The sequence below is a fragment of the Phalacrocorax carbo genome, chromosome 2 (genome assembly GCF_963921805.1).
Source record: "Phalacrocorax carbo chromosome 2, bPhaCar2.1, whole genome shotgun sequence".
Taxonomy (NCBI): domain Eukaryota; kingdom Metazoa; phylum Chordata; class Aves; order Suliformes; family Phalacrocoracidae; genus Phalacrocorax; species Phalacrocorax carbo.
In genome coordinates this window covers 115070842-115212916 of record NC_087514.1, presented here as the reverse complement: position 1 = coordinate 115212916, position 142075 = coordinate 115070842, and the positions used below count along the sequence as shown (strand labels likewise).

Here is a 142075-nt window from a genome sequence, read left to right as displayed (position 1 = left end):
AGGCCCAAACACATAAAAACCCCAATCCTCTTTAGCTTTCATTGAAAGCTTCATTGAGAGCAAAGAGAAATTTTAATTAAAAAACCCCTACCGCCCAGTCAGAATTTGCATTGGTGTTACTAGCACAGAAGAGCGGCCACATTTCTCCCACTCAACCCAGCTTGTAGTACTTCTATACACGACTTAGGAGTATTACTATGTCAGACTTTTGTGTTGGGACCATCCAAACCCAAGAAATCCAAAGGAAGTATCTTTGATGATCTGGACACTGATGTGAGACATGCTGCCCGAGATCTGTGCTGCCTCCCTGGCTGACAGGCAGCATTCCGACAGCAGAGGCTTGGTCTCTATGGCCACTCTGGGAAGGCATCAGCTCCTGCTCATCACCCCTGTGCTTCTGGCCTTCCTGCTTGCAGAGCACCACTTGAAAATGTGCCCTTACTCCCACCCTAGAAAGAGCTGGGCATTTACTATTGCCTTTTTGGTTTTTTGCTGAGGAGATTAGGATGTTTTTATATTGCGAAAACATCTCATGGTGTAAAAACATCTCATGGTTTCCGGCAAAAGATGGGCTGCCTCACGACTTTGAACACTAGGACCTGGCAAGGCAGTGAAGGCAAAGAAGCAGCTGGCAGCTAACTGAGAAATCAGGCTGCCTTTTTCCCCTTCTCCCCTCCCACTCTTTCCCTGCACCAGATGTCAACCGGGACATGCTGAAATGCCTGCCATCCTCCCAACTCCCTGCCTGCCGGCTTACAGCACAGCACACCATGCAGCAAGCCTTTCGCCAGCTTCCCAGCACTCCCGGCCAGCCAGTCCTCTCCGGCAGAGCCAGCCACCCAGTGCATTCTGAAAAGGCATCTGTACTCATACCGCTCCATCTTCCTCCTCCCCCCTCTTTAATGTGACTGTTTGCTATATATTGCAAAGGTGCTTTTCTGACATGGATAGCAGATATACAAAAAGTGCATTAAAAACATGCTAAATGAAAATCAAGGCAGGGAGGAATAGTCCCAGAGGAGCTATAGCAGCAGGGGAATATTGATAATTCCTGATTAAATAAAGCCCAGTAAAACTCTGCCTTCCTTTCAAATAGGCAGGGTTTTCCCTTTTCTCCTCCCTGCTCTAAACATTGCATTGTTGCATTGGTTTGCTACAATAGAAATGCCATGTTGAAGGACACCTTCAGACCATCCCCGTCCCACATGAAAGCAGGCATGTTCAACAACAGCACAGGCCAACCCCACTACCATGAAAGCCTGATGTTTAATGGGAAGATTTTGGCCATACAGCAAGCTCTCCGTGTTCTTTCAGACACAGATATCCTCAGCAGCGGTTCTGTGCGGAGCCCGTTCAGCCCCACCAGCCATGCCACATCCAGGGCTGAGCTCTTGCCGCACTGCATGAAGACAAGCAGCTAAGCCCACCAGCCTCAAGCACCCCCATGACAATGGGGCCACATGTTCCTCACCACTCTAAGACTGGAAAGGCTCGAATGACTTTCTGTGATGAACAGATATGCCCACAGTGACAGTGATTTTAAAACAGTGGGATTTTTCAAAACTGTTAGGCATTGGCCTAATACCATGTCCAGGAAGGTCAGCTGCAGCTTTACACCTGACTGTGGTGGGTGCAAAGACTTTGTGCTTTCCAAACTCTAATAAAGAGTTTAGAAACATGCTACCCTCCCTCCCAGGCAGTGAGAAGTTAAACTGCTGAAGCCCTCCAGGACCAAATCCTCGACTGAAACTTTGGCCTGTGAACCAGCCCAAACCCAGTACTGGAAATACCAGCAAGGGAAAAGCTGAGTTTGGCAGACACTGTATATGGTCTGTGGCCGAGGAACTTTAGTTGCTTTGTCCTTTTGTCTTAAGGGAACAAACCAGACTTTGTGCACTGTTCTGAAGAGACAAGGGAAGAACACGACCCGAGCATGCTGGTGTTTTGCCCACAGGGACTGCAAAAGCCCTAAAAGTCAGAGCAGGGGGAAAGAGTCCATATCTGAGCTCACCCGAGATGGGGGTTATGCTAACGAGTCTCTCAGCATTTTGTCTAGGCTTCCTGCTCGCTCTGAATTAAATTTGAAGTCTGAGCCTGGATTGCAACACAGGCTGGGTAAAAAAAAATAGCTTCCCCATTGGATGTCAGACAATGGCAGAATTGCACAGAAGAGTCCAGTGCTTTCTCTCCAGGTAACATCACTGCTGCCTAAAAACGAAGCTTCCCCACACTCCAGAAACAATTTTCAGAGTGATGTGCTGCCACCTGAGCAATCTTCACCTCCAGCTTCTTCAGTCTTTCTCGTCACATGGATTTATCTACACATCAGCATTTCTGCCACCCTGTACCAGGACCCCAGTGGCTCTGCTCTATGCTGCAGCCTCTGCTGCAATGACTTCCCACCAGCACTTCATCAGGACTGAATTACTGAAGGGCACCTCCTGAATATATAGGGGCTGAATTTAGCCTAGGAGACTAAGGCAGTGCTTTAATCATTCTTGTTAGAGACTTTTTTAGTCATGATTATTAAAGATTACAATCTGTGAAGAGAAAAAAAGATCATAGTTTTGAGCCGGAATAACATTCAGGAGGAACATCTCTCCATCAGCTACAGAGGTGTCCCACATGCCTGACGGCAGCCTGCAATGAAAACATTTGCCCAGGTAATGTTTGCACAAGATGAGCAACAGGTAGATTCACTCACATATATAAGGTGTCATGATCCGACAGCCACAAAACCCATCAGGGCCATCACGCTGAAGAAGCATCGTATACTGTACATTACCAAGAAATAAAAATCCCCCATGAGGAAGAAACAAGAAAGGGAGGGAGAAGGCCCATCTGGGTTTTGCCATTCTGCTCTGAAAGATGTAGCACAGCCTTGCTCCTAGGGTTGCTTTTCCCCACCAGCAGCACCTCAAGGGCTTCGCAAGGTGGCATCTCCTGCCCAACACGAGCCCAGTTCCCGCCTTGCAGGGACATGGTGCATGAACAGAAAAGCCCTTCATTGCCCAGCTCTTCCTTTTGCCAAGAGGAAGTCGTCACATAGGAGAGTCACTCTGAGCAAGGACGTAAGATTAAATGGGTTACATCCAATTCCCGCCACCTACACCCCTCCACGCAGCAGCTGATGGAGAATGAGGAGAAAATGGGAGAAGCAGAGGGGCTGTGGGGGCTCTGAAGGGAGGTTTGCACTGGTTACCATGCCTGCTGCCAGCTACCTTTGCTAACTACCACAGCTTGACCTTCGCCTTGCAGAGAGCAGTAATTGAATGTGATGCCATTTTGGGGGGTGCCCAGCAAAAACTCTGCAAAAAGATCAAAGTTTCAGGGGGTGCTTAATATTGCCAGAAAGCCTCCAGATGGATGCCCAAATGGAAAACTGCAGCATTTTCCCTTTTCTTACTTCCATCCTCCCTCCTGGCTACCCAGCAAGATCAGGCGGGGAGCAGATGCAGAGAAAAATGAAAAACACATATAAAAATAGCTGCAGCGACCATTTTGCAATGCAGAAAGCACAGCTATGTGAAGAATACATTTCAATGCCAGCAAAGAAATTCAGACAATTCTGTTAATTAAGAAGCATCAATACCCTGCCCCACTCTCCCACTTCCATGACAGGCAACAGCTGCTCTTGCTTTAGAGCAGCAGCCAGCAGAGGGGCCCCTCAGGCAGAGCTGAGGATGGAGACATGGGAGAGATAAGTTTAGCGACCCCTGAGCACCAGCATTCCTGTCTGCTTCTGCTTCCCCAGCTGTGAAACGCGCCTCTCTTTCGCAGGATCTCCAAGCTCTGCTCCTGCAGAGCTACACGCAGCTAGTAACTGTGGAGGATAATCATAGTAGCAGCGATAATATAGGTGCATCTTCCTTGCAAGGGTCTGGTGTGCTCCAAACTTATTGCTCAGGCAGAGTAGCACATGGTTTTTGAAATAAAGACTCCTGAAACACAGGCATCTGGCTTCTCTCGCAGCTTTATTCAGCTTGGAAGAGCCTTTGCTCCCCCATATCACATTTGCAGATCCAGTATCTCACCGCTTCTGATCCAGTCCTCCAGGAAGCATGAGCTGTCTGAGCTCTGCCAAGTGTGCTCAGAAAAAAAACCCTCCTGCAGTCAGAGCCAGCAGCCATTCTTTTCGGTTCTGGCTGTCCCTGCACTTTTGGTCATGCCAGTCATGCACCACCTTCTGCAGGGCTGAACTTTCCCCCCATAAATGCTAAATAATGCTCTGGGCCAGTCACCAAATGGCAATTTATCTCCAGAACAGCTCATTCATCATCTGCAGCTGACCACTGACTCTGCTTCAGACCAAGGGCAACAATGTCCTGGGTTACTGCAAGAGTATCAGTCCTCTGTTTGCTATAGGGAACCTCAAGCATAGATATGTATGAGGTAGGAAGCACAAGCACATTCCTTGAGAGGCACTGGGTCCCAGTGATGGCCTGAGCAACAACCTCCCTGCCTCAGCCACTGATGAGGAACAGGCCCCAACATCCAGAGGCTTTGGTCCTGGAGAGAGGAGACAGCACAGTCTTGCTCTTGCTGCTTTCTGTGGGCACCAGGCCCCCAGATGTATCACTACATTCCCCACCCCCACCCCCCAAATTGTGTGAGTTTTCCCTCTCTGAAGCAGCACTTTGGGGATCCACTCCCTTTCCTGCTCTGCTGAAATAGCAGACCACGCAGCATGGCGCTGCCTGGGCACCAGCAGCTCTGCTTGTGAAGGGGTGTTGCAATACTTGTTTGGGAAATGTCTGATTCCTTTTCCCAAACCACATAGTATCTTGGTTTTGGCATATGATTGATTACACACAAGAAAATTTGAAGGACTGGATGGCAGCTCATTCCACCACCACTGCTGCAGAGAAGGTTGCAAGGGGGACAGGTGGGAGCAAAAGTAGCAATTTGCCCTCAGCCAAGCAAGCCTGGTGGTGCTTGCTAGTAAAGCCCACATGAGCAAGCCAGCCTCAGTCTCCCCAAGAGCCCTGACAACACATCGCCCCATACACTGCCCCTGCCAGGGCTGTCTGTGGCGTGGTGTGTGCGTGTCCCTGCGTGCGGCTGGAGGTGGACCGATGCAACCCAGCTCCCTCCCTTGCTCTTTTCCTAGAAGGGTTTCTAGAAGCCCCCAAATTGGGTTTTGACTGGAACGATCCAGGGCATGATGTGAAAGAGTCAACAAACGAGAGTGAAAGGAATAAACAAGATTTGTCAAGGCAAAGCCAAGGCAGGAAGACCAGGGCAAAGGGCTCTGTGGGACTCAGGATGGGGAAAAGAGGAGGGAATAAAGAGCGAGCCTCGGATCGGACAATAAAACGGTAAATGACACATAAAGGACAAGTGAGAAGAACACCTAGCCTGTTGCTGCTAATCCAGCCACAGTTTTAAAGCAGGATCATGAGCCACCAGCCCCATCAGGGCTGGAACAGAAACACCACCTTACCACATGCAAGAGCAGAACATCCTTTTTTTGAGTAAGCCAAGGGCTCCTATTTGTGGCATGTGGGAGGCTGGAGGTCTGGAGTCAGATGCTGCAGGTACATGTCTGGAACAGAGGCTGCAGGAAGGCTGCCTGGCTGGACTGCTTACCTGCATGGAGGGATGTTGTGGGGCAGTGGGGCTCTCCTGTCAGGTCAGGGCTCACAAATACACCACTGGGCAATGTGCCAGGCTGGGGTTTCAGTCTTGCTAGAAAAAAAAAAAAACACGGGACTTTTTTCTGGGGATTTTAATGAGGTGAGCATTAACGTTGTTTCCTTCTTGCCCCAGCAAGACACTGTGCAGCCTGAGCTCCCACCCAGCCAGTGGCCTGGGCTACTTCCACAGTCCCAAGTCACACTGCAGGCTCTGACCCTGTAGCCAGTGGCACAAGGAGCTCTGTGTGCTCCCCAATGTTGTGGTGGTGCCATGAGAGCCAGCAACACCTCCCAGATTCTTCTTTCCCTATCAGAGGCATCTCGAGGCACTTCCAGAGAACAAGAGGGGCCATGCAGCTTCTGCCATGGGAAACCTAAAAACACATGGGGCACAGCACCAAGCCCCAAAGAGACACCTGCAGAGATGCTGCCACCGTGCTGCTTCAGGAACTCAAAAGGAGCCAAACTGCAAGCAAAAAGTGTCGGCCAGCTGGTAGGGTTTTACAGGCTTTGGCTTTGTTTCTCCCCCACCCCGCATCACAGGTTTTGGGTCCCCAAGCCGGACAGCAGAGAAGTGCTACCTAACATGGTGAAAAGCAGAAATCTGGGCTTGCCCCAGCAAAAAGCAAGAGGCCTGACTCCATGTTTCACACAGCCCAGGCTGCTGCAGTGCTCGCTGTTGCAGCAGGCAGGAGATAAACATGTGCACACATATTTATACATGTGAAAGCATAAGCATTTGAGAAAGCAGCCACCGCAGGGAAATGAAACCTGAGAGATGCACTGAAGGTATTTTTGGGAAGCCTAACATCCCCTTGGCATGCAAATCAGCTGAGCAGCCCAGCAATGCTCAGGACAGCCAGTCTTTCACTTTTCAACTGCAATAACACCCAAATCAGTCTCTGCAGTGGGGCTGTGATGCACAGGGGCTGCCAACCTGGTGAACACATCTTTCACCAGCCACCAAGGTATTGCACCATCAAAGCTGCAGCGCTCAGCGCCCAGCACAGCCTTCTAGCTTCTAGCTTCAGGTGGTTCCTTCTTTTATTTTAAGCCTGGAAGTCGTCATCATCAGGGCTCAGCTACTTATAAACAACAAACAGGAGTATTGCCTGCATGTTTTGAGAGACGCTGTTGAGCTGAGGCAGCTGTTTTGGGGGCAAAGCAGCAGGCCACGTCACCATTCCTAAAGCTGCCTGACCTCTAGGAAGTAGTAATAGTGCTCAGTGAGATTAGCAATAATTTACACATCTATAAATAGTGAACAACTCTGTGCTAGCTAATGCTATTTCCATCTCACAGATGTTTCACCTGGTTCCTCACACTAGGTCTCAGAAGAAGCCCCATCCTGGGTATCCCTACACATTTGGCAGAGTTTTTATTTCTGGCCTGGAGGATGGGATGAAAGAGATTTCCTCCAGATTTTACAGACTGTTGGGTGAGACAAGGAGGGTGAAAAGACCCAGAGGAAATCAGCCTTGGCCTGGGAACAGGGAGAGGGGTGCTCCAGTCCCAGCCTGTCCCAACTGCAAGCACCTGACAGTGCTGTCTGTTGCAACCTCCAAAGCAGCTTTGTTTAGAATAAAAACAACTTTTACAGGGCCTCTGGGGACAGGTCACCATGCAACCTTGCCCCTCCGTGGGACCACAGGATCAGGCTCTCCTTTTGCCCCACTACCACAGGGGGAGTACGGATGCACACCTGCACCTGAGCGACAGGCAGGCCAGGGAGACCAGCCTTGATTTTAAAGGTTGCCCCAGAAATCAGGAGAGATACAGGGTTCATTGACTCATTAAGCAAACAGGGTGAAGCTAAGCTCATCTCACATCACCCACGGGTGGCCAATACCCAGGCGGATACAAGATCAGAGAGGCCAACTGCTGTTCTCCAACCCCACAGCTATTCTGGTTTGGACAAATGACCCCTCAGAGGGACATGGCTGTAAATTGCTTAAATAATTGCAAAGTTCAGACAACTGTAAAGAACTTGTCTTGCCAAAAATATTACAAAACACCAACATTTTCTGAAAAACAAGTCTGCACAGCTCACTTGTGAGAAAGGTGGGAAGAAGCCAGAAGCTGGCAAGCAGGGCAGATGAGGAAAGACTCTGATTCTTGCCCAGACAAGATTTTTTTTTTTTGGGGGGGGGGGGGGGGGGCTTATTTTTCTATTATTACTCCTAAGAAAAGATGCAATGTCACCCGGAGCCCTGCACTTGTTTGTAGGGAGAGGGACAGCAGAGGCTGCCTGGGCACAGCTGGAGAGACAATGCTCTGGGGCAGCTTGTTTCATCACCCACTCGGTCAGGAGGTGACTCACCTCCACATGGGGGCTTTTGAAGTCCTTTGCCCTCAAATCAGTAGCAACTTCCCACATGATAATCCCAAACAGCTTCAAGGAAAGGGAGTAACCTGGCCAGCATCTCCCACCAAAACAGCTCCCATGTGTCCCTGTCCCCCACCGAGCAAGGGAGGCACATAAGCACCGCCTACTGCAGCAGTGAGCTTTGCCATTGCAACGTTTGAATAAGAGACAAACCACTGCTCCCTTTTCCCTCCTTGAAGGCTGGGCAAAAGGGGGGATTTTCACTCTGTGCAGTACCAGAAGCATCTGGTAGTTGGTGCTATTCCAAAAGCAGCTTAAAGCCATCACCCAAAACCAGCACCTAGGAGCTGTACGCAAGCCTAGCGAACGAAGGTTTCAATAGCAGAGGGGACATGGCCATCCACACCAACACAACTCCTTGTCTCCAAAGGCTCAGACTGTTAAGAGGATATTTTGAACTGGACACTGCAGGGATACCCTGTGATTTACACAAGTGTTGTGCGGTTCATGGCATGAAGACACAGCCATGTCTTTCCCATACAATCTGTCCAGAAATAAGAGACAAAGAGCACAGATGAAAGCACTAGTGCAGACTGTCTTTCATCAAAATCCCATCTGGGACCCTTCACCCACACTTTGTCACTCAAACCACTATGACAGAAGTTGTTCTTTTCCTGGTTTACTCAGGGGGAGGAAAGAAAGAAGCCTCCAGAGGACAGAAAGCCACCAGGAGTTTGCACAGCCACATGAACCTGTTGAGCCCAGTCATTGGAGCAGATGGACCGGTGGCTTCCCAAGTTCAGCCGCACAGAAATATGCATCCAGGTGCACAGCTTCTCCCACACCCCTCACTCAGGAGCACTGCCAAACCCTCTTCAAACACTCCTCCAGCCACGCTACATTCCTACAGGTGGTTTGATGCAAGAAATCATCTCTCATCCATCCTCAAAGGCTGTTTTCTGAACAATTGTTTTCAGCCCCTCTCACAGGCAGAAAATTGTTAATCTTCACATCTGTCTGAAATGCTTTCCTGGCAAACCACGAAGCATCCCATCACACCCTCCATCCCACCCTCCGATGGCTGCCCAAACAAACCCTCTTGCTCCCCATGGGCCAGGCAGGGAGCTGCATGCCAGCTACCCCACAGTGGTAGGATTTAAATCTTTAGACCTCACTTCTTCACTTTACCACCAAACCCCATAATCTGCTTGTGTTTTGGTTTCCATTGCAGGGATGGCAACCCTCAGACATATTTAGGAGATAAAACATGCTACATAAGGAGTTTTAACACACCAGCTTAGGTCCTAAGACTTTCACAAAAAAGCATTTAAAGCAGGAACATAAACATCTAAATTATTAGGTTTAGCCTATAAGAAATACACATAAGAAGTAACATTTTTTGGTTTAAAACCTTCATTTTCTTCCCTACCCCCACTTGTTGCAGCATTACTTACTTGCTATCTCTGCTCTCAGATACTGAAATACCTCTTCTGAGGCCCCCAGTACAACAGCATGCTGACCAGACTAGAAACTTTCCCCAGCACTAAAAAAAAAAAACCTCTAGCTCTTCCCCCCCCCCCCCCCCCCCCCCCTTAGCTGGGAGAAGGCCTTTAGGTCCCTATATAACCTGACCCCACAACTAGCAGCTGCTGAGGATTAAGTCTCAGCTGATCAGGGTTAACAGTAATTCATGATTACAACCTCAGAAAAATGCTGGTATTTTTGCCCTGTTAGGGAATGCCCTAAGCCAGAAAGCAGCAGGGGAGTACTGTAGTCACTACAGGGTGGTGAGATAAGGATGGGGTTTCTTCTTGTAACTCTGCCTGCCTCCTCTGCAGCACCTGGAGCAAAGACCAGCAGGAGGCAAGGTGAACCTACACTACCTGATCAGTAAAATTAGGTAGATGCAACGGCAAATCATAACTGGCACTATGCAGAGGTATCTGCGTGCTGGGCTAGGAGCATGGCTGCTGTGCTACCCTCCTTGCCCTACCTGCGTGCAGTGGCTGCCCTGAGCTCCCTGCCTGCACCAGTCAGGCCCGTGGGCAGCTACAGGGCAGCCATGGTTATGTATCCGGAGCAGCCTCTGACGTCCCTTCTGAGGGGTTTGTGCCCTCTGGCTCTGAGGGGGAGCTTGAATGCCCTGTCATGCCAGGGATGGGTATATGGGGGTTTTCTGATGGGGTAAGGCTCCCCCAGAAAGAGAACAGAGAGGGGAAGCAGGGGGAGGGGGGGCTAGCAGAGAGGGAAGGCAAGGCTTGCTATTGCCTGCCAGAGAAGGGAAAGCAGGAACACCATCCTGCCATGGGACAGAGTGGGACACTCCCTGGTGTGCTTCCTTCTGGCTGTCACATCTTGAAGGCTTTGCAGAGCCCCTGCCCCACTCAGACTGGGAAAGGTGATGGCTTGGGAATGCCACCCCTTTACCGCTGCTGAGCAAGTGGGCTAATTAAACAGCCTGTGCTGTTAAATGGTAATGAAGATGCACAATCTGGAGCAGTGTGATAGCCTCCCAGCAGGGCCCGACACATCAGAAAACTGTGATTGCTTTTCCACTTACGCCCAGAGAGAGCATCCTCACAGAGCATTCCCTGCTGCTGCCTGCCACCTGTAACTGAGGGCCAGCGCACAAGCAGCTCCTGCTGCCAGTGCTTGCCTTGGTTCGCTGTCCCTTGTGAGTAGGCAGGGCTGGAGATCTGGGGACATTTAGAGTTTTGAGAGGCTGATTTGAGGAAAGCCTTGATCAGCCTCACTGGGGATTAAGACCTTCGGGCTAAGCATGGGCACCCAGAAGACCAAAGCATCCCACATGAGTAGCCACGCCAGAGCCCCTAATCCCACACCTCCCTGTGGCAAAGCAAGGGTTTGTTCATTGCTTTTCATCTGCCTGCAGGTCACACTGACCAAAGCCATAACATCACCAAGAAGGAAGTCAACAGGAACACAGAGGAAGAAGATGAAATTTGCACAAACACCACTGGCTGCTGCTAAAATTAGATGGGAAGGGTGCTGTTTCTTAATTTAGTATTCCTTCCTGCAATTTCCTATCCACTGGGCTTATGCCTGCACCGTGAGAGCGGCAGCCTGGGATGGATGGCTTCCCGCACCAGCTGTTCCCAGAGGGCAGTGGGCTGACATTGCATGGCATGTAGATAGATATTTTTAAAATTATTTGGCTTCCCCCATCCTTCCATGCTAGTTAAGATAACACAGGCGAGCACTGCCGAGCGACCTCATGTCTAAGCACAGAGCAGGGTCAGGGTGCTGGCTCTGCCCTGCCCCATTATGGGTATCTCAGCCACCTCAGCTGGATGAAGAGACCTTTTTCCCTTGCATGAGGAACAGCCAGCTCTGCTCATGAGGAGGTGGTGGATGCAGGAGAGCAGCAGCACCTTGCAGTAGCACTGGCTATACCACTGGCTAGCCGAAGGGCAGCTGCATGCCTGCTGGGTGAGGGTCAGTGGTGGAGTGCAGCCAGGGCACTCAACCCAAAGGCAGGCAAACCAAACTACCTCTTACTTCATCCGATGGTTATCTGGAAACTGGACTTCAAAGGCATTTTTCACAGGCTGATGCCTTCCTGAGGTACTAACTCAAAATCCAGAGCTGCCAGGGACACAGCGTTCATCCTATTGTTCTCTTGGCTGCAGCCCTGCTGCCTTCCCTGGCTGAGGAAGGGGCCAAGCTCCTCTTCCAAGAGTTAACAAGAAGCTGACTACTAATAAATCAGCCTCCCAGTGCTTCTTGTTGCTTCATGCTCCTTTGCTGGGCCTGGGGAAGCGGCCACAGAAGGTGCACCAGCATCACGGGGGGGGCAGGGGGTTCAACAGTGACTGCTGCTTTTGGGCAGCACTGGTGAGATACAGAACCTCTCGTTGATGGCCAAGCCACTGAAGTCTCTGCAAGATCCAACTGCTTCGGCAGTGATTTGGCTGAGCACATACCAAATCCATTTGCATTTATACTGGGGAGGAACACAGCCGCTGCAGGGCTCTGAGCAGCTCAATGAAGTGTTTGCAGGAAGGCAGGGTTAAGCGAAGCCAAGGCCACATTGGGGTTTCTGCTCTGTTTAAAGGATTCATCCCACTCAAGACAGGTGCCTGGCCTCCCCACCATGTCCAGCCCCTGGCCAAAGACAGCTGCCTGAAGGTGCTACCCACAGCCAGGCTCCCACAACCCCCCCCAGCACAGGTGTGCATGGTGGGAGCCTGGGAGCTGCAGCTGGGGACAGGGGCTGTGGGATCTCCCGCTTGCCTACAACAGCTTCTGCAGCTCATCAGAGTGAGATCACACAATCTTTCTGCCTGCTTTTACCCTCCGTTTATTTCAGAGGCTGGCTTGCCTTCTGCCATCTTCATTTTAGTATTATTAGAAAGTGGCTACAACTGAAATAAACGTGGATGAAGCTTGTGGTTTACGAAAGACTATTTATGCAACAGGAAGGAAACACAGAGCTCTCTTGGTTTCCTATTGTAAAAGATTTTCCCAAATTTTTGCTCTGGGTTTGCCTGTAACGGGTGTAGCATCCCTCATTTTTGCTCATTTTAGGGAACATCCCAGAGATGAGCAGCCTCTGCATTTGTCAAGCACCTTTCCTCCCGGGCAGGGCAATCTCCCCCTCACCCACAGGCATCTCCTGAGGCTGGGGTCCCAAACTGATGTGCTGCTTCAGGAAAGTGCAAAGCACCAGCAGCTCTGGGAGGGCAGAGACTCCCCACCCACCCCCACCCCCTTCTCCTGTCCCATGGGGAAAAAACATAGCTTTTTTCCCCACTATATGATTTCCTTGGAAGTTTCCTTTTGTTATATGTGTGGGATGAGTCTGTTCAGACCATTTCTGACCAAGGAAATGCCCTTTCTCCTATAAAGTATTGGTGTCCTAGACCAGTGGGGGCTGGTCCAGCCCTGCCTTTGCTCTGCTCTGCCCCTGGCCAGACTCATGATTTCAGGGCACCCTTTTTTTGGCCATGAAGATCTCCTGATGGGATGCATTAAGCCAGGAAGAAAGACGGAAAAAGGCATGAGCCTCCTAGTGCAGGTCCTGGCACACAGCCCCAGGGTAACGCTGCTTTCCCCCAGCCCTAACCCCACGTCTCCATTGCAGTGCAAAGCCAGGAAGAAGACTAATTGCCAACATCGTTGCCAAGAAACCTGACCTGTCCAAAACCGTTGTGCTGTTTTTAGCATCTTCCATCCAGGAATCTCACAAGCGTGTGACTGAGGAGGTATTTTTACCTTCCTCCCTCAGCATTCCAGGCAGGATAGCTGGTGCTTCCACAGCGTAAGCTGGTCACCAGGGGCTGCCGTGAGCAGGGAACATCAGCCAGGCCCACCACCAAGATTGTCGATTTCCAGCTCCTGACGCCCGGAGAGCCTGTTGATGACCCAGCAGTGGTGTTTCTCCACTGAGTTTAGTTTTCAGCGTCAGAGCTGTAACTGGTGCTTGAAATGCCACCCCAGTCCTTCTGTAAAGAGCAACAGAGAAGATTAGGAGGGACAGCAAATGTGGACTAAGGACAAAAATAATGTAAAATCATGGGACTTTTTTTCAGATAAACAATGTGTGAAGGATGGCCACAGCTCTTCTGCTGTGCAGAGCCCTTTCCCATGCATGCCCAAGCCCTAAACCCAGAGTCAGGCTTTTGAGGACCCAGCCAGATGGAGACCTGGCCAAAGAACAGCAAGTGAGAGATAGAGAGACATACCTCCAGCAGTGCTCAGCACTCCAAACCCAGCCTCCCCATCCCAGTGCTGCTGACCTCCCTCAGGTGACAGAGAAAACAATGCCTTGAGGGAGTTGCTGGGGGACTGATGATCCCTCCCAGACAGCCCCTGGGACCCTCACATGCATTTCCCTCGTCTGAGTCCATCTTCATGCAGAAAAATCTCTGCAGGCATCCCTGGCACACCAGCATCAAAATGCAGGGCTGCACAGGGTTTGGCATGTCTGGAAGAGGCAAGTGGGCACATCTGGGTGCTGCTACATCTTCCAGTGACAATCCATGACCAGATTTGGCCAAGCCTTTGATGAAAATCACACCGAGCGTTTTTATCCATCGGCTTTTCTGGACCTGGAAAACATGTTCTGAAGTAACCTTCTCTTGTGACACCAAAAAGGAGGGAATTGAAACAGAGGTGTCCAGGTTGGGCCTGGGGATCTTTCCTGTGGACTTGGGAGCCACTGCTCTGCCCAGGACACTCGTTACAGTAGGTGGGACACGTGGCAGCAATACCCTGCCTTAGTACAGAAGGAAAAAATACCTTCAGCTGACTCCCCGCACAGGCAGAAGAGACATAATTGAGACTGGGACTGGGCCAAGGCAATAGGTCAGTCCTATCCTTCTGAGAAAATTAAATAAATTACAGTCAGGTAGGAGCCAAGAACAAGCAGAGCCTTTAGCTTTTCACTGAACAGGTGATTTTGCAGGTGACAGAGACTTAATTTCCCTGCATCGGTTCAATCAGTGTCACAGGAGACATCTGAAGGTCTGGAACAGTCTGAAAGTCACTGGCACTTCTGCTCCTTCAGTGTCGGTGACATTTCCCCTGAGCCTCCCACACCACACCACCCCTGGAGGTGCTCGGAGCTTGAGCTGATCCTGGATGCAATCTGGGTAGAGAAGGCAGGCAGTGCTTTTACACAGCTTATCCATCAACTGCTTGCCATCTGTAAGTAGCCCAAGTCTGAAGATCTGCCTGCACACCTACTCCTTGGTGGATGCCACATAACTCATCAACTTTCTTGGGAGGCATCAAATTAAATCCAAGGTGCATGAAATCTCCTGGGGTTTCAATGAGCCCAGACTCTTCTTTGACGAAGTGGTAGTCATCTGAGGAAAAGGATGCAAGCTCCAGACTCTCCTTCGGACAAAGCCAAATGCCAGCAAGGCCCGTGGTAGGAAGGATGGTGCTTGGTGTGTGGGTAACAACATATTTTACTGGAGAGCAAAGACCTTTTCAGCCTTCAGGATGTATTCATAAGGATATATCTATTTTAAGACATCAGTGAGAGATACTTGAAGCACTCAGCTTGAACCATCAGGGAGTTAATATCCCTGACTGAAATTCCTCCTCTGGGAAAGCAACACTCAATGAAAACCCAGCATGCCATCCCTCCACAGTGTGCTGCAAATCGGCTTAGCATGCTGAACACCAAGCTGTGCGCCCGTCCTCCTGTGCTCAGCTGGGGCCAGAGCACAGCTGACACCACAGGCGGGATGCTGCCGGCTGCAAATCTGGGCATCACCGCCCCGTGCAGACACAACCAGCACAGCGGTGCCTGGGGACAAGGTGCTCTGCAGGGGCCCGAAGCTGCGGTGGATGCTCCTGCCTCTGGCAGCTGCTGCTCCAGGATGCTGGGAGATGTGGCTGGGGTGGCAGGCACCAGCCCCCAGATCCTGAATTAGGCCAGTGGAGTTGTAACATCTGGCAATGTAGCTGCCTTTCTGCAGGGATTAGGCACAAGCGCCTCTCAGACGCTGTGACGTAAATACCCCGAGATGCGGCTTGTGGGTGCTGGCGGGTCTGAACATCTGTGCTCTCCCTCTGCCCAAGGGGCTCGGGGGCTGCTCCAGGGGCCCGGCGAGGAAGGCGCCTGCGGTCATGCGTCCCGCGCTCCTCTCCTGGCTGTGGCTCCAGCCTCCCCAGGGGACATTGCCCTCCCCAGGGGTGGCTGCCGTGTCGGGCACCTGCAAGGCATTGCTGGGGCGTGGGAGGAATTGCAGCAGCGAACGGGAGCAAACCTCCCCCAGGAAATGGGGAGAAACTGCCAGTAATGAGGCAATTATCTGAAAAGGCTGAGAGCTACCCCAGGAGCTCAGGAAACCTGTCTCAGTCATGGGACAAGGCCATGGCCAGAGGGGACACCAGCTGCTGAGGCACATTCCCATTCATTGTGCAAAACCAGGGCCAGTTTTTTATATCCCATATATCAGCACAGAGTATCTCTACATCAGCTCATGTAAATAAAGACATAAGAACAACTTGCTGTTTTGGAGACATTGGTCTTGATTAGTGCTTTAAGCAGCGTTAAAAATCCTTGTTTCTGAGTTGCAAGATACCTTTACATGGCAACTACATTTTCTGTGTGGTTTTCATTTCTTTTAAGTGCACACAAGTGCAGCTGCAACACTGTCTGGTGGTTCCTTCTTGGCATTTTGTGATGCATTCACCAGTCTGGGGCACTCCACGTGGCTGTGGATTTCAGACCAGTTTAGCTCAGGATTTTGTCTTTTCCACTGCCACTGGAGCTGCCTGAGGCGCACAGAATAATTCAGGTGGGAAGGGACCGTGGTGGGGACTCTGGTCCGACCTCCTGCTCAAAGCTCAGAGCAGGGTGCTCAGGGCTGTATTCAGACAGGCTGCAAAACCTCCAGGTACGCAGCCTGCAGAGCCTCCTGGGCACCTGCACAGCCACCCTGGGACCGCCCCTGCGCTTGCTGCAGTTCACTGACATCCATCAGGCACTGGGAGGCATGCAGTATCCACACATGGTCCAACGAGTGTTCAGTAGAGGGAGAGAATTCTTTCCCTTGACTGAATGGCTGTGCTCCCGTCCATAGGAGTGGGATGCTGCTGGTCTCCATTGCTGCCAGGGCACGCTGGGGGCTCAAGCTCAGCTCCTGTCCCACCACCCCAGGCCTTTCCCGCAGAGCTGCTCCCCAGCCAGTCCCTCCCCAGTATCACTGTCAGGGGTTAATCCTTCCCAGGTGCAGCACTTGGCACTTGGCACTTGTCCTCGCTGAATTGCATAAGGATCCTTTCAGCAGTTTTTTGAAGCCAGGTGTGCCATTTGCCTTCCTCCTGTCACTGGGACCTCCCCTGAGCTCCAGGACCTTTCAAAGGTGATGGACAGCAGTTTTTCTAAAAGATAGCAGCCAGCCCTCTCCGCGCCCATGGGTGCACGTGCAGCCTGGCTGCTCAGGCGGACGTGCATGGACGTTCTCTGACGCAAGCCCAGACTCGATCCAACTCCTCCAGACTCCCATCAAATGGGACCACTATGTCCAGCCAGGACTATGGATTACAAATTCTGGTGCAGGAAGAGCACATGGAAGAGGAACTGAAATCATCGCGTAGGAAGGAGCAGGTGTTAAGCTGACACCTTTTCTGGTCATGGAAAATTGAATTTCTAAGTAAATGGGACTGTTTGTTTGCATGCTTCCTCCATGCAACCGCATTTCCATAGCTTCACATGGATGGGGATTGTCCTTGTAGGTGGAAAGACCGGAAGACACGCAAACCTGGTCTTTAGGAAAAACAATGTTAATGGAAAGAGCAGGTTTTAAAAGGAAGAGCTGAAGGCTAATGAAAAACTGATCAAAGAGTAATATGAATCACATGCCAGAACGACACCATGACAAGAGCAGAAGATGAAATAGAAAGTGGAAGCATGCCTATTGCCAACACCCGTAATGAACCCCACTACTTATAATCACTTCGTGATTTAATAAACTGGCCTCCTCACCCGTACCAAATGAAATCCCCCAGGCTTTCAGGCATCTACTGTTGACCATCTGTCTTTACAGACAGAAATATTTTAGTATCTTTTAAATCAGTGTCACGTGTGTCTCTCTTCCACAATTTCCAGGAATTTCTGGGCTAGCATTTACTGTCTGCACAGCTAAAGAGATGATCTTTTGTTGTACCAAAATCTTGTGATCTGACTTAATTTTCTGGCTGCTTCTTTCTCCATAATACGCTCCCTTTTTTTGTTAGCTCCTCTATGTTTAAAATTATGGGACCTTACCACTGGCCCTCAATATTACCCATCAATGACCCAAACAGGATGACTTTATAGAATATATTTTTTACAGAATATTCTTCTCTATTTTTTTAGAGCTCAACCTCACTATGTAGATTTTGCACCATTCTACGCAGCAGCTCATCTTCTTCACTATAAGCAGCTACTCACAGATTTGAAATCTGGAAGTGCCAGACAGAATTGCACTACAGTCAGAAGAGGATTTGGTTGGGGGGGGTTGGCATTTTTTTTTTTTTTTACTTGCTTTTTTGTTTAAAATCACTGCATTTTTGGACATCACCAGCTACCTTATGCTTCATACCCATGACCATTTTGCTTTTGCTAGCCAGAGGCATGGAAGAGCTGGACAGTAGAGACTGAGTATGCCTCAAAAGAACAACAGATGTAAGGTGAAGACAACACAGAAGAATTTAATTTGATTTATTAGAAACCATACCATTAAACCATTCTGTCTGGACCCTGGGCCCTTTGCCTGTATCCTCCTAGGCCAGAAGGCTTCTTCAGGCAGCTCCAGTTTAAAAATTAGCTTTAGCCTTACCCCATTTGGGATTAGTCCCAAACATTGTTCTCCATCCCACCAGTCTGAGGTCGGGCGATGGAGAAGATGAAGCATACAGAAGCAAAGAGCGAAGTGGCTCAGCGAATTTACAGCAGCTCTTCCAGATGCTGAGATTAAAAGACGCCTGAGTTATTAGCTGTGGACTAGCTATGAGTCTGTGGTCCCAAGGGTGGCAGTAAAGCCGGAGAGCCACAGCTGGTGGAGCTGACGTATCTGAGGTCTAACTGCTGCGACATCAATGGGGTGCCAGGGTATTTCAAGGTGAAGTGTTTTACATAAGACCCACTAAGGCCCACACAAGACTTCAGGAGGATGCTGAGATTTAGCGGTGGGAGCCAGAAAGAACAGCAGCAGCAACATCCTTTAAATCAGAAACTCGATGCGCCATTAAAGGCAACACGAGCAAGGCACGCAGAGCCATCCTTTTAAAATGCAGTGAGGATGAATACCCGGCTTGCAATCTGACGCAACCCAAATGCACAGGACTAAGCTCTGCTACACCCCATCTCAGCATCAGGACACTTCTCTACAGTCCAGAGACAATCTCCGATGGGGCAGCTGAGCAGTCTCTGTGCCCAACGGCTGGAGAAAGCACACAGAGATCTGAAGCGCCTGAGGCACAGCCATGAACAGGAGTGCATGAGGGCTGAACCCTGCTCGCCCAGGATGGCAATTACCAAGTGGTTTTGCCTCATTGTCCCCTTGCTCACCAGAGCAACAAAAACCTCAGTACCAGGAGTTTTTGCAGGCACAGTGGGAAGTGGAGATAAGGCAAATGGCAGGCGGGGATGGTGGGGGGTGGAGGAAAAGGGCAGGACGGCGTCGGGGCAGGGCATGAGGCCGTGGTGTGTCTGGGGTGGGGGCAGCCCCATAGGGTCTTTTCCCAAAGTCACTGTAGGAGCAGGAGAAGGAGAGACCAGGGCTGGGGGAGCAGAGCACGGCTGTGGGGAAGGCAGGCAGGAGACTGGGGAAACACAGGCAGGAAGAAGAGAAGGAAGGTCCTGGACATGAGCTGTCACTAAGCTGCCCTGCAGGGAAATGCTGGGAATGGGAAAGTGGAGATGTTTTTCTAAATTGCCCCTTTGAGAAGCCCTTAAAACGCACACCCATGTACATCCTTGTATTCAGGGAAAGCTTTTTTCTGCATCTTTCCCAAACCTACTAAAGCCACCATGTAAGGAAAGCATTTGTCAGTACACGTGGAGGCATTCCTGCACCGCCCTCACACACCACCGACCCACTTCAGGGAGTGCTCATTGAAAGATACTGGGGAAAAAAACCCACCCTTTCTAAACAGGAACCGTAGCTCTAAATTCGAGGTACTTTCCTACTGTGCGTCTTTATTGGAGGCACCAGCAAGGTGCTCCTGAGAAAGGCAGAGATTGCAAACAGAGCCTGAAGTTTCTCCTGCTCCCAGAGAAAGAAAGATAAAGTCTTTGTGAACCCATTAGTTGAATTTCATAAGGCAGAGGATGTTGCCACCTGCTGCTTAAATATGGGTAGACATTGGTTTTCCTGACATTTGGGTAACTTCTGGGTTTTAAACTGTTTTGCAGCCCAATAAGCAGGGTGGAGGGGGGAGCACTGGGAAGGAACACTGCACGTTCCAGGGACTAATGGCTGGTTTTTTGTGCTTGTAACTCAGCTGTCAGCGACTCCTCTTCCACCGTACTGCTGGCAAAAACAATGGACCACAAAACACTCCCTTCTCTTCAGTTTCTTCACTGTAAACAGATTTGCAAATCAGGTGGGCTGCAACAGTGTTTCTTCATTGTCAACAGGTCTGCAAATCAGGTGGGCTGCCACGGCAAGGAAACGTCACCTGCAAAGTCTTCAGAGGAGCCCAGGTAGGTACTCAGTTGCCACTTCTTCCCTGGTGCCTCTTAAGTACAAGCTACAAATTTTGGGGGATAACGAGCACCATGGGTGGCCAAACCTTGGGCACCCAAAAGCTATATTCAAGAGAGAAGTGGCTTTTCAAATTCTTTTTAAAGAACTGTAACAACCACATAACCTTATACACACTAGGAACTGGCGTTGCACTGCTGCCCCTATTTGCAATTCAAAGAATTGGGTTGTAGTACTGAGGATTAGAGCGTACACTCTTTGTAAAGGACTAAATAAAAAGGCCCCTGTTCCTGTGAGACAGCGGCTTGCCGGTCAGAGAGAAACAAAGTAAAAGCAGCCAGGGTTGCTCTGCAGGCAGAGCTGATGAAGCAGCAACATTGGACTGCTGTTCCCCCTGGTGAAATGCCTCTGGGGAAAAAAATCTCTTAATTACAACCATCTGGAAGAGAGTCTCAGCTGCAGATGCAGTCGTGATGCTGGGGAGGGGCAGCAGGGCAGAGCTGGGGACGGGGCTGAGCGGCCAGGCCAGTGCTGCGGCTGGGCAGGGACAGCTCATGGCGACTATGCTGCATCCATCCGTGGGGCCAGGGGAGAAACCCCACTGGAGTTTGGCACGCAGTCCTGGGGGGAACAGAGATGCAAAACCTTGGGAATCACGCTGACTCAGTCTGAACCTGCTTTCACTGGATAGGATGAATTTATGCTGCTACTTACTTCTTGGTTAGTTTTCTGGGAGTTTAGTCAGCTCCATGCGGGGTCTAAAACCACCCAAGCAGCAGCAGAGAGGGAAGGCGAGGAGCTCAGGCCATACCAGATGGCAGGACACTCAGCCACGGAAGCTGGCCAAACCTGTTTCATCTATTTTGCCAAGACTAATGCCCCTGCCTTCATCCCCTGCAGCAAAGATATTTTACCTTCTGTAGGGACACCAGAATTTCTGTTTTCTGGGTGGAAAACAAGAAAACTACAATTTAGGTGACTTTCCCAAGTTCTTAGAGACCTTTATTGGCCAAGTGAAAGCCTGAAGGCTGTCAGCATGATTCTGAGACTTGGCACGTACAAAGTAAAGCTGCCTTCTTCGCAAGGAACCAGTAGTGTGCTGGTATATTCATACTGCTCCAGTTAATCTTTGCTAAAGCCCACAGACCAGGGCTGCTTTTGCTGGGAAGAAGGCGGCAGAATCAAATTGTTTCTGAATTTTAATAACATTTCCTCAGGCATAAGTGAAGTTCAAATCAGCAAAGATTTCATAAATTCACCATCACACTTGCCTTGTAAGAACCATATGCATGAGTCAAGTCTGGGGAGAAGTGATTCAGCAGCTCCCAAAGGAGAGGAGCCAGTTATTTTCAAAGTATCTAAATGAGAAGCTCTTGAGATCAGAAAAAGGGTTCCTCTTGCCCCTCAGTGATCTTGATAAACTATAAAAATCTACCTTGGTCATTGCAACATGGCTGCTTTTTGCATTTTATTTCATTGGCTTCCATGAATATCATTGCTAGCAGACTAGGGGTGGTGGGAATCAGAGAAGCCAGAGGAATAATATTCTCAGCAAAGCAAACCTGCAAGTTTTATCTTGACTTATGTGGTCTAGCTGTTCCAGGGCAAGCTGAAAGATGATCACTTTCATTAAAAAATTGCTCTGGCTGCACAAAGCAAGCGTCTTGGCTGCCCCAGAGACCTCTCTGGATGACAGCGCAGAGGTGATACATTACAGAAAGAGAACCAGAGCTGTGTTCCCAATCATGAGGGGGACAGACAAAGATTTCTACTTATTTTCCTATGTCGGTCAGCAGTTTCTTCTCATGCTACTGCTTGTGAATCTATTCCCCCGGTCATCCACTTTTAAAAACTCGTGAGAAGAAAAACAGGATACAGGGACTATTTGCACCTGCAGCCTCCGCAGCAGCACTGCCTGGCATCCCAGTCCACTTGCAGGTCCCACAGTGCAGCTGCTGGGCCCCCAACCCATAGTTGTAGATGCCCTCCTGCATCTCCTGCTCACATAGGAATGCCCCAGGCAGCTGTAGATACCTGATGAACGGATCAAATCTCCGATCTCACAGCTATATATCCTGGCAACCACAGGCAGGGAAAGACCTTCTGCTTACTGAGCTTCCTCACTGCTGCCTGTAGGCAAAGATGACCGGTAACCTGTATCAGCAGACCAGGATGGTAGGAATAGTGCTTTGTTCCAGAACCGGTGGTTGGTTAGATCCGGGTGCGGTGGGAATCCCATTTGCAACATCTGAAAGAGACCTCTGCCATTTTTACCAGGATATAGTAGTGCACATTTCTAAAGATGAACATTTGTGACGAGTTGGAAGCGAAGCCTCCAAGAGCAACAGCTGAGCAGCTCCTGGGAGAAGCAACCATGTGGCAACAGGAAGGCAGGGGTGGGCAAAACCACACCCCAGTGCAACGCTTCAGAAGTGCTCTGTTCCTGAAGCAGTTGGTAGGAGCAGCTCATTTCAGGAACAGCAACACAGCAGGTCCTGGTGTCAGGGGCAGGCTATCATGATGGCTGGCCACCAAACCCACCAGCCACCTGGCAGAGCGAGGTACTCAACAGAAGGTAGACCAAAGCAGGCATGAGTTGTGGAGAAGGGAGTAATTGCTTTTGCTGAGCCTTAAATAGCATAAGGTCAGGAAACAGAGATGGTGGTGGTGGAGAATTGTAAACTGCATTAAGACAGGCTTGTAAACATTAAGGTTAAGCTGACAGGAAACCCAAGAACTGTGTGCAAAAGCAACCTCAGCAGCTAGCCCCCAGGGAAAAGCACATCCTTACCCTGGGCACCTAACACAGCCTGTCCTGGCTACCCAAAGACAACCTAAGCTTGACACTATTGCACTAACTCAGAAGATGAACCCTTCATATACCAGTTTGCTCCACAGGTTCACCTACACTTTCTCCTTATTTCCAAAGCATGAACTGGTAAGCCTGCCCAATTCTTGACCTCCATATTGATTTGTTTGTATTGAAGCAATTAAAAGCATTAATGTTTTAAGCCACTTAGAGTTAAATCAGATTGAGGGGTTTCTTGAATCAATGAAGACAAAACCAACACTCTACTCTTCTCAGACAGTTAAGAATCTATTCTTCATGCTTATTCTGGAACTGTTTGAGCAGATCCACAGGGCCACAGAAATGATCCAAGGGCTGGAGCACCTCTCCTACGAGGACAGGCTGAGAGAGTTGGGGTTGTTGAGCCTGGAGAAGGCTGCGGGCAGACCTGATTGCAACCTTCCAGTACTTAAAGGGGGACGACAGGAAGGATGGGGCAATCTCTTTAGCAAGGCCTGTTGTGACAGGACAAGGGGTGAGGGTTTTAAACTAAAGGAGGGTTGATTTAGACTGAATATAAGTAAGAAATTTTTTACAGGTTTCCCAGAGAGGTTGTGGAGGCCCCAACCCTAGAGACATTCAAGGCCAGGTTGGACGGGGCTCTGGGCAACCTGATCTAGTTGAAGATGTCCCTGCTCACTGCAGGGGGGTTGGACTAGATGACCTCTGAAGGTCCCTTCCAACTCAAATCATTCTATGAATCTGGGAATTATGAAGTGGAAATGCAGATTGCCTCGCTCCCTGTGGCGCCAAACTGAGGAATGGTTTTGGTATTGCTTGAGCAGCCTAACCACAAGGAGTACTCGTGATACAAAGTCACCTGAACTCAAACAGTCCAACATGTGGCCTTTTGAGGAGTCAGAAAGGGCACCAGCTGGGCACCGACTACCGAATGGGAAAACTGCAGAGAAAACTGAAAGAACCACAACGATGCTCCATCAGAACTCAACACTTTGTATTTCATGCCAGAAGCAGGAATATTAGCATCCAGATACTTAAGACGCTGAACCTGAATCATGGCCAGCCAGATAAGCAACCCAATACGGGAATGTGTTTCACATCAGAAAAAAGCCCCAAGTTCGCAGTCTTTATCCACTTCTTCATATATAAAAATATACATGCATTTTCATAGCTGTGTCTATATAAATCTGCCCACACCCCCATATAAAGGCATGGACTAGCGCAGTTGCATGTTCAACAGGGCTGTTTGCAGTGCCATGCATGACAGGACCAGGATTATTTTCCCTTCCTCACTACCTCTTTAACAGAACACAGTCTAAGCTGAACTGAGACCTTCATTCTACAACAGAGTAGCAAAATTTCCAGCCTCACGACTGCCTGAAGACTGACTATATTATCCTAACTACCACCGTTACAGAAACATGCAGCAGATGTACAGAACTACACTTTAACACCTCTTATTTTGTGCCTCAAACAGGTCACGTTTCACAGCATACCATGAGGGAAACAAGAGACAAGTCTAGTACTGTCCAGTGACACCTGGGTGCAACAGGTTTCTGACCAACTAGCGCACACACCACAAAACCTCTGCTGCATGTACTTTGAGTGGCGACACAAATACAGGTAAATTTAAGTGCCATTTATTCGCAAGTAAAATGAGTTTTGGCTTTACAGAAATAACACATTTAAACTATACTTTAGTCAGTGGAAGAAAAAAAGTCCTGGGCTGTATCATAGTTATATATAGCTTTAGCTATAGCTTTAGCTTATAGACCTTTCATTGGCTACACAGCTACTATACTGCAAACTGCACAGGTTCATGCCTCTTACTCTTTTTTTTTTTTCTCAAATAAAAAAAACCACAACTGGAGACTGCAGAAAGTCTGAAAACTAATTCTTATTTTTGGCAAACTCATATTCTTCTGGTGCAGCCCAAACTTACCATAAAACCCAAAGCATTTAAGAAACAAGAAGTGACAAAGCCTTCCCAAAAGGGCAATGCTCCATTTCAGAAGAGACTTCAAACAGTTGATTTCTAAATTTTAATTCAAATACAAATGCTATGTTATAGAATATCTATGTCACCTCATAAAAAATATCTAACAAAAGCTTCTACTAGTTTCTGATTATCCCGAGTGTGTGTGTGGGAAGATAGAGAATAGGAGTGGGGAGAACGACAATAAGCACAATTAAAACAGGTTTCCTGATAAATGTAATCCCTATTTCAGAGCAAATGGGAATGCTAAAGCACTAGCATATCCACAGACAACGCATCCTGAGTTTTGATGCAATTCAGAACCTGCAGCTTCTGACCTACATAACTTCAGCCTGTTCTTTACATTATTCAATTTATTGAACTGAAACCTGAGGGAGCGGGGGCAGACACAGCCAATGCACGTTCTCCATGATGTATTAAAAGATTAAAAGAGATTTTGCAATTCTGTTTACCTCAAAGGAAAAGCTATGTCCATTTACTGATAATCTGTGTTGTCTCTCAAAAGAAACAGGCAGAATATTTGAAATGAGTTATAAGTAGGCCTTTATATAGGCTACCGAAAACATCATCTTTTAATCAGGAACCTCTGAGTAAGTGATATTTCTGGTAAGCATAACACATGTAAAACAAAAGTGAACAGAAATAGAGTGATAGCAGGGGTAATAACAAGGAACATCTACAAAAACTGAGCTGGTTTTCGTTGTTTCACAGGCAAAGAGACATCAGAAGTCCACATTTTTTTAACAACTTACAGGATTATGTTAAATATCAAGTTCCTGGCTACTACATTTATTAAAACTGACTCTATCAACTAAAAGCCAAACCAAACCAAAAAATCCCACCCTTGCCAACGAGCCTAACAGAAGTACCCGAAGGGGCTGCAAACGCGTTGTTACAGGACGACCTCACCAGATGCACAGAAAAGCTTGCAGAAGGTGCAAGAGAGCGCGGAAGGCGCCCGGAGGCACAGCAAGCGGGACGCAGCGCAGCGGTGCGAACGCTTGGTGCCCTCTTCTGGGCAAGACTGACCCTTGTTTCGCCAATTCCGAGCACAGCCACGGGAACCGGGTTTTTCTAACAATCCACACCGCAAAGGCATTTTCTGTACCTTATACTAACCCCTGGGCAAATCAAAGACGGAGGTCAATCCAGCCTGGATGGAGAGCAGAAGGCTCAAAGGTTTCCCAAAGAAGTTCTTGGCTGTTTCAACTCCTTTAAAGTTTCTGACACAGCAGGGTGTTACATCACAACATTGTTTATTATGTGACTTTTTACAATACAAACAAAAATACAGAAATGCAGTATATGAATACAGCTAAATATGAAATGGTGATGTTTTTCTTGAGGCCATATTCCCATTTCTAGTAAAACAAAGAAAGACTGCACACAGGTAGAAACAGGTTGGTAGTTAACTCCACAATTTTGCCTAGAAATGACCTATAAATGCATTTTCCAGCTACTTACCATAAAATGTAAAAAGGGAGTCAAAGGAAAGTTTTACTCACTGGTTCCTACCATATGAAAGAAGCTATATTCTATTTAGGAGGGCCAATATATGGAAAAATATCTAAATTAAATGTTATTACAAAAAATGAAGCAGTAATGAGATCCTTCTGGCTAAAGAAGTTACTAAATGAGAATAGCATATATTTAAAGAACCCAAAACATAAAGGGGTTGTTATAAAAAGCTTAGGTGCACTGTAAGCCTACAACTTTTGTTTTTCCATGTGTACTTTTAAACAATGGAAGTGTCAAAAATAGGGTCAACCGTGTTAGACTAAATTACATTATTGTATGTTACGCTGCACTGAATGGAATTCTTGTATTATAATAATAGAGAAGCATCGTTTGCATCTTATTATGGCAATTTATCCTCACTAAAAACAGTCTAGAGTCCTTGCATTTTTTTAATATCCTGTAAACCGTCAAACCACCAGAACATGATTGTACAACAGTAAAATGTTTTCTTCTGCGTTAAAATGACATCTGTTTAAAAAAAAGAAAAAAGGTACTCAGAGCTGTTATTTTTCCAAGTACACAACACCCTAGACAATTCAAGGCATCTCATTCTCCATCAAAATTAACAAAAATTTGTCATGCTGTTAAATCCATTACTATGGATACAACTGGTGCAAAATTGGTCAAACGGATCCAACAAACACTGATGTCCAGGCTGGCATATTGGCAACTAATACATAACTGGTGGTCAAAATGATGCATTTAAAATATCTTCCCTTTCTTCTTATTCTTTTCCAAGGTTCTAAAACGATACAAAAAGAAAACGTTTGTTAAATAATGCATATTTGCTCTAATCTTTTTTTTAAAAAAAAAAGCTTTAATGTACATCTTTTAAAATATGCATTTTATAAAGCTTTACTGGTTGCAATACAATGTATGAAAGTTATGTACCAGTGCTTATGCTACATGGAGTCAAGCAATGTATTTATCACTAGATTTCCCCCTCCAAGGACTCAGAAAATCATACACTTGCATTCTCAAAGCTTTAACTCTTCACTCCTCAGACGACTGATGCCACTGAACTTTCACATACAAAGAGAATTTTTCTAGATAGATCTAGTTAGGTATGGATATAGTGTTTTCTGCAGATTAAAATCTGCTTTAGAAGCTAATAATCTTCCCCAAATTTCTGATATGCTCATTTATAACTAAGAGCAGTTCAAGATTTTTCTTGGTTTTTAAGTGACACTTCTGTAGTGCTCAACTACCACTGACTGTTACCGCCACAGAAATTGCCTTTTAGCAGAAAACTACAGAACAGGACTCCAATTTACCTGGAAGAATTCTGTTGTTCCAAAATACGTTGTTGAGCTTCCCAGTTCGCTTTCTCGTCCTCAAACTGGCGACGCTTTTCCTCTAATTCTTTGTGTTGTGCCTCCAAATTCTTTTTCATTTGCTCATGGCGTCGCTGCAGCTATAGAAAAAGTTATGAACAGTTGTGAAAACAGTTACGAAAAGTGCAGAAAACGCAGCAACTTTCGGAGCTGTAGTAACAAACATCAACTATACTAATGCAAGAAAACAGAGGATTATATTTTCTCTTCAGAGAAAGTAACTCAGAACAAACCCGCTAAAGTTATAGGTATTAGTGATAACAGAAACAAAAAGGGTGTTAATCCCATAGTCTCATTTTACAGTTAACAGAAAACACGCCCAAGTTACAAACAGGAGTTGTAAGCTGCTGCATGTGGCAAACAAAAGGAAGTTCCAGAACGTTGTGATATTTGATGCAAATGTTAAGAAGCACGTTGCAGGGCATTTGAGTATCAGTAATGCTTAATTTAGCAGAATCTTTGACTCTTTGTGGGAAAAACACCCCAAACACTGATTTCATCCTGCAGTATTAATTATATTAAGGATCTATTTGGGAGAACATTAAGTGGATTAATTTATTCACGAGTTACTATTAGTGTTATTGAAGTGAAATGTCTACACTGCCAGGGCAGTATAAGACATCTCTCTGCAAGTTGATGGGACAAACTGACAATCAAACGTGTTGTATGTGAGAATTGAGACACTGTCAGGAAAAGTGATTCCTTTTGTGTGGTGTAACACGTTTCTGAATTGAGTTAAATAAAACTCACTTTTTTCCTTGCTCTCTTGCACAAACCCTTCAAAACATATTTCCTTTTACAGTTTTTTTTTTAAAAAAGCTTTTTACTTAGCACTGTCTACTGCCTACTTTTCTACATTTAGAGAAATACAGGAGAACTCGATGCAGTCATGAAGGGTGAAGAAAAAAGAATGAATTGCATGAAAATCTAAAAGCAGGTATCACAGGACGCACTCAGTCAAAAAGTCATGAGGTACATGAAAAACAAAAAGGAAGATTTTTGTTTGTTTTTCATGTAACAAGGAGAGCGTGGAGGCCAGAAGTATAAATGGGTTCAAAAGATTTGAGACAAACCAAGGAAGGAAAAATCTGGTGACTAATTAAGCACTGTGATCCAGATAAAACATCTAGCTTTTAAATCCTCAAATTGCTGACTGGTGTAGCTTAGCATTTATATCCTTATCTATTTGCTTCTCCAAAATGAAGAAAAAAAAATATATCTAGACTGATATTTTTTTTTCCCCTCTGATCCAGTATGCCGTGGCTCCTTACAAAGCCTAGGCTGCCAAGCATTTCAACTGCCCTTTGAAGTTTCCTCACTTTGCCTCAAATTTAGAAACAAACTTTCTTTTGGAACTTTGACAGTTTTGAACTTCTCTATTAGGCTTCTTGTGGGAAGCTGCCTCCTCAAAACTTAAAATTAATTTTCTGCTTAAATGTAATTTTATAATAGTCTCTTAAAAAGATCACTTCGTGAGGTGCTTGAAGCCCATAAACGGGGTCACTGTGAGGACTTCACCTGGAGATGACAGAAATTAAATATCCATAAAATTTATGTATGTTCAAATGATTCCAAAACACTGACAATAATATATCCCTGTCACTTAGTCTAGTAATTCTCATTCAGATGACTTCTTATAGACATCATATCAAATTCCTGAAATACTTTTAAAATATGCAAATTATCATTACTACATTTGCCTACGTAAATCATGGAAGTCTCAAGAACTTTTTAAAGCACGTGGAAGAAAATAGGCATAAAATATTCCAAAGAAGAGGAAGAAAAAGAGGGTAAGAACGTTGAGGAGTATTTTAACATGCAGTGGTTGTGAAAATAAGAAGAGAATGCATGCGAACATTAAAGTTACATTTTAAGTTTGGGCTTTACCGTTTCAGCAAAGACAACAAGCTGAGAAAGAGTAACTGAGCTGCCTTTAAACATAAAATCTAACTACAGAATCGGCTCCTAGACAGAGGTTATGCTGCAACGTCTTGGGAAAAAGAGCCATCTCTACACTTGTTCAGCCTCAAGCATATTGAGGTTTAAGACATTTCGATTACCTCAGCTTCAGAGTCCTTCAGTTTCTGAACTTTTTCTTTGACTTTCATCTCAAACACCTGTTCCATTTCCATTTCCATTTTTTTCATTTTGGCTACATGCTCCCTCCTTTCCTCCTCCATCTGTGCCAACGGGCTCCTGCCAGAAATCCAGAAGAAGTAGTTAGCTAATAAGAACTATTTTTCCTGCCTGTTACATTAGGACATCTGTAAAAAAAAAAACCCCAAGATAAAAATGCTGAAGCATTAAGATAAGTAGCATGGCTGTATGCACTGCTAGCTTAAACTCAATTTGCCTTCTTATATTAACTGTTTTGAGGAAAGCTTAACGAAAAAACATTTCATACAATATCTTTTCCTCTCCCACAAATGATTTACATTACATTTAGGTTAACAGAAACTCTTGACTTTCTATCTTTAGGAGAACCTGGTCATGGGAAGAGAGGAAGTCAAAGTTACAACAAAAAAAAATTAGCATCTTCCATGTGATCTTCAGGCATCTTTTTCCTTCCCGTTCAAATATATACAAAAATTAATGGACACAAAAATTTTAAGAGCGTTGCAGACAAAAATCCCATTTCCTCTCTAAATCTTCACTGTTCCATGTGAGCCCAAAAGTAAGTTAACATTACAACTGTGTTGAACACTGTGGTCATACTTGGCAAAAAAGGTTTGGGCAACTGAACATCAATATTTCATGAAAGCGTTAGTTGGAAGATTTTCCTTTAGAAAGCTCCTAATAAACTTAATGTACATTATTTTTATATTTTCTACACACTTTTTGGTAACTACTTTCCTGGATTCTACAGAATTCTTAAAGCTGTATAAGCCTGCAATCCGTGTTATGGTGATACAGGTATTAAATAGCAAGTTTCACACTAAATATCCAATAAAGCAGGATGATTTTGATCTAGTGATGATTGCTACATACAGTCTCAAGAGACTTTTCTCCTGCTCAACCAAGAGCAATCAAAACAAACCACTGGCCTCTTGTTTCAGTTTTGAGTATGCACAGCTTAAAATGACAAAGCTTTAACTATTGTCTTGGTAAAAAAATGAAGACCTGAATATATTTGGAACTGTTAAAATTAACCAGCAGAGGACATCTACTGTAATGTATGCAAAAGTTATTCAGACCAGCAGATTGTAAAATAGAGGCTGTAAGACTAAGACCTATTAAAAAAACCCAACCAATTTTATTTTCATTTCTTAAAAAAACATAAAACCTGTTCTGATTCAAATCATGCAGAAAAAGCATTCTAAAAGGAGAAAGAATTGACTTTTAGTGATGACTGAAATGTAATTAGCCATGTCTATTTTGATTCAGAATTTGCCACTCATTCTTAAAGGAGTTTATATATCAAAAATAGTTAAGATCTGTTTTGACTGTAAATGGCTCATTTTAGCTTTCCTGCTTGCCCACCAGCTAACTATACAGTGAAAGTAATCAATGTCATATGAACTCAAGGCCATATGCACTTTTTCCTCAAATACCAGTATTTTAAAGGTGACAATTGGTGGGGGGAGAGGAGGAAGAAAATGGCATTTCTATTAAAAAATAAAATGTAATGGAATCTGAACTAATAGTGGCAAAGCCTGGATTAGTGAGTAAAATGCTGTATAATATATGGCACTGAAACTGATGCTTAGTCTAATGTTTACTTTAGCCCGTCAGAAGGCCAACTGCTGGCAAATTTTGTCAAGGAATAAAAAAAAATGGTTAACACACAAGTGAAATACAACCATACACAAAAATAAGAAGGAAATGAAAGAAGAGGTGAGTAGCAGTACTTGTGGAAGCTAACCAGCTGTCAAAACAAGACTATTTTCTTGTTACCTTTTAGAAGTATAAAGTTCTCAACTGTATCTGCTCTTCAAAAATTAACCTAGGAAGTAGATCTGAATACTGAGGAATCACAGCTGCAGTTTCTACAGACTTGAAATGGGAGTGGAACCATCCTTCTATTGACAACCTAATAATCTAATGGGGACGTCACGTGGCTGTATTTGAGAAAGTGGTAAAAATCAGACTGCACAGAAAATTTCATAAAGTAACAAGCGAGCATTTACAGCTGAGAGCTTTACAACATAGGTCACAACTGGTTTTGTTAGGTCTTAAGTATGTGACATGGGTAAAAGCACATCATCCTGTATTTCAGGATAAAACTATACAAGGGACTTAAAAAAAAAGAGCTGAAGTAAAAAACAACCACCAACCACTATACAAAGGTGTAAAACAATTAACTGATTTCACAGGATTTATGTTAAAACAGCCCTCTAAATTAATCTCCCCAAATGAAAATTATTCTAGATACGTGCAAAGTGGAACCTCTGCGAGCCAGTAATAAAGTAAAACCATGGTCAGAAAAGATTAAAGTAACTAATTCCCCAGTCTAATGAAGAGTTGTAAATTTACAGATAAGGATGAAAATCCCACTAATTCTTTATAAGCATCTATACAGAGATGGTTGAGCTACAGATAGAAATGGGGGGGGAATGTCAATTTATGCAACTCTACTCATTGTTGAAATTTGACCGAATTAGTCTTGAGGCATAGCCAAAAAGTTTCTAAAAAGGATGGGTTTTTACAGAGATACTTGTCACTGAAAGTATTTGTAAATTCCTAAAGTTTACATCAGCACAGCTTTAGAACACAAAAAAAAAAACCTGCTAGGGAAAAAAAAAAAACAATGCCAAGAGTGGGATAACAGGAAACTATTTTAAATTTGAAACATAAAACAGTGAAACCCTTTTTGTGTTTATAAAATTTTTGTCTTTAAGTTTTTTGGAAAAATTTAAATGACCACTTACATGCCTTCAACTGTGTCAAATCTAAAAAACAAAAAATACAGAGGCTTAACTTAGCATGCTTAAATAAAACCACAAAACCAAAAAGCAATAATTAAAAAGGTAAATTCATTATTAATAGACTCCTAAAGCTAATTATGTGCTCCCCAAAAGCAAATTTTTCACAGTAAGAGGAAAGACTGTTAGTTAAAGCTTGTTTTATTTCTTTCAAATTCAGTTAATAAATCACTACACCATGTAAATATTAATGCATGTTTGATGTGCAGATACTTTCAGGAATAGTGTCCCTAGAATAATGCATGCTTTTGAAGCTATTTTAAATATTTTTGCGACGTGAACAACCACTTGCTCTAAACAAAGTTTTGGAAACCAATGTCATAGAGGCTTATCCGTTCATTTAAAAACTGTCACCTAGTGAAGGACACCGTATTAAAAACCCACGAATGTTCTTGTGCTACAAAAAGAGCACTTGACTTCAATGGCCAGCAGAGGTCTCACCGGCGGCTGAGCTCAGCTCTGTAGAAGGCTTGGCTGCAATGTCACCTCCCCAGAGCATGATGCTTAACCCGAGCATGCCTTGTGTTAGCACTTCACTAGTACTATAGGAGAGGAAAAAAGAAGTCTGAAAACAAGATCCTGATATTAAGTCTCACCATACAGTAAGATAGGCTTAATAACATTGGAACTGTTCCACAGAATCTGCTAAGAACCTAGGCAAAAGGAGTTAGAAGTAGCCTAAGCTAAGCAGTTAGAAGGACCTATGCATTGTGTATTTTGTTACCCTGTGTGACAGGTTACTGAACAGATCGGTAGATGGCTACGGCTCATCTTTACAGTGTACAATATGACTTTCAATAAAATAAGGCTTTGCTTTTAAACTCACTGAAGATATCAGGTCCACACAGCAAACTGTAAAGATTTCTCAAATTAAAAATTGTAAATTTCGGAACAAATGCCAATTTTCTCACATGTCATGCAGTACACGTGTGAAATTACAATTACCACATAGTTTGAAGGGAAAAGTTATCCATGTATGTGAAGGTTACCCCAGACTTTTTGTTTTTTAAATGGTTGGGATGTTGTTGAAAATTTGAAGGAATCTGACACTAAACCTGAAATACGAAAAGGCTACATGATCATGGAAAACACATGCTTTGGATTGCTCTTAGGTCAAGAAGTTATTTGTAGAACAGTCAATTAGAGTTTCACCAAATCCAAGGAGACAAATCAGAGAAAAAATTCTCAGCTGGAAGGAAGAAATTGCTTCGATTCATCCACACAGTATTAATAAAACTTGTAGCACATACTTCTATTTGTTTTCACATTTGCATTTTTGTTCAAAGAAATATGTTAACAGTTGCATGAAAAACAAAGATCTGCTAAGATAATAGAAATACAGCTGTTTTAAAGGTACAAAAGGTCAATCCAGACTCCAACAGCTGCCAGTAGGAGATAATTCTGGAAAAATTCAAGAACCACTGCCTGTGCTTCTCCTCTTATGTGTACCCTCCCAGCTTACAAAGGAACAGCAGCTTAGGAGTTTCCAGAGCCAGTGGCTGTATCTGTGTTTAACAGTATGCTTGTAATACCACCAGATAGCATCCGAGCACGTCTCCATTCTCTTATGGAGACAGAGGATCTGTCTCCCGTGAACAAATCAGATTTCCAGAGGACAAGTCAAATATTGCTCCATTTTGAGACACAGACACTTCTTTCAAAAGGCAAGCAGGCAAACATAAAATTCCTAAGAGGATGCACAGATGAACTGCTAATATCTGGTTTTCCCTTTTTCAATTAATTCCAGGAAGACACATGGTTATTTGGAAAACTCCTTCTATGCTGCTTCAACTGTGATAGATTCAAAACTACGAAAACACATTGAAGCCAAAAAAATATGTTAAAGCTTAAAAAAAAAATGCTGCAACATACAGATAACAAGACAAGAACAGCATCAGCTGCTTCATAACCAGTATATGCATTCAAGAATTTTATTTGTTTACTTATTAAGGCACCCTATGTTTGGAGAAACAAACTCCAAGGAAAGACTCAAAATATTTCTTACAAGTTAGCCATCTGAAAGGTGGCACCGTCTGTTGCAGAGTCATACAAACTGCAATAATTTATTTCTTCTCTTGGAAAAAAAAAAAAATAGAGAAAACCTGATGGCTAAGAACACCAGTTGTATTTAATCACTTCTGAGCTGCAGTACTGCAGCGTCCTAAGCAACAGATTTCTTACGGAGAAAATTGTTCCAAAAGGCACATTCACCTAGAAATATTTGGGTGGGACAGCACAGTGACCTGAGATGGCAGGAGATGCAAAAGTAAGCATGCTTCAGAAAGCAGAGTAATCCAGGACCTCTTAGTGTAAATTCTAGATAAAAACAAAACCTCAGCAATCCTATCAAAAATTGGCTGGGGGTGGAGGAAGGGGGGAAATGAACAACAACAAAGACAGTTTTGAAACCTTCTGGTAGATGCATTTATACAAAAATGCATCTTGTTATGTTTGCAATATGGGATTAAAAAAAACAAAACCAAAAATCACTGCGTTGTTCTTTTAAAGAACAATGCAGAATAACCAATCCTTTCTTGAATCAGGGAACAGACTAAACTATGTCTGTAAATGCAGGCTAACACAAATTTCAGCAGACAAAAAAGTGGTGAAAGTGTTATTGAAATAACAATTTTTCTGAATCTAAGGAAAACATACTAAGATTTTGAAAGGGATAAAACATGGTATTCAACAACATTATGAAAAATCAAAACAACTTCCTCTGATACACAAAACTGCAATGAAAAAGTTTTACTTTTCAGTACTGTAATAGTAAATAATAGTACAATAAAACATAGTAATAGCAAGTTAGAAGTCCTGGAAAAAAAATGTAGAATTCTCTATTCTGTGCTACTCTTAATACAGTACCACCTCAGCAAAGAGAAAGTTGGGTCAAGTTCTTGCGGTCAAGCACATTTTCTTCTCTGATGTGCCCACCCGCACCATTTTGTTCTCAAATGTGCAAACTACCTTACATGCCCCCCCCCATTTTTCCACAGTGACTACCTCATTTAGTAATTTTACTTCTTAAAACTCCTCCTCTCCTTACCACCAACATAATACTGTTAGGAGGACAAGTGTAGCTTGAGAAATATTTCTAACATACTTGCTATATGCATTCAGAAGCCTTGAGGTGCAAGTCAGGGATAACATGATGGCAGGAAACATGGCAGTGAGAAGTAACCGCTGCGTTATGGATACACGTATTTGAAGACTACTCTTTTTAAGACTTGACCTCACTACAAACTCTACCTAAATTTGAAGTACACTTTTGAAGAGTTGATTTAACTGACAAACTATTATATTTTTTTGTCAATGCTGAGGAGGGAAGCCTCAGGTAGGCTCACACTAGATGAAGCTAAATCAATCATGTCCACTTAAATCACTCCCTCACAGACACTTTCAAACATTAAGATAGTGTAGAATAGACACTCCTTTAGTGAAAAATGGCTTTGTAGCTGTCAGAAATATCTGCTGTTCCTACCTGTACATCTAATTTCAGGAAGAACAGCTATAATTTGGCATATCATTAGCCAAACAGAATACTACTCTATATTTTGGTTGAGAAATTTGTATTTAAATACAGCACCAAAAAAAAGCATCACTAATTAATTATTTAATCACTAATTACTATTTATAGAGTTGACACATGTAGAGCAGGACAGATACTTAAGTTTAAGAGTGTAGCTATTCTCAGATTTATAAAATGAAAAATACAGTAGAGCCTACTTTTAAATCTTCCAATAATTTCATCAGGTTGGCAAATAACTTGCTGTCAGAGGTAACTCAAAGGACATACTAGGGTTAAAAAAAAAACAGCAACAAAACCCAAAACCCCTGCATTGCAACTGTCCTCTCACAAAAGAGAGATGTTGCAAAAATTTCCTCTACCATGATAAGCAACCCTGGAAGTAGCCAGGGCAGCATTTAAAAGATGACAGTAGCACATCTGGATTTCCCAAGTTTCTAAACAAACATTAACCCATTCTTCTCAAAAACATCCCTGACACTGAGTATTGAGCTTTCATACCAAAAGAGCCAATAATTCCAAAAGAAGTATATACATAAAAATAGAAACACTAATGCACAACAACTTTGCAATAAGTACCAATGAAATAAAACTTATAAACTGAAACAGTAAATGTAAGGATTCTCTTCAGAAGTTAATCTAATTAAAATCCAATTATTTAACATGTTCAGATAAACTAGTGTAAACCTTCATGAAATAGAAAAAAACAAATCATAAGTAAACCGGAAGTATAGTGTTCAGACCAGAACACAGTGAAGAAGCAGCTGACTGGAGGGTAAATACCACCACCACCCCAAAAACCTCCAAACAAAAGAATCCCACCACACATACACAAAACCAATTTTAAAAAAAAACACACCAAAAAAACCCAACACAACCAACCAGCCCATAGAGCAAAAAGATTGAAGTGCAATACAACCATAAAAGGAACTTACTTTGTTAGCTGCCCTTTATTTTTGTTGTTGTCAACACCGTTGTATGTAACAGCTGCCAGTTTTCTGCTTCTGTAGTTCTCATAATGTACATTGTTAGTGACATCCTTCAGGTCCTGCATATGAGTTCTGTCAATAAGTGTAATTCATCAGCTTAGTGCACGCATACAAAATACTATCTGAAAAATCAGTCCATGTTCATTTCGCAAATTGTCTTAATTAAACTAAATCCATCCATTAATGTCCTCATGATGTTGCCATTCTTCCATTTAAATTAGAGCTGTCAAGACAGCAAAGTCACAGAAATACCAGATCATTTTGCACTGAACTATCTCAAGTTTGCAATATTCCAAACATTAACTTACAGGACCAATCTTTGGAAAATTTGAGTTCTGTGGATTTGGAGTGTTTTGGCAAGTATTTGGAGAACAGATTTGAAGCTGTGTATTACTACTGTAGTAGATGTGCCAAAGCATGTCAGGCAAGAAACAAACAAGCCAAAACTTCCTAGTTTCTATCTTTTAAGTCTGCAAAAGCTAAACGTAAAGTTCAAGACTTCGATACAAACATTAGCTTCCTCTAATACTTCTCCATTGTCAGCTTGGAGAAGAGCAAAGCTTAATAATCAAACCAGCAGTTGTTACAGCAGATGTCACTGAACTGCTCTGAGCGCAGGACTCTGTGCCCAGCACAGAGAAGCACAGATAGTCTTGCTTTAGACAACTGCAGCACTGAAAGTTTCTAAAAAAAGAGTCTGCAACTAAGTACACATCAGCATTAACAGACAACTCTGGTTCCTATGGTTTATCACAATTTTTAATAACAAGTAATCAGAAAGTAGAGACCTATTTATAAAAAAAATCACCACCACCACTGCTTACTAAATACATTGTTAAACAAGATACCATGAAGTGTAAGATACTGTTTACAACTAAAAATATGGGGATTAATACAAACTCATTTAGATCAAATCCTTTTTTTCTCCAATATATGACTTTCCAATCTCTCAGACATACTAGAAAACTTCATGTTACCTGTAACTTACTTACCTTATCAACATGTTCCTCAGAATCGTGAAGTCACAGTGTTCACCATTTTCAACTACAAAAAGAGGTAAATTTTTGTTGAGATGCCAACCAAAATACATGCCTTATGCAGAGGTAAGGGTTTTAGATGTCACCCATCCCCTACGTTCATTCCAGCAGCAGATTACTTCCAGCCTTTCCTTACTCAAACAGGATGTGTGTTAACAGTGGGAGAGCATTAACAATATCACTATATCAATATATCCTACTAGCAAAATTCCTATGCTTCCCTAAGCCATACTGGCAAACCATACTCCGAGTAAGTACAGCAGATTAAGGTACTGCAACAGGAACACAGTTTTGCCAGTTTAGCTAACTTAATGATTCTTTGGAGGCCCTGCCAGCGCAATTGTATAATTAAGGATCAGACACTAACTAAAGACCTCAGTCTAACTACATCCAAAACCTTTAGAAGACAGACTTAATGCAACCTATTTCTCCCTGCCCCTCCAAACGTGTTGCAAAAGTAAATTTTAATTTTAATGTGGATTTAGTCCTTGACTAACTAAGCAAAGGAAGGCTGTATATTTAATCTGATGCACCTGCCTACAGACCAAGAGAGTACGCTGGCAGCTGTCAATAGATGCCACCTATTCCACTGTGCCTATCATCCCATTACTGTAGAAGAGGCTGATGCTGTGAGTGGCATTTCCCTGATAGATAATGAAATGACACTGGAGAGTAATGCACATCCCAGAACTCTATGGCATGCAGACAGAGAAGGCAACACACAAAGCTCCTAGCTCACACAAAAGAAAGGCACGAGGCAGGTTCCAATGTGTGCCTGAAGTAGAGATGGACATTTTCATAGGAAGGAGGAAGAAAAACAAGGATGCAATTAATATAACCCAAGTTAAGTTCAGTGAAACCCTCCGAAAAATGAAGAATGCAGCCTCTTTGTGTGTTCATCTTATCTGCACTCCTGCATTGTTTTATTCCATGGTTTTACACAAACTGGCGAGTTCCACTCAGATAGTACCTTAAGTCATACTTCCAAAAAAAGCATCATCTCCATGGATTCTGTCCATAACTGACAGACTGGAAGCCACTTAAAGAGGTTCCTTTTATTTAGGCTAGTTCTTCCCTTCCAAAAGTTGTACAGTCACATGAGTGTGAAGCATCTATGAAGTTTGTTTTAAAATAAAGAAAAGCAGCACCATTTTGTACATCTCCAAATACTAACTCAAGAGCCTTAAATAGAGCTTGATCCTCTCTGGTGCAGCTGGTTTCTACTTTCTGCCAAACCTCATTTCCTGCCAGACACGCACTTCAAAGTGCTACAGCATTTCTCTTTAAAGTATTGGTCCATACACTGCTTGTTGGTTGGGTTTTGGTTGGGTTTTTTTTTTGTTTTGCCTTTTTTTTGTCTATTTTACACTGCATCAAATTTATAGTCTGTTGCGCTTGGAAGGCAGAAATAAAAATCTTCTCTTTATTCAGTACATGCACACTACAAGGAAAAAGTTCAACGATCATGGAAACACAGTTTACTAGTGATTGTTTCACTGTACAGCATGGTGCAAGCCATGCCATGTGCCACTTGAAATAAGTGAACAGCATTAAAGCATAAGCAATAGTTGCCAGAAGAACACGCAGTTTTAAGTCTTAAATTAAAACAAAAACAAACAAACAAAAAGCCTATCAAAAGTATTCAATTCATTATCAGGTACCTTCCTGTTGCTACATCCCAGCAATCAGGACTCTGATGTTTTGGGGAAAAAAGCCAAATTCTTCCAGAAACTTTAAATTGAATTTGTGCTAGTCAAGCTGATCAAATTAACATTTATAATATGAATACTCTAGAAAGAATAATTTAAGACAGACAGTTTTGATATGAAGAAAGTTAAAATAAGAATTCTCTCGAACAGTTGTGATCTAAGCCTCATCATTAACTGTAGTAGCTTACTACAGTTTTTACAATTCCTCAGTGAGGCTTCAACAGTAATCTGCTTGCAAAGTCACGCGTTGGTGAACCTTTACCTTGTTCCAAGACTGTCAGAATAAGAAAATGTACATTCAATACATTTCTGGACCAAAGCACATTCAAATCAAGCATTTCAAACATTTCAAATATTGACTAATAAGTTTTAAATGGATAAAAATAATGAGAAAGCCTTACCTTCTGCAACACCCCATGGATACTGCCTTCCTCTAACTCTCTTGCCATTGACTTCAATGATCGTATTACTACCTACCACAGCAAGAGGTAAACGGTCCTACAAGATAAAGCATTACTTCAAAAACCAAAATTTCTACTGCCAAAAGATAGTGAAGGCATGCTCATGTATAAACTTGATGTAAGCTAGTTTGGTGCTATAATACTGCAACACAGCTTACCCGAAGTGCAAGAATAGTTATGTTTACTGACCTCTGCCTAGTTTAATGGCATATATATACACACAGGCCTTTGAAATTCCTTACACTGTTGTATTCTGTAAATCTAGTTAAGAAACAGACATTACTGTTACTTAGTAAGCTAAGCAACCGGCAAACCATTTCCTGTTTACTCAATTGCACGGTAATTATTTATCAATTCATATCTCCACTGGCTACAGGGACTGTTACTTTGACTGGATCTTGTAACCCAGTTTTCAAAGGTTTCGCAAAGAACTACTTCAAGTTCTTGATTTCAGCTGAACAAAAAAAATCCCTCCAGTGTAACAAGCAACAAAGGAGCCAAGAGCAGCTTCAAGTAGCTGAAAGGAGCAGTGTACAAAGCTAAGTATTTTGGACTGTTGTCCTTGCTTTTATTCTGCTTGTCTCCTCTAGGCTTAGTCCCAGAATATCTTCCATTTGTGCTATTTGTGTTTATCTATCCTAGACAGATAAACAGTAACAAAATTTAAAAGCTCTTACAGGCTGTTAAAGCTAATGAACAAACAGAAGCAAGGCTCAAGAAATGTATACAAGATGGACTCCAACATAAAAAAACCAAACAAAAAACAGGAGTAAACAAAGAAAAAGCTTTTCAACAGCCTGACAGTCCTTTTGATTTTCTTTAGTCGTTCGTCTCCATTAAGGTTTCAGTATACCAATTAGTCAGACAGCTATTAACTGTGATGCACACACTCTCGCGCCACCGCACACCTCTGTCTGAAAGACAGCCCTTGCCTCCTTCAAAGCTCAGAAGTAAACAAAATGTGGTAGGTGGGTAAAAGCCAAATAGGGATGGAAAAAAAGAAAGCAATCTTTTAGAGTTTATTAAATGAACAAGTGATGCAGTGCTCTTGATCTGAATTTTAGCCATTAAAGCACTAAGTCATCTAAGAGTTCCTCTGCTGAGGAACAGTGACTCTTAGAACAGCTTTACATCTGATTTTTCTCTTTTAAACATTTTGGTGAGCTCTTCATTAATGACAAAAAACTCTTCATTCCCTCCCCTCCTCCATTAAGCAGTTTTTCAAAAGGAAATTATTTACCTTTATCTTTTTAACAATCTTATTTTCTTCTTCATCATCTGTTTCTGGAAATTCATATATTTTAATTTTGTGTTCTTGGATTTCTTTCATTATCTAAGAACAAAAAACATGTGATCTGTTCATACTTTGTAATAACTCTTTCTTGCAGCAATCTGATTCTCCCTCCTTCTGTTTGATATGTAAGATCTGTGCGCATTTAAGTGACTAAGTTACATCACAAAACTTGCACGTTTACCCCCATTATGTGACCCCAAGGGATTATTAGCACGACCATCTCTCCTTTGCCAGAAGACAGGATCAGAGCCAGAGCCTCACAGCTAACAATACTATGCATCAATACAAGGCAGCAAAAATGAATGTCAGTTTTCTACAACAGGGCAGAGATTTACACTAATGGGAATTCTACCTGCACGTGCAAAAACTAATATAGCACAGCTTAAATTCTCTGACTAGTCTCGCAATTGAGTCCCTTAAAAAAAAAAAGATTTGAATAGATAACTGCAGGCATACTTCGGTCCTTCGAGTTCCCACAATAGCTACTGCTGTCACTCCTATTCTTTTCTGTTTCTAGCTCACCTGAGCATCAGTTGCTTGAAGCAGGATCACCTGCCTATTTTAATAGAGCTTATGACTAACGGACTGACTCTAGCATTTAGTTGTGTTAAAAACTATTTGCACGCACTAATGAAAATTTAAGAATAACTGACAGCGTCATCAAAAATGAGACTGTTTTGGTGCTCAATTTACCTGAAGGGTATTTTTAAAAACAAGTTGATTAGTTTTCTAGAATTTTAGAATGGAAAAATATTAGACGATTTAGCTGACAGCTACACTGCAGAGCCCTGGGGAATATTTCTGGTTCATGAGTTTGCAGTCTTACAAGAACATAAGTTTCCAATTCGTGAAAGGACTTACTTTCAAAGTTTGATTTGGGAAAGTCTCCCTATTTTAACATCAACTAATTGATATTAAGAAATATTCTGCGTTCTACAATTCCCGCCCCCCCCAAATAAAAAAAAAAACCCAAAACAAACCACCCACAAAAAAACTTATGAACTGCAACCAAAACATACTTCAGGCCTATTGCAACTTGCTTAAGTTTCTCCAAGGCAGAAAATGCCCTTTAATTTTTAGTCTTAAATAAAGAGTTTTGCACACAACATCTCTTAATGCCAACTTCTTTTCAGAACCTGTATTCTTCTAAACTAGAACTGGACACAGTTCAATAAAACAAACCTCATGCCTTGTCTTGTCCTGTTCTGACTCCTCATACAATACAGCAAAGCCTAAACGTTCTACTGTAATCATGTAGTTGAAATAAAACATAGCATAAAACATGACATAAAACACATGGAGACACTAATACCAAATTTATTCTACAAATACAAAGAAATATCAGTTGTATCAATGTCAGAATTATTTCACCATCTTTAAAATGCACTACTACAGCCCAAAACTGAACAACAGGTATACTGACAACAACAGGTATATTTGAGGCATCTTTAATAAATACAGTGCATCAACATGGAAGTGAATACCACAATACAGTCAATAATACTGTAACACTTAATGTTGTTTTTTTTTAAACACACACCTTCTGTTTAGGCACCTAGATCTTGAAAGCTCCCTTCCTCCCTTACTGATTTTTATCTCAGCAGTGAATTATTTCACTTGCCAAGAACCATACTACACTTGAAACCTCCTCCCCTGAGGACAGAAACAAGATTATTTCACCAAGAAATATAATTACATCTAGAGATATAAATTACTTAGCTTTGCTGTCTCAAGTCGTTGCTTCAGGGTTTAAACTTTGCATGTAAGAAGTTAAATCTCACCATTTCCACACGGATCAACTTACTAAATCATGCCATTTTGTAAATATTAATCTTTCAACTCACCTGTTTTTTAAACTGTTGGCATTCCTCGGGTGTGAGTGTGTCTGCTTTGGCAATAAGTGGAATGATATTCACTTTTTCATGCAGGCGCTTCATAAACTCTATATCCAAAGGCTTAAGTCTGAAAGACAGTATTAGAGCTTTGCAATTTATAGTCATTAAACAAAAATGTACAAATTATTTGAGATTTGTCCTGACAACTACTTGAGACACTGATTTATGAGTGATAGATGCTTGAGTGAAATCCACAAGGCTACCTGCAACTGCTATAGGAAATCCCCTAGAATCATATAATACCAGAGGAGTCAGTAGTAAATTAATACTACTAGTAGTCACAAGAGTGTTGCTAGCTGAAATTACACTCATTTAAGCAAGTGATATGAAATCTCCTGTGAAGGTAGTATAGCTTGTGTCATTAGCTGGAAGAGAGTCCTATTTAAAGCTTGACTAGTGAGAGTTTACAGCTGTGAATCATGCTCTGTTCACATATGCAGTTTCAGCTTCTGAAAGTCATGTTTATTTGTATTGCATAGTAAAATCTGTGGCCTAATGAACTAGAAATATCTAATCTCTAAATCGTTATTATAACAAAAAGACCATTATGAAAGTGGATGACAATGACAGAAAAACTAAAACACCCACCACATGGGTATATAAAACCAGCAATGTATATCAAAGTGGTAAATATTTCCTGCTTGCTGAAGTAAAACCAGAGGTTCTGATGCATTAACGCTTCAGAATTGTAGCGAGTTTAGTCAGGCTTAAAGGATTCACTTAAAGTATTTAACACGATTATTTGTCATATAAAATAAATTAGGATTAGGAACATTAAAACCAGATTCATTCGGTATTCAAATTTAGCTTATTTTCCAAACCATATGTAAAAGAATAAAGAAAATGTTTAAGAATGCATACTTAACTTCACTTTAACATTTTCTATGTGCCACTGAATTTCTCAGCTTCTCAACATTTCCATTAAATAGCTAACATTAATGCACACCTAAATTAAAAGCACTGGTTTGGCTCTCCATTCACCTTAATATACTTTCCCTCTCCTCTCTTCAAAAAGCTACCCAGGGCAGCACCAGGTTGAAGAGCAGTCACCAAAGCAGAATAGTTCAGAACACCACCAGTGCTCACCTCAAGGTCTTGAGTTTACAGTGGAGACCAAAGCCTTTACACAAAGGTCCTAGAATTGCAGAAAGAGGCTGCAATTCATTATCACCCCATTCACTTACCTGGAAGGCTCCTCCCGGCTCTTCACTCTCTCCCCCCACCCCCACACAAATTAACCCGTCAGTGGTTTATGGGGATACCAGCTGAAAATGGAAGGACCTAACCTGCAATTTTTTCTTTATACATTGTAACAAGCTGGCTTTTGCAAATGTATTGGGTCATAAGGACAAACAAAAGCAAGTTCTCCTACAAATGCTTTAATTCGATGTAAATACAATCATGCATTAAGAGTGAAGAGTACACTACTCAAAGGGTTATATGGGCTGGTGTCTGCACAGGAAATGTGACTGAAGACTGCACTACCACAAAACCCAGGTAGGAAGCGAGCAATGTCCTTTCAGAGATGATGGCATCCTAAAAGAGGAAATGAATGCTAACAGCAGCACTGATTTTCTCTATGCTCCATTCATTTCCTTAATTAGATCACAATTCCAAGCATTTACTCCAGTAATTGAAAAACACTATATGAACCTAGCTCAACTTTACACTTTTCTCCCCAAGAATAACATCAAATACCCATACAAGGAACATACTTTTCCAGTTTTATCCTCACAAATTTAGTGACCAGAACTTACTTTATCTGAGGCATTACCTTTATTTTTCCCTTACAAACAATTTATACCTCCCATTGGTTTAGAAAAATTTAACAGGAAAAAGGGAGTCGTGGAGGAAAGATACATGTTTTTTGAAGAATCTGAAAGTTAGCTCAAAAACGATTGACTAACACAAGGGAGGGATCATCTTCCATTTATTTACATGACATTTTGATTTTGCACACTAGTGGAACAGTGCATGCCAAGGATTCAAGTGTTTGCATTTAAAATTGACATGCATATTGAGCAAAACTGACGTTACAAACACGCATGTTGAACAACAAAATAATGTTTAATTAAGGCAAGTCTACATAAGAAACAGTTCTCCAACCCCAGTATTTCTCTCCAAAATTTAGAAGGCTCTGTCTAGTTCAAAATTATTAGAACCATTCAATGGTAGCTACAGAAGCTGAGTGTAATCGTCGGCATGTTTCACTGCCTGAGGAATATTCCTCAGAATTCCTTCATTACTCCCTCCAACAAGGTTCACTACTTGTGACCCAAACAATAGAATAAGGCTACTTATCCCCTCCTCCTTCTGGTTTTGAAGGTATAACTTAAGAGTCTGACAAAATTTTAATCAGTTATAATACAATGATAAAATGCTGATCAATTTCGGATACAGTCAATCTGCATCTAACACACCCTGAAAATGCAGTTCTCTCTCTCTACCACTAGATAGAGGTCTGATCAAGTTAAAAACTAAGCAGGGGTGGAAGATTGCATAATAATTGAAAAAAGTAAGAAATCCATAACACCTATATTGGAACTGTCACTAGACAAATTATTACACCCCAGGTGAATTAAAGGACACTTATAAGGATCCGCATGAGACTTCCCATCTTCAATTTATGATTAACATCAAAGCAAGAGAGGAAGACTGGAAAGGAAAAATCCTGTTGCTTGAAGTGTGAACCAGTTTCTCCTTCTAATGTGAACAAAAGATCACAAAGATCTGGCACTTGTGAACGCCAGTGCATTTTAATTGTTCTAAAAATATTTTTCTTGTTATGTGGTTCATGTGTAATAATGTTTTCTGGTGTTCTACATTATTACTAGTCTGACTTGCTGATGTTTGACAAGCCAAAGTAAGCTCATCTTTGAAATTAAGCATGGTCTGCAGGCCATTAAGAAAATCTTGTTTGGAACTTTACATAACTAAATGCCAAATTTGGATGTTTATCTGAGATAAAAAGACAGAGAAATGAAACATAAAATACATTACTACGAACCCGTGTCCTGAAGGAGCAATGAAGTATAAACAACACTGCACTCTGTTATCTGGCATCTGACGTCTGTTCACTCGAGATTCTGCATTCAGGTAGTCCTCAAATTTACTGTCGATGTAGTCAATAACTGGCTGCCAACTGCAGAGGTTACATGAATAAAAACCTGTAAGTTGTATCATTTATGTAAAAAAGTCTGTCTTTGCTAGAAATAGATGTATACTATTTTCCCATGGCTTGCCTTTTTTTTTTTTTTTTAAATTAAGAGACTTCAACACAGAACATTTTAAGTGACCAGCTCCTCAACATACAACCAAGCTACATAGCTCTGAAGATACAAGCTGTGAGTTCCTTGAAAAACCCTTTCAAACACAATTACCTTCATTGTAATAGCATTAAATAGAACACTTAAGAACAGCAGCTAAAGGAATACGCATTACTGGTCACATCTTGTGACAGCACAGAAGTTGGTTCTGCACGCTGCATGTGTGGCTAAGAGCCAAATGCTCCATCCACTTTAAAGGGAAAAGCTGACAGCATTCCAGTCAAGTAATAAAAGGTACTTGGAACTACAGTAGTTAAAGTTTTCAGCTAACTGAAAAGTTTAAAAGCGTTAATATTTTAACAGAAGATCGAAGTGTGCATTTAAAAGAGAATGTCACAAGGTGATACCTCACACACACATATATAAAACAAAATTCAGAATTATTGTGGGAGAACACACAAAGAATGTCTTACCAATTACTATTATCAACAGCATCTCCAAATCCTGGTGTGTCAACTATTGTAAGTAGTAACTGAACACCACCCTCTTTGATTAAAACTTTTGACTGCTCAACCTGTAAAATGAATGAAGTAAGATTAAATTTTTAGCAGTTCAGTCACCCATCTTAAACACTAGGAAAAGCACGCAATGAATAAGAAGTCTGACAAAGAATTGCTGACTTTTCTGCTTCAGAGGGATACTGGGACTGTGCTTTACTTAAAATCCCAATAATTCAATGATGACTTTTTTTTTTTTTAAGAAAAAAGGGTCATAATTTAAATAAAGTCAGTCATAAAAGAACCCATCTAAGTATATAGGATATCTTAAAATATTAGCTTCTAAGAAAAACTCTAACCAACCATACTAATGCCAGTAAATAAATAAATAAATAAATAGGTGTTCTGAGATGTTCAGACATACTGATAAACCAGGCATTATACTTGTGAGATTTGGTCACTTCAAAGAAAATTACACTTTTCAAAACTAATCCTCCCCCCAAGCACCTTCGACACTACATTTCTAGTCCCATTAATATTTTTAAGAATACATTTATTCTTCAGCTGGTATAATGCTTGGGACAGGAGTAATAGAAAGTGATGGTTTCCTGTTACAAACAGATTGATATTGGAAAGTAATACAAACTAGCTGCAGTCTGCTGAGCTAGACCTCACATGACCGTAATGGATCGGTTCCTGTTAGCTCAGATCACTGATGGAAACCTGGCTCAGAAGGCAACTGCATCAGCACAAGGGATGATGCAAGATCTGGGTGTGGGAATGCATGCCTCAAGTTGTGATCACCCATCTGCAGCACAGCTCAGCCAGCTTGCAGTAAGCATGTCAAACAGATTAAGCATGTCAGAACAGAAAATATAGGCTAAACAGCAAATGGACGGCTACCCCCATCTTTCTACTAATCTCGGTAATTACTGATAACGCCAGTGTCAAGTGTGTCTGCCTGAGAAAGTGCTGTATACCACTGTCATATCGGTCCGATCCCCAGCAGTAAGAAATTACAAACTCATGTTAGCATGTTGGCTCTTTCTAATTGCTCACACATTTCATCACAGTTTTTTCCTGTGATAATAAGACAGTTTCTAATAAATCACTGATGACTGTTTTCTAGACAGGAGTTCAAAAAAAATCAACCGCACAAGCCATTTATTCAGAGCCACACATGAGTTGGCAGACATTGATGGCACCTTGCTGCTCACTGCTTAACCTTTTTAAGCCTCCTGAACCCTGACCAGGGAGAGAAAAGAAAGTTAAATATAACTTGGTGAACACCTGCAAGAACATTCACTAACAAGCTTTCAGACAGAGTAGAAACTTGAATAATAAATCCTATCTGGATGGTCTCTTGACCAGCTCAAGACTTGAGAGATCATATCAATGCTGCTTAAGCACTTGCACATCCCCTAGTTATATAGGTGAAAAGGACTCTCTCACAGCCACACCTGAACACAGTTGCAAACACTTTGCAATCACTGGTTATGTGATGCAATGTAAATCTACAAGATAAATTAACACTGCAGAAAGTAAAACTAAATACCTCTTGCACAAGCAAAACACTGATTTTAATTCAGAAGGGAATATACAGAAACACAGAAAACAGTAACTAACTGCAAAGAAAGGTCCACATTTAACCTCTGAGTATGCTGGAGGTTATGTTTATTTACTCATCCTATCCAAGCCAGATCAATCCCTTCCACTGCTAGGTCTCAGAAAATCAACTCAGCTACGCTATGGCTGTCTACAGCACACAATCACCATGAGTTGGTTCCCCACCTAACAAAAAGGCAAAAAAATATCAGTAAGGCAGCTTCATAAAACAAGAGTCCCCAACACTGGGCTACCTGGACACTAGTCACAGAAGAATCCAGGCTGGGCCACCCAATTCAATCTCCTACTTGAGCAGGCCTTGCTGCAAGGTTAGGAAGGTTTGTTCTGTTTGTTTTGTTGTTGTGGTGTTTAAAAAACCAACCAGGAAAAAAAAAAACAAAACACAAAAAAAAGCCCAAACAAACAAAAAGCCTAACAAAACCCAAAAATCCACAAAACAAACACCAAAAAAAGCCCCCAACCCCTCCCCCCAAAACGCCAATGCACACACACCAGCCTGAGACATCACCAAGTTACTCTTTCACTAACTGTACAACTCCTACCCTTCTGAAAGCGTCCAGTACAAAGCCATGAGAACCTAGGAATACACGCAGTGCTTTAAAAACTTAGGTTTTAATCGTGGTGAATGTATTCTCCCCCCACCAAGAGTTCTACAGAGAAATTTTACTGCACACAGTCAATGCCAGAACTGAAGACAGCAATCCCCAGCCACACAGTCAACTCGGCCAAGAGCTTCCTACTCACAGCCTTTAGCACACAGGAGATTAACTTGTGATTCCTTGCATTCTTTTTGCTGTCTTGCATATAGTAACCACAAACCCCTCCTATAACCAAGCTCTCTGCAAGTATGAGAAACCTGTAACACTTTCAAAGTACTAGAGATGATAATGTTAAGAGCTGTACTGTTGCCAAGTGCTACAAGGTATTAGCTTTATTCTCCAGCACAAAAATTCCCAGCAAGAACCATTAAATTATTAAGCACTCACGGTGGAATGCTTTTACAAAAGAAGCAATTAATAAAACATTATCTTGAACGTGTGTTTATAACAAAGGAAAAGGAAGGTCAGGAGATCTTCAGAAATGCCACGCCAAACATTTTTCCTGATTCTGTATGCTTGTAAAATGTAAGTGGGGCTGAATTTGTGAAGTCACCTTCTGACAAATGGCCTGCAGTAACTGAATCTCTGCAGGCAGTGCTAATACCTTACTAGGTGGTGAGGATTTAAATTTATTCTTACTTTTCATAAATTCATTTGGTATCTTGCTATCAGAGCAGGGTTTTCAAAAACCCACAGACAAGAAACATTAGCTGATCAAATTAAACGTCCAATGCTTGTGTTGTGGACAGTCAGACCATATCCACCATATATTGTAAGCGGTTGAGGCTACTGGTAACAGACACTACGTGAAGAACCTGCCATAAAGCCTCTGTAAAGTTGCATTTTTCTAACCTAAATGGATGTGTCCATACATGGTCAAAGGCACAGAAAGCAGCAACATCTGGAAAAGATCCAGAAAATCACTGTAAACTAGTGTCATTCATAGTTAAGCATCCAACTGCATCCTATCATCTGATTTACAAGTATTCCCAAGGGATTCATGGAAAACATTAGTTCAAGTCTTGGAATTTAAAACTTTTTATTAAAAAGTCTCCTCCAAACGGCCATTTTCCCATGCACTCCAGTCAACTGGGTCACACGGGTCTCCTCGACAGTTACTATGCAGCGTTCATGACATGATGCTTGTTACAGCTTGACTACTTTTAAATTGATTAAACAAGCCTCTCCCATACTCCATTTAAGATAGTCAAGTAACAATCAGAGAAAGCATATTTCATACCCCATCATTTCTGAAGAAGTTTGCTCTGAATTCAGCTGACAGAGTCATTTACTATTAACTGTTTTTCTGCTTTCCATGAAATTATACAAAGGACCTGCCTCACAAAACAACTTCAAACTGCAATTGTTTTCAAGCCACAGTTTGTATTTAACTATGAGACTCTCATACAATTCCTGATTGGTAAGTTATTCCCACCATAGAAGAGCAGGCAGTTCTTACCACCAAGATTTCAAGATGCTCTGGTGGTCTGCCTCATCTCTGCCCTACAAAACCCCTGACATCCTCAACTTAAAGTTTACACTGGCAAACAGTACAAACCCCATGGATCCAAATAGCAGCTCCCACTGTTAATTCTTTAATATTTCACTGGAATCACCTCCACGCCACATACATAGTTGCTAGCACACAGTTTTCAAGGTTGTAGGGGGAAACAATTTTATCCTCACTTAGACACTGAAATAAGACAGTTTCAGTTTCCTTCTTAAAATGCTATGCTTACTGGTTTTTCATTCATCACGAGTAACTGAAAGCAAAGCTATGTTGCACAAGTATACTCAAAAAATGCTCATTAGATAAAGTAAGCAATAGTTTCTAAGGGGGAAGATGGTCGTTAAATATATTTTTATTCCAATCATATTATTTGCTAATTCATGATAGACCCCAACTCACTACTAAAAATAGTTTTTTCAGCTCTTGGCCACCCTCAGGCTTTAGCCCATACAGCGGGAGTAGGAAAAAATGTAATGGCTTTTCAGCCAGGGCTCTGTCCAAGCCCTTCCTGACACACTCCCCACCCCTCATTTACATGCCTTAAGAAAAAGTGAAGTTTCCTGGAAAGTACGGGGGGGTGGGGGGTGGGGGGTGTTTCCTCAACCAGTAAATTAATTAAAAAAAAAAATCACCACCTCTGAAGAACTAGAACTCAAAAGGCTGGCATGAACAGATCACCTAATCTTGCTGCCTAACAGATTAAAGTACTTAGATTTGAGAAGCTACACCCACAGAGTTTTAGTTTCATTTGTCTTACACTGATCCACCTTTAGGCAGGATGGGTCTGAGTTATCTTTTAAAGATAACTGGTTTTTTTGTTAATTTGTGTGTAAATTCTTCCTATGATGTTTCCAAATTTGAAAAACAATCATCTTCCAATGACAGGGAATCCAACCCACCATTATTTAAACTATAATTCAATGTTAAACCTATTCAGGTTATGTTCTTCTGCTAAACCAATGTGTCATCAAAAGTAATGAAATCACACTATGTCTCTTCCAACTAAAAAAAAAAGTCACCCTTCTGCTTTCTTTTTCAACAGTCACTGATTATTTCATTAATAAGTATATTATACCAGAGGTTAACTATTTGCACACCTTTTCCATCCCACTTAACATCTCTTTGAAACAGGTACATAAATTCAACCCTTCTAATTCAAATGCCCCTGCTAACAAACTTTTACGTCCATTTTGTCAGTCACTATGGTTTTACATTAAACTGATAAAATAGCCCAATGGACATAATCAAAGCTTAGGAAAAAAAATAGTTAATCAAACTCCAGATGTTTTAAAGCTTTCTTCCAAGTTAAAAAATTTATATTCTGCAACAAATGTATTTTGTATTAGCGTTCAAGAATTTGATATTGAGCTAAATGGCAAGCAATGTCATTTAATCTTCTTAGTATGAGCTCAGCTAACTTTTTCCTGGCCCTGTGGTAATTATTCAGTGTTGAGATTGGATTAAGAAGCGCTTTACCCAAAACCCCAAACAAAAAAGGTGAGTGGATCATAGCACTGGAGCAGTTATTCAATTCCATTGAATAAAAAAGAATTCAATTTTACAGCTTCTGTTTATAGCACCTTGCATAGCCTCCTAACTCAGCACAATGTTTAATCACTTTATGACAACTCTATAATTGCACAGTCACTTCAGCCACAGCTGAGGTGGTCCGAGACTGTCATTTTGCAGTTGGAGGAACTCTGCTGGACAACAGTGGCAATGGTGAACACCCCCAGTCCTCGTCTGTACAAAGTTAGATTACCACAAGCTGTCTTCACCAAAATCTTAAAGAAGCGCTCAGCTGCGGAGGCAGAAAACGCCCCACTGAAATGCAATGATTTCCTAAACTACCCAGAACATTATTTAATTTTTTTAATATTAGTTTTTTAATAATGTTTTTATAATAAAAAAATATGGTCCTTTTCTTGAGAGAAAATATAATTGATCAATAGCAAATTATTACACAAAACAAATGGATCAACTTCAGTTTTCCATTCTTTGACTAAGCATTTCAGTTGTAGTAGTATTGTAGCTACAGGAACATCAGCTTTGCTTATGTAAGTCTAGCACTTAAAGTCAGCCAGGTTCACCCCAGTCCCTGATATGTTTCAGAATAACAGCTTATAATGGGTAAAAAAATGCACCACAATGGATACAGACTGCAGAAGACTGCTGTATACTTTTATACCTTAGGTCCTTACACTTACGACAAATCCCTTAACACAGTTTCTAAAAGCCTGCTTTAAACAGCATGGGGCTCTAGTGCAGATCTACAGATATACTCAATATTTTACTGATAATAAAAATTCCATTTCCAAACAGGACTGCACCCATATGAAGTTTTTAAAGTACTAGCAGCACACAAAGTACTTCACTTCAGGGCCCCCACACTTCAACAGGCTACAAGTTTCATAACCTCAAAGTTTTGTATAGCTAAGATACACCGAAAGACACAGTGAATATTTCTTAGTGGTTCACATCATGGCTAAGCTTATTTGAAATACAGGTGCTATGCAACAACTGTATCACCTTACATTACTAAATTGCAAGTTACATTGTTCAAGCTGCAGCTTTTCCCCCAGACATACCTGTACAGTCTTTTTAATTCTGTGTGAAGGACCTGGATACTCTGGGGAATACAATTCTGTTAAGAATAATGAGTTGATTAATGTTGATTTTCCCAGTCCAGATTCACCTGGAAAAAAAACAGAACAGTTTCAGTAAAACCAGGAGTATCACACTGAGTATAAACATTTAGATCTACGTTTCAAATACTCTTGAAACGCAATACCTGAAAACATATACTGTACTCTAAGGTTTTGAAATCTATCATCTTTTCCACTTTCAAGGAAATCCCTGCAAATCAATCTCACTGTTGGATTCTGTAGACATTCATTTTTCCCATCACATTAAGTACCAAATGGATTTAGCACTTCTCCATTGCTCCTGTTACAACATAAAAAAATAATACTACCCCACATAAAATTTTATAAACAAGCTATCTTCCTGGTATGACTTCCTACCGTAAAGCCAAAGCAGACTAAACTATCTCCTTTATTTCATGTATTATTTGAGAGTCTTTTTGTCAGGGAGGGGGAGAAGAAAAAAAAAAAAAAAAAAAAAAGAGAGAGAGAAGGGTGCGGGGAAAGAGACGCTAAGATTAGTTAGTTTGGTCTAACTACTAAAGCCACAAGAGCTAAAATAAAGTTTCAGAACTACGTGGTTTGCCTGGGAATTTTGTTGTTGTTGTGGCAGGAAGGGGGGATTGGATTTGGGGGGTGTGTCTGTGTGTGTGTCTGTGCGCGTGTGCTTGTGATTTCCTCATGAGCAACAATAAGTCATATCCTTGCTAAAGAATCTCCAGACACTACTGCCATGACAATCCCAGCAAATACAGTTACAATTCCCACAGCAAAGACTATCCCAACATTTACAGCTCTACAGAGACAGGAGCAAGAATTTCAGAACAACTGCTTATTACAGTATTTAAAAGACAAGTCTCTTGCTTAGTTGTGTATTGTAAAGAAACTACTTCAACACAACAATTCACACTGGCATGAGAACTAAGGAAAGAAGCATATAAAAGTGATACTTTCTGTTTAAGTTTTCATACACAGTGCTGTTAGTATGTTGAACTAAACAGAAACAGTCATACAGAAATTTGCTCTTAAGCTAATGAATTTGGGTACAAACTACATACTTTCACTGAGGGAGAAGGAGCTGAGCTGCCACCACATTTTGAAAAGAAAAATCCTAACCCACTAATCCCTCCATCCCCAACAAAAAAATGGGGTTTTTTTAGAGACTAAACTCAGAAAGCTTCGAAACTTTTCTTGAGATAAACGTCCTGGGTTAATGCAAGTAGTCGAGGTTACAAAACAGAAAGTATTTACGAACCTCAGTAGACAAGACCTCATCTCCACTGTAACAGCTGGTTCGATTTCATACACAAGCTAGCTTATACACATCAGCCATCTCGATTACAGTGGCATAGCACAAAGTCTCTGCAGCACCGAACAGAGCAATCTGATTAGCTATACTGTAAATGGATTAGCAGCTGATGAAACATTGCAACCAGAGCTCCTGCGGGCTGGCTGCATTATTAGCACTGCTTGTTCTTCAAACCCCACCCTGTCTAACAGATGAGCTAACCCATGCCGCCAGCAGGGTCAGGCTACAGCTAGGAAGATGGGCCACAGCAGCCAAGGAACAAGGATACTCGAGTTATAACCTCAAGATAGCAGTGTGAGAACACTAACCCCAAAGCGACAGCTATACGTGAGCCAGAAGGGACAGGCTTGCTGACAAGAATTTCATCACTACCACTGCAGGTTTTGCATTTTTCTGTGGTCAGATGCATTAGCCATTTCAGAACTACGTGGTAAATACAGCGCCTAAAAGCATCTGGTTGCAAGAGATGCATGCCTTCTACTCCGGTGCTTGCAAGATCTTTAGGGCAGGGTTGGCTGCAGCCCAGAGGCTTCTGACTAAATTTGCAAGAGAAGCAAGCTTCTGAAAAGCACAGCTTTCCAAACTCATAGCTGCAGCCAGATTGAAGCTTAACCTTCTCCATCTCAAAACTCTGCTCAAGATAAACGTTATCATTCCGATTAAACTGAAGAGCTTTTTATCTAGCCTACTGAACTCCTCAAGAGGAGGGCTTCGATTTTGCAATGTACAATTCATATCCTTTCAGTACGCGTTACTTTTTTAGTTGAGCATAATCTTGCAAAAGGCTCTCTACTGCACTACTGCAGAAAGATTTGTGTATCGGATTCTACTTAGTATACAAAAAGGGTTGTCCTTTCTTCTCCCTTCTATTAGGGTTATTGCTGGTCTTAACATGCTACAGAATTTGAAGTGGAAAACACCCAGGACAACCACTTCTCCTGAAAAATCACAGGGCTTGTCAAGTTGCTATTGAAATTCGACATATGGAAATAAGATTTTCAGCTTTGAAAGAATGTGATGGAAATATCAGCAGCTTGCCCTGGATGGTTCCTGCAGCTGTGGCACTCCATACCAAGTAGCTCCGGAACTGCTGAAGCATTACGCCCTCATAGATTTGGGGTTTGTTTCCCCCCCCACTTACAGTAGCAAGGATGGGAAGGCAGTTTTGAGCTAAAATTAGTGAAAAAGACAAGTATGCTAAGGATATTTATGCACCATCTGGTTCCCAAAGGTGCCCAGCCTCCCAGATACCCCTACCCATCCTAATTTTAAATCAGCCGGTGTAGATTATAAGAGTTTAGACTGCCTAACTGCTACCAGTAATTGAGGTATTACATGTAAAAGTTTGCATCAACACACCAAACCTGGATGCAGTTGTGCCTTAGACCATGTAACAGTCAACATGTATGATGGTAGTAAAGGGCTATAACATGAAATAAACACTGAAACTGTAGGTAAAAACCATAACTGGAACATTCAATACTGTACCATGGGGAGTCATACTGCTTCCATAGTAATCAAACAGGACTTCCTCTGCTGACTACAGAGGAAGCAGAATTAAAGAAACCAAAGTGTACTTGAACAATTCTAGCAGGCTTTTTGGACACATTGAAATATTCTGATCTTAGCTAGAAATATGGTAAGGGGGGGGGGGGGAACCAAACAACACCACCACCACACCAACAACAGCACCCCAAAAAAACCTCTCTGCTCTTCCCATGTAGAGCCTTGCTCAATCCAAAATCACCTGAAAGCATTCCCTACTGGAAAGGCAGGAAACACATCTTTGAAGGATGCAACAGGCTACAAATACAACAAACAAAACACAAGAGAACAGGGAAAACAAGCAGAATTTACTTTGCCTTAACATAAAAAAAAAAGATGCATCCCAAATAAAACTATCTTTCCACTCTCAGTAAGCATTTCTGATGAGATTTTTGCCCTTTCACCATTACATAAAGTGGTGTATGCATGCAACATAATAGAACCATTTCAGCAGTAATAACTTCCAATCACTCAATGCATCACGATGCAGTTAGATCTACCTGCCTAATTTAGAGTGAGTGATTTTTAGAAATCTACTGTGTCTTCTGTTTTCAGCATGAAATGTTTTGTTTCAAAAAAAAGAAAAAAATACTTTGACTTTGCGGGGTAATCCTGAACTCAAGAGTTTAATTAATTTTGGTATCCAGCTACTGCTTTTTCTTGCCCTCACTCTCCCACTAAGTGTTTTACATACACTTCAAGTTCTTCTAAACAAATACATGGTTCTTTTTCTTCATTATTTTATGTCTAATGTTTAGCAGGAAATTAGTGTTTCAAAATGTCAACATTTTCTCAAGCTACTTTTCCCCTATAATCACATTCAAATATTTGGAGCTGGCAGTCTTGTTGGTAGAAATAATATTAACATACTCCTGTCAGTCTTGCAAAGGACAGAATCTTTTGTCAGCCCCTACAGGATTAGCAAAAGTTCCGACTCTTCAAGACTATGGATTTCTGAACAGCTGTACAAATATTGGAGCTTTTTTGGGTTAACAATTATCTGCCGACAATTAGCATCTTCATAAAGATGGCCCATGGCACATCATTTAAAATTAACGTTGGTTAGCAAAATTTCTTCTGTGAATGAAATACTAATCAAGTACTTCCCTTTTTCTCTACACAGATGAGACTAGCTGCAACATGAGAAGGGAGACAAAAAACCTGACCCCCAAAAAAAACCCCAAAACAAAACCACCCAAAGCCAAAACCACCAAACCCCAACACATTCAGCTTTTTCTTTTATATCTCAAACACATTTTTGGTGGTCAGAAGAGACCACCAGCAACCCCTGGAATGGTTTGCAAACCATGGTAAATAGTCTCCAGAATAATATTAAAGCAGATAAGTACAGAGAATTAACAATTAAAAAACTGGAACAATGAAGTACAATCCAACAGTGTGGGGGAAATAATGGCATGGGGGAAATAAGTGCTTTAGAGGTTAAAATAAAATAACTAACAGGTTGTTCTCAACTGAGCTACATAAATCTTTCACATTCATTTCCAAATCACTCACTGTAGATGACCAGAAATCCTAATCTGTGATAACCAGTTAGCATATCTACTTGCAGCTAAACTGCAAGGGTTCAATACATGGGGTTTTTTTTTTTTAGTTCAACTTCTATCCATCAGCTCTTGTTAATACTTTATTACTACAAAGAAACTTAAAACTGCAAGTATCTCCTCCCTTTGATAATAGAAATGAATTGTTACCCTTAAACCTTAATGACACTGCTTTTTTTCCACCATTCATTGTTGTGGCACACCGAGAACATGGCATATTTACCACTGCCTCCAACTTTTCAGCTTCTGCCATTCTTACTCAAATACCTAAAATAAATGGACAAGTAATCCAGTCCAACCCAGCTTCCAGGTGTATGTGTGACTCCCATTGGAGACTGCTATCTTCTCATTCATGTATTACATCTCTTGATAATGCACCACACTACATCTTCTAGCTACCACATCACTCTGAAAATCCAGGATAATTTTTCTACTGTATTTTTAGGATCCTGTTTTCTAAAATCCAAGCCCTGAACTTAAAAACATTACTTAAGTCCTTAGATTTATGACCCCATGTGAGAGTACACTAAATATATCGAGTGATCAGGATCACTAACCAATATTGAACATCCTCAGTGTATTCTCCGCATGTTTCATTTCCTACTGCTTCATTAAATAAGAAAGAAATTACTCTTGCAGAAATCACTAGAAGTTTTTCTATTCTTCACTAACAATTACTTGGCTATCTATCAGTCAAACAATATTTCACGCTTATGCCCTGTGACAGTCAACTGCCCCACTGGGAATGTGACCACACATGCTATCTGTACTTAGGAATTTCAAGTTGCTTTCCCAAGCTCCAAGTGGGACTACAGGAACTGCCTAGGCACCACCCACCTGCTAGGAAAACGCTTTTGGTGATCGCAGCATCATAAACTGACACTTCAGTTAGATTGCTCAAAGAAGTATGCTTCGTGTATTGTCACCAAGATGACAACCCAGTCTCTGCCACTGTATCTGTTAACTGAGAATGGTAGGAACTGCAGATTCAGAAGGTGCATTAACTGCTAACAACTCTGGTGAGCGAGAGGAGGTAACTCACCCCAGTGGGGCTTGTAGCTTATTAGAGACAAGCCACCAACACCTAATGTACCAGGGTAAAGGGTTTTTCTACAAATTGCACAATTTTTTCAAAGCTTCCACAGCATTCTAAGTAGAAGTTAGTATTTATTTTCTTGATATGAACAGCCTAAAGCTCCAGTTGCTTTACTGATTTATCAAAATTAAGATATCCAACAATATGTGTGTTCTCTGGTATGAGGGGGCAGTGATTTTTAGTGCATTTGACAGCCCCAACCAGTTATTACAAAGGAATCAAATTCAACAGAAAAATGCTGTACTTCTCCACAACTTACATATACAGAATGTTTACATCAAAGTATATTTTATTTTTAAGAGGTGAGCCAGTTTTTTCATGGAATTTTTTCCATTTTACAAATTCTAATTATTGTGACAGTCTTTGTTTAAAATATAAACCCATCAGTTTGATGCTGGTGACTCAGAGGGCTAAAAAGCTTGGGAGAAGACAAAAAATAATGCATTTTGTCTTATTTGATCCTTGTACAATTCACAGTTTATGCACGACAACATGTGCAGCTTTATGCAAATATGCAATGGCTTTGATGGCACTGTAACACACAGGGTTTTTTACTTTTATACAGAAGGGAAGCTACATGAATAATCAAAGAGCCTGAACTACACTGAACGGTATGATGGAACCATCCTGTCACAGAGAGGGAGTGATGCTTTGCCATGGCATTACAGATGACCACAAAAACGAAGACTACAAGATGCTTTTAATTTTAAGTCTGATTTTAGAAGCTTTCATAAAGGCCAGTTCTTGTCTTCAGTGCTCTACAAAATACGAACCATCATTTTGATAAACATACAAGAACATCCAAATGAAACCCATCAAGAGGAGGGGTGAGAGCAGCACCGTGCTACACAGCTGCTCCTACATACCTACAGTTCCAGGTTGGACGGTGTCATGTGAAATCCTGAAAAAAGTTCAACTTTCTATTTTATAGATGTTTATAAAGGAAAGAAAGCCAAAGCTCCACCATTTCACAACTTGAATTGGGAGCTTAAGTTATGGAAGTAACATCTGTTAGAGCCACAAAGCTGATCCTGGCAAAACAGAGTAACAGAGAAGTCCTCCAGCAATAAACTCACTTTTGCCTATCAGCAACTGCATCAACAGCAACAAAACTTCGGCACTTAGGATACAGTATGGCAATTTAATCAGCTTTCTTAGGGCAAAATTTCAATTTTAAGTGCAATAATTGAGGACAGACTCTTAGCGTATTTTTCTTGTCACAGATGCCATTTAAATAATTCAGAAAAGCCATTCAAAGCAGGAAAGTACTTCACAATACCACTGCAACAGATTCTAGGTAGCATTTTTCAAGTACTTGTTCCCCCCAAAGCAGAAGGAGTTCTAGCTTTCTACAACTGAGATTAAAACAGCCATGAAACAATGGCTTTATTTCACAAGTGAGATATTGGCTGCTGCCAAAAGAAATGGACACCTATTCCCAGCCTACCACTTGCACTAGAATTCATAATGCAGCATGGTAAGGCAAGAAGAAATCCAGCAAACCAGGGTATTAGGGGCTTAAGGATGGGAAAAGAGGTGGAAGGAAGACATCAGACAGATGAGGTAAGACAAATCTACAGGTTTTCAAAAAGAGGGGACAGTAAATGTAAAAATCTGCATTTAAAACTTGGCCTCTTCTCTACAACAGAACATCCACCAACAATTCACAAGTCAAAGAATTTGTGGCACTTCATGAAGAAAGTCACATTTGCTCTAGTTACAAACATAGGCTTTGCTCCCAATAAATAGCATGTCTGCAAAGTAGCCGTTTAAACAGGATATATTACCTAAACAAACATGATACAAAGGAAGCAAGCCTTCAGCATTTTAAAAAAGTTCTAGTCTAGTAAAACCAAGGAACCAAAATCAGAAATTTCTCTTCATTTTTAGTACTTCAATATGAATACAGATGAAAAAAAACCACTCCGTGCCATTGGTCCACCTATATCTAGAGTACCAACAACAGCTGAAGTGCGACAACCTGGGCTTCAGCATCCAAGCTTGCGTGGTATTGCAAGTACACAATTAGCAGCCTCAGCCCAGGCTCGCCAAAGTTTACCTCGCTTTGTTTTCTATATTAGTTAAAAGAAAAACTCCTATGTCTGATCAAGCTGTAGTCATACTGCAATGCAGTTTGAGACTTTACAAGCAACAAGAAGTTGTCAAAACTGGCCTACATGGAAAATCTGAATGCACACGCTATCTGTGAAATAACTGGGTTAATGGATTCAACTGGAAATGACAGAAGCTGCAGAGCTCCAGGACAACAATCTTCTATGGTTAGGCCGTATAACCAGCACATACCTTGAATTTTCACAGGCTTTGACAAAGCCAAAATAAGGAACCTTCACATGAGAATTAAAAACCCATATTGCTTCAAAATGAAAGCAAGAGGAACAAAAACAGTTGTGAAAGATGCTAAAGACGCTCTCTTTAAGGCTAAGAAAGTGTTCATCTGAGAACACCACTGCTTGGTCTTGAAGAATTATGCATCTAGAGAAAGCTGCAGAGCCTCACTTACTCTGGTGACATATACAATGACAAATGTCATTGATTAAATTCCCTATTTATACGATATTTTAAAAAGAGAGAGAGAAAGATGATAGGAACATGAAACTCATCATCTATGCATTACTATTGACAACTAGTTACACAGCATTTCCAGCACATAACTTCTAACATCTGCTGACTCAAGAATGAAAGGTATATTAATCAACAGATCACAGACTAATTAGTCACATTAGGATCTTTCATTACTCAGGCAGAAATAAAACCCACACAGCTATCTACATGCTGATGAGAAAACAAAAACGATTGGGTTTATTTAATCTTTAAGACTAAATTACTTGGTACAGATACAGGGTAAACACCTTAAAGACAGTACAGCTTGCATTACTCACATTCTACTTAATAACAAGTACTGCAGGTCAACTCAAGCAAAAGGAGACACAGGTGAAGCGCATTCGGCAGGATCTTAAAAAAAACCACCCAACTGATACATCTAAGGCATAAATATCACAGAAAATTTCAAAAGGACAAAATAATTTTCTATTTTTATTTACATGGAAACTAATGAGTCTCTACAGAACTCTAAAAAGAGCACCTGCATTGACTTACTCAATACTGCAGCAGCCCTTCCCTTGAAAATTTACACATGAAGACAATAAAAACTACTGGAAGTAAGTGTTGAGTGCCCTTAAGATATCCCAGGTGGGACACACTGCTATTGAGCTAATCCACAAAAATCTGTCAGAGGACTGAACTTAGATTTCTAGTCAAAATTTCTTTCTATAGGTTATACCTTGTCTCTTGATGTCATCTCTCCTTAAGGTCTTTGAAAGCACTTCACTGGCACAAGTGGAAAGAGAAAGGTACAGATAGCTTGACAGAATTCTGCAAATTTACCCTAGTGATATTATTTTGGGGCCAAGAAAGAAAGCAAAGTTAGGGCAATGCCATTTGGAAGTTAAGATAATTCTGCTTTTCAATGTTTGGTCTAGCGTTAGTCAAACAAGGAGCAAAAGGTTGCTTCTGAGCAACCTTGGTAAAACACACAAATTTGATACCTCAATTACTTGGGGGCAGTTACATGCTTTTGTTTCCATAAGACAGCTTCCACCATAGTCAAAAATGTGTATTTTATATCTAACAAAGGCTGAGGTAGGTTGGAATAAGCTTGTGTTGTCAAGACTACACCCTTTCTAAGGTGGTGAGAAGAACTGTTTTCCTTAAGTGCTAAGCCATTGCCTCCAAATTGCTGCCACCACTATTTAGTTTTCTAATAATTACTCTGAGGACAAGTGAGCCGCTTTTGTAGCCAACAACAGAAGCGTACAACAAAGCTGAAAGGAAAACGGATAGGTTTGATGATAAGGTGATATCTTAAGACCTGTCTGGTGTGCTTGCTATGTTTTGCAGCAGATGAGTGTGAAGGACAAACACGGGAGGTGGACCAGGACTCCTTCTGGAATTCCTGCCAGCTAGGGAGGACACAGCCCAGAGCCAAGGACGCAGAGTTGTGTAAGTCACAGGCTCATCCTTTACAGGTGAGGATGACATACGGTGAGTTTAGGCAAAAGAAATACAAAACATAGTTCTTAAAATATTTTTTCACATACATTCTTAAATCATTTAGTCAAATGCAATGTAAAAAAAATACTGACTTGGTGAGTTAGTGAAAATCTGACATCCTCTTTTCTCTCTCAATGTCTGCTGAGTGGTCAGCTATTGGTTTCCGCTGTGCCTGGCACTGATGTAGCAGAAAAGTGGTGAATGCTTGCCAATAGTCATTTTCCTCTAAATTAGCAACCTGATACATTTTTGCCAGCAGAGTATGCCTCCAAGACCTAAAAAATAAAGAAATCTTGCAATTTCTCCTCCAAAAGCTTGGGGAGGACTTGAAAATGCACACAAACAAGATTTCTATACCCCACAAATGTTTTGTTTGAAACACACATCCTAAACAACTGGTGTAAAGCCAAGACTGTAACAATGTGTCACTTACAAAACTTTTAAGTTTTTCTTTTTAAAACAAGGAACAAAGACTTGCCTTTATCCTACACCACACTGGGCAGCTGCAACCACCAGTGCTTCAGAAAGTGTCAACTCAAAAGCACCTTGCCAAAGTGTAGAGTTATGCAGACATTAACATCAGGGGAACTGATGCATGACTTCAGCTGGGCGGTGCTACAGGTTGTGCTCTTCCCCTGAGCTCTCAAAAACTGGACACACATACAGAATCCACAAAATACAATTTTTAAACATCTACCTAGGAATACTTTTCAACTACATCCTACAAGACTGCCTTGTGCATAGCTTCATTTAGTATTTTTAGTATGAAAGGCATCTATAGGATAAGCTGCTCTTCCAACTATAGAAGTCTTAATATTCTTCAAGGAAAAATATCTCAAACATAGAACCTTCATTAAAACCACCACAGTACAGTCAGTAATTATAATGCTGAAGATTTATAGCCAAAAGCAAGCAGTATTTCAATGCAACCAAGGCTCATTTTCACAAGTTTCTGAAACAAATGCCCAATCACTGTCATATCAACTAGTACTACCACCAAAAAAAAAAAAAAGAAATCGAAAACAAAACAAAAAATCAACTCCCAGCCTCCATGTCACCCCTTCTTTGTGCCAACACAAGACCAGTCCGTTTGCAGCATAGCAAAAGAAGGAAGACTAACCCTCCTTGCAGCTCCCAGAAAACTCTCCAGCTGGATTCACACACTAATCCAATCTGGGCCGAGTGCTATTAGTTCTTTCAGGAGCAGCACAGACTTAGGCCAGGTTAAAATCTGAACTTCAGCCTAGAGGAACAGCTGCTATTGTTGGATCAGTTTTTCCTAATTAATCCAGAACGACACTTCATAAATGCCACTGAGGCCAGTATGCCTCTTCAAGTACTTAAAAATGATGGAGAATCATTTCCATACTCTTATTTACGCAACTGACACCCTCTACATCAACCAAATTTTCTCATCCAAGCATCTTCAAAAGGCTGTCCACTATATTAAGAGACAGTGTGAAAAGGGAATTCCAGAATCTGTAAAAATTTAAGAAACCCTCAGTATCTTAAAAAAGCTCTACAGAAAAACTAGTTGAAAAAAAGAGGCTGACCACATATGGTATGCACAGTTCAATTTTTTTCCCTTTCACTTTGTTCTGTTTTTCATTAAGCAAGAAAACCATTCAAGTTTTGAGGGCTTTTTCGGTTGGTTGGTTTTGGGTTGGTGGGGGTGGGTGTCCCTGTGTCCAACTCCGCACCTGACCCCCGACTCCCGCAAAGTTCTCAAGTCTCATTTTCCTAAAAGTCATTGTGACCTGGTTTGGGAAAAGAAGCTGACAAGCGCACAACGCTGAAATGAAAATACTCATTTAAATTTTACAGTTTATAAAGATGTACAATTATTGAAAAGCGAGAAAAAAAAAGGAGAAAACACAAACCTTGAAATAAACAAGTCTAATAGCGACTTTAGTGCCACATTAAACAGAGTGGTTTTCTGTACAGTGTTTTATCCATTAACATCTGTGACGCTAATCGTCCTTGCCATATTCCAATGGGAAACCTTTCAAAGGAGCCAGAGATCTTGGAGACAGCAGCTCTAGTTATTTTCCAGTGGTAATTTTATGCTGGTCACATTACAGATCTACCAACATAAAAATGATTGAAGGAGGACTAGAAAAAGGAGCCACATCAGATTGGTCGGTGGAAAAAGAGCCACGTCAAAGAAATGCAATGGTATAGATATGAAAAAAAGCAGCCAGACGAGGTAAAGAACTGCAAAACAGAGTCATGGCTAAGGCAGTGACTGCCAAGGAATTTGCATTGGTTCTAATATTTTTGAAAAGGAAGACGTAAGTCTGGATTCTTCCTAGCTGTTTCCAAACGCTGAGGTTAAGATAGGTCATTGTGTAGTACAACATCCTTCTTAATGGGGGTGGAGGGGAACAGGACACGACAACAGGGGACGGGATGGGACAGGACTTTTACAGTTTCAATAACATCAGTTATAGTTTAAATTTACTATGATGAAAAAATCAGGGCAAGTTTTTGTACTTGAATATCCATAGTGTTAACCAGGAGCTCTGTTCTCAAAAGGCAAGATGACAGCCAAGTCAAGATCACAAAAATGAAGGCCTAAATTAAGCAGCCTAAAAGATAGGGAATTAAAAAAGGATGAAGCCAGCAGATTCAGTAGTTATGTTGCACTCTAAGGTGTCTCAAACATCAATACTTATCACAAAGTAAACCAGCATGCAAGCACACACCAGGGTCAACAGAAAACCTGAGGTTGGGACGAAGGGAACCGGGAGAAGATAAAGTTCGAAAGTCTTCCAAAAGTATAAGGAAGTTTGAATAAAACTGGAAAATAAACTCCCAGCTACATCTGAAAATAATAGCTATTACATGGGCAGCCCAAATCTACGCTGTTTCTGAACAAAACTTCTCAACAGTGAAGCACTTCAGCCACACAGACTCAGAGAGAAAGCAAGGACAGAGTCCTAAACCAAGTATCATTCAAGTGGGGGGGTGGGGGGGTGGGGTAATGATCAATCAGAAAGCTGTGGAAAATGGTTTTAGGCAAGATTCAGACTTCAGCAAAAATGTCTGCTGCACTGAGCTATGTTACATTGTACATCAATAAGGCCTATGCTCTCCCAAGACTACTCCTTCCAAAAATAAATTCACCATAAACAACCACAACAAACTTCCTCTTTACATCATGTGTTTCAGGTTAACTACTTTTTACAGTTTGACCTAAGTTCATCTATACTATAAATTAAGATCAAGGTTGTCACTACCACCCCTACAATACATAATTTTTCCTTCCAGATTTCCACGAAGACTTGACTTTTCCCCCTCTCCCCAGACATCTCTAATAATGCTTCATTTGAATTATAGGCATGAATTGCTCCAGAGATAATTCAGGTACTGAAATGGCCATATTTATTACTTACTAGATTTTAAAGAGATTTTCACTTGTTTCTTTTTGCTGGTAGGATCAATTTCCTCATCTTAAAGATCATTACAACTACTGGCCTTTACTCAGCAAATGTTTGGAAGCCCATCAAGTCTACTACAGACATACACAACTGTGTTCCCACGTATTGCTTCATGCTTAACTGACCATTTTCAAATGTCAGAAATGGGACCAAATGGGGCTGGAGGGGCTGGGGGAGTGGACTATCATTAAAAACCCACCATCCATCAAAGAGAAAAACAGAACAGAATCTGGTAATTTCCTCATTAGGAAAAACAAACACAGCAAGACCCCTGCAGATCCTCAAGTGCTACCTGTTTATGCTAAATGCCTCAACATTTATGGAATTAAGATGAACAAGCTTGAAGCTTTTTCCTCTGACAAGTTTGCAACAGTTGACAAAGCAAGCTATCAGTAAAAAGCAGTCAGAACTACTCTGGCTAATTCAGCTTGAAATGTTTAAGATATAGCTTACAGCCTGTGTGTTAAATGTCATATGCTTTCATGGATTCTCAAGAGTTTCTACAGACAAAAACCCCAGACTTCTGAAACTTGCTACTAGACACATTGCTTCTTTTTCTCCTTTTAAAGAAATCAGCCTTACTTAGAGAAAATATGAGCAACTTCCTGTGTACAAGAAAAGCCAAACACTGCAAAGTTTGCATGAAAAGTTGTACTACAGGAACTAAGACTCGACTACACATAAGGCCAAATTTACACTTTTACTGGAACAGCTATGCTCAGAAATATTGTCTTAATTTGTAAACAGTTAATATAGGCTTAATTGCAAGTATATACTTGCAAAAATGTTTCTAAATTTTATGTAGTAGATTATTGTACAGTTGTCCCACAACTGGCAGAACCAACTTTGGTATTCTAGACACCAGTAGCCATCACTTCCTACCAGGCAGTTAGTGCAAGTTCCTCTTTCAGCCCTCTTGCCTCTCTCTGTCTTCCTCAAAAGCATCCTCAGTATAAGCCTCAAGGCGGATGGACTGAATGCCAATTAGCCAATGGACCCTATTAGAGGTAATCCTTGACAGAATCTCCCGATTTAGTATTTTTTCCTGAAAGAAATCAAGTTCACATGCTGCCAGACTGTCCCATATGACATGGCTGAAAGCCCAGTAAATGGGAACAACTAGGAGATTCACTTCAAAAATAGAATTAAGTTCAGAGCTAGAACTCCCTTGTAGATGGAACCGTCTAGCTCACTGTTTCACTAGACCAGAAACAGAGTGGGACTTGCTAGCCAGTAACACTTGTGCCAACTAGTCGGCCAACACCAACTGTAGAACAGAAAAAAGTTTATTAATATCATCCCCCAGAGAGAGAAAGTCAAGCAGTCCTATAAGAATTTGGCAAAAAAAACAGTGTCTATATAGTTAAACGACATTTCTAGTCTTTGGCATCTTTTGAAATTCTTCAAGAGGTCCCAGTGTCACCTAGTGAGGTGGTAGAGTAAAAGGGATCTGACAACAGGGAGCACCATCACTGCGTCTTCCACCGGTAAGTAAAAAAAGATTGTTCTGGTGCCAGACAGAAGGGGGGGGGGGGGGGATCCAGCACTGCAAACCTGAGTTAGGCTATAAAAGCACTAATTTTAAAATCTGGACACAGAATACTTCCCCAGTCTCAAGGGGCTCTTTCACATGATCATTGCTGGCCTCAGTTATCTAAAAAGCTTTTTTCTAGATAAATTATCTAATTACAGGGGTATAATTTATATTCAATCCAGAAAGGAAACAAACCTCCCTTCTACCCTTTTCCTCAAAACTTAAGGGTCTGTCTCCCCACACCCAGGGGAAGTAAGCTTTTATTCAACCAAGAGAAGAACACACCCAAAACAGTTTTTTCCTTATATTATATTTCACATACATCTGTATTAATGCTTTTGGACTCCAGCTTCCTTACACAAAGCCTTGCTGTTGGTCTGCTTATTCCTTCTCCCTTGAGGTGCAGAAGCACTGTTTCATCTACAGCAGACCAATACCTTCTAGTCCTCATCCCCTCAGACTACCTAAAGCAGCACCCACTGAGTCAAGAGCCACTTTCACCGACCCCACCAAAACACGATAGTGGTGTGCCAACCAATGCAGCAGGATTCACACAGAATAGCAGAGGTGTTCCCCCTTCCAGAGCCAAAACTGAAGATTATAGTAACATTGGTGTCTTGGAAACAGAATATAATTATTGGGAGCAAGCAGCTGACTCCACTATCAAACAGGGACGAGAAATTATTTCTCTTAACCTTCTATTCATGAATCCCACTCAGGAGAACAAACCTGAAATAGCCTATATAAGACCACAGAATTTTTGCAATGACACTCCTACTCTCAGAGATTTCATAACCCACTGAACACATTTTACTTACAGTTCTAACATTAGCCCATTGACCCAGGCAGCAACAAGGTGCAGAATATGGTTAGGCTATTTTTTTTGAGTAGTATTTTGGCAAGTATACATGAATGTCTTATGAGAAAATGAACTTAGCACCTTTGGATCATAGGGGAGGAAGCTTAATGCAATCTCTGTCCTCGCAGTTCTGAAAATGAAGGCTAGCACAGTATATAGCAAGCATACTCCTACCTGGAATATGTTGTGTGCCAAATCTCATAAGACTTCATAAAAAAGAACATGTTTGAGAACCATTTTGCATACAAGCTTTATGTAAAACTAAATAAATCAGTTATTACTGAAAAACAAAGCCAAAACCCCCACACCACTGGGGTAGTTTAAAGTTGTCCTTATCTTTTCCACTCACTTCTTTCCAAAAGCACTACTGTACCCAAAGCATAGACAAAATATTATTTTTAGAATTTCAGTGCATTTAAGTGAGGAGGATCAACATTAAACAACTATTACATTTCATATGTAAAGTGCCAAAAAAACATGGATGTAACAAGACAGAAAGCCCTATTAATTCATCCTGGTCATAACATACACAAACTTTTGATTTATACTTACTTTTGATTTATGACCAACGCTAACTACTAATTAGCAGGCTTAGAACTGAGATATTAAGAAGCCTGTTCTGAAAGGCAAGCTAGTGTAGTTTCGACAAGCTTGAGTAGTTAAGTTATCAGCATAGTACAAGTCATAGTCACAATGCAAAAAACTCAGAGGGCCAACAGGGAATATAGACATGGTAAAAACAAACCAACAAAAAAACCCCCAAAACTCCACACCACCCTTCAAACACAGCATTAGACTACAACTTACATACACAAATAAAAAGGTAAAATTTTACGGTATTTTAGTGAAATTTATACTTTATATTAAAAAGTTCCCAAAGTATTCCCAGTTTTCTTTGCTACTTTGCCAGACTTAAAAACCCAGCCAAACACAGAACCATAACTTCTATATCCACATTTGGTTTATGAAAAAAATATCAAATCCATGTTCCTATACTGAAGGTCTCTAACTAGCTTAAAAGTGAAGTTAAATGTCTCAACATAGTTGAAGGCAAGGAGCTTAGGAATAGCTTCCCTGTATTCCTTTCCATTCTTTTCAGCCGTACTAGACTCAAAGTAAAACCAGTATGATCTGCTGTTCTGGATGCAGCTGATTTATTATGATCTCTGGTTTTACATGGAGACTTCAGATTGAAGTGTTATGCCAAACACCCTTCTTTGAAGCCAGTAAAGTGACCCAGCTTCTCAAGAAGCCACAAGGCAAAAAGCAAGAAAACCCCTCAGAATGGCAGTAGTCAACAGATCCATAGCGTGAGTCGAACTGTGAACAAATGGGCCACCACATTTGTGTAAGAACCAATTCTGCACTTAATCTTTAAGCCGCCCATCTTTGTTAAGCATGAATCATGTTAAGTCTGAAAAAAGAGCTACCCAGAGGATTACCGAATGTATTTAGTGATACTTTGACAACAGAAAGGGCAGGACCAAAACACATTTAAGCCTTCAAGAGGAAACACCCAATGAGCTCACATGTAACAAAAACAGCAAAATAGCTTCTGATGAAAGGTACAGAGAAGAATTTATGCTTATAAAAAAGCCCCGTGATACAATATCCAGACCAATTCCAGAAGCTTTAATGGAACATGGAAATTGCATTCTTCCTGAACAGAGTGTCTATGCAAAATGTCCCAGGCATGGTATCCACCTGACCAAGACAGCCAGACAACAAGCCTCCCCAACAGATCTGCTTTGTAACAAATCGTGTTAAGTGGCAACTCATTTACCCTAACCTTTTAGGTAAACACTGTACCACCTCTACATAACTAAACTGCATGATTCCAATAGGTATCCTCTTGTCCTGATTTACAAGGGCTTCAGTCACCTCAAAGAATAACAAAAAACTGCGGTATTCAGCAGCAGGTTTGAGATAAGAGAAATCCTTGTGGGTGGCAGGGTACCACCTGACAACTTCTCATGGCACATTGCAAGAGGCTGAACAGAAATTCACCTTTGTTAGCAGATCTGACCAAGGAAACTCTGTGAACCACAGCTCTTTGCTGCCCCTGCCTACCTTATCACCAGCCAGCCACATAGCTTCTTCCACTTCTGCAGCAACACCCTATGATAAAACTGAATCATGGGATTCAAACAGACCAGCATGCAGCAGGAATATCTGTCCCAGTCACATTTTTCCACCTTTTTATCCATGGAAATTCAATGACTAATTATTTTACATAATTTATTATGCAAATCAAAATTTACATCTCAAGACTAAGCAGCAATAGAAGTTTCCTTTGTCTTCTGTTTTTACCTTCCCTTTCAGTACTTTCCCACCTTCACACCCAGCATATCAAGTCCTCACTTTCTCCCAAAATAGCTTCAAGAACCACAGCTTTTGCTTGCTTCTAGAAGCAGATAACTCTGAAGCTATATGTATGTTTTGACATATGCAGTCACTTTGCTAGAATATGTGGAAAGAGCTAAAGATGGTTTTAAACAGTAAGTAATAAAGCGCCTTCCGGAAAGGGTCAAAAGTACATCAGCAAAAAAGCTGCAGCCAGAAACATCAGAAACAAGATCTCTACAATTTACTGGAGATGAAAGGATGCTAAATATACTCACTAGTACTGCTATGACGCAGCAGCTTGAACAAAAGAGGTAGAAAGGCATATAAGATACGGTGCTTGATATTCCATTCTCAGAAGCATGAACATAATCAAGGAACAATTTAACTAAAAAGTCATATGCAATCGTTTACAGAAACAAAGATAGCCTTTTTAGTTATCTTAGTCGTCTTAGCTGGAAAATAAAAATTTCTCAGTGTTTTTTTTTTTTTTTTAAACAAGAGACACACTTCATTCAAAAGGTTCTAACTGTATCAAGAAAACCCATCTGAGTTTTTTTTTAATCTCTTAAAAAAGATTTTTAAAATCTATATATACACCAAAACCTACCATAAAACTTCAGCTATGAAGAAGCTTTATAAAAAAATCCAAGGCAGGGTGAGGAATCTTACACAGCAAATTGAGACTGCAGTTCATTACAAGTAAAAAAAGATGTGCATTTATGCCTATTCATAATAAATAGGTAACATTGACTGAGGTGTTCATGTCACTCAGAGACAATACTAGTCAATACTAGTAATGCACCAGAAATACCTTAAGTGAAAAAAGCTATTTCAAAAAGATAGATACTACATGGAGAAAATTCTCAGGAGAGGAAATATACAGCAATTACTGCCAACCTAAATTTGGCATATATGCCCACCTCTCTAAAAGACACCATAATCTGCAATATTTCTAACTGTGTGAAAGTTAATCTTTTATCCTTCTGTAGAGTTAGAAGTGCTAGAGGCTCTCAAATTCTTATCCAATGAAGCTTGAGGCTGGCTCTTATCTAAAGTACACTAACAGTGGGGGTGTTAGAACAATGTGTCTACCTGAAGAAAACAAATAGCTTTTAAGATGTGACACTTTTTCTAGTAAGTACTGAGTCTTCTAGTATACCTGCAAAGGTCTAGTTCTCAGTAGCTGAACAACTAGCAAGCAGTTTTCTCCTCCTTATTAAAAACTTACAAAAAAAAAAACAAGAAAAAAGGGAAAAAACCCCCAGCACTATTATTTATTGGATAGGGAAGGTGGTCCTGGAGAATTAAAAGTTTTACAGCAAAGGATATGAATGAAAATGCAAATTAAGCCTTTAACCACTCATCTGGGGAGAAAGGGCAACTTCTCAAGAGGGAGCATTCCATAAAGCATAAATACGAACAAAACCTTCCCAAAGCGACAAAATGCTGTCAGTAAAGACTCATCTTTACTGAGGCTAGGGCCCTAACCTTAGTGCTTATTTCTGCATTTGTCAAGTCGAGGATAACCTAACCTTAGAAAGATATATCTAAATTAAACCACTTAAACATGCAAACAAGTAAAGGACACATCATCTTTAGTGAAGCATGGTTGTCAGGCTTTTAAAATTATTATTTCATTGTAATAAACTATTTATTTAAATATTAATCACATTCAACATTCATTAAATTTATTTTACTTTTTTTTTTTTTTTTTTTTTTTAAGATGACAGCAGCAGCAGTCAGTTAAGGAAACCGGTAAATACACAATGTTGGCAAACATAACCTTATTTGAATAAGCAGAAAAAATTCTCTGTATCTGCCATCAGCTCATCTTACTAATAACAGGGAAACCCTTTCTTGCCCTGCTTTCCAATGGCACAAAAAAAGATGCAGTAACATATCAGTTTTAAAATGATAAAGGAATGCGATAGTCAACTACCGGTTTACTCATTAATTGCATGATCTTTTAACAATTTATTAAGAGACATACAAAGGTCTTCACACTCCACATATTCAAATTAGTGTCATTCAAATAAAAACTGTCCTTATAAAAACTAGCATTTGATTAAAGCGCATATCTGAGGCAACCCTAGTCAATCTTTGGTTAAAACGCTACTTTTTAATAAAATATCCACAGTATCTGGTTAATAAGAAACTGAAAATGGCCTAACTTCACCAGATTAGCAACTGCAAAGCATGCCAGGACACAAATTTAGTCAGAAAAACATTCTAAAGGGTATTAGATTCACAAAGATTTCAGAGTCCTTTCAAATTATCAGCATCTTCCATCTTCCTGAACTCTACTGCTGGTTGAAATGGTATAAAAACAGTTTTTTTAGTTCATCCTTTTTTGAAGCAAAATGCAACCGCCTAAATGGTAAAATGAGGAAGCTGAATGGTAAGGTAAAGTCTCCTATGCAGCATCTCATCCATATGATGAATCTCTAGATTATAATGTTTCTCTCTTTGGAAATACTTGGACTATCAAGTTAACAGCACAAGCTGATTTGACAAACATTTGTCAAGTAATTTTAATAACTGGACCAGAGAGCCTATGTTTCATCAGAAGTTCAAGAATGCAACAGATACCAGACCACTGCATACATTAATTTATTCAAAGAGCCATGTGCATGCATTGGACCACATATGCTCTACCATACCTACAGTAATAAAATATGACTGTGCAGTGAACATCAGCAGGATAGTCCTGCTGGATTTGACCCTTGGCTTTCCAAACAGTACAGCAATAAAATAACCTATAGAAAAATGAATCAACAATGTACAAACTGAGGATTGTGCTCTTTCCTTGCCTTCCTCCACTTAAAGCTTATATTTCTTCCATAGATATTACATAGCCATAGGCAACGATCTTTCAGGAAACTCCAGTGTCAAGGGCAACCCCAAGTACAAGGGAAAATAAAAAAAAAAATCTAGTCTGAACCACAACTGCTCTTTCAGCATGAACATAAAGTCAGACAATTGCTCACTAACATTTTAAAAGAATTCAGTATGCTTTTTCAGTAAAAGCTACGTACAGAACTTAAAACCTTTGGTCTGACCAAGTGCTCCATACCAGCACCTTCCTGAAATGCTCATAAACTACCGTCAACTGTGACTTCAAAATGGGACCTAGCTTATTTTATCTAGCCCAGTATCATCTTCCTGAGAGAGGGCAAATGCAGATGCCCAAGAAAAAGCACATGGAAGTGCTTTGAACAGGGGCTGGATCAGACAACTTTGAGACATTCCATCGAACCTGAACTATTCCAAGATTCTGTAAAAAGGCATGCAAGCAAGTAGTGATATTTCCTTGAAATACCATTTATCTCCCAACGTTTATGGTGCTAGTTGATAGAGATCTTTATTTTGACATCTTAACAACATGAGCTGGTGAGAAGTTACAAATAGTAAACAAGAAAGCATAATCTACAGTCAGGCCCCGATGCTATTAAACTCAAAATTTATTTCTCGAAAACCCGAAGGCACTGACTTCAGCTAGTCACAGACTCTGAGCAAGAAATAGCTATTTAACACTTGTTAGCAGGAGGCCTATTCAGAAGCCTTTTAAAAGAGGTCTGGGGACCTCTTCACCCATCTTTACAGATACCTGCTTTCTCCAAATTAGTACCATGCCGCTATTTCAGCTACTGTCATTATGCTGACCATCCTTCTGATTTCCTGTATTTTCTACTTATCCTGCTGTCTGTATCTTTGCCTGGTCTCAGTCAGCCACTCAATACAATTTAATAGGCATTAGAAAATACAATTACAGCTTTCTACACTGTGTCCCAAAAGCAAATTACTTCTAAGAAATTAAGTTTATTTTTAGCAAAAAACCAGACACGTAGAAAACTTCACAAGAGAGCCAAAACTGAGGGACAAAAAGATATATATATGTATATATCCTAGAAGTTTGTCTGATGATTACACAGTACAGTTAATGTTCTGAACTTGTAGGACTCAACTCCTTTCTAATAAGACAGCTGTATAAAAATGTTTCGCAACTAGTTGTAGAATAAATGCTTTTGTTGTTACATAAAGCAGAAGCTGGTGTTTTTTTGAGTAAAACCTCAAACAGTCCAAGTATCTGTGAAGTTCATAAAATACATCCTCTGAGTCAGTTTTATTTTATTCAGTTATCTGAATGCTTGCCACTTGTCATAAAATCAACCAAAGCAGATAAATTCACAGTCAAATAAAAATTTGGACACTGCCCTCAGTTCAAACCACAGTCTAACACCATATTAAAAAATAAAATCAGATCATTTTCTTTATTGTATAGACTGAAATAGCTGTGATAATTCAAGCCAAATTGTTCCAATTCAAGGAATACTTAAGCCTAAGATCTGGCCCGATCACCAGCTCAACTCATTTCTTTGTATTCAGTCGCTAAAAATGTTTGATCAGAGAGTAATCTCACTATTAAACAGTTCAACAACAGCAGGTAAAAGGACCAAAATGCAAGATGAGCAAGAACTGTATTTCAGAAACAGTGTGTATTTCCTCATAAGAAAAGTACACGGATATAGTTTTCCAGCCACTAGACTGTGTTAGTCTGTTAAGTGAATTAACATGCACTATTGGATTAAGCTCTACCTGTACTGCAGAAGCAGCAGGTATTGATTTTGCAAAATCACTTATAGAAGATTCTTCCCTGCAGTGGTAACTGGGTTAGTTTTTTAGCCTCAGTTACTCAGGAAGAAGTTGGAGACAAAATATACCTTTGAAATAATCATTTAAATAAAAATTTTGTGTACTGTATGCACCCCAGACCATAAAAGAATAAAAATAGAAAGATTCCAGCACAACTTTAGTGAACAACTGAATGTAGAATCCTATTTTTATTGACACAATAATCTACATACAGGAGGGGATTTGGTGTAGCAGGCAAGATCAACTCTTCAAGGTCTGACTTCATTAGGGTTTCACTAAAGTTAATCAACATGCCACAAATGGTAGCGCTGTGGAATACACTTGGGGTGTGGGATGAGAGGCTTCACCCGTCCTGCTCAGGCTAAGCCCTGCATTCATCCCTTCACACAGGCTTCAGAGTACATGGAAACGAGGTGGTTAGGATTTTGTGTAACACTATATTCTTTCTGCATCGGAAGACTCACACTAACAAGGTAACCTCTGGCATTTTCAGAGCAAGGAGTGCCACACACTAGATGTCTACAAAGAGGTGATATAATTTCTTTTCATGCTTGCAGTTCTTTTGCTGGGAGCACAGAGGAATGGTTAGCTGCAAACCCATGCAATCATATCAAAGGTTTCTACGTTCCCCAAATCTTTTGCCAGAAATCTGCAGACACAAGATTAGAATTCTGGTGACCAAAATGTAGTAAGTTCAGAAGAGAAATCCCCCTAAAAATAATTACCATTAAACCTTGAACATTATTTTATGTTGCTAACCTCTCTACAGGTCATTAAGTAAAACACCACCACACATTATTACCCAAGACCCAAGAAAACTGATGTTCAGAGTCAAGATTGCCTTCAGGTCCTTTAAAGAGCTCCTTCTGTTATTTACTTGTGCCATCATCCTACATAAAGACGTTGTTTTTACTTCAGGGTATTATATTAATTGCTCAGAGGCCTCTTTGACAGACTGTGCCACTTGTCATGTAATTTTATGGAGGTGAAAAAAAGAAAAAAGTTTGTCAATGGCAGACATGAACAGCCAAATAAGGAAGACAGTGAAGCAGAAATAACCAGAGACTGACAAACTTTCTCATACCTTAAACCAAGGAAGAACAGACAGTAAGAGAGAATTGCTGACTTTCAAAACAAGCAAAAAGTTTATTCTTAGAAAACCTACAGCTCCCTTTTAACTCTGCAGCATGGGACAAACTTTTAACAATATCTCATCAGAAGAATCATGTAGATGTGAAGGCAAATTAATGGATCACAGTTTAATAAAGATACAAAGTAAATGTTTCACAGGTTTACCTCATAGGGTTTGAGGAGATACAGATTAAAGCTCAACTAACTCTTTGCCAAATTATTATATCACAGGTGAACCACTCATATCTTTCATGAGACAATTTCAGAATATTCCTGAAATTACCGCATTTGTAACAAAAATCAGATTATTCAAAAAGACTATAAATCCAACTACATTTGGTGCAATAGTTCAAAATTCTTTAATTTAGTGAACTGTTGGTCTGACTGGCAACAACCAGAGCTTTGATAACAGGCATTTCCATCACAGTAGAACAACATAATATTTGGTTATATCATTGGCAAGTAACATTTAAGGTCAAAAAATTCAAGTCTTTAATGGGAACAGATCAAGGACAGCAAGTTCCAAAACATTGGAATGAACTGAAGATCGATGTCACTTGCTTCTAAAACATGTGGTCACCAACTGCTTATCTGATAATTATATTTTTCAATAGTCATGTGTTTTACAGTTCTTCATTTTAATACAATGCTCATTAGCCTGTACTGCAGAGTGCTCCACAGACATCCAACAACTGCTTTCAGACCACTGAACTACTGTTTTTTAACTAACTTAGCAACAGAAAACAGAACCAAGATTCAGTATTAGCCCATAAACTCAAGACTTAACATATAATTACTTCAGAGTGCAAAACTGCTATTTTAAAAAGCACTGCTGTTTGCAGTTAGAGGTGTCACCTGGGAATGCTTCACATTCTTTTCAAATTAGCAAACTGTCACCTTACATAGGAAACAGTACCACTTCATGCATCCCAAGTAGTAAAATACCAGAGCCAGATCCTGTTAGAACTGACACTTGCTGTCCTTAGTTGGCCCACGTTTATTTGTGTTGCACTGCTGCTCATTCTGCAGAAGGCCAAGAGTTTAATTCCCTTAAATGGCAGGCCATTTCTGGCCTTCTGGAGAAGCATCTGCCCCATGAAAAACACTCATTTAGCCTTCACAGATGAAGTTTCATGAACAGAAGTATCAGAATGATGCGCTCTGTACTACCTTTGACACACTTGTTCCAGTTGTAGATGTCAGCATAATTTCTGGCTTAAAGCCTCATCAGTGATGGAAGTCAAGACTTTAGTGATACAATGCCAGAACTGCTTGTGAAATTAGGAAGTCATGACCCTCCAAAAAAGCTTTCACTTGAAGCTTAACAGAAGGAAGGAGCTGTGTCGCATGGCATCATTATATACTTATTACAACTTGTATCAACACTGACAGAAACTTAGCACCATTCCAAGATAAGAGTGTAAGAGTTCTTACATTTGTGTTGCTGGCATGCATAACAAAAATACCTACAGTGAAAAATCTGGATGGAAGTAAATGCGGACAACAACTCAAACAGAAAAATTAATTTGATGAAACAGTCAGCTTCAGCATTTTCACCTCCAACCACTGAGAAGTCTAAGTATTCTGCCTTAAGTATTACATTACGGTAAATGAATGAAAAAAAACCAGACACCGCCACCAGCACAGAAATGAGAAAATTCTTCTTAAAAGGTGTTTATATTCTTCAATAAAAGAAATTCTAGACAAAAGTATGGTATAAACTCTAATTTGTCAGTAAATGTGCTCAGAAGCTCAACAGAAAAACATCCAAAACCCAGAATGAAACAGTTGCATGCAACAGCCATACTACGTACAGAAAAACACTGGAAAAAGGGAAAAAAGAATTAACAGCTTCGAATGGATTCAGCAGTGAAGATCTGAACTGACTATTGCGAAATCAGCCAGAGGGAAAACATGCATACTGAATCAGAAGAGTTGCATTTAATGGGTCACAGTGGCTTTACTACAATTGGATATTTAGACCACAAATACTCCATCCAAGAACATCACTTTGGTTACAGTATTAACCTATTCATTCATTCACGAAATTGTCAGCATTTCTTGATACAGCAGGCAAACTTAACATTTTCAGCCAACAGGAAGAAAGCAGTTTTCAACTCATACAGCATATTGAGCTATACAAAAAACCTACTTTGAAACTCACTCTGGGCTTGTAGCAAAGATGGCCCCGAAACAGTCCAGCAGTAAACTGGCACCTGATTATCCAGGGCTAAGGAACTAGAAAAAGTAGTAGTGACACTTCTAACAGGTCATTGCTTACAAGCTGTGCAACATTTAGCTCACACCCTACCAATGCACCATGACAGCTCAGGGCAAACTGTTGAGTTCTGAGAGTAGAACCAAAACCAGTGTTGGCCACCTGATAACCAATTTAAGCTACAAAATGTGTCCATTAGTCAGGTACCTTCTCTATAATGTGTTTAAGTTCACACGTTACATTAAACACCATTACACCTGAACATCTACAAAAGCATAACTAGAACATCACATGCCGTGACTAATTATTCTTATTCTAATATAAAAAAACCAGCTCATTCATTTCAGTTAAATTGCGATCTACAAACTGTCACCAACAGGAACAAGAACCAGGGTTCAAATGTTGATCTCACCATAATGAACAAGTGTACTGTAATATATGAAAAACTAACAGTGTAACTGTGTTTGTGTGCACATGGCCACATATTCGGGTGTGTAAAACCAGCAAGGACATCTTTATTTAGAAATAAAATTTAACACTTGTAAGCTAGGATAAGAAAAACCACCTACACCAAAAATATTTAAGTAATTAGAAACACAGGAAAAGTTAAAACTGCCCTGAAGACAGCCAATACTGTGACAGGCTTAATTATGCAGGTAAGTACTGAAAAACTCCACAAAGCTTAAAAAAAAAAATAATTTTAAAAAGCAAAGATGATACCTACATAAAACAGAGCACCGTACTTCATTAGATGGTTTTCATTCCCTGAATTCATCTATCAGGCACCCAGTTTTAAATACAGATAGAAGTAAACAAATGGTATGAATTCTTTATGAGGCTGACAAGGACAAGGTCTATGAAATAGAAAAAAGAAAATGTTTCCAACAGAATCATCATTTGTTTAAAGAAATGAAAGCCAATTAGGTTACAGGCAGATTTTTGCCAAATTACGGGTTCACATCCACATACTTATTTAGAAGTCTCTTCCCTCTAAAACCTTTGCCAGGAAACAAAGAATTTTAAGAGGAATTAGACTCTGTCCAAAATACTGCCACACAAGAAACAGTGTAGTTTAAATACAACCACCAAAGCTTTACAAAACTTTTCCTTACATTTTCAAAGCAATATTTTAATATAATAATACTCGGTATGTAAAGTTGGTTGTCAGAACTCAAGATTCATATGACAGCAAGCATCCAGTAAGAGATACCATACTGAAGTTGGCTTTCATAGACTCTACTCATGAAGCTTTGTATCCAAACAGTTAATAAAGAAAATAAAAACCCAAAGAGTCTTTAAAAATTGTCCCGTAAGCACTACAATTCCAATTAATGTTGTAGTTGCAAACAATGAAAAATTGAGAATTGAAGAGCAATCATTTTAAATACCAGCTTCAGTTCTGGCCATTAGAGCCTTCAAAGCATCCTTCAGTACAAGTCTAAGCTATCGCACAGTGAGGGGAATGTTTAACATGAGCTTAACAAAAATTAAGATAATTTTTTTTTTTCATATTAAGCGATTAGAAACCACTATGCTATGAGCAACTTGTGAGAGTATTTGGAGAGATATGGTTTCTAGATAAGCTCAAATAGGTAGATTAACTGACTATCTCAACATTAAGTATTAACAATAATACACTGAAAAGTTTCTCTTCCTCCATCTCAGTTTAGACTTTGTGTAGGTTTCTTTCCCCAACGCTAGAAAAAAGGCACAGGAAAATACCACAAAAGATGCAAGAGCAGCAAGCACACTCCAAACTGCATTACAAAAAGAAAGAGGGGAAAAAAACCACCCATATAAACCAACAAAGTATGCGAAAGATATTCTAATTGAAGCCAAGTAGTCACATAAATCTATACTTCAAGGTCTCATCTGAAAATAACTTGGTGGAAAATCATGCATTGTAGGCCAGTAAACTCACAGTTAGGTTACTGGCCTTTCACATCTTGAAAAGATATTCACTTCTTTTCCACAGAAAGACCTTCAGAGTTCATCTACTCTGCCTTCTCAGAAAACCTTTATCAACTTCTTTGCACAAAAAGGAGCGATGTGCTATTGGTGAGGCATTACTCCATCAACAGAGATTATTCCAGAGGAACGCATCATCTCTAGGAATACTCTGGCTCCATACTGAGTTCCACCAGTCTGCCAATTCTTCCGAACTCAACACGGTTTGTTTCAGCATACCCATCAGGTGCGCGTAAGTATTAAGCTGTCAATTTTAATACTCTGTAGACATCATCATTGAAACGTTTCCACAGAACTAGCACATGAAAGGCAGTAAATTATTTTTTTTTTTAAGATCACAAAATTCTTCAAAGAACCTTTCCTATTTCTGTACTTCACTGAAACCTCATAATCTTGTCAACAGAATACCTGCAAGCTAAAATCTCTCTCTCTCATTTTTTTAAATCTAGTTTCCTAAGGGAGCCATTCCTGTTATACAACAGCTGAACCCAGACTGCTACTTTTCTTTACAGAAAGAGTACCCTGGGAACTGAAGGAGTGCTGTCTGACCTGGCCCCAGCCCACTGGCACAGCAGTACCGGACAGGCAGTCAGCCATGCAAGTAGCTCAAAGTGGGCTGCAGCCAAGGTCACAGCATGGAACATGTGACAGTTTTCAGAGGATGAGAGAATTACAGGAACTGAGGTATTTTGAAGAAGTTACAGGGGAAAAGGGGGCAGGCCACATTCAAGATAAAAAAGGCTTTGCTAGCTCTTTTCCATAATATGGTTTTTCTAAGATGTACACCCCGACTCTAAAACAATAATGCAACAATACAGTCCAAGGAAGCTAAGAAATTACTAGAAAGGTCAAAACTCGCCTTTTTTTCCCTCCAGTAGGTTTAAAAGAAAGCACATTTTAATTTAAGCTGTATTTGTATGGTAGTAGAGCCTAGAGGCCTCTAAAATAATGGCAAGGTTAGGCAATGAATACTCAGCAATGATACTTCACTGATCCTAAGAAACCAAGTATGAAGGTCACACCAAAGGCCAAACACTTACTCAGATACTGTGGTAGAAGGGACACTACAGAAACCTTAATTAAGAGGATTTCAAATCACAGCAGGTCAGCAAGAACTGGGAACATCCCAAAATGGTTTCTACTAAATTATACTGCCCATCCACAGGTTATTTTCCACTTTTTCTTCCTATCCTGCCATACGGTTAATGATTTTGTTCCTGGCTTTAAAACTGGGGGGAAGGATATCAGACTAGCAAAGAACAAGCAGCTGTGAACATCCAAGGCTTGTGGTACCACTCTTTGGCTTGACAAATAAACTGCCCCAGAAAGTGAACAAATGGAAGGGGTATTTCTAATCAGAACACGATCCATCACCAGAAGATACTGGTATTAAACCAGTGTAAGTTTTCTTCAGTGAAAAATAAAACTGTTCTAAAATGAGTGCGTGCTTTTCCTTTAACGTAACTTCAAGTCTTGCAAAACACAGCCCTTTCCTTTGAGTCCACGCCAAAAAGCCATGTTTAAACCAAAACATTTGAGTGCACATATAATTACAAGTGAAACACTATGACAATAATGCATGACATTTTCCTATAAGTTGTAATCTACAGGTGATCTACACGGCTAAAGCAACAGTTAGAAAACAAAACAGACAATTTACTATAGGAGATGTTTCAAACCAGCTTTTAGAGTCAAAGCTACCAAAGAGTTGTTCAAGAAACAGGAACTGTGTAGAAAAGTCCTCTGGAAAGTCACTTGACTAGGTGACCTGCATTCTGCAAACCAGATGATTTGAAAAGAAATAAAATAAAATTTAAGAGTCCAACCTCTAAAAGGCTCATGAAGCCTGATCACCTTAAAGTATATAGCTCTAGGAAAAGTAACCCCAAATAATTATTCTTAAGTACATGAAGTCTATAGGAAAAAAAAATTTTTTAATTATAACTTTGCATCCACTCGGGTGTTGGTTCAAATCAGATGTTACCAGCATAATTTCAATGCAAGAACAACAAGAGGGATTTCCTAATTCAGTGTTTAGAAAAAAGACACACTGAAAAGCAACTCTGTTCCATGCCTCATTACACTAGAGCAACAAGAAAAACACACGCCCACTACTTAAGCAAATATAATTATATTAATAAACAGACATAACTACAATTTCACAATTAAGATTTTTCTTTAACTGTGAGCTACTAAGCATGGTAATATTATTTCCTAAGCATCTGACTGAAGCATATACTTTCCTCCAAAAAAACCTGTACAGCAGAGGAGTACAGAGAATGCACTTTGGATTTCAAATATTTATGTCAGGGTCTCAAGTGTTTTGACAACTATCTTACACTTGAAGAGATTATAAAAGATTACGAAGGAAGCAGCCTACGGAGGCAAACTTGAACATTTTTTCCACTGGTGAGCTTCAATATTTCAGATGTAGAATTAGTTGCTTTAAACCGCTATTTAAATGCCTTCTTTTGAAAGCATCAAGAATGAAGCTCAGTTTAACGTGTATTTCTGCCTACTTTATGTCTTATCCTCACAGGAGGCACTTGTTAAGTCTTTGTTCTACAAAACCAAGTCATTTCAGAAGTAGTGTGATTTAAACTACTGATTAGCCTTTTAGAATATGACTAATACGAAATTCATTGTCTCATGAAGATTTTTAAAGACAAATCAATGTCCAATGACAACTGATCAGTAAGGAAACAAGGCATTACCTCAGTCTTCTTGTTTAGAAACACTACCAAAAGAAACAATACAACTTAGAGAAAACAAATACAGTTAATGAGATAGAAACATTGAAATGTTTATTATGGCTAAATATTACAGAGTAACCCCAGTTCCTATTAAGGTTAGCTTCTCAATGATTCTTAAAGTATCCTTTTCATATTTAATGTTTTAACATCAACTTTTTATATTTATATGTGTGCAGTTCATAAACACTTCACCCTTTAGTTACGTTTAATATAAACACCAGAACACCTGGAAATTAGCACCTATATTTACAGAAAAGACTCTACTTTGAGGCCTATAATGCTAGTGATCTTATTGAGTCCCAACTCAGAGAGCAAGTTAAAGGACAAACCACTGCCCATATGGCTGAAGTAGAGCCACTTCCAAAGCAATGCCCCCAACCAGTTTAGGTCAGCTCAGATAAGGAGCACCTATGTCCTGGACCTGCTCTAAGCTATTCAACAACTACACAGCCTCATGCACACCCAAGTTTAAAAGCCCGCTCTCCAGCTTCACTGGCACAACAGAAGCACAGGAAGCCGCCCCCCCATGGGCAGCGGCATCATCTCCAGGGCAATGGCAATAACTCAGCAGCCTGGGGAACACAATTTATGGAGCACCTACATGCCTTACGCTCGAGAACGGTCTGTAAAACTGTTCAATTTCCCTGCAAAAACCCTTACTGGAAACAACATCAGATCTGTTGGATGCTGTACTTAATACTTCCTCAGTAACAAATATCTTACATAGTTAAACTGAAAACTGAATAGTTTCTACAACAGTCAGTACAGCTGTGCAACCAGACTGGCAAGTCCCCCCAGAACACTGATCCGGTGACTTTTTATACTACACATTTCAAGACAAAGCAGCCAGGCATCACACCATGTACATCTATTAAGTTTAACTGGTAATTCCAGATTAAATAGACAACTGGAATACAGCTTTTATACAAATCCATTAGCTGCAATATCAAGCCTCACAGACACCTGAAAATAGCCAGCCACAGAGATCACAAAGGAAACAAAACACACTTGGCATCTGTATAGCAACCACAAGCATTTTTTTTCTCATTTTTCATTTCAGAATAAACAGGTAACATACTGAAGTATCTATAAATAAAGCATAGCCAGCAGACTAATAATTGCGCAATCTACAGTAAAAGGCAGCCATGCATGCCCAATTCTTGGTAGTAGAAAGAGCATGAGAATATCTCCAAGAGAAGATATATATACACAGTATTCTTATTCAGCAAGCACTGACCATATACAGATTAGCACTACATTCTAAAACTTAAGTTTTAATAAGTAGATCATAGATAATTCCATTTACTATTATGGAACTGTATCATAATGCCAGGTAAAGACCTCAAACAAAGTCAGAGCACATTATCTCAAAGGATGAATGCAGCAATAGCTAGCTACAATTCTAAGACTCTAACTGTGCATTACATTAGTGTTTACCAACAAAAGTGATCAGTAATACACAAACTATTTTGTCTTCATATTTAAAACAGACACTTTTTTCCAGGGCATACTATTACCAGACACAACACTTTAAAACAAAATCATTTCTCTCCCCCACCTCTCCCCAGATGTTAGAGTACTAAAAGATCAGCCATCCTTTTTCTTAAACACTCACTTTCAAGTATCTGATTTCTGTACTGGAGGGTTGGAAGCAGAGAATTAGGTACGTTTTTAATTTAGACAACTACTGCCCATTATCCCAGTAAACTTCCAGACAACGGCACAAATTCGCATGCAAATTAATTCTTAGTAGTGAATACAAAAATATTAAAAGTAAAACTAGCAACAGAACTTTCTGATTGGCATCTCATTTTCAACCTAATTTTGGACCAATTTTTATTCTCAATGGACACAATTTTCTACAGTTCTCCTAAGGGCAACTGCATTAGACTGTACTACAGGCAAACATAAGAACACCAAGGTCATTTTACACCCTTTCTCCATTTCTAATACATCACTACATCATCTACTTGTGCTTTAAGTGACTTGGTTTTTGTGAGAATGAAACTTGGAAGTACAAGTTATACCCCATTCTGGAACAATACTTATGGAAGACAGTTACCTCTCTTCCTCCTCCCTTTTTCCTGTAGACAGCAGAAAACCAAATTTTATTTAAAACTAAACAGCTTTGTACCAAATAATGAATTATGTACTTGGACATGAGATTACAAAGGAGGCTGCAATCAAGTTCCAGAAGAAAAAAAACAGCAACGCTCAAATTTTAAAATTCTAACTCACTTTGTAATCAAAAGAAAATTATAAGTGCCTACAATGAGTTTTCACCTATTTGGCCTTGATTTCTAACTCCATCAATAGTACTACTACGTAACGTGCTGCATGTGCATACTGACTGTACAAGCTATCCACTGTATTGATGACAAAACATCAAAGCATTGTCAAGTTAGCCAAATTACAAGAGAGAGGTAGACATCAACAAAGAGACAGCTGGCTATTACTAAACACATTATTATGATTATTTTAACCATTAGCATATCAAAACTGAGTCACATATTCAGTATATACGTATATCAGATACACACAAATGTGCCCAACCTTAATAATGGTCTGCTATCATACAAGTACTCATAAGAATGGGGACAAAGGAAACTGGATGTCCTAGCTGGAGAGGTGACAATTTGGGTCATCACTGAAGCCGAAATGAACCGTTCTGCATGCCATTATTCATCCATACTAACTATAGTTTCCCATTCTCTGTAGTCCATAGGGAGCACACTGTTTACATTTGGTTTTCTTTGCAACCATACAAACTAGAAAGGTTTGTTTAAATTAAAGCTTTGATTTTGTAGCACAGTTTTGTGGCCACAGAAGTGCAGGATATACAGGATCCTGCTGCCTGGTTATGTGCAAGGAAAGACTCCAACTTTACTTTTGGATCCCAGTTTACCATGTTGCACTCGACTGTAAAAGCAGTTCAATTTTTTTATTCAAATGAAAATCCAGCTTCAAATTACTTATGTCACACTTCCAAGTCACACTTTGGACAAGATCCACACCAAACTTTTCTTAGACCATATCAACTAAACAGTTCTCATTCGTTATTCTCCTCCTCATGTACTTGCATATCAGACATATTCTGTTCCAACACTATAGAAGAGGAAGATCCATATTTTCTCGCGAGACCACACAACACATTTACATCATCATCATAGATTTTAAGAACTATGTCAATATACTTCTAACAATCACCACTCAAAACAAAGAAACTTACCTACTACCATGAGTGTGAATTCAAATCCTCTCTTCACAGACTTCCGGTAAACTTGATTTGGAAGATTTGCAAACCCCACATATCCTTCAAGGTTCTTCTGTTGCTAAGTCAAGACATATTTAGAAAAAAGTTAAAAGAAAAGCTTGTAACTTCTTACTTTGCTTGTATTTTCTTTTAGTTATTTAAGTGCTCACTTCCTTGTTGCACTTGTAGAAATGTGCTGTCTACCCAACCCCTCAACAACCTAAGCCGTCTAACATCAAATACAGCGCAGTGAGCACAACAATAAATAAGAAATTTTTTTGGACTGGTTAGCCAAGACTGGCACAGAAAGTTAGCTATGCTAACAGTATTTTGAGCAAGTACAGTTACCACATTATGACTGTGCAAGCACCAGAATGTACAACCGCAAGCAGATTAAAAATGTAATCAACTTTGTTCCAATGCCCACCTGAAATGCGAGCGATTAGTACAAGGGTAGCTCTCCTATACTCCCCGGAGTCATGGTGGTATTGCCCCAATATAATGGGGACTAACTTGACACCTCCTACTTCTGGGTCACACAACTGGAGGCCTCCATGTTAAATCTAGATCTGCACAAACGCAGCATGAACTGCAACAAACCCTCCATAAAGACAAAGTTTCAGTTGCTTTGCGCTGTGAATAAGTTATTCAAAATATTGCTTACTGTGAAAAGAGAGGATATGAGAGATAAGAGTGGATGTTAGCCACTGCTTCTTCTCACCGCATCAATGAAAAATGTTGAAGGTGCTTAAAATGCCTCTCCCTCACTGTACTAGACCCAGTGATCCTCCAGAGATCAGCCATGCTACTTTTGAATGGATCTTCCAGCAGAATCCTAGCAATGCGTTTGCCATCACAGCAGGTCTGAGGATTGTCTTATGAGATGAGACAGTTCTTTTACAGAGAATCTGAAAATACTTTGAGACAACTGTCTACTTAAAGCAACACAAGGCACTGTTTTTCATGGAGCAACGATTTCAGCCTCTAGGCTTTATGTCCGTCCAAAGTTGAGAGGATGTGATTTGATACTACCTCAGTTTCAGAGCTTAAGAAATTTATGTACATCCACAGAGCTGAAACACTGCCTACAAGTTTTAATACCCCTCCCCTTATCTTTAAGACGATAGAGGAATTCTAAAAAATAACTAAAAGAAAAAAACAACCTCTGTTCTACTAGAGGCAGTATTGCCTTGGAACTTCTCTTATTGGATAGAGTACGGTTAATTTAAGTTTGGTATGTGGCTGACTCTCGCTTATTTGGATATTTTTCCTAAAAATCCACAGAATAAGCTTATTTCAGTAACTACTCCTAGAGGTTGGTGTTTTCTTTTGGTTTTTTATTTTTAATTAAAGCAAACATTCTGTGCAAGGATATAAAAACACTATCCTTTTTAAAGCATTGAATGCAAGAAGAACTAGCTTCTTTGCAATCCAACATCCCTAGTCAATGAATTGACTTTCAGCTTTAAGTCACATAACTGATATCTCCATTTGGCAAATAAACCATTATTCTCAAGCAATGCTACACCACTAAAAGACATATTTAAATTTGATTATGGCACCAGTATAATAAGTCTGAAAAGTCCAAACTTAGCAGGACTACTTTGAAAAAGACAGATTTAATCCTACTGCAAATCAGTATCGGCTCTCATTTAGCGATAAGACACTGCATCAATTCTCCTTCAAGTTTAAAAAACAGCACTATCTCTGAACTCATTAACCCATACAGAATAAGACAGGAACGTCCAATGATAGCCAACTGAGGTAGGTGTTATAGTTTCAAGTTCAGATACACACACTACAACAAATGTTATTACTTCTCTAAATGTAGGAATGTTTGCCTTGTAACATCAAGAAACTCTTTCTATGATTTCTTTTTTCAATTCAGCCTTTGGTGCAACAATAGTCTCATCTGAAAGACTTCAAAAAGATTTTTTTTTTTTAAAAATCAGCCAGGAATTTAAAAATCCAAAGGCTGTTTTACTTTTCCTATTTCTTACTACATGTGAGGAATACAATCTATCATGATCTAAAATCCTGAACAGGAGCCAATGCTTCAGAGATATTACATGACATGCAGGTGGGTACCCTTTAAGAGATTAAAGAGCTCCTTAACAGTGCAGATCCTTCATAACTATTAAGAATATGCAAATGCTATTCATCCTACCATATGAATATCTACCAAAATATCGAATCACAGTCAGACACTCCTTATAGTTCTACTTGTCAACCACCTGCATCTTTTAATGCCAACACACCTTTTAATGTATGTCACTCTTACCAGGAACACCTCACCCCCTCATTAAGTCTAGGTAATACTTCTTTAAAAGAATAGGTTTACATATAATTCTTGTTTCAAATTATTTTTATTTCTCTTCCCTTCCCCTTCACATATAGCTCCACATTTTGGACAGTTTTACTACTAAGAACTTTAACAATGCCAAGTACAACATGCTAAACAAGAATCAATGGCAACTTTAGGATTGTTTGCTCTATTAAGTGGGTCTACAGCATTTATACCCACAATTTTAACTAATGAAATATGTTAGCAGCCAGAAAGATATATGAAGTGTTACATTTGGCAGTAATATGTATTTATTGTGACTATGTATACTGCATAGGAAAAAGCCTCTTAAAAAAAAGAAGTTGGATGCTAGATTCAGATTTCTGATATACCAATACCAATTAAAATTGAAGCTTTCAACATACTGATTTTTAAACAGTTGCATTTGTTCGTAACTTGCTGCTTCTAGACCTACTGAAACGAACTCAGAATTGAATTTCTTAAATTCCTGCAACAGCTTTTAAAACAAGTTACTACTTTTTTGGTTGAAGCATTGACTCACACTGTATTGATCATTGTGCCAGGTGAGATCTCATGTTTCTAGTACTTACAATAGCTTCCCCTTAACTTTTATCCCTTCCTGATTTTCAACCAGCTGCTACCTAAGCTCAGTTTCAGTTCATCTACTAAAACCCTAATGCTGCTTCTATTTCCACAATAGCTGTAATAAATCTTTAGCAAAGTAATACTTACAGCTACTTTGTAAACAACACATTTCCATCATTTCCAGCGTTGAAGATATTGATAGAACACAGCCAGAAGTAGTCCAGTAAAACGATGAGTTTGGACCATTGCAGCAACGAGTCCACGCAGGTGCAGCGGCAATCCAGAGAGAGAAGGAGGGGTGGTGTGAGGAGAGAAGAAAATGAAAGAAAAAGTTACTTACATTTGACCAAAGTTACCCACAATACTTTTAATCTAGTATGCTTAGCATACAGCGTTTTATGTAACCTTAGATTGTTTTACACGTTTGACAGCTTTATTTCACCTACCATGCTGTATGCTATGCCTATGCTATATGACCTCTTTAATGGTCAACACAGGTAGTTATTCAATCGTTCTTTTTACTCTAGTTGTTCAGTGTGCTTTTTGTCTACCATATGCTATCTAAACCTGTAATAGGTTCAAGGGTACTTATTTTCTTCAGAACACGTAATCTCATTTCACCACACTACTGCAAAATATTGTTATTTTAGAGTGGAAAAGGTACAAAGATCAACACCATCATCATCATAAACGTCTCTCAGGATTTTGTATTTCTATGTCACTTCATAGATTCAGTGAACGGTATCAATTCTCTTCATTCACAATACATAGCATTAGAGCACTGCTTCAAATTTGGTCATAACTGTCATGGTTGACCAGCCAGAAAATAAAGAACAAATTAGGGGGCAGAAGTTAAGGGTCTGTTCAGCATCACCTAACTCTGTGGATGACAAGAGACCTATGCTAGCTCTCCAACGTGGCACTTAAAATACTTCAACTACAAACCCATATCAAAGACCCTTTAAATTCCTGTTTTTCACTGAACCTCTTCCCATGCTTCAGTATTTTGAGAGACCAATTAAAAAAAAATTTCAATACCAAGTTCTAGGCCAGCAGTCAATGATGCTTCTGCACACTAACATGTAACTTTTTATTCAGTCCCATACTCCAAGAGGCTCAAGAGCCTATTTTTAGAAAACTTACATTGTGATAGAGCCTACAGTTTAAAGTGGTACTGGGGTCCCATAATGGGACCTTCCTAATGGTATGTGAGCCTTTTGTTTTTACAGTCCCCCTCATATTCTATCAGTGTCCAGAGCCGTAACAACTCAGCACACTGGATGCTTTGCTGCCACACTCCCGTGAGAGGACAAAAAAAGCAAAGCACCGCCAATCATTTCCAGTCCCTCTCTGTGCCCCGCAGAGAGGTGGCACAAGACGCTCCATGTAGCTTTGTGGGAGGACAGATGCACATGCAGCAGAACTGGAGCAAGCTGTACAGGCTGGGATACAACTCATACTGCAGATCCTGCAGGAGCATGAATGCCCAACAGCTTTGACATCCACCACCTTAAGCACTATGTTACTATAATTTATCTTGTTGCACCTCACTACTTTCAACTTTGAAACAATGTAGCATTGTCAAGTACAGAAGACTTCTACATCAGTTCACCAAGTCCACATGAGGGTCTGGTTCCCTGCACAAAAGCAGTATTAAACAGCACGATTTTAAAACCACCATCCACCAAGAACAGCCACGTGGGTCAGACCAAAGTTCCCATCTTCAACAGTGGCCAGAAACATACATTTAAGGTATGCGCATACAACGGAGTAAACAGACAGCAGTATTTCTCTAAACACCTCCATGGACACCAAAAATCTACCTCTCAAGTATTTGTTAAGACGGGGGTATTTTTCCACTTAAATAGCATTTGACTGATTTCTCTACTGTGTACTCTTCTTAGCATCATGTAAATGGAGCATCCACAAAAGCCCCCATAGCAAGGACTCCCTCTTGATTACCTGTACATTGTTAAAGGGAGGACTTCAAAAATCACCACCTGGTAGATTAATTGCTGCACAGTACTACCTGTGCTGGAAAACAGCCTTAATAATCTAGCATACTTCATTGAAAAGAAGCTGTTCTGTGCCCCTGATCACCTCTGCTGCACTTCTGTAACAATCTTCTAGCTCTGTACTCTTCTGGAAAGACCAGGGCAAGAGCTACACTCAGTATCCAAGGGCCAAAACAGTCATATATCCACAGCCTGATCGTATGGCATCTCTCGTTCTTGATCCTTTCTTACTGATTCCCAGCATGCAATTTGCTTTTTTGACTACTTCTGAATACTGAGCTGACGATACTGTGAACTGTACACAGTTCCAAGACCTTGCTCCTGAGCTTTAATAGATATTCACAGCTTATCAATGAGTGTACAGCATGAAAGCAGTCCACATATATCACTTTACATGCACCTACACTGTACTTCAGCTCTCCTATCGTCTTCTAACATTTTCTAGTCCTTGCAGTCGTCCATCATCTCCGCTCTAACACAAACGAAGGCAAGACATACAAACAATTATAAATTTGACCTTAGTTGACTTTTGCTGCATCCACTCTATGCACTCAATGTTACTTTAATGTAGGTCTCCCCCAAGCAAAATGTCAAAGCCCACATAAAACAGCTGCAGAGCTGGCATTTTTAGATCCATCATCTGAACCAATGGATTAATGGCCAGCAGCATCTTTGTTATTGCCCATACACCATAATTTACTTCTCTCTTTTATTCTATGCTGTGTCCAGGAACAATAAATCTAAAGTCATTCTTCAGGTACTACCACCTGGGCCAAAAGATAGCAGTCTCTAGCATAAGGTCCATTGCCTGACAAAAACAGCATACCTTAACCCTCTTATCAAGAGGGGAAGCAAATCCAAGGTGAGCTAAAGCCATTTTTTACCTCTACTACATGCAAATCGAGAGCTCAGCTCACACTCCACATGGGTAAGTGCAGCTGTTGTGCACTGGTAGTAACCAGCAGCCTGCTACTCAATGTTATGCAAACTCCTCAAGGACTTATGACCCAGCCAAACTAGCAGGAAATATTAATATTTCAATATGGAGGCAATACATAAAACATACAGCTAATACATATCTCCATCTTGTTGTGCCACGTCCCAGAGGCAGAGTGCAACTGCACGTCTTGCAACTGACAGTTTGTTACCACGTTCTTAAAATAGGACCTTTAGGCAGCAGTGTTTAGTGTAACAGTGCTTCTACAAGCCCTGAGGACTTGTTAATATAATAGATTAAGATATATGCAATCCACATTAGAAAAATACTTAATTTTAAAAGTATGGTAATAACAATACAAAAGGGGAACTCATCATCTCTAGCTATGAAATTAAACTTATGCTGAACAACTACAAACATGTTTCTCCTTTCACAATTCAAAGTAAAGTGAAAACATCTGCCAGGTCAGTAACGTCTGCTATAACCTGCATGGTAGAAGCCTAGTACTAATGGAAAGGAAATCAGCACTTTTATTCCCTCAAACAGGCATCAACTGCAAACAGCAGAACCCTATTAAAAGCCTTCTTTCATAATAAGACAGCTCGGCTTCCAAGTGCAAACCTAGGGTCTTGCCTATGTTAGAAAACATTAAAACTATCCTCAAAAAGGAGCCAAAAAATCGTTTTCATGTGTAACCACAATTAAGAAATCAAGATCTCTTTCAGTCTCTAGGTAGGAGCTGATTAAGTCAATAATCAATAACTTCGATCACTGATCCAGTGAATGCACTTTCAATTCAACTCATCCTCAAAATCTCACTGGGCATAGTGAGTCAGTATCAGCAAAGAGTGAGGTTCAGACTCACTCTTTTCCTGTGCCAGACACTATCATCTGGTTTGTTAACAGATAGTGTTGAAACACATGTGATGTCTAAGAGCAAAAGGATTCTGCAAGAAGAATTCTGCACTGTAAAGAGATCAGAAAGAGCAGACAGCATAGACCATCTGTTGGGCTAAAGGCAGCATGTCCAGAAGGAAAGCAGAATATTCTCAAGAAAAACAAAGGGGATGCAGCAGGCACTCTGGGAAACCTTAGCTTGCCTGTTCAAAAGAAATTTGCCAGCCTTCAGAGCCAGCATACAGGATACAAGGGCATGCCCAAGCAAACTGTGCACAGACTGCAGCAGCTACAGTGAACACAGCCAGTGCTGCAATTCTTACAGAGGCCAAAGAAGTGCAAGAAAGCAGACAACTACAGGAAAATGAAGCCAGTTACCTATTTAGAAAAGCAAAACTAAGAACAGATAGATGGGGGGAGGGGAGGAAAAACAAAAAAGAAGCTGTCAAACTACCAAAGCAGGCCTGTATAGCCTCAGCCCACAACATTAAAAGAAGTCCTACCCACAATGCCAGCCACCCATATTAACCATTTTCATGTAACGGTTCATCCTTTGCTAGAATTAGCTAGATGACCAATTCCTTGAAGAAAAAGTCCTTTCTGTGCACTGTAAATACACTTTAAAAGTACAGGAATATAATTTTAAAGCTTCTTGTTCTTTTTTGTTCATTTTCCCCGTTATTCCAGCTTTACAAAAGCCTTAGTCTGCCCGCAGAGAGCAGCGCGCATACCACCATCACGTAGCAACTTGCATCTAACTGAAATGACCAACTTGAAATCAAATTTGACAGTAAAGTGACCGATTATCTTCCACTCCATAAAGTAGGGGTCAAAATGACTACAGCAAGAAATGGCACAGAAGACAGGGAAGCCTACAGAAAGAGGTCACCAGAACAGCAGCCAGGGAACCAGTGTCAGGAAGAGAAGCAGATAAGCATCAACCACAGATCACTTCATGTATCTATCACCACTTTTAACCTTCCTTCCTAACTCCTCCTATGCAATTTTGATACCCTTAAATGTTTATTCCAATACAAACACAGAGACAAGGGTTGAAGGTGAAAGACAAAGGAAAAACATTTTGAAAAAAGCTATGAAAAATTCCTAGATACAAAACCTGCAAGGGGAAGCAAAAAAAAAACCTGTACTCCATATTTACCATGTCTCTTGTCTATTTAGTTTGTGGAATTTTCCCAAAGACATGTAAATAAAAGGTTAAAAAAAAAAAAAAACAGCAAACCACTACTGGCAGGAACTTTCAGGAAGTTTTATCTCACACTTTCATCTCTCATGAAATCAACTAAACCATGTATTTGTGGATTTGGAAGAGCCATTTTTAAGGAAACATATTCTCCACAAAATAGGTTAGTGCCTCAACCTGGAGACCATTTCAGTCTGACTCAGCACTGGAAACATAGTAGAAAGAAGCAACAAAGCACAGTAAGTATTAAGAAACACACTGAAGTATCACGCTGTGACATATAGTTTAGTTCCTTTGCCATTTCCTTTTAATCTAAGTTACTGTTAAGCATTTGTCAGTTCCTTCAGGCTCACCTTAACATTGCATTTTCCTTCAAAATTTACATATAAATTGGTCAATTAACAGAAAGACTCAGCAGGCAGTGATAAATTATAAGTTTAGACCTATTTAAAAACCAAACCAAAACGATTCCCTCCCTCTCCCACCCCAAATCTCTGTGCAAAGCAGCAGCAAGAACAAGGGCATCTCATATTGGCCCAAGCACAGGAGTGACTTTTTCAGGAAGAATAGATTCCTGCAATCCAACTGGCAGTATTTCAAGTGAGGGACTCAGGAAAAGGCATTTGCAGGTGTGCACTCTGCCCTTCCTTCTGGTCTATGCCTTGAATACCAACAGAGGTGAACTCCCCAGCAATATATCCCATTCCCCTCATCAAGCAGCTGTAAGGATGGCAATACAAGAAACAGTATTGTTACGTTTCTCGCCTAAAGGGCTACTATCAGATCTAGTAAAATTTCTCAAACATGTAGGTGCAGAAATGCTAATAAGAGGTGAATCACTCATGCAGAAATATGCAAGTATGTTCAACACACTTTAAATGAAACATGTTCCCCTTAAAATCATGAGAGAAATTATAGTATTTCACCACTGGTGCTTCTGTTAACATGAGGAATTCTCATTTAAAGTAACTAGGGTGAAGGGCTTTTACCATACTTTCCTGTATGGTGGATGCAACTCATTCCCATATGGGAGCCATCTGTTTTTCTGTATATTCTCTTACTTTCCTATACCAGTTTCTATGTTCAACACCTCAAACTTGGACTTCTAGAAGCTTTCAGAAGCCCTGTAGGTTTCACCAGGAAAGATATTTTGAACTAGAATTTTCTAAGAGACACGTTCTTGTCACTTGTCTTTTAAGGTTTATTTTACTTTTGTGCTGTAGCAAACTGGCACCCCAGAACAGTGAAACCCAAGTACTTCTGAAAGCACCAATCCTTTTGCCTCTCACAAGAAATTTCATTGGAAAAAATAAAATGTATCTTGAGATTTCTCATCATTAACAAGCTGTTACCAAATAATCATTTAAAGACACATCTTTATGAAAAAAGCATAGGGGTAGTTCAAAGTTAACTTGCTATATTTTTCATCACTTGAGGCAGGATAGGTATATTTCCACAGCATTCATTTCCCCCTGTGACAGCATATTTTAATGACACTAGAAGACAGAAGTTAGACTTTTAATTACAAGCTGAATTTTCAGGATACTCTGAAATCATGTTTATTATTATGGTTCAGTACTTTTACTACCAGGTTCATCAAAAACTACCAGGAGAGGACCTTAAGGGTATTATTACATTACTAATACTTAGAGGACTTTACTTTTTAACTATTTCCACACTGTCTGAGGAGTTCTGTATTTACAATATAAATAACCCTAATGAGACCAAGAAAATAAAAAAAGACACACATAGGTGCTATTTTAAAGAATTATGCCAACTAATAAAAACCTCACCATGTGTTAAACTTAGATGTTTTGAAACGCAGCTGGCTGGCTGCATTGTTTTTAATTGTCTTTGGTTTTAAGCTAGAGAGATACCACAGAAAGATAGCTCCCATTATAATTACTGTGTAAGGAAGATAGTAAGTAAAACTTAAGATTGTTTCCCTGCGGGTTGCAATGGCAACTGATACAAATGAATGGTCCATACTGATAATAAAATATATCATCCAGGTTTAATACTAAGACCATTACAATATATAATTGGCATAATTACCATACATCTGTCGTATATGTTGGCAGTGAGAATCCCTAAGTTGTGATTTCATTTATTCCATGTCAAGGAATGCATTTTTAACTTGGCATTTACTGCATGTTTTTCAAAGAGGAAGGCAACCCCTTTGAGAGCATCCAGGACACCAGCAGTCTAATTGCCTCAGGTGAAAAAACTAAAGACTTCGAGGACTGGAGCCACAGCTTGATAGGGAACCATCCCGGTGCTTAACAGCACCAAATCTGTCAGTTTTCAACTTCCCAAGTACTTTTGGTTTTGGCATTAGCAGCAAAGCGGGCTGTGAAGAGCATGCTATTACAAGGTCCAACATGGATACCAGCAGAGCAGCTATCCCTTATGATTAGCCATCTGAAACTTCAGAGTGGGAGCTAACTCCTCTCCATACCTGGCTGCCACACCAGAGTACATGATGGGCAAGATTCACAACTGGGAACACAATTCAAAAGAACAAGAAACCCAGAATAATTTTTGCTACCCAGAGTGACAAGGGCTTGAACTTATTCGAAAGAGTGTCACCTTTACCTAAGGGGATAGATATTGGCTGTCTTGCAGAGACATTGCTAGCCAAGAAGCCAAAGACATGAAGCTAGGGCTAAGTGAAATTCATTCAGCAGCCAGGTTAGAGGCCATCCATTGAACACTTCTTTGGAGAAGCCGTGTCTTAATCACTTTTAAAGTCTTCTCCAAAGTGAACTCTTGCACACGTTTCGACAAACAAGATGTCAGCGTCCCTTCATTACTAAGGTATTAACACTCAAATAACTTCACTTGGTCTACATAAAACACTGAGTACTGGTATATTTTTGAAGTCACCTGCTGAAATTTCAACTGTTTAAGGATTCAGAACACAACAAATCTTAAAAATGTTTTCCAGAGGCCCTGTTAAATACCTAAAAAAGGAACAAACACCAACCACCTCAAAAATTAACTTGCTAATTAAATTTGAAAGTGCTGGTAGGAAAAACTCCCTGCTGAAATTCCCAGCTTTCCTTGCCAAATTTTTACAGGATGGGGGCTCATTATCCCTACCTTCTCCTCCTTCCAAGCATTTAGTCTTCCATATTGTTTTGAACCTGTAACATTAAGCCATCTTTCCTTTAACTGAATAATTCACAATCCACCACCTCACAGTATCCAAAAAAGGACTGACCAACCATATCCTCTAGTTTTTGCCCTAGTCTCTCTATGGCCTTGTTCCCCACTGCTTCAGTCTGTCACAAACTGCAGGTTCCTTCCACCGCCCTGAAACTTAAGAGGTTTGCAGATGCCCACGGAACTGCAAATAAGAGCACTGAAGGTGCTGAACAGTAGGAGATTACCACAAGCTTCAGTAACTAATACTGCAGTAGTCTGCAGACTATCCTCCTAAGTTCTCCCTCAACTAACTGCTAAAAAAAATAAAGAACACAGAAGGCAGCAACAGGACGGTGCCCCTTTACCCATCATCAAGAGATTACTCAGACCTTGATTTCGCACCATCTGGCAAAGCCTCCCAAGAGGAAATTAATTTAATCTTGAATCTCTTAGTTTGTTAGTATACCTTTACTAACTACAATTAGGAAGAGTGTGTTTCTAGAAGCAGGGCAGGGAAGGAGAAACAAGGAGATGGGTTTCTTGGCCTCATTCTACTTTGGAAATTTTCGCTGTCCCAAACTTGAAAGCATTCAATTACATTTAAGCCAGCATCTGGAACTCAGATTTTGAGTCACATACTCTAAGTTTGGCAGTTTTGTTTTAAAAAGCTGTAGTCAGTACTGGTAAGATTGCACAGCCAGAAAAAAATCTCTGCTGTCAGAAAGCTCCCAGAAAAATAATATTTCTCCAGCAACAGCTTTTAATGCCTCACAACTGCTTTATTTTTGACAAGAAGTCAGCTAAAACTGGTATCTCAACTTAAGGAATCATCACAGTTAGGATCTGATCAGCACTACAAGACCCTCTGCACTGCCAGATTTCTGCAGCCATCATTAGTCAGGGCTTTAGTTTTGCACATCACTCAAGAAAGCCCTAATGCTAATATTAGTATTACCATAAACGTTGTAGGTAATGACGCAACAGCAGATAATAAAAAAGCACATCACCTCACCCATTCAGTGCTCAAGGAGTAAGTGAGAGCAGCTAAAACAAGAGCCATTAAACTTTGCCCACTTGTGTTTATCCTCAGCTAAGTCACCAGCTCAGCACTGAGGGGAGAGTATCACCTTAACCACTAACATTAATTCATCCAACAGGATAGGGTTTTCCTCTCTTCCTATCTTAACCGCTGGTAGCATGGAAATATACAAGTTGTACAACTAGATCAACCACCACGTATCTCTGCTGCCTTGGGCACGCTACCACAACTTTCAGCCTATGTTAAGATTTAGCATTAGGGTGGGAACAGAAAATCAAGCTTGCTTCTCTCTGCGGCAGTGCCATGTTACACCAGTCTAAAACAGGCACCAAATCAGGATTGCGCTTACCTGTCTACCGCCAAAATGGTCAGCTGAAGTTCTATCTCTTGCCTAGAGCACACTTGCATTTCTTTTTTCATGCCAACACTTTTGTGATCCAATGGTTTGAAAGGTTTAGGGAGCTCAGCTAACAAAAAAATAATCATGGGGAAGAAAAACCAGGTAATTCCCTGAGTTGAGCTCCACGAACTGACTCACTGCAGGGCCAGAGAGGCACTATTGCAAGGGTGGGGAGAGCAGCAGAATCACCTCCTTTCAAGTGGCTGGCCAACAGACTCACCCGGCAACTGCACCATTGGGGGTGAGCTTACGCTTCCCTCGTATCAGTTCTGGTAACTGTACGGGTAGGAAGCAAGCCAGATTAGCTCAGATATCCAGCTGAAAACTACCCTAACCCTAAGGTTAACTTTCAGTTACATCAGCAAGCTCATCTAATCATACCAGTCAGTACGTGAACACTAGAGGTAACACAAAGAAGAGAGGAACACACAATCAAGCCAGTATTTTTCAGTTGCGGTCCAGTTATACCGGCGTGAGCTATGAAATCACACAATCAGGTGCTTAAGAAAGAACAGAAAGGAAAGCAGAAGATACTGTTTGAAGATACTGCTGGGCATATGAAAACTTCCTGCAAACTGTGGAAGAATTACACATAAATGAGGTTAAACCACTCCAACCAGCCAACGCTAGAAACAGTTTGATTTAGGCTTTGTGTTGACATTAACTTAAGCATTCTTGGCAATTTTGACCATCTCACTAGGTCAAGTTTCATTTTATTTAAAGTTCAACTTGAATCGTTACCTGAATGGTTGCTTAACGTCCGAGATTTAAAAAGAAGTAATATTTCATACGTTCTTCTTCTTCTAATATGCCTGCCCATAATACAGTGACAACCACTGGCACCAGTGCCAACATTCATGCCATCTTACATTTTTCTCAGCCTCAACTGCAATGACCTACAATGCTTTTTCAGACAAATGTCACTCCAGAAATTCTGCCATCAATGACCTTGGCTGCCTTTCTGAAAGGTCTCTTTGTAATAACATTAATGCATGATAGACTGATTTCTACATATAATAAGACTATTTTGATTGGAATTTGATAAACTGCTACTTCGTAGCTCAACACTCACCAACAAAGTAAAAGAGCATGCTTCATGTATCTAGTTTGCATTTCTCTCCTGGTCATTGTTCCTGTCATTCTTTACCCCAAAGCACTGGAAAAAAGCTTAGTATGTGATATTCTCTCCTTCAGGAGCATGCATCTAAGACCACTGTCACCCCTTGGTCTTTTCTGTCATCAAATGAAAGACAAGCCTAAATAAATTTTTTTTCTTTCTTCAGGTCTCACATCTTTTCTAAGTATGATGCAATCTTTGCATTTAAAAAGCTGTTTTTGAAAATGCTGACACCAAAACTAGGTGCTGTACCTTAATATTGATCCCCCTAAAGCTACAGTAGGTCAAAGGGAAAAACCTCCTAATATTTTAATCAATCCTCCCCCTGCTTGTAAGTCCTAACAACTTTACTATTCAGGTTCAAAAAAGAAAACCAAGCAAATAAAAAGCACACAACCTAAGTATAAAACAGGAAAACAAGCAATTAAAAAAAGAAAAACCCTATACCTTGAGACATGATTTTCAATGTTGACAAAAAATTCTAAATTTTCTGTGCTCCTAAGAAATCATTCAGTTCTATTTTAGTTGCTTAAGTGCTTCTGAATGTAACACCCATAGTGTTATTGTTCTGTAATAGTGCTTTCAAAATTACTTGCAAATGCATTTTGACCTATCATTGCATTAAATGATAGAAATCTGGCATGAAAACGGCCACACAAAGAGCTGTTTGCAAACAAGATACAGGGCTAGAGCCACAGAAGAACAGACTCCCCGTAAGTGGCTTTAGGAAGAGCTACCAGACTGCGCACCGCTCCATGCAGCAGCACTACCAGGACAGACACTGAAGCTGGTGTGTGACTAGCGGGCTTCCGTAAGGCACATTTAGAACCGTGAAACAGCACTGATGCACAAAAAGCAGAAGTAAGGTTAAGTGGCTTTTGTGGGAAGGAAGTCCAGGATGTTCATCAGAACAAAGTTTAGTCAGGTGTGTGCTTTACATACCTCTAGCTCAAACTCTGTCAAAAGGAAAGTGGATACACATTGTCTTCTGAAGTGCTTATGAGCCTACTGGTTACTTTTTGATTTTTAATGTAACACAAAGAATGTCATAATTTACAATAGCTTCACAGCCATGCTCATGCAATGCAGCAAATACCTGGTTTGCAGGGCAGCTGCATTAAACTAAAGCAGAAGGCAAAACTGCAAGTTATGCAAGTAAATATTGATTTGATTCTTTCCTATTAAAAAAAAAAAAAACAACACACACCACAAATAGAAGCCAGCTACCTGATGACATTACAGAGCTATCACAATGCTACCATTAAACAAGGGCTGGGAAAAAAAAAAAAAAATCCATTTTGACTCACCCCTGACATATGTGAAAGTCACTCTGGCAAGGTGAGTAGGAAGTCACTGGTTTCTGTGAACCCAGTTTCTGGCCCTCGCAGTTGAGAAATGTCTTTACCTCACCTATGCTGCCATCCCCACCTCTGTAAAACACCTATTCTATAAACATCAGTTCAAGACATTCAAACCCTCCTAGGGAATTGTTTGTGTCCGCCTACAGTTTAACACTACCCTAAATTTGAATTACTAATTTAAACAAGATTTAACTAAACTACTTAAATGGTGACTAAATGCCATTCTAATTACAGAGAGCACATTTGCAATTAACTGGCTTATTTCAGGAGCTAGAGCACCAATTCACAGAAAACAGATCGTCGCTCATACATACGCATCTCTGGTCTAGACAGGTTAAGTGAATAGTCTGGCAATAAATTACAGCTAAAAATATATGTCACAGTAGAGTTCTGAGGAGAAATCTCTCTCCTACACCTTCTCCGAGGCAGATTTTCCTTCACTGACTTTGAACTTAAAATGAGGTTTTGACTCCACAGCCACTGTATTTTATAACTATTTGTTGTCTTAATGTGTATTTTAAGATAGTATTAAAAACACCACCACTGCAGCACTGAACTACTACAGCTGAAGAAATTAAACTCCAAGAAGTATGAGCATGACCCGTGGAAGAGAGCAATGAAATTACCACTAAGTTGCCAGCCAGTTACAAGGAAAAAAAAAATACAAGAGTTCTACTGTGCCTATTTAGACATTTTTATGCAAAAAGAAAGCAAAATCTATTTTATTTTAGCTTACAATGTCGAAAAATCTGACCCTTTATTTCTGCATAAGATAAACAATCAAGTTTTTATCCACGTATACACAAACACGCATTTGTTTGTCACACTACGAGTACATCTGAAGCACCATTTTAAACTGAGACTAGTTGCTTGTCCTTGTGGGTAAACTGAAGGAAATGCTATGAGTTATTATCAGCACACAGACTGGTATGTACAGTTCTGGGTGCGTTTGCTTCAATTTCAGAATGACTAAGTAGCAATCCTTTTTTCTATGGTAGCAAGCACAGAACAGGTGATCTCCTTGCATTTCAATTCAGGTTTCAACACAGACAAGGCAGTAACCGACCTTTAAAGCAATGGCTTTTTGAAACCTGCTCTCCTAAGTAAAATTTCTATTTATTGGTTTTCATTACTCACATGTCAGCTTAAAAAACAACAACAACAAAAAAAATGCAGTCATCTGAAGCCAGGACAAAATGATGCTTTTACATTCACAAGTCACCAAAGACGCTAACTAGTAACCTCATGGGGCAAACAAGACAGAAACATCACAAACGAAGCAGGTATCAAGTGAAAGATGTTAAACACTACACAAAAATACATCTTCCCCAGTTTCCTAATGTTTCTGCAGTCAAGAACTTTAAAATATATGTAGACATAATTAGAAAGGAGAAATACTTTACAGTAATATTAGTTTGATATCTCAGTGAAAGTTCTAGTCAGAGAGTAAGTTATCACTTAGCACTGAAAAGCTCCTGTTACAAGAAAAAAAAAAAAATCTTGCATGAGAAGGTATGGTCTACCTTTTAGCCAAGATATACAGCAGTGGGCCATCTAACTTTCAAAGTAGCTGAGCCTGCATGTTCCCTCAGCTGACACTTTCTGGTCCCAATATTAATATAGATGATAAGTATTTCTACATACGGAAGCATTTCTTTCACTTAACATAACCTAAAGCCACCGTCAGTCAGAGCGAGATTCTTATGGGCAAGAAAAACCATCCGGTGAGCGGGCACTTTGACAGCCTCCTGCTCACCGATTTTTCCAGCCGCAGGAGGCGGCACACAAACTGCACGCAGAATATTCTTGAACGCTGTCTCTCACAGAATTACATTTGTGCATAATTGGTCCAGCGTGAAGCCAACAACTTCATGCTAAAATAAGTTTAGCTGCTTTTCCTTAAGTTGCCCGTTAAGATTTCCGTATGTAATCATGTCTTTTCCCAGTCACCCTCCGCGAACCCCAGACCGCCCCTCCGATTTATTCTGCAGGACTGGCTGGCTAAACGAGGGGATCGCATAGAAACTGCTCATGAAGCACTTCATACAGATTTCCAGGGGAGCTGTTCATAAATTTTTTTTATTTTTTATTTTTTTTTTCCGGTTCGTTTTCAAAACCGGCCGGCGGAGGCCCCGCTGCCGGCCCCGGCTGGGAGGCAAATGAAACCCAGACCCGGGCGGCGTAAAGCCCTCCAAAAAAAGCCCTTAAAAAATATAAGAAAACAAAAAGCTACCGAGGCGGGCCGGCGAAGCACGCCGCGATGCCTTCGGCCCTCTCCCGCTGCCACACGCGCGCGCACCCACCCACCCACCCGCGCACAAGCGCCCCCTTCTTCCTCTTCCTCTCCCCCCCCACCCCCGCCGCCGTGATTTCAGTCCCACCCGCTCCTCTCCCGCATATTTGAAGGCTGCTTTAATTCCTGCAGCAAATTCCTCCCTCCCAAATTTGGGCGCAAAAGGAGAAAAGGGGAGGAGGGAGGAATGGATGGGGCGGAGGGGGGGAAGGGGAGAAAGCGAGGGAGAAGAAACATCTCCGGCATTTTCGCCGCCTGGCTCCCCAGCTCCGCGCAGGCATTATACAATTTCGGCGAGGCAGGAAGTGACTGCGGGGGGGTGGGGGGGAAGGCGGCGGCGAGGGGGGCTGGAGCCGCATCTGAGGAGGAGGAGGAGGAGGAAGGCGGCGAGAGCGACCGGGGGGCCCCGCGGCGGGGCCGCTACTCCGCGCCGCCCGGTCCCCGCCGCCGGGGTGGGGGGTCTCGGCGGTGCCCGCCGCCCACCCCGCTCCTCCCGCCCTGCCCAGCCCACCCACCACGCAGACCCCGCGGGGCTCCCGCCTCAGACTGTCACGGCCCTCCCGCGCCTCGGCCCCGGGCTGGAGACTCACCCATGGCGCTGGCCGGCGGTGGCAGTGGTGTCGCTGCCGCTGCTGACGCTGGGCTCCGGCTGCCTGCGCGCCCTGCCTCCCGCCCGCCCTCCTTCCTTCAGCCGCGGCGGCAGCACCGAGCGGGCCGCCCCCTCCTCCCCGCGCGCCTCCCGCCAGCCAACCCGGCGGCCGCCGCGGCGATTCTCCAACGCCCCCTACGCCGATTCCGCCGAGGGGCCGCGGCCCTTCCGCACAGCGCCTACGCGCGCCCGCTCTGGCGGACGGACAGACGGACTTAGCGGCTCGGCTACGCTCCCCGCCCTGCCGCCGCCGCCGCCTCCTCCTCCTCCCTCGCCACCTCCGCCCCACTCCTCACACGCTTGCTCCTCGCCCGCCTCCCCAAGCACGCAGCGCCGGCTTCCGGCTCGGCCCCTCCGCCCGGCGCGGGGCTCGCCGCGGTCCCCACGTCCCTACCCACGCCCCTCCCTGCCCGGGAGGCGACTGTTATTTCCTCCCGCTCCGTAACAGAGAATAAAAAGACCGCTCCCCGGCCATTTTGAAACCGGGCACCCTCAGGAGCGCGGAAAGCCACACGGCGGCCGCGGGGGTTTTTGCCCGTGACAAAGATGGCCGCCGAGTTTGACGGGCTGGGCGAGGCGGTTACTACGCCCCCTCCTTTCTCCGGGGCTATTCTCGGAGCGTCGCTAGTCCTTACGCGCCGTGCGGAACCCAATGAGCGCGGCGGAGCCTTACGCTCCCTCCGCCCGCCCGCTTACGCAGTTGGCGTGCGAGAGGTCGGCGGGAGATGGGGACCGGGGGACGTGGAGCGGGGCCGGGGGTAGCCCAGCGGCAGCCCCTGCGCCGCCTTTAGGCCGGGGTCGCCGGGGCGAGGGCTGGCCGCCCTCACCGCTGGGGATCGCTCAGGCTGCAGCGCTGCGGTGGGCGGCCGCCCCTCCGCTTCCCCGCCGGTCGGAGGGAGCCCCGCGCCGCGGCTCGGCCGTGCCCGCCCCACAACGAGGCGTTCGGAGCCGCTTTGGAGGCGGCACCGAGCCCTTCTCCCCGCAGGGGCCGGGGGCTCCCTGGCGGGCCGCCTCCGGCAGGTGTGGGCTCCACGGGGCGGCCGCGACGGCGGGGGGCGAAGGCGCCCCCCAGCTTGTCGTTTCCCCACCGTCAGGCCCGCAAACGGGGCCTCGCTTTTCTCGTCATCAGCAAGTGCCTGTTTGGTGCCCAAGTTCCCTAAAACGAATGAGAACTTTTTTTTTTTTAAATAAAATACGATTCAAACACAGCTGTTCGCAGGCACCAGATACAGTCCTTCCAGGAGGTCAAAGGGGGTGCTCGTATGCCCTGGGACCACAGTGACAAGCCTTGGGCTGGTCTAGCGCATCCCTGAGACCCTGACTTGGCTCCTCTGAAATGCTGCTACAAGTCAGGGTCAACGCCTGCTGCAGTAAAGAAGTGACACTGGAAGAGGAGGGTTCCAAGAAAAGCAGAAAATTTAATTTTGCCTTTCCTATTCCAATATGTCTCTCAACATTGTATTTTCTTTGCTTGGGACAGGTATCTTTTTAAACTCGGGGGTATTTTGTGCCCAAACTGAAATACTGGAGACCTGTATTTATGATGTGCAATTTGAAACCTAACATACTTTGTTCTGTGTTAGGGATGTCCGAGTATAGTCTGTTCCTTGCCTTTTCTTTCACACAAGGCACAGTACACTTCTTTAGTAGGGGAGGGTGCTTGGCAAAAAGGGGAAAGTATATACATTTACTGTGCCTATGATATAGTGTGTTTCTGCTCTTATTATGAGTACATTTTAAGAGCATGCACTGGTACTAGAAGGATGAAAATAGCAATTTTCGTTTCTGCAGCAGAAGGGGAACTTTCAATAATGCAGTATTCCTGTAGGTAGAGTCGTAGCAAGGCAGACAGGATCAACAATGAAGATGCTAAGATTGTCCTTGCTTCTCACCGATTTCCATCCAATTCTTTCTTGTCTAATGTCAGACTTTTCTTTTCTGAGTGTATTTGATAAACGTGCTTTTTACAACAACAAGGAAAACGCATCATCTTTTCAGAAAGGTATGCAGCCCTGCACAATGTGTTTCAGCACTGTTTTAAGAACTGGAAGTGTTACAATATACTGTGGTTCTCGGATGCCCAAGGGAAAGAGATTTTTATTATCGTTGGTCACAGGACTGCCAAATGTTATCTCATAAATCTGCGTCTTTCACAATAGATGAGGTAAGAAATAACCTTTTTTTTTTTCATTCTGGTTGGTTTAGGTGGTAATGTCCATGGCAATGACATATAGCTACACAGCTTTCGTGGTTATTTGAATACCAAAATGAGACATTTTACACCACAGAAGTTGTTCGCTGGATACAAAATATGGTCCCTGCAGCTCACCCATAAAAATACATTGTGGGAAGACAAACAATATGAATAATACTTATTTTCTCTCTTGTAGTAAGGGCTTCAGATCGCTCAAAACCGCTTGTCTTGGTTTTCAGATATACAATGTAGAGAAAATAGTATGTAACTGTTGGGGATATCTTCAGAAAGGGAATGATGCTTTTTAAGTCCTTTCCTTTTAAGTAAGACATTACTTCGTGATTGATCACTAGAAGAAGAAAAGTGAGCCTTTGAAATCTGCTGCAGAACTGGTACAGGCTTAATGAGGAAGCAAGATGCAAGCCAGTGGGTTTTATGTGAGGTTAATGTCCCATTTTTCCATGTTGTGAATAGCAGGGGGTGTTTCTCTTTTCATACGGTAATTTACAGGGTTAGGAAGATTCTGCAAAATTGTGTTCATTTTGAGAAGAAATAAAGCAAATGCAAATGGGTCCCTGAGGCTTGAAGAATACTGTGTTCTCTGTACAATATAATAAATCCAAACTTTTCCATTCCTGCAGCAATCTGTTGTTCTTCCTTCAAAAGGAAAAGGCTTCACTAAATCTGTCACTAAACTTTAAAAAACTGAACTCGACAAGTGAATTTCAAGACTGTTTATATTGTATTTATTTGATTCTTTTGAAAGAAAGTACAATTTTATGACTGCTTTTTGTGAAATTAATGAAAAGCTTTGCAAACTTAAATGTAGAGCACTACCTGCCATAACTCGGAACCCATCTGTGTCCTTCTCGTCTTCAGATACAGAAACAAAACCCACTCACCTTATTTACAAAATCTGCTAACTAGGGTTGCCTCAAGGTTGGTTCCCAACCAGCCTAGCCAGTTTCAGTGTCTTCTTGCCAGTGAGACATATGAAGACTATTTTGTTTTGTTTTGTTTTTTTAATGCAAGCAGACGTGACTCACTGGGTGAATTTGCACATAGCATTAGCTCCAGCATGGGATGTGGTGGAATTTCTGTGCTTGTACCCTGTTGACTTGCTCCTGCACGGCAACTCCAGTACCTCCTGGGTTTGTAGGGCACGTGGTGCATCTCCAGACTGAATCGCACTTGCTCAGTTGGTCCAATGTATGTACCATCCTTTTGAGCTGCCAGGCAAGTGTAACAGAGTTTTGCATACCAAGCAATCGCTTGCCAAAACAACCAGTTTCATTATACCAACTGGGTGAAGTCCTAAACTCCCACTCCTGTAAACAGTCTAGCTCTTGAAAGACAGGAGGCTGAGGATGCCTAGCAGTGAATAATAAGCCCAGTATCCTCCTTCAAACCCATCCTTAAATCTCAGCTTTGCAGTAATGCCCCCCCCAGCATCTTGACCGCACTTTGACCACTGCTTGTCATGCTGACCAGTAATGTCTCCTGTCCTTGGACTTTGTTGCCTCTTTGACATCTGTTGTCCTTACATTGGATGATCTTGTTGTAAATGCTGCCATTTTGCTTTACTCACTAGACAAGAAATGGCCCAACACAACGGTAATACAAATGCTAACAATAGTATGAGGCATCTGGTGTCACATCTGATTGGCCCTGATGCCTTGTCCATCAATGCTTTCCTATTTTGAGATGTTCCAAGCCAGTAGGGCCGCTTCTCTGAATACAGGTTTCCAGAATCAGGCCTGTATTTGCATCACTTTTCTGTATTCAAGAGGAGGGCTGCCAAGAAACAGAAAACCCTTGCAAACTCACAAGCAGCACAGTAACCAACTATCCTAACTATCGTCGTCACTGCCATCACAGCTGTTGTCTTTGGCTGCCACCTACAACATTATTCTTTGAACATGCAAATATGATTAAGCAAGATAAAATGTATACCTCTTGGCTCCCTTTTAAGTCTTGCCATTTGCTGTTTAAAAAACCAATCTGCAACAACAAAAGCAAGCTATATTCATCAGCAAATGCTTATAAAATGCTGTAAAAGTTGTGAACACAGGCTCCTATTGAACAATTGCTATGGGAAAAATACAGCATCTCTTGTCTTGTAGTGTGTTTACTGTATTGTCCTGGTATACATCCATTACTTCAATTATCTAAAGAAAGAGGCTTTGATAGATTACGACCCAATGATGTGATCCTTGTGAGAGGCACACACATGCACTTATTGTTTAAGGTAGAAAATGGTTGCTTTGTACAGTTATAGTTGTGTAGTGGGGAATATAGATGCAGGAAGGCAGCCTAACCCTGAGTCAAGTAGCAATGTACCAATAATGATTACTTCCTTAAGTGAGGCGAGTTACAACCTTCGTGGTAGTTTCCTTCACCCTGTGAAGAACTTGCGGCTTGGGAAACAGCAGATTTCCAGCAATGTTAAAGTATTTGAAAAATGCACTATCTAATGCATTGTTTGTATGACATTAGCAGGTGCAAGCTGGTGAGCTGACAGATTGTAAGATATATTTCCTATGCCAGGGAGTTAGAGCCTTAAGCGAATGCCCCTACAGCCCTTCCGCCGCTCCGCTTGCAGGCACCAGCAGCGACTGCTCAGATGACCAGGAGCAAGGCAATTGTGTGCGGTGCATGTCCTGTAATTCCAGTTTTCCGTTTGTTTATTTATTTGTTAATAAGTAAACCCCACTGGGGTTGGGCAGGTCTCAGTAAATCCTTAAGAGTCTTTCTATATACCCAGATGTGTAATCATTAATACCCTGTGCTGCGGCCGAACATACGCTGATGAACCATTGTGTCTGAGCAGAGGCTGGTGAGCATAAAGGGTCTGCTCATACTGCTGCTGCTGCGAGAGCAAGGCCTTCGGAGAGTTGGGCTTACTGCCTATTTACATTAGTAAGTGCTTCCTAGCATAGCATAAGGTACTGCTGTCATACTTCAGCAAAAAAAAATATTACTTAGACATGTAATGCAATGTGGCATTTTATTACTTTCTTTTTATTTAAGGAAAGGAGTTATGTCCTCCAAAAGAAAAATAATTTTTCTTAAAATGAATTAGAGAGCTTAAAGTGTAAATGCTGGACAGGGTTTTTCTTCATTCCAGAAATAAAATATTATAGAACAAATAATAGTCAAATATTACAGAATGAAAACAGATTAATTCTGTGTGTACAGTAGTCAGCTCCTTTATTCTTTTTACTCATATCAGAACATTGTTCCTACAAAGGTAAAGTCAATGACAGGTTCTGATAGGGAAGAAGTGCTGTGTACCCTGTGCCACTGCAGTCCCAGCAGTTCGTCTTTGTATTTTCTAGTTGTCCCCTTTTGATTAAAGGACATCTACACCACCCTAGGAAGATTGCATCAGGCTTTGTCCTTGCGAACACTAAAGTGATAGCATGCCTAGTACCTGACATTAGCCTTGGGGTAGCAGTATGCCACATCAAGGCCTTGGGTACAAATGTTGGACAACTGAAGCGAAGTGTTGCAGATTGTGCTACGTACGGGCATTTTAATCGCTTTGTCACTTTGTTCTGTTTTCTTTGCCTGTGAAAATGCGACTCTAGCTTCTGGCATGATTACTGGGCTACTGGAGTCCTCTCCAAACTCATCCCAAAGCAACGAGTCTCCCTCTTCGTACCACAAGTCGGACCAGCCTGGACCCTGCCCCCTCTGGGTAGGCAGGTCCTGAGTCCACCACTGCACTTCGTCTGCTGACATTCACATGACTGGGCTCCCAGATCCTCCCCTTGAGGCTGCACCTGGCACTTAAAGGAATCGATTAAGCAAAACAAATTGCTTATCACAACCATCAGGAGTGCAGCACTTCACAGAGAGGAGGACTTGAACCTCCACACCTGTCTAATCTACCACGCATACACATGTAACTCACGCAAGGTAGTCAGACCACCCTTCCTGTTGTTCTGACCACCTGCTTTGTATGAACAAAATTATTGGTGCCTCAGCACCAGAACATCCACCCAACGCTTCCCGAAAGTCTCTCTTCAGCTAGTCAATTGCACTTCTCAATTTCAGATATTCAACGTGCTTTTGATCTTTAGGTTCCAGCCTAAAACCAGCTGCTGAACCCTTGGGCTAGAATCAATAAATACAATCTTTACAGTTCACTGCTTGGCTTCATCTCCTGCTTTTGCCAGAGGATGGCTTATTTGTACCTGTCTTTTGGGCTCTGGTGATAGTTTACCTAGCAGCAGCCGTTAAGCTGACCACACCTATGTATGTAGCTCCAGTTAATCCAATAGAGCTACTTACTTGTCCCTTGCAACAAGAGGTAATATTAAACACTTATCAATAAGTAAAAAGCAAAACCAATTTTTTCTTAAGCCATGTGTAAGGATTGGTGTCTGTTCACACATGGAACTGACTGAAGCCTGTTGCCACTGACCACAGTGGGAATTTTGCAATTAGTTTCAAGGGATATGCAATCTCCTACAAGCAAATCTGCCACTATTAAAAAATTTTCAAAACTATGTTTTCTAAGAAAACCACAAACAGCTAAAATATGAATGTAATGGTACAGAAAGACTCAAAACACATTAGAGTTCAATGCAGTTAGCTAAATTATAGGTGCGTAATGTGGAAAAAATTAAAAACTGAAATGTAGAACACGGAAAATGCTGAAACTTAATTCAGATTACTTTTTCGTATTTGTATTCTGAATTACATCATGCTGAACTACTTTTTTACATAAGGAGGACAGTACTTAGTGATTTTGCTATGATGACTGAGCAATACTAGAAATAGAGCACAGTTCTGAAAGAATCCGTTATGTAGACGTTTGGGATTCATAATGGAAGATAATGGTCTTTTTGATGATGAATCCACTATATAAGCCAAGAATATTTCAAGAGCTTGTTTCAAAGTAGATCCATTAGCATAACCCAAGACATATCCTCAGTCTTCCAGATAAGAAAAGTTCTTGTATTGTTGTAATAACAGAAAGTTAGAGTGTTAGAGAGTTTTTGAAAAAATTATATGCTTGTTACAGAGCCAAACATCAGGCTCAGTCCTTTCAGTGTATACATTCTAAAGCAAAATACATAATCTCTGTTAACGTAGAAAAGTTAGGGTTGAGGGTTATTTGCATAATATCATAGATACATTTTATGAAACAACATTTTTTCCCACTTCTGAATCACGGGGTCATTCAATGTCCTTGGACTAACTAGCAGTGTGGACTCTTCCTACCCAGGATGTTCCCAAGCTCCTTGCCAACATTTCTTCTCTTTTTTCCTAGCAGTCTAACATAACGCCCAATGTTCTGTAAAAACCATGGTTAAAACCTGTGGTTGAATATATGTGAAGCATATACTGTCTGGTTATACATCGATAGCACTTTTTGATAGTTAATCTTGTGCTCTACAGAGTGCATGGGAACACTTCTCTTACATAATACGCTAAATAAAACCACTTTTTTTAATACATGGAATGCCTAGTTGCATGACTTCATGTTTTCTGAATACAAGAGTATTTGTAATGCCCATGCCCGTTTTCAGATATTAATCATCTTCACCAAAGACACTGTGATAGAAATAGTCTATTGGACAGGGCACTTGGTGACAGACTAGTTGCTGTGTGTTCTTATTTTTTTAAAATATCTAGCTGAAGAATTGAATGTTACTGAAAGAAGGTTCAGTCGTGTAGAAAGCAAATATTTGCCTATGTTATCGTTCTTTAAAAAGTCTTAACTACTTTTATTGCAAAATGAATCATAGTATTGTTCTACCTGTAGTGTATTATTACATGGCTCATGCAGTTACTGTTGTGTTGACTTAGTTGGTCCAAAAATTCAGTTTATTTAATTCCAGTTTGTGAGCCAACGATCTCCCGTTTTTTATCAATTTATTTCTTGCTGGTTTTCTAGTTTATTGTATTTATCTCAACTATTTAAAATGTCTGCAAATATCCCCATGGCAATGGAATTCATTTGGCAGCAATATATAGTTATATGAATCATAACTAGACACTAAATAAATGGTTTAAGGCATAACTAAATACCAAATGGAAGTTGATATGTTTGGTAACAGCAGAAGGTGTTTATTGTGAATATACCTCAACACCATTAATATTCTTTCCTGGAAAACCCTAGTTCTAGAACAAGTTGGGTTTGGGCACATTTAAGACTTTGGTCCTGATATTCTGGGAGATGTCCCCCAAAAGAATTCCTTTCCCTGTGGATGGGTGGATCACCCCACAACTCGGTTGTGGCTGAGTCCAGGGAGCAAAGGTGGCTGTTGTAATTCTATATGAAAGAATTGGGGATCATTGAATTTTAATGACTGTGGACCTATTAGTGCTATGGGCTGTCCGTAACAAATAAATGGAGAAGGTTCTTAGCTTGAGGCCATGCCTTTGACAGAAAGCAGGCTAAAGCAGCATTTACAGACCTTCAGAAGATCTACCGTATGTGCAAGTAACATCCAAGGAATAAACAAGTCACTATTTTTTGTAATGGCGTGTAATGGAATAAGATGGCTGAATAGTTGCAGAGCAGTTTTTGCAAGAGAACAATATTTGATTTTCTTAGCCTACAATTGGCAAAGAAGCCTTTTTCAGAGTATTCATAATTACCACAGCTATGAAAAAAGTGTCCATTCAACTTAACGTCTTAGTGTCCATTAGCTACCTATGTCTTGTTGCATAAATGCACACAGTTGCATAGGTGACACAGGTTTTTAATGTAGGACGTCTTAATCCATTGTGATAGCTACGTGGCTTCTCCTTCGGACACAGAGGGAAGACTGTGCAGTCAAGGGTATTTTAATTCCATATCTAAAGTTCAGCAAATGGAAGAGAGAGCATTCAAAGACTTAAATAAACCACAATGTGATAAATCGTAACAAAGTACAAAATGAAAACATTCAGTTTATTTAGAGAATGTTCTCAAAGAATGGAATACATCAGTCTTGAACCAAAGCATACATTTATCCAGACTGCTGTTAATTCACAGTTTATTTATAAAATTATTCCATTTTTTATAACATCTGTGTATGGCAAGGTGCCTAACCTCTGGGGCACAATGGGGAGAAGTTATTAAGCTAGCATCCTCCTTCCTCTTTATCAGCAAAGAAGCTGGAAGGAGCCACAGCGTTACTCTGCTGACTCAGGCAGCAGCACCAGGTGGGTCTTACTAACTTCCACTCATCACAGAAAAGACAGAGCTCCTCTAAAATGGAGACAAGAGGAAATCCTGGTAGAAGGTTCCTCAGAGCAGCCAACCAAAAGCAAGCTAAGTACAAGGCTGTAGATCTGTTGTGATACAGAGTCAACGCTTTGACTTCAGTCATGGAGGAAACTAAACAGAAGTAATCACATGAAGTGATGAAATTAAATTGGAGATTGCCTTATATGTTTTGTGTCTGTCTGTGATAAAAACTCCATGTTTGCAAGCAGCACAAAACCCATGGTTATTATAATTCTGCTTTCATCTCTGATTACTTGACTGGGAAAATACTAAAACATAATTTCTATTTGTGCAAATTTTTGAAAGAGCAGTGAGTGCTTATGAATGATGCACCTATAAAGTAAAGTACTGATCTGGACTGAAAGAAAGCTCTTAAAATACATTTTGTGTACAGAAATTCCATTTGCTGTACATCACTGACAAATTTAGTATGGCTGAAAAAATAAATCTGATTGGCCACAAAATGTTTTCTCTAATAGTTATGACCTAAAATATATTTTTGATATTGGAAAAAATAGCATATTGGTCATTTTGTCTGACAGATTTTACCACTTCCTGCCTGATTGTTGAGGTATTTAGAATGCTTTTTGGCCAACAAGAAGTATGTCTACACTAGGGAATTTCTTGCTCTGTTCAGGAAGCACAGCTACATTAGTGCTATTAATGCAGGCTTTCTCACCACCATTTATCTAATGCTGTCCGGCCTCCATAGATTTTCTAGATCACTGTTATCTGGTCCACAGTGAGCCCTTATCCTGCAATTAATTCTACTTGGTACAGAGGTTGGCAGCATTCACCGAGGGGTCCCAGCCATTACAGATAATCTGTACATAAACAGGAAGGAGATAACAGTACCTGAGCTAGCAAACACGAAGCCAGCAGCTGTCTCACATGGAAATCAGATTGAACTCCTTCAGATACAGTTACGCAAAGCGACCATTCACCCTTCAGCATGTGAGCCTTTGGGCCAGGGACCATATGCTCCCAGGGCAATGGGGTCCCCGTCCTTGCTGGGGCTAGTAATTAGAAAAAGAAGATAAGGCCTGGCTGACCCGCTTTCCCATTTACCTGTGCGTGGAGGAGGTATTTCACTGTTCTGGAGTTTGCCCATCTGTCTCTTCCCTCCCTGCCCTCAGTTTTTGTTGTTTGTTTTTTGTTTGGTAAAAAGCTGTAATTTTCTAAAACATAACACATTTATTTATTAAGAAACAACACATTAGCGAATGAAAGGGTGTCTTTAAGACTTTTCTTCTCAGCAAACTGGCTTTCACTGAGCATTACACATGTCCCTGGTAAATAAATTAGGAGATAAAGAGCATTAAACTCATAAAACAATTGCTGCTGTATTTTGCTGATGGTTGGCACCCCTGCAATACAGCTGCTTCTCCCAGCATCCTGGGAGCAGAGAAAGGGACAATAGCGAGCTATGCAGTGTGACTGACATCTCTTCCACACTGCCAACCTCAAGGTGAACACATATTTACCCATACTTACCATCAGATCAGAGTCATTTCTGTAGGTTTGGTATCATCTTAAAAGACTTTCTGTCACCCAACCAGGAGTCAACAGATGGTCAATGCAGGAGGTCACACAGGATCATCTTAACAAACTCTTTTAGCTGTGCAATCCATCACTGATTAGACAATCTCCCTGTATTTGTCAGAACATGTCTTTTTTCTTAGCATCTAGTCCAACAGGTGCCGCTTTGCCTGTAAGCCGCCCAAACCAGCCAGCTGTGCTTGCAACAAAACATTATAATCTGCGATCATCAGAGGAGAGGAGTCCTCACCAAAGGCTGTAAATAAAAGGAGAAGAATGTAGTGGCATTGGGCCTTTTGCCCAAGCAGATAAACCTTGACTGCTGTTGTGCCTTTGCTTTCTTAAGAAGCCCCAAGTGCTGTTTCTGATTGGAGAAGGAAGAAGTCCTCTGCTGTGACCCTCGTCATCAGCCATGGCCATTCTGGTCTGGAGCTTACACAGAAAGCCAGCAGAGCCAGGACTGAACACACAATGTTGCTCCCTTCCATGTGTAATTCCCCACGCTGTCATCCACATGCAGCCCCTGATTGCTTTAGCCCGGTCCTACGCGTTTCCTCCCCCACTGCTGATTTATGAAGGCTTTTCATTAGTCACACCCAGTTTCCCAGAGCCTGTGTCCTGTGAGGAGCCCTCTGCATTAAAGAAGGTGTTGAAAAGGTGAGAGGGTACAGGAAGGTAATAAGTAACTGGGTGATGGGTAATTAAATTAGCCTTCCAGGAGCTGAGAGACAAGAAATCTCACACACTCTAAGGAGAAGTCACTCCTCAGGAAATCCTTATGGATCATTGTTCCTATGGAGCAGGAAAACAAGCCTCTCACAATAGAAAATATCTTCCCATCAGCAGCATTAGAAAATGATAAAGCAACCAAACTGTGGCAGAGTGAGTCATCACTCAACAATTTTTCTTCAGCGCTTTCCCAGTGATTGCTAGCAAAGGTCACGAGTTGCTAAGCCAGGGTTTGGAGGCTCTAAGATGGGAAGGGCCATCAGGAAGCCCTGATGCTAACAAAGATGCTGACTTCTAAATTTCAGTCAGGCTCAGAAGGACAGTATCGGGGGAAGATCCATCTTCCTTGTTCTAAATTAAAGACTTGCGTTTTAGCAAATCTGAGGGAAGTGTTGTGGTTGCTATGGATAAAATATATGTAGGGTCCAAAACTCAGAATTCACTCTTAGTAGGTAGACAGCAAAGACAGATGAACTTAAAGGAGTGTAGTCCTGTCACATCCCCTGCTGAGACATCCAGTTCAGGGTTAGTTCCAGATTATGACACAGAAAATAGCTTTGACTGCAGTGTTCCCCTGCCTGTTGTGATAATCTGGCCCTAACATCTGTCTAGTCCCCTGAAGCAATTAACCTGCGGAAGGTCTTCAAGCCATCATTCAGCTCCCTCTTCACTCCCTATTTGAACTGTCCAAGTAATAAATTTACCATCTGTAAATCTATGATAGTAGGACAAATTACGTTCAAAAAAGGAAAATCATTGCTTTCCGGTTCATTTATCTTAAAACTAAATCCCTACAGAGGTGTCACATTCCCTTCCTTCCTGGAGATGTAGGCTTGTCTAAAATAGTCACCCTCCCCTAACATTCAGTTATCTCTGGTGTAGCACCATTGCCTGTAGCAACACTGAGAACAATTAAGATAAGACATCAGTGTTTTATCACTGTGTGGTCTAACCTTACTTAAAGCAAGTCTGCTTGGTGTAGTAATAAAAAAAAATACCAACTCCTGGCATTACCTCTCCTGCCCTAAAGCTCCTGTTGCTGGTTGACAATCCAGCCAGAGGGAAGTCCCAAAAGTGGAAGGTGTTATGAAGGAAAGTCTGATGGAGACCCAGGTTTTGGAGTTACACAGGGGCAGCGGGTATAAGGAGAGGAGAAAAACTGGAACAAGATTTCATGTCCATTGTGTTCTCATCTTTCTGCAATATCCCTATGGAAATGATAGAAAAGTGCTTAGGTAGTGGTAATCAACCAGTAGTGACCTCCTGAGCTCTGGGGAATTTACGGCTTTCATGGAAGTCACTGGGTCTTTTTTTTCAAGATTACAGGGAGATTGTTTCATTTCTGTGTTTCATGCCAGTTTGATTCACTATGATTTTCCCCTGCAAGGGTAGAGTGACAGGCTGTGCTCAGGTACAGCTGGGCCTGAGAATGTCTAGACGTGCCCCTTCCTCTAATGAGATTATTTTTACTCTGTCTTAACAGTATTTTAGGTCTTCACAGAAACAGTGTTTTAGCTGCATACCTTACCGGCATATTATATATATAAAGACCAATGTCGGCTGCACACTGTACTGCTTAAATTTTTTCAGAAATATGTGTGATAAACAGGAAGATGTGCTTGGGGTTTCGATCATCTTTCTTCTTAGTGAGGTATTTCAGGACTTCAACTAAATGCACAAGTCTTACATTAGAGAAGCTTAGCAGGCTCAGGTATATCCCCGTTTCCCTTCAGCCTGTGAAGCTGCATTACTACCAAAGCTGAGTAAAGTATCTTCACTGAGCCAGTGTAAACACCTCCTGTTCAGCTCTCAGCCCTGCAATCACACTACTGGGTGGGTTGGTTTGTTGTGTGTTTTTTTTTTTTCCTGCAGCTTTTTTTCTTTTTCGGAAATAAGAACCTTCTCATGCCTGTTGATTTCATCATTCAGGAATTTAATTCAGCAGTCACCTTAAAAGGCCATTCATTTAGACTTTAGGGAGGAGTGCATTTGCTTCCTTTGCAAAATGTGATGTCAAGGCTTATATTTTTTCCCCCTTTAATTCATCTTAGAATAGGAAACGCAGAAAGAGGAGGGTCCACAGTAGAACACAGCACACATTTATATGGTCACCTAAATGAACAGAGCTGAAAGACTCACAAGTAACACGCTTCTTACTGAATGCGAATACACTGGATGCTCTTTCTGAGAGTCACAGCCAAGGAAAAAGGCACAACGTATTTTGGCAGGGTGCTGATTCAAGCTTCTTAATTATCCAGCTAAAAAGATGAAAGAGCAAAGAGAAGTCAGATGAAAGCTAGGTGCTGGTGTGGCTGCAATTCCTCTCCTAACTATCTGGTTCCCAGATTACAATGATGTCAGGCTGTATCTGTCACAATTAACATGGGGAGGAGGATGATAAAACAAAAGCCTGTTTACTGTAGGCTTCACCAAAATAGTTGTTGTATAGATTTCTCCAACTGAAATCAGATATTGTAGGTGAGGCTGGTGACTCCAGGTATTATTAAAGTTGTCTGCACATCTCATTACAAAGCCCTGTTTCCAGCTGGTTATAAGTCCTGAGTTCAGCTCCTAGAATCGAGCCATTCAGAGCCATCTGGCTGCACTAGGTACACCTATGTACACGTAGCTGTACTTTTCAGATACAGGATAAAAGTGAAAGGTGTATCTTGCTCCGGCCAAAGAGGTTTGGAGTGAGGATTTGGCCTTTGCAGTCAGGAGGTGTGGGGGAGAAGTAGTCTTTCTGAAAGGGCTCTCTCTTTTACACTCCTTCAGCAAATTCAGCCACAGTTAGCTCAGGCAAAGAGAGGCCTTTGAAAGTTTGCAGCTCACACATGTTCAACAGAAACCTCTGCAATTTTAGCAGCTAACCTCCCCAATGATTTTGTCTGCCTTGAGCATACCCCAGTCCCAATTTAAGAAAATTTTTCCCCCCATACAGTTGTTACGAGGCTCTTTGGCAGGTCACACTTAATGTTGAGTTCTGAACTGAGTGGGGGGCACAGCTTGGTTTCCAGCCAGCATCCCCTGGCTGGCACTGCAAAGAGAAGGGGAAGCTCCTGGGGAGAAGGAGGCTCAGAATGGCATAAACTGGCTCCAGAGGTGGCAGGAAGAAGGGCGTGAGGTTTAAACCAGCAGCACATGGTGGGAGAACACTGGCGCCAAAGCAAACTGCAAGGCAGAAGTTGGAAGGAAGCTGGGAAGGGAGCATCAGAGCTGGGGGACCTGGGAAGTCCCCATGAGCAGAGCTTGGGGCTGAACCTGCCTGAGGTGGCACGGGAAAAAGGGAGAAAGGCAGCAGGGACAGCGATGCCAAGACAGGGAGAGGATAACGGTGCTGGTCCAGGCAAGGAGCTATGCATGGGGCTGATGTCTGCAGTCCACTTATCTTGGATTTGCTAGGGCCTAGGATTTGCTAAGCAAGATTAGGACTGGGTGGGAAATTTACAGAGTGGAGGTGAGGACTAGCTCAATTAGCAGTACAGGACTTAAAGCTGAGGGCAAGGAGAAGATGTGGTGTGGATAAATGGCCCCTGGGGTTTAAATGCTGCCTCGGACTCTGTCCCACTGCTCCAGAATTCCTTGCACACTGGGCAAACTTTGCATATTGTTACCTGGAAGCTCCTTATTTACCTGGTGATCAGTGTGATGCCTGACATGAGAAAGTGCTGAGTGTTCAGAGCTATAACTAAAGTCAGTGGGGGCAATGTTCTCTGTGTACGTGCAAAAAAAAAAAAAAAAGTTAAGCGCTTAGGAGGATCAGGTTTTAATATACCAAATTGGATGCCAAAATTAATTTACATTTTCCCCCATTTTTCATCCACTCACCTTGGAGTCATATTAAAAAAAAAAAAGTTTGTGAAGTATTCAGATTTTATAACATTAAATGCCAGTATGTAAGTGTCTTGGGGAAAAAACAATTCTTCATTCAGAGCAAAATAAAAGAATACCACACAGTAAAGTCTGAAGCCCCGTTAAACAACCAGGAGAACACAAATCATTGAACAGTTGCTCATTACAGGACCAGCTCTTGTTCTGTGTACTGACTGAAGCAGAGCTACTCTGAAAATACAGTTATGAATCGTGCTACTAGGATCCATGGATGTACTAATTGGAAAAATACCATCCATTTCTTTTAACGTAATAGTAATAGTTTAAAAACAGTGCTTTTGAGCTTTCTTCACTTGTAGATCCCTGAGAACTTTGCAGGAGAGATGCAGACCCTTGGATAAGGACAAGACAACAGCTTGTTTCTTAGTTACCTCTTCTGCAGCCCTTGAAGTCATCTGTGGAACCCTAGGAGTCTGTAGACCACATGTTGTAAACCTCTGTCTCTGACTGTATAGCTCACAAAGAAAAAAAAACGTGTTAAATCAATAATAATTTTTCTCAGTCTTTCCAATAACATGCTCTGTGTAATAAGAAAGTGTATGACACATTCAACACCCTTGCTGCTAGCAGTAATCTTGAAAGAAGGGAACGAGTTTGTTTTGACTTTGCTATATCAGATGTGCTGCCTAAGACTCGTCTCCTTGATTTGTTATTTGTTTTTTCTCTCTCAGTCGTCACTGCTGTACCTTGCATTTCTCTAGCTGACCATCATTATTGTACCCTCAGTCTGAGTTAGGATCCTGGTACACTAGCTCACCTCTGCCAATTTAATGTAGCTCCTAACATGTACCAGGTAGGGCTGCAGTCTGGTTTAAAGGCTCACGTCCTCAAACATTTCCATTCCATTGCAAATTAGGAATGTTATTTGATTCTGAAAAAAACAAACATTATGAAAGTGTTTCCCCTTGGATTTTGGGAACTTCTGCCACCAAAGTGCAAGGATCTGTAATTACAGCAGTGTTCCCCTCCATCTACCACAGCTGTCTCCTGCAATGTTCCCCCTCATTAGGAAACTATAATTTAAGATTAGAACTGGAACATAAGACAGTAATTGCTGCTTTCTGTTTGAGTATTTGCAGAATTTATGTTGTCAAGCTGAGGTGTTTGTTGTGCTTAAACCTTTCCACCCCTCGGCAATAGGTCTTTACTTGAACTTCATTTTGCTTTGCCTCGTTTGCATCAGCAGTTCCCCTAGTTCAAATGCTGTGAGAGCTGGCTGTAGACAGCATTTGCTTCAGGGAAGCACAAGCCTCTGATCCTCTTCATAATATTACAGCCTCTGATTATTTTTTTTTTTTCTCACCATCTGACATTCAGCTTTTTGCTACATTGGTGACCTGTGTCACTTTCCCATGAAGTTATTCTGGCTGTGAAAATTATGGAAAAAGAATTGAACGTGATGTGAAGCGATAGGCTTATTCAGATCCCCATTCTGAATATCTGTTAAATTCTGGAATATGGAACAAAGCACATGCATCTTTACTCATTATCCTTTAAAATGACACATCTTTTTAAATTTTGTTAGTTCCATCTATGTGATATATGAGAGATCTTCCTAAGCTCAGAATATGTCACTGTTGCCACTGCTGTCACTTAGTAATAGGTGCTGGACTGGTGGCATAGGCTGTAGCTCCCTGCTCCCTTATTTCTGCTTTTTTGTTCTTCTAAACCCTGAGCCCTGTCTGCTCTCCTCTGAAAAACTCTGTGTTTGCTAGCAGAATTCTAACAAAACATAGATAATTTAAATTTTCCAGCAAGCTCCTTTTAGCTATTTATTTATTTTGATTTCAATTTGCAAAATATAAAAAAGTGTGTATTCTGGGCTGTGAGTGTATTTAACAAAGGATTAAAAAAGCAGACAAACTGCTAAGAGTTTTAGCAAACCACTAGCTTTTCCCCACATGCCAGGGCTCTTCATCAGGTTTTTTAAGACTAGTTAAGTGGACAAAAAGGGCTCAGTGTGGGTGGGCTTAGGACAGAGGTCTAACACATGTGGACATGGGCCCAGAGCGCTTCAGCTGTTTGTTTCTCCGGTCTTTCTGCCTCTTGCCTCAGTGTCTGCATGGCGGAGGTATGTGCACACATACAGATATGTATGTTTTACTCCAGGTGTGTGTATAACATCCACGTATTGGGAATTATGTATTATGCATTAGCTGTTCCTGATGTTTCCAGTTCCAGCTTTCCCCTCGCCAAACCACTAATGTTGTTACTTCTGCTTTACTGCCAGCGCACGACACAAAGAAAAAGATAAATTTTGAAGTTCCACGGATAATTTATAATGCTTTCTTTCCAATTACACCCAGTTAGTGCGGGTAAAGATTTCTCCAGAAGAGAAAATACTGAACCACATTCTGGTATTCGCCTTGAATTTTTGGAGATACTAACTTTTACGAAGCGATCTGCTGCTTCATGAGAAGAAGAAAATTCCATCCTCAAAAGTGCTTCTGAAAAATCAAGCCTTTCTTTATAGAGAAACCCGTGCAGTTTCCATTTGCTGACTCTCTTCATGTGTTGCCAATGAGTGGGGACGGTCCGAGCCTGACTTTTCCTTTCTCATTGTATTTGGTGCGTGTTTGCTTCCCTCGTGGGCTGTGTTTTGAATGTGTTTGTTTAGTTTCTCACTGTTTGCCATACTGACTTCTTTATTCTTTCCCTTCTGAGTTTGCTGCATATTTTATTTGTCTTGCATCTGCACTCTGCTTTGCTTTGTTCAGCTGGGTTTAGCATCCTGATTGTATGAGTATGTGCCTTTTTTGTCATTTTAACCTCTTGAGGGTTAGTGCTCTGTTGAAAAGAGAGACTGCAGAGGGGAAGTCCAAAAATTAAAACCCTAAAATAAAGTCCTACTGACAGCAAAAAGAAAAGTAAAAAACCAAAAATCAGTATACGCAAAACTAAAATTAATAAAACAGGCACAGGATTTTAAAAGCTGGATAATTCCTTCCCACAGACATAATCCAGATGTTACTCAATAAAAGAATCATGTTTAAATATAAAAATCATATTTGCTGCCTTATATAACCGCTGTATTTTTTGAGTTCAAGAAAAATATGAAAAATCCAGGTTTGGTAATGCACACCTTTCAGAGGAATCCAAATCTTTCTTAGCATGGTTTATAGCCATTGTGCAATACAATCCTCTTATCTCTGGTAAAAGTCTGCAAGGTTTATCAGCAGCTTTTGACACAAATGAACTTAAGATCTGGCTGCTTTTCCACAGAAGCTATCTGGGATCAGTAGGGTTATTCTAAAGATGAAAACTACCTGCACTTCCCAGGGTCATATTGGTTATCTTCCGTCCTTCTCATCCCATCGTGGAAAGCTAGTTGTCAATATTTGCACCAATGGGATGTCACTTGATGAAATACCTCAGATTTTTAAAATGAACAGTTATATGTATCTCATAATCTGTACTGAACAATACAGTCATCCAACTATAACCAAGCCTTGGAACAGTGAACGTCAGAAGGAGAAAAGAAGCTAACTTAAAATAAGTTTGAAGAAAAGATGAGTAGAGCTGACAGATGGTACAGCACTTTAAGGAAATCACGACTTTCCCCCCCTTCTATCAGTTGCTAAGGAGAGATTATATATGAGAGAGTATCAAGAATATCAGCATTCAGGTAATACTTAATTCTGACCAGTGTTTGAACACCCATGAAGTCATCTTACACTCCTTCCATCTTAATCCAATCTGGTTCTTGGGACTATGGCATTCATCCCTGTGACTTTATTTCTAAGACGGAAGATGAGAAAGCTGCTCAGGAGAGTTAACCAGTCCACCCTGCAGACATGCATCTCTTGAGCTGCAAAGGCAAATGGGAACATGTCAGAACATATTTCCATGCAGCTTAGTGACTCCACATTCAGTAGCTGCTTTAAACCAGAACAATGATCTTTCTCTTTTCGGCTTTCCATGGGATAGGGTTCAACCCCATTAATGACTGTATTTTCCTCCCTACCACTCCAAGGTTACTTGCTGAGAGGGGATGATGTAATTGTCATGACTGAAATGAAACTCAGATCAGTTGAGGAGACTGAGTGTGAAGAACACACATTTGCTACAGAAATTCATCTGGCAAAGAAAAAAATGCAGAAGATCATTGCTTGCTTTTTAAAAAAAAAAGATTACAAGATGCATATTGTTTACTCAAGCTTTAACTGGCTGAAGGGCAGAGCTCAAAGTGTTGTAGTGAACGTGGCTACATCTGGCTAGTGACTGGTTACCAGTGGTGTTCCTCAGGGTTCAGTTCTAGGGCTGGTGCTGTTCAATAGTTATCAACGATCTGGTTGCAGGATTTGAATGTACCAATAGTAAGTTTGCTGATGATATGAAACTGGGAGGTGCTGATGACTCTCCTGAGGGACAGGAGGCCTTGCAGAGGCATCTGGATAGATCGGAGCACTGGGCTTTGATTAATGGGATGAAATCTAACAAGTCAAAATGCCAGACTTGTTAAGGATGGAGTAATGCCGGGCACAAGTCTAAACTGGGAGAGGAGTGGCTGGAGGGAGCCCTGCAGGGAGGGGTCTGAGGGTGCCGGCTGACAGGAGGCTCAACATGAGTCAGCAGCGTGTCCAGGCAGCCAGGAGGGCAAACCGCATCCTGGGGTGCATCAAACACAGCATAACTGGCTGGTCAAAAGGGGTGATTATCCTGCTGTATTCAGTGCTGGTGTGGCCTTGCTTTGAGTATTGTGTACAATTCTGGGCCCCACAATTTAAGAAGGATGTTAAAGTTCCTCCATGAGTCCCAAGGAGAGCAGCAAGGCTGGTAAAGGGGCTGGAAGGCATATTCTCTGAGGAATGTCAGTGGACATGGGGTTTGTCTAGTTTGGAGATAAGGAGGCTCGCTGCTCTCTACAGCTTCCTGAGGAGGGGAAGTTGAGAGGGAGGTGCTGATCTCTTCTCCCTGGTACCCAGTGCCAGCACGTGTGGGAATGGTTCAAAGCTGTGCCAGGGAAAGTTTAGGCTGGACATTAGGAAGCATTTCTTTACTGAGAGGGTGGTTAAACCCTGGAAAGGGCTTTCTAGAGAGGTGGTTGATGCCGTTTCTATCAGTGTTTTAGAGTCATTTTGACAATGCCCTTAATATGCTTTTAACTTGGTCAGCCCTGAATTGGTCAGGCAGTTGTACTAGATGATCGTTGTAGGTCCCTTCCAACTGAAACAGCCTATTCTATATTCTATTCTAAGCCTTTCTTCAACAGAAGCAGTGATATATTGCCTGCTAAATTACCTCCGTCTCCTACTTTAACTATCTTATATCCACTAATTCCTCCAAAGGCAAGAGCTATAGGAAAGACATTCCAGCTGAGGATGGACCATGTTTACAACAGCTTCCTCTTAAGTGACATGCAGCATGCTAGAAAGTGGCCATGTCCCATCTTGTCTCCCATATGAGGTAAAACCTGCCCTTGTTTTAATAAAGTGATGCAGAAAATTGTGTCTTTTATTTGGTGGCCACACGCAATAATGACAATTATGATGGGAATGCACATGAGTTAACGATGAGCACTCTTACTTGAGAACTGAGACCCACCAACAGAAGTGCCTGCAGGTGTACAGGGTGGAGTCCCTCACCATTGCAGAGAAGGATGCAGTTACATGCTGCAAACTAGTATTTCATCAAAGGCCTTCAGGGAAGGGGAGAAGACCAGGCTTGTATATTTTTGCAATGAAAAACACCAAAGAAAGCCCCAAACCCCCTTAAGTGTTACTGGAAGAATCCCTTGGGCTGTAGTGTAGGTGAGGTTTAGGGGACCAGCAGCAAAACGTGCTGCAGACTAACTGCATGTGATTATGATACCCAGAATGGAAGGCATAGAAAAAACAAGAAGCTGGGGGATCTGGGGAGGAGAACAGGGCCAATGTTGGTAGCTGGGGGATATTCATAAACTCTATGTCTAGAAAAGAAGATAATAAGAAGCAAAAGCTGTAAAAATGACTAGTATGATTTAAGACCAGTAGGGACAGACAGCAGAGGTGAATGGATGAAGCAGTCACTGGAGGCAAGTTTTTACGCCAGAGCAAAACAGCGAGGGTGAGGATAGATAAATGTCACTCAGGCTTGTTTCCCAGACTTTCCTCAGGATGCGCTGCCTCCCTTATGTCACACAACAAAGACTTAAGATCTTCCTTAATATTCCTCTCTTTTGACTGGACTTTAATGAACTCACTTCCATACTGGCTCTGTATGGTCTCCGTCTTTCCCTTGGTTTTTGCTGTGTGGTCTGTAACTTTCTCAGTCAGACTGCAAGCTCCACAGTAAACCATTATAGTGGTAGAGTATAAAGTGCAGAGAATTACAGCACCTAAACAGTATCTAAAGCACACCTATGGTGTTCTATGAATAATAAACTACAGAATTGTAAAAATGAATTGCACAAACAGATTACAAAAGGGTAGGATGTAGAACTTGCACTTGCGGAACGGCTTCTGCAACAGGGTTGGAATACTATAGCGTCACAGCTTTTTAGGGGAAAAGCAGTGGTAAAAGAAGGTTAATTTTAGTTTTGAGAGGATCCCTTGTGTCATGAGCATGTAGAAGAGAGTGGTGCTATCACAGCAATACAATGAACCAGATGCACCCGAGCTCTAGTCAAATTAAGATGCAGTCAAGAATTTTAAACATTACGCTACACATTTTATCTAAAGCATTTCGTAGCACAAAGAAAACCTCTTCACTTGATGAGAAGCCGTGATGTATTTCTAAAGCAAGAAATATCACAGACGGCGCTGTCACCAGTGAAAACCAATTTGGGCTCAAGTGAAAGAAATGTTAAAAAAATGATGATAGGAAGCCATTATAGGACACTGGGGGAGGATGAGAAAGCAGAACAGGAAATGTTTATGTAGATAAAGGAAGCCTGCAAAACAACTACAACAGGGATCATAGGATTTTCAATTGGTCTCTCACTGAGGGGAATTGTAATTAGGAAATATCAAATAAGTCTGAAAAGCTGAAGACTTTACATAGCCGTGAATTGTCTGTAGACAGTTTATGAATGTGCAGCTATAGATAGAGAAGCAAAGGCCTCAGAAAGCTCACATCCTGGCTTTTATCTCCAACTCCAAAATAGTGCAGGTTTGAAAGAATCAGTTTATTGACCTTTGGGTTATACTACTAGCTCTATTTTCTCAGGCCTTCTGCAGATGGCTGGGGGCTGGTATATTCACAGAGGATGTGGTTCGTTTAACTTCTGGGGATTGACTCTTGTCATGTTTGTGGAGGGCATGAACTATAAATTGTTGGGAAGACAACTTCTCAAGCTACAAGATGGCTAAGTAGCTATATGTTTTTACCACCTGAGTTACTCTTAAATAAAATTGGAATATATAATGGGCAATAACTAGTCAGTTTTGGAAATTACAATATGCACTAACAAAAGTTTAGTTCTATTTGCAGCTAAAAAAAATCAGGTACGAAACACATTCTGCTGCCAGCAGTACCATTTTGGCTTCTGTGAGGTTTAAATTCTCCACTTCAAAAGTGCAGTTAAGAATGCGAGGCTTTGGCAAAGCTCTGTGTTGCAGTTGTAAGAACGAACAGTTAAGTGACAATTACTGGATGTTATGTCAGGTGATGTTAAAGCATCTCCTGTCCATCCCTAGATTTTGCTTGCCTTCTGCTCAGGCTCTGGGTGTTCCCTGCACTGCTGCAGGCCTTCCTTTGCCAGAGGCTTCCACCCGGTCCCTCCAGTTGCCACTCAAATGCCTTTGATGCTTGCCTTGTCCAAAACCAGTGTGTTCTGCCATGGGGCCAGCATAAAACAGATTGAAGTCCCCTCTGATGCTGGACTTAAATAGACTCAAGGAACATCATCTCATACTAACAGGACTGCAGCCAGGAAATAAGAAGAGTTGCAAGAGTAACCATGAAATATTTATGGGCTGTAGTTCAAAGCAGGTTCTTCTGAGAAGCTGAAGCTGTAAAATTTATTGTGCAAAGATTCATCTGAACAAGCATTGGTATGTTCAGAATTGTAGCACACATTTCTGCTAGCGTATCGTTCTGCACAACAATAATTACTTTAAGATTAGCCCTGACTTCATTATTACTACTACAACACAGATTATTGCTTGACATCTGCTAAAATGGGTAACATACTTTCATAGTATTTTATCTTTTCTGGTCTTTATTTGTCCCGGTGAAAGATGAGCTAGCTTGATATTTCTCGAGACATAACTGTTGTGTCTGGAAGTCATCCTTGTTTGAGTAACAGGGATTGTACTTGAGAGACTTGCAGGGGATTAGAATGAGCATTGATTTTATAAAGGGACTGTGATTCACTAAGGTTTTGATGAAACCGTGGGAGAAAAGTGCAGATAGTTAATTCCACTTTCCTCTGGTTCCATGTGTACACTGGTCTCCAAACGCTGTGCAGAGAGGTTTTTCAAGAACAAACTCTAATCAAACCTTTTCCTAGGAAACTCTCATTAGCAGCCTGCAGAAATGCCTGCTTTATTTTAATGAGCCCTTTCAGCAGTATCACACAACTGTTTTCATAATCTCAAAACTGTTAGTTAAATAGCTGTGACAATCGAGCCAATTATGCTCCCATGGACCAATTTTTAGTTATCTTTGGTCGACTTCCACTAAAAACATATTTGTGTCCCTTTGCTGTCAGCCGAAATATTTTTTTGGAATTCAGTATTATTTATTTCACTAATTACCCTTTAACTTGCTTTTGCTTATTTTTACAGATTTCCCTTTTTTTCCTCCTACCAGATTATTTATTTTTTTAAGGCTTACTACTTATTGTTTCTACTGACCTTTCGATCCCTGAGACCATGAGGCTCTGGGATATTTTTCCTATTTAAAATCCAAAAGGAGACATTTCAGTTTCCTTTTCTTTTTTTTTTTTCACCAAATATTTTCTGCCAGCAATTCCCTTTTATACGACTGCTTAATTTTGTTTCCCCAACTCACAGAAATTTATGTTAAAATAGGAGTGGAGGAGATTCTTTTGGCAGCCTGCCTGCTGAACTCTAGAAATGCCACTTCACATAGTCCATGCTTTGAATGGTTGAGTGAGTTCCAGAGAATATAGCTGGGAAGACAAACCTGTGGACTGAAGCCTGTTAATGTGAGGAGAGGGGAAGCCATCCTCTAAATTGCTTCATCCTGATCATCACATGTCTGTTTAATTCTGAGTGCTTCATCTTGGCAAAGTAATTCATTCTCTTCTCCGCTTCATTTGTCAGTCACTGTGATAACTCAGCCACCAGGCACTAATGGTGCCAGAGAATTTTGTGACACTGACACCCATTTACTAAGAGGCATATTAAGACACGGCATACAAACAACTCTACGGTTATTAGATAGCAATGACTTTAGACCTGTGCTTACCTGAGCATTCTTTAAGAGAGGAATCTGGCTGGGAAAGGATGGCTCTGTTGTCACTTCACGGTCATCTCCCAAACAAGATGATCCTAATAATGTATCTGAAAAGTCCTAAAAGCATTTTAGTCTTTCCTAAGTGAAATTAAACTGCAAGTTTACGCTTGATCTTTGTATGGAAAATGTTAAATTCACAGTGGGTTTCCAGACGTGTGCTTCCCAACTGTTTTAAAAATCTAGGTCATTATATATAGGTGGCATCACATAAGTCTCCAAGGAAGTCTCAAAATATTCTAAACAGCAAAATGGGTCAACTTTCTTTAAAGCTTGTAACCATCTAACACAAGTTTTTCATATGTGTACAGTCCAAGAAAGGTTAGATATCTCTCTTGACCCCTCATTGAGTGTGAATTTTTAACGTTCCATGTTCTCATAGCTCTGTAAGGCAGCATTTTCTAGGTAAATTCCCTTGCTATTTCCATCTGTTTGCCGTTTTTTGCCATCCAGTAAGAAACCTACGGCAATAGAAATCCTATCTTGTTCCAGACCTTGGTTGTTCGTTTCTGCGTGCTGTCCTTGACTGTAGGCATTTTCCATGAGCTGAAACATTTGATATGCCTCAGCTAATACTGTTTCTTTGATTTGTTATTATTATTCTCCCCATTATATTGGTCCAGACTGGGACTGAAGCAGCGTTTTCAAAAAGTGCCCCACTCCCTGTGTGCAATTTTACACATGCTTGCAAATAATTTTCAGACTAGCAAGCAACACACATTACTCTAAGCCATGGCAGAGCAGAGGTGCGGGGTAGTGCAGTGCTGGAGAGGGCTACTGGATGGGTGCTGCTGGGAAGTAGCAAGGGGATTGATGGGGAGAGATGGTCGCCAGGGCTGACAGTACCATCAGTAGGGAGGCAGAGAGATGTCAGACCCAGGTGATTTTAGTGGCAGAAGGATGCTGGATGGGTAAGTCATTGCTGGGTGAGGAAAGCAGTGGATGCTCTGGCTCTTGGACTTCCTACAGGTAGAAGCTACTTTACTTGCGGAGCAAAATGTTGGACGGGATTCTGCCATAACTGGCTACAGACGTGTCAGCTTGGGAAACCTTTATCCTCGTTCCCTTGGTCTGGAACAGGTCCACTGCTTAGGGGCATAATTCGGTTACAGCAAGGACATGATTATGTGCCTTAGGAATAGAGCCACTGGGGCCCCTAGCAGCCCCAAGACAGAACTACAAGTCAAATTCCTGCCACGTTTCCCCACTGCCAGCCTGAGTGCCTGAGAACCCAGCTGAGAGCCAGGGCAGCCTGAGAAGGTCCCCACTAGCCTGAGTGAAATACATGACATCTGGCAGCTCCATTGCTCTATGGGCTATTGAAACCCATAAAAACATTCCCAGTGCTTTCAGAGGACTGTGGATCCTGCCTACAGGCTGCTTTCCTTGTGCTGTCACAGCACTCCAAGAACTCAGATCATATCACCACCTTCTGAACATAAATCCACCTGTGTCTGAAAGTGTTTACTGTTTTTTTCCCCTGAGCTTTTTACATCTGCTGCTTCTTTTCATGTACTTGCCCACAACTGCCAAAGAATAAACATGTCTCTTTTTTAAATTTCTTTCCATTGCAGCCAATACATTCTCCTTGTGCCTGCTGCAAATTCCTCCACCACTGAGCTCTTCTGGCATCATGCTGGCTTGTGTTTTTAGGGCAGAGGGGAAGAGGACTTTGTGTGGTCATTTAATGCATGAGAAAACTCATTAATAGATTTTCTGGGTAACTGAAATGTTTTTCTCTGTAGAATAGAGAGCGCCCAACACTTCAAGCTTCCTCCTGATGCCCTGGCAGTCTCCTGCAATTCCAATTTGGTGTGACTGTTTTTTTGGAAAGAAAGAGTAGCTCGAACTCTGTGCTTATTCATTCTCATTACTGGGGCTAATCAATGAAGCAATTGTATTTTTTGGTGATGTGAGCGTTGGCGTGTTTTAAACTGACAGGAAACCATTCACACGTACGATTGCTAGGCTACCAGGTGAGAATGAAAAGGAACCGGACAGTGACTATGAATATGAACCAGATCCGAGCTCACAACACAGCTGAAGAAACTAACAGCCGACTTTTAAACAGCTGAAATACCCAGTTCCTCCACAGTGGCTTATTTGTGATTTTGCAACCTGTTGCTGTGAAATTAAGGTGATGTCAAGAGCAAATGATAATTACTTCAGCTAAGTTGTATAAGACAGCTGTATAAAACAGTTGTATAGACTGCTCAACCAGAGTGTTAAAAAGGTTTTGTGCAACTAATAATAATTACATAAAAATAAATACAGGAACAATATTGTGTGCAAATTGAACCATTTTAAACCAACAAAGTGCAATGGTCTGCATGCACTGTCAGTGGCTCCTTATATCCCTGGGGAAAGGCGCGCTCTTTCTTGGCCATGGAAATGCAATTTTCTTCCCTGAAGATGGCTAGAAGCAATACAGCCATCTACTGACTGACAAGGTTAACCACAGCATGTTTATGTGCTTGTCATTTAACTCGCTCTCTATTTCCATCCTAAAATTGTGGCCGGTGGAAAACTGGTTTTCAGCAGAAGCTAATTACCGAAGCGCACAATTAATAGCTGATTAGTAACTTGCTGACTCTCCTTATTACTCATTGCTTTGTCATCTGGTTAGGTAGCTGCGTGTATAAGCACTCCTAGGCATGTGCCATGTATTTTCCCAAGTGTAAGATGGCATCGCATCTTGCAGTTCACATGCAAGGGCTCCATTCCCACGTCCCAGCTGCTGTGTAGGCCTAAGAGAAAATCATATTCACATAATCACAATACATTTCCACCAGAGAATGTAACAAGACTCCCTGATGTTTGTGGCTGTCCTGTTCCCCTTTTGACACCTGAGGTTGGTGTTTGCTGAACACAGATCACTTTGTAGAAGTCAGAGAAACACTCTGGACACTAACAAAATGTTGATGAAGCAACCTGGCAAAACAAGGGGACAGGAGTCTGACTCAGGAATTATTCAGGATATTTAATTGTGTTTAAGAGCTGTTCATAGGTTGCCTGATGATGCAGGTGTTTGAAAACGGAGCTTGACGTGCAATACCCTCTGTGTTAAGTGACTTGAGGGCTTGCATTTCTTAAGACTATGGAATCTTGCAGGAAGTCTGTGTCTTGCCACAGACTTGCATTGAAACAAACCAATGAAGAACATTTCAAGTTCAATGAAACTACAATGAAAGATGCAAAAATGGAAATGGAATGAAAGTGGATGAAATACTGCTTTTGAGGACAGTTTGTATTACAGTAACATCTAGATCCTGGATGGATATAAAGAAGTTCTCTTTTAGTAAAAGACTTTTGTAATCCTTAAAGGAAAATTAAATGTTGGTTAATATTCATACAAGGCTCAGCAGGAATGGTGTCTGTGTCAGCAAACTGAAAAAAATACCTGGCATACTTGGTGCACAAGTAGCTGGCTGAGCAGTCCAAAAGGCACTCACGAAAACACAGTGAGGCAGCAGACTACGTGTAAATATAAAAACAGTCTTACATTGTTATGAAATGACGGCAGGGATCAAGACCAACCAGAGCAACCGACTCTGCACAGTGAGCTTCACGACAGCTTATAGAGCATGGTTTTCACAAATGGTGAAGTCCCACAATCCTCCTTACGTTTAAGAGGAGCCATGTAACCTGCAGCGCTGCTGTGAAAGCGCTAAATGGTCTGTAGGCAGAAGGCTGATTGCAACTCTTGGAGCTGGCTGACCTACATACACACGTATGGTTCCTACCCTTCCTAAAACTGGAGCATCCAGATTTACACAGCTAAGACTTCGCTTTGAAGTGTCACTGTGAGGAAATTGGGCCTTTCTTCCTCCTGCAACCACTTCAGGATGGCTTGAATTAAATTTTAACTATGTTTAATCCCTATTGCTTACATAACATATATGCTGAAATCAGCCTTTCACATTTTTAGAACAACCAAAAGCCAAGCCTTCAAGAACTACAAGCTAAATACCACTCCTAGGTTATTTTATTGTATCTTGCTAATGTAAATGAGATGTTACTATAGATTCTCAGAACATGGTGTAAAGCTCCATGTGTATGAGCAACAAGCGTTTGAGCCTTCAAATTGAGACTTGAGGCTCTCCTTATGATATTCAAGAACTTGTAAAAACTTTCTTCAGTAAGAGTGTGGTATTTAGTGGACAGAGATAAGTATTATGCTATTATAAAATCTTATAGCTACGAAAATAGCATTTCAGGCTGGGGTAGTTATATTTTCCAGAGTACAGATGTCAGGATGACACCTAAGAAGACAAGTGTAGAGAAGCATTTGGAAACGAAGTATTTGGAAGCATTTGGAAGCAAAACCTAAATCAGTTTGTTTCCACTCAAAAATAGATGAGGGTGTCATCACAACAGATACGAGAGAAAGGCTCAAATAGAACAGATTATGGATTTACACAACATATATGGATTTCCAGAACAATTGGATCTTGCTTCTGTAAATACTTATGTGCATCCCAGAATCACAGAATCCCAGGTTGGAAGGGACCTCAGGGGTCATCTAGTCCAACCTTTCTAGTAAGAGCACAGTCTAGACAAGATGGCCCACCACCCTGCCCGGCCAAATCTTAAAGGTGCCCAACGTGGCCGAGTCAACCACTTCCCTGGGGAGATTATCCCAATGGGCGACTGTCCTCAATGCGAAAAATTTCCCTCTCATGCCCAGTCGGAATCTCCCCAAGAGCAATTTGTGTCCATTCCCCCTTGTCCTCTCCATGTGACTCCTTGTAAAAAGGGAGTCTCCATCTTCTTTGTAGCTACCCCTTAAGTACTGGTACATGGTGATGGGATCCCCTCTAAGCCTCCTTTTCTCAAGGCTGAACAAACCCAGTTCTCCCAGCCTATCCACGTATGGCAGGCTTCCCAGTCCCGTGATCATCTTGGTGGCCCTTCTCTGGACCCCTTCCAGCCTGTCCACATCCTTTTTGTACAGCGGGGACCAGAACTGCACACAGTACTCCAGGTGTGGCCTGACAAGCACTGAGTAGAGTGGGATAATGACTTCTTTATCTCTGCTGGTGATGCCCTTTCTGATGCAACCCAGCATCCTGTTGGCCTTCTTGGCCGCAGCAGCACACAGTTCGCTCCTGTTGAGCTTCCTGTCCACCAGGACCCCCAGGTCCCTTACCTGGGGCCTCATACGTGAATGGATGCATTGAGTTCCCTGGGATTGTTTATGTGTAAAGTTGTTAGTTTGAGTCTGTAAGTCTCCCGTCATGTGCAGTGACGTTTGCAAACCTGTAGGACTGGAACTTCAAAAACAATAAATTCTTCTGAAGAGTGATGGTTTCTCTTCTATGGGCTAGATAATATTCAGGAAGCATTTGGTCATTTCTGTTATAAATAATAAGCCTTATATGTAAAGCTATAAAGCAGAGGCTGAGAAAAGATTAGACCTTTCATAATCATTAGATTGGCAGTTCTTAAAAGTTTTTCCTCTTCCCGCTCACAAACGCACCTTCTCGGCCTTGCACACTCTCCCAACAATTGGTAAATTATTTATGTGGCTATTTTCAACCTATGCAGCATTGACACACAGGGCATATGGTAGTGGGGGAGAGCGAAATGCTGTAGGCAGTGCTGGGGGGATGCTGCCGGGAGGCAACGGCTGCACCAGAGTTCCAAGGAGGGAGGATCTGCCTTGCTAACTCCAAGCATTTTCATCACTGCACTCCCCCTACCCTATTCCCATATGGATATTTCTGCCACCGCCCCACTCCTAACTCCATCCTTCGTGTCTCAGATGCCACTCAAAGAAAGCAGCGGTGCTGGGCCATGCTGTGCCCAGAGTGTGGCAAAGAAGACTTGGAACTAGCAGTGCTGCTCTGCCCTGCCCTTGCCATTTCCTCACACTGTGTCCTGGGAGCTGGGAAGGCACTCAGAGACAAACAGCACTGTAGTCATTAGTGGAAGAGCAATTCTTTCTGTAATAAAAAGCTGGGTGTTCACTTACATATCTTAATTCTTTCCATGCGTGTCCTTTCTTGCCCTCACCCCCTAAATTTTGTTGAAAGAGAAAACCAGGAATTTGGCCTCATGTCAGGGATTTCTGGTTAGCTAGCAACCTCACTGGATGTGCAATAGTGCAGATCAAATGCTGGCTGTCCTGATAAATGGACAGTGCACACACAGAGATTAATTGCACTTCAAGTGAATATAAATCTGAGGTACCTGGAGCGTGTCATGCTTACTGCACAAGTGCTAGTTATCTAAGCGTGTGCGAGGAGATGCCTGTATCAGTGTTTCTGCCTGTGTTGTCCTGAGCTGAAATTAGAGATGCTGGCACAAACTTTACACTGGATACGATAAAACACTTTTAAAATACCTGACAGAGCTCTCGTAATGCAAATCAGCCACCTATCAGGTTTCAGAACAACTTTTCCTTTGAGCGTGAAAAATTCTGGCTACCACCAAGTCGCTTGTTTTCTTTCCTAAGTTTTTAATCCTGAACACAGTCAGAGAAAAATTTAGACTATAGGAAGGAGTGATCTTTCCAATGCCAATAAAGTTTACATTGCCATTGATCCAGATGAGTCCATCACTGCTTCCTGGAGGTGCAAGGGATGATACCCTTATAGGCAATGCCTCAGCTTAGCTTGTGTATTACAGAGAATGAAGCAGGCATCTTTTCAGACAGCACTTGGGCAGTTCTCAGATGGGGGAGAAGTTACTCCATTCCCCCTCTAAGCTGTGCCCTTCCCTTGCCAAATCCTTCTTGACACTGCCCCCAATACTGGGGCTTGGCAGTATCTTGAGATAGTTCCATGGACTGATTATATGCTATTGTAAAAAGAGCTAAGCAAAAAGGGTCACATTGGTTTTACCTTTGTTTCCTCTTAGTTTCATTAAATATTGCTCTGTTCTGAAATTATGAGAGATCCCTTAGGACTTACTCTTTCTACGGTTATGGGACCCAGAACTCTGGGGCACCACGTGCTGTGCCAGCATGTAATGCACAAATAAGCCCTGATTCTGCAGTTATGCACCTACCTCATTTCACACATGTCTGTAAAGCACAAGGAGCTGGTTACTCAGTCTACAGCTAGGCACGGTGGAGAATGGTCTCTGCCCCAGAGGGCTTATAACTCAAAAGGAAGTCAAAGAAGTAACAGAAAACAAAGAAACATTTAGAGTGAGGAACTATATTTCAGGTCTTAGTGTCACTTTATCATATATTACCCTAATAGCGTCTGTGTAGGAACTGACTGCAATTTCTTTCATGTGGGCAGACTGTGAGGTCCCTTAATGTTAATGGGGCGTCACATGAATAAAGAATGCCGTGGATGAAAGCAGAAGCTGGATCACAGCACTGATCTCCTCAGCAGCCTCTTGTGGTCAAAGGCTTTCTGAAAGTTAAAAAATCAATTATATTAATAGATTTTCTTTTATTCACTGCCCTGCAAAAGAGATCTTCTTTTGTAGCAATGCTGATTCGTCTCCTATTTTTCTTGATAGTGACTTAGAATTACTTGAAATTTAAAAAACCGAGGAATTTGCTAAATGGAAATTGTATTTTTTACAAAAACTAATGCTCCTCTTAAAAAAAATCATGATGGTACCTGGTTTTGCTAGATTTCCTATGGCCATTTGAGCAATTTGTTTTAAATTAAATATTTGAAATTGTGTTTCTTCAGCATTCCACAACAAAACAATTTCTATACATTTTAACAATGATTTTGATAATTCTCATAATGTTTAAAATGGATGAGAAATTACTGAAAAAAACAGGCCTAATCTGAACCCATGCTTAGGAAGAATTGCACACCAAAAAAAATTCCAAATAAAACTCCATGCTAAATCTGTAAGCAAAAAGCCATTCTATACCACCATAGTCCACATCTGAGATCAAATCAGAGATCTGATCTGAGACCGTATAACACAGCAGTCCAGCTGTTTTATACTGCAGTTTTACAGGATGAAGAAGGGTCCATTTAAGTTCTGTCCCAGAAAGCTACTGCTCACCTAAAACTTTTGTATCCCTGCAGCTGTTTAACCGGCATGTTTCATTTGATTTTCCTTGAAACAATAAGATACCATGACATTCTCTTACCTGTATGTCTCTTTTGAAGCATCCCACATGTAAGAGGGAGAATTTATGGATAACAGCTACTCCTCTTCAGTCTTGAAGTTATCATCAGGGCAAAATTATTTGTAGATGAATCACATTTTCATTTAACCATTTCAAGAAGTTATTCCTTATACATTCGTCACCAACTGGACATTGGTAAATGCTAGTAACTTTGCACCCAGTAATACATGTTTTCAGGATTTCTCAGTAAAACCATCTTCACGCCCCTGTTAGAAACCAGATATTTGGTCTTGCAGGATTTTATTCTAGAAGTTAAATGTTGACACTGCATAGTCCAGCTGAAGCCATTGGAGGTCCACTTCCATGTTGCAGCCCGTCTGCCAGTCACCTACTGCAGACTACTGGGGCCTTAGGCTGTCGTGTTCATTACAGGTGATTTGCAAGTGAGTGTGAGTAGTTCTTATTTCCCTCTCACCCTGTTCCATTTGAATTCTCTCGTGGCTAGAAAGGAGAAGGCTTATTAGCTTTCTTATCAGATGATATGCTTGTAAGGTCTCTCTCTCTCTCCAGCCCCTTAGTTCTTGAAACCTTCAGTACTGTAATACCCGAGACAGCTCTCTCTTGTGAATTTTGATGGGAATTGGCCACTGGGCTCAAAGGTTAGGGGGAGGATCAACTGGTGTGTATAGAAAACATCAGTTTTAGTGTATACGTCCTGACAAACAACTGAGAAGCCCATTATTATATTTAAATATATATGCATTTCAGCTTGTTGGCTTACAGAAATATCAGGACTGACAAATTGTGTACCTCTTGTTGAAAGACATGTAGTCAGTGTTGTGAATACGGCAACAAGAAGGCTTCCAGAGCCATTTTTGCTCATAGAAATCCATTATGGAAATTCCTACGGTACTGTTGAGAATTCGCAGAATTTCTAGTACAGAAGAGATGATATACAATTCCAGAGTGAGAAAACCCATGTGAACATGACCTTTCCCTTAGTTTTCTTCAGGAATAAACCTCTCTGGCTTCAAGTATACAACTGAAAGGAGCACAAACAGCACAAACCCACTGTTTCCTCCTTGTACATCAAGTTTTCCAGATCATTAAATGAAATGTAAAGTCTGTGATTTAGAACAGAAAATCCTGGCAGGTGCTGAAATATCCCTTTCCTTAAAGCCGTTTGTTCCGAAGAAGGAATGTGGGAATCCTTGTTGAAGGCAGAGATTTTAAAGTCTTGGAGAAAACTGATATTTCTGAGCATACAGATTCTCAAGTTCTTTCTGGTTGTCATCCCACATAAAGGTCAGTAATTTCACATGACCCCAGCTATTAGTATAAATAGCAGAAGAGGCTGAATTCACTAGTTACAACCCAGCTTATAACTGCTATGACTTTACTTGGTGTTAAAGCACCTAGGCTGAGCCCTGCTGGTTTGTGCAAAGGAATGAAAGAAAAAGGTATTCCAGAGATTTTAGACTGTGCAATCACTATCCTATCAGAAAATAAATGAATAGGAAAAAATCAAGAAACAGAGAAGATATTTTACTGGCAATAACTTGAGGTTTTGATCTATTCCAATTGGATAAATGGGTATCAGTATAGATTAATCATACAATATATCTTCTGTGCCTAACTTTGTTAAGAACCTAGAGATGCAAGATCTTACATGCTCTGAATTTTCCCTTGGATATTCTAATGGCTGTATAAGAAGCCTCAGCTTTCAAATCAGGTACCTGTTTTAGCTACCTCAAGAGTCAGAAGATGATCTCTGTCTTTCATAACATTTTAATGCATAAATTCCGTTATTTAAAAAAAAAGTTTTGGCATTCTTAAAGATGATTTGCCATAATTTTTCCTCTGAACTACAGAGATGTCACAGACAATACAGCTATGCAAAAGGATTACTGTGGCTTTGTCAAGGTGTGTCAAGTCAGACAAAAATAACGACATCACTTCTTGCATGTTAAAATATCAGACGGCCTCTTGGTGTGATACTTTATAACAATTCACAATGTCTATTCATAAAACATATTCATAAAATGTTTTCTGGAACATAAATTAATGTCAAACTGTTTTTACCAGGTTTTAAGTTTTAGTCCTTAACAAGATCGCTGCAGGTGTAATTCTGCCCCGAGGGCCTGTGCACAGTACAGGGATCTGCTCATAGAGCTGGCACCACATGCAGCTTCTGAAATGACACCACAGAAAAGACCTCATCTTTCTCAGGCTGTGACTCAGGAGATTTCTTGGTCATCCCAAGTCTGGAGTTTTTTAAAGTAGCTAATGGGTGTGTTATAGAAATATTATGTGCATGTAGGTGGTCAAATTGTCAAAGAATAAAATCGCAACCATCCTAAATGCAAAGTTTAAAACTTACGATTTGCCTTGGTTTTTGTTTACTAATTCTTGCAAGCGCTCAACTAGCTGACCCATTTTGGTGCAGCACCCTATGTACAAGTATTTGACTAGTGCTTGGAAATTCTATTCTTGGGAATTCCAAGTTGTGTGCCCCGGTAATGACAGCATGTTCAGAATTTCAAATGCAAATAGTTGTTATTATATAACAAGGAAGGGACCTGGGAAACCATACGAGTATGTCAAATACTACATTTGAAGGTGTTGTCAAGTACCAGTTGTCCACATCTACGACCTGATAAGCCATCTCAGGGGTAACAGGTGCTGTAGAAACACAGACGTCCCATACTCCATGTCAAACACAAAGTATGCGGAGGAATGGTTGTAGAGAAAAAGAATTAAAAGTCAATAAACATAAAAATTAACACTATTTACTCTGTTTTTGCAAAGTCTCACATTAGCTGTTGTCTCTATCCAGATTCTATTTCAAAAGAAGAATTGGGGCATGGGTGCTAACAATATTCCTTCAGGCTCTTCTTTTTATCTTTCCCTTCAGACGCTGGAGTTCCTTAGGGTCCTTTCTTTATTAGCAAACTTTGTGTCTCACTCCTTGTTCATACTGCGGAGCTTAATGAAGGTATGATGCTTTGGCATTAAGGGGACACAATCTACTTGAAAAATCAAACCTGTCTGAAACTTTTGTGCCTTCTGTCATTACATATAGCATTTGAAGACTGCAGGAAATAGAAAGAATGCATTGTTTCTTGGTTCTTTTCAAGATACAGTTTAAAATATTTTTTATAAGCCGTTTATTATCAAGTTAAGGATGCCAACTTTTACTGCAGAGATCCTTAGCAGAAGGATAATGAACTGAACTGTTCCCTTATTCATTGTCATTTTATCCATCAAACTCCTAGGTTATCCTTTAAAGGATTTTGTTTTCAGCAACTGAAAATCACGTAAGATTATCAGAAGTTTATAATGCTAACCTGGGAGTTCGGAAGCTTGTTTTATTACTTTAGACAGGTCTTTTGTGTGACATATGGCCAATCTCTTCCTATGCCTCCATTCTGGTTATAAAAGAGTATTACCTGACCTCACAAGGGTATTGGGGATAGATACACCGAGGTGTTCCCACACGATGGCGATGGAGGCGAGCCACGCAACAAGTAATAAAGTTTTAATTCCGTTGCTAATAAGCACTTGACCTCTTCAGTCTTCAGACCGTCTCGTGAGCCAGC

At 41.1% G+C, this 142075-nt stretch overlaps 1 protein-coding gene across 2 annotated transcripts; it reads right to left on the bottom strand.

Annotated features, from left to right (window-relative positions):
• Positions 1-26176: 26176 nt before the first annotated feature.
• On the bottom strand, positions 26177-87567 carry SEPTIN7 (septin 7). Of its 2 annotated transcripts, XM_064443938.1 has the most exons (13): positions 87477-87567; positions 53709-53815; positions 47362-47462; positions 46630-46764; positions 43572-43689; positions 41674-41766; positions 40374-40470; positions 38219-38270; positions 37173-37298; positions 32658-32678; positions 29850-29985; positions 27730-27869; positions 26177-27197 (listed from the first exon to the last, which is right to left on the bottom strand). In XM_064443938.1, the coding sequence occupies exons 1-13, from the start codon at positions 87484-87486 to the stop codon at positions 27158-27160; spliced, it is 1176 nt and encodes a 391-aa protein (XP_064300008.1). In that variant the 5' UTR covers positions 87487-87567; the 3' UTR covers positions 26177-27157. The 2 variants fall into 2 exon arrangements, with proteins under 2 accessions (XP_064300008.1, XP_009510691.1); XM_009512396.2 differs by lacking the exon at positions 32658-32678.
• Between the last annotated feature and the right edge of the window lie 54508 nt (positions 87568-142075).

Coding starts and splice junctions, on each gene's coding strand:
- SEPTIN7 (XM_064443938.1), bottom strand. Junction 43,690..46,629: donor ATTGCTCCTTCAGGACACGG/GTTCGTAGTAAT, acceptor ACTGTCTTTCAG/ACTTAAGCCTTTGGATATAG. Junction 41,767..43,571: donor GCCAACAGTTTAAAAAACAG/GTGAGTTGAAAG, acceptor TTTTGTTCTTAG/ATAATGAAAGAAATCCAAGA.